Here is a 144,179-nt window from a genome sequence, read left to right on the forward strand (position 1 = left end):
ACTGGGACGAGGAAGAGGGAGGGGTAGTGTAGCCCACTGTGTGTTTTAAAAATGATAAAAGCATTGCTTGGAGATTAATTTCTTTGACAGTCAAATGAATCATCTAAATTAAAGGTGCATTGCTAGTTTGGATAATATGGCCAAATATACACCAAACAAATATGCTGAAACTGCTCCAAAAAACAACAGTTCACTTCAGTTAGCAAAACACAAACATCACTTTAATTAGGTAATAAGCCCATCGACTGTGGGCCATTACCGCATAAGGTGAAGCCCCTGGGGCCCATAGTTACAGGCCCAGGCGTAGCAAGGTACTCAATGAAGGCCCCAGGGACATTACCGTATAGAGTAATGGCCTGCAGTCGAGGGGCTTATTGCCATTAGTACCCCCGCCCGTTAGACAGGGTACTAAAGGCATTTGTTTTTCTGTTCCAAAACACTCCAGTGTTTCGGAAAAGAAAATAAAATGTCAAAAAAAATGCCCACCAGGGAAGGGAAACTTTCCATGGCAGCCATTGGAAAAAAGTAAACAAATAAAATGTCCAGCATGCGAAGGGAGAAGGGACTACACATAGTCCCTTCTACCTTTCCATGACGGCCTGTCGCAGATCAGGAGCGGACGCGCTGGGGACTGAAGTGTTCCCAGCGCAGCCGCACTCAAAATGGACAAAACAGAAGGTAAGTGGGTGTGGGAGGGCAGGGAGGCAATTCTGTGGATGGGGGAGGGGGTGAGGGTGGCACTGGGAGAAGACTTACCTGATTCCCTGGCAAGGGGTGATGGCGGTCGCTGACCGTGAGGGGGCTCAGGGCAGCATGATTACCATGTGGTAATGCCCGCATTCTGAGCCTCCCCATTGGCTGGGAGGCCGCCACACCCCCGTCGCCAGGTATTAATGCTCGGAATGCCATAGTCAGATTGTGTTTGCAAACCAAAGTTGCAAAACGACCAGTCACAAGCAATATTTCTACTATCTACAGTTGTGAAGATATGTGCTCAAGTGCCAGAGTTACAGATTGCTCTCAATTTCTGGCTTAGCCATTGAACAAAATGTGTGCTCCTGGGCAAATCAATTTATCTCACTGAGGCTTGCCTTCCAAAATTAGACATGTCTACAAATGATTCAGATTACTCTGTCGACCACTCCGAAATTAGCCTCCTTCCCGATATTTAGGCAGTATGAACTGAGGAGGGGGGGCATTACCAGTTGGCTGGCCGGTATTGCCCCTCTTCAAGGTTCATATTGCCATTAGTATCCCGGCACGTCGTACCAGATTACTAATAACAATTTTTCTGTGACCTTTTCTCGACTCGAGTAAAAAAAGCAAAGAAATGGTCACCAGGGATCGGGGAGAAAGGACTACAGACATGCAGTCCGTTCTCCCTTTCCATGGCGGTCATTAAAACCAATAGAAAATAAAGTTTTCAAAGAAATGGCCACCATGGAAGGGGTGAAGAGACTACATGTAGTCGTTTCTCCCTTTTCATGGCGGCCACTCTGGGATGCCGCGGCGAGAAGCAGAGGAACATCAGAAAATGGTCTGGAGTGGTGTGCAAGGGACGGCACAGCGTGAGAAGGGTAAGGCTAGCAAAACCACCAATCGGTGCGTTCATATTCCCCATTTTATGCATGCCGAGTACTGATGGCAAATACGTAACATTAACAGTTAAAATTCATACACTGAAACAGTTTCTTTGATTCCCCTGGAAATTAAAGACTCATTTTGAGACATCATTTTTTGTGATGCAGATAAGGAGGCCCAACACATCTTTTACCAACCAGGGCCCTGCAAATCCTAGGGCTGGCCCTGACTGCGATTGTGTAGGTCAGAGGGACCAAAGTGGTTAAGGGGTTGTACACTGGCACAAAGAAAGGGGAGATTTGCAAATGAGTGAATCCACCAAGTTACCTTCACATACTGTGAAGAGCAACTATATAGTACAGGTGAAAATGTGAATAATGTGGCTGACCTACGATGACCCCTTGCAGTGAAACCTAGCTACTGCTCTGCGATGTACTGTGATGTTCTGCAGTGTTGAGGAGTAAAAGAGGCCATCTTGAAGTGGTGGACAGAACCCCTCGCTGGAGCACAGAGCAGTTGAGCACAACTGTGCACATTTATACAGAGGCAGTAACATACCCTACTGATGTTTTTCTGAGATGAAGAACGTGCAGGCGAAAGTAGATTATACCTCAAGAGAACACTTGCTGAAGTCATTCGTTAATGGATAAATATTAATCAAAGAGTTAGTGCTGGTGTCAAACCAAATTACATTGGGCCACATACGTGCTGGCCAGACCCTTAAATACGTATATTTCTACCACTGAAATGTACTTTTTTAAGAATGCCTGAGGGGATGCTCTGATCCTTCTGGATGTTGGGAGTGCATGGCATTGCTTGCATCGGGAACCTGGTTTCACTGGCCCCTGTCTACTTTTTGGTGTGTAGGCACCGTTGGGTTGTGGGATCTAGGGTGTGCTTGGCAAGTTTCTCATTTTGGCTCTGCTGCGGCCTGCAAGTCCTGGCCACCCTGCTCCATGCTTCATCAGCTTGCCAGTATGGAGTGCGGAAGTGCAGAGTAATCCATGTCATGGTAGGTTGTTTCTAAATAACAATATTGGTTGATGGTTCTCGCAATGTGAAGCATGGGTCAGAAAGGCACGATGAGAAACGTTTGATACATTGTAAGCTTGTGAAGTAACAGAAGTGTTGGGATAGACTGGGGTAATTTACCTAGTATTGATCACAGTGTTGACAAGGTATTTGGGAGAAAATCAGGGTAGAGAGGTGGGCTTGGAAAGGGAAAAAAACAGAAACCTGGTGGCTTGCTATGGGTACAGAGGAGTAACAGGGGTTGCTACGGGTTGTTTGGAAGCAGCTTGAGAGGCAGGAGGTCGGACACACGATGTGGGAGGAGCTTAATGATTAAGGCTGGGCAGCGATTAGAATGCTCTATTAGAGTGTTCTTTAGGGTATAATTTTACTATTATAGGCATTTGGAACAGGAGGCATTAAGGTCAGGCTTCCCTGGCTGTGAAATAAACACCTCTCTTTCTGATTAAAGGGGAAGTTCTCTCAGAAATGGTATTGTCCCAATGGATTGGGCATGTATTCTTTTTGCATATTTTGATTGATCAGAAAAATAAATCATATACATTTTACCTTCAATTGTCTCACATTTACACATGCAAAACTCACGCATTGGAACCGTCCCTAAAGCTGACATCATTAGAAGCATACCCCCCCAACATCAGTGCACATATCAAGCCCCTCATCCACCAACCAACTAAGGCTGATCTTGCTTAGCTTCACCGGGCGGCAGGGTTGACCCCATCTAGGCTGTGAAGCCAAACAAAATCACTCCTTCATTATAGCACCCTGAATGCTACAAATCATTTGCTGACCAGTAAAGATAAGCTGGACCCCCCTTGGTTGGTTTGTAGATGGGAGACATCATGTTAATATATATTTTTTATTATGGCTAACATTTTTAAAACATAACATTTTTGATTGAACTTACTGAAATCTACACCTGCCCCTGCCCAGGCTGTAACCAGTCAGCTAGTGGGTCTTTTGAGCTAGCTGTGATCAAATTAAATTAAAACCTCTTAACACAATCCATGTGCAGCAATCACTAAGCTTGACATTTCCCTAGCAATCTCCCATCCGCAAACCAACCAAGGTTTTCATGGTCGGCAGGGTCAAGCCCATCCAGGCTGTAAAGCCAAATACAATCAGTGCTTCACCCTAGTACCCTGAATGCTAGTCATCTTTTGCTGACGCTGCAGACTGGGAAGCTAAGCAGGATCAGCCTTGATTACTGCAGTGAGCGCAGAGGAAATATTTTTCGGATCGATCTAAATATGCTACAAAATATATGCCCTCTATATTGGGTCAATAACATTTCTGAGAGAAGGTCCATTTTAAACAAACTAGAGAGCAGGCCTTTTAGCACAATCGCTCCAAAAGAGTCTAGCGACCGAGCTCAAACAAAATCCACTGGCTCACAATTTAGCTCTTCCTGCCAATGACTCATACCACTCATTGCAGGGCGTACAGTGAAAATCTAAAAACCATAAATGATATGCCCTTTCATGCACAGAGCACAAAGAGACTGTGCTCCACACCTATACAGGTGTGCTTTTCAATTGGCGGAGAAACAGCTTCCAAACTGGGCATGCTGCCAAGTCAAAAGAATCTGCTGTGTCAGAAAACCAATGATGAATACTGGTGTTGCTGGTGGCCACAGAACGTTTCTATGTTTTTTTTATTTGTATACACACACACATATAGATGAACATACACACATACATAAACACACACATATTTGCACACACAGACATGGCACACGCACGCATATAGATGAACACACACATACATCAACACTAATTTATCATATAAGTAATTTTTAGCAGCACATTTACACAAGTGTTTCTAGGCGCGACAAGACAAGGAAGGGGAAACAAAGGGGGGACAAAACCAACAATCTTAATAGGCCTTGTGTCATTCAGATTGTGCAAGTGCAAGGGGGAAGGTATGGGAGAAGTGCCAGGGCGAGGGCGGGAGAGAGGAGAGTGCAATAGGCAAGATCATGTAAGTGCTGCCGTGGTGGCTGGCCCAAGTAAGTGCAAGGAGGCAGGGGACTGTCCAGTGCAGGGGGGCTACTGGTCATGAAGGAGCCTGGTGCCTGTTAAGGTTCAGAGGGTGACCAGGTAACCAGTTAGAGCAGCAGACAGGTACATCAGCAGGGGAGAGAGAGAAAGGAGAAGTAAATAATTCTGGATTTGCTTCCGGAACCATAGGTGGTCCTGCTCAAGTTTGAGAGAGGCAGGGAAGCTGTTCCAGAGGGAGGCTCCAGCAGAGGACAGAGATCTACCCCCCACTCTCTACCTGGAGAATTATCTGACCCTCAGAGAGTTGGAGGTTGATGGCCAGAGGGATCGAGAAGGAAAATGCTTAGGAATAGAGAGTTGGATGTAGTATGGTCCCTGGTCCCAGAAAGCCTTTAGGACAATCCAGAGGGTCTTTAACTTGATCCTTGCAGCAACCGTGAGCCAGTAGAGAGATTTCAGGGCTGGAGAGATACGATCCCTGAGCTTGAGGCCAAGGACAAGTCTTGCAGTCCTGTTCCATATTAGTTGCAAAGGGCAAAGAGTAGAAGCAGGGAAATTTAGAAAGAGCCTGTTGTAGTAGTCCAGCCTAGAGAGAACCAGAGCTCTGGAGACAGTGAGCTTCTGGGGGAAAGTGAGAAAAGGAAGAATACCTCTGCGGAGGTGTAGCTTGTAGTGGGACTTCTTATAGATGTCTGTGATGTGAGGAGTGAAGGAGAGGGTGGAGTCAAAGATGACGCCACGGTTTTTTGCCTTGCAGGAAGGTGCAGGTAGAGGGCCCAAGGAGGGTGGCCAGAGTGAAAGCGGGAAAGCAGGGGTCCCAATGAGAAGGATCTCAGTCTTACTGGCACTTAAGGCAGAGATGGTTGGAGGCACACCTATCCTGACTCGCGGATAGACATTCAGTAATGAGTGAGAGAGGAGAGGCGCGCGTGCACACACACACACTAACACATCGTTAAAATCTGTATCTAAAACAGCGTTTAAAAGGTCTAAAAGAAGCTTTAACTATGTGAAAAAAGCAGTCACTGCTTTATGGGGATGATGAGGATTTGATGTACAGTAACATTAAAAAGCATGTCCTAACAATGAAAGTCTAGGGATAACGTTATACAAAAATGCTGTCGTATGTGGGTGGGTTAGGGCCCTCAGCTCAAACCCTCAGCTCACAACACGCAGTAGATAAAAAAAGCAACACAGTCCTTTCTTGACAGAGTCCAATTACCTTCCCGTCCTCTATTGATACTTTTGGTGTTTAATTATGCATGTGCACAGTTGTTCTGTTCTTTGTCTGTCGATAAGTGGTGGTTTTACCACAGTTCAAAGGACCTGCGTCATGTGTGAAGCTTTCTGGAAGCTCTGGCGCTCAGCTTTCATGTGCTGTTGGCTGGCTATCTAGGTCAGAGCAGCTGTAAGTGCTTCCTGATCAAACATTGACATGCATGTACAGGAAGAGAATTTTACCCGCTCTTTTTCTACCCCTCTGTGTGACTGTTCTAAAAGCTACATCAAACAAATGAACACGAGCACATGAAAAGTACTGGATGAGTGAAATATATCCTGTTTTTACAGTTGAAACCCCTATGATGTTCACTCTCTGTCTGCAATGCTTGTAATCATTTGTTTTTTGACCCGCATTTGTTCATTTGCATTGATGAGGTATAGCACAGAGTTTTCTTTTAATAGTAATAGTAAAAAAAATAATGTCTTTGTCTCACATTCATGCCAACATTCAGATGCACCTAGGAGGGAGATTTCCACATGGAAATCGGGAGACCCATATTTCCCCATAGGAATGCATTGGGGGTATAGTTATTTTAGACGGGAGACAGTGATAAATAGCTATATTTTGTCACCTAAAAATCGGGAATCTCCCGCCTAAGTCGGGAGGGCTGGCATGACACTTTATATACGTATTGCATTTTTATGTTACGAAATAGATTTTAAAAGTACACCTCCAACATTAAGAATTAAAACAAATATATAAACAAATACATCCACTTTTGTAATGATTGATTTTTAATCGGCCTAAAACCGTGGACAAATTAAAATTCTAAAGAGCTGATTCCGAAATCTTTTTTTTAACGTAACCTAATTTACAGTTCCAAAAAAGTGTAACTCACTACCGCGGGTCACTGATTCATGAAGAGGCGTGGGCATGATTCACCGTAAGATTTACGGGTGTCGAGCGAGCATACGTTTCAGCGTCCATTTTGCCAAGTCACGGAATATTGTGGGACTGCTGCCAGCTTAAGCGTGGTGTACCTCAACTGAAATAGGCGTGGCAAGCACTGTCCTTTATTTGAGGGCAGGGGTCAGGGGAAATAAAATGAGATGAAATTTAAATGGTGTTTGCTAAACCTTAGTTGATCTGCCAAGCTCTGTCTCCTGTTGCTTAACCTACAACTAAGAATTCATGTTTTAAGTATTGATAGAGATTATGTGAAAGCAAACATGAGTTGTTGTGTATGAGACATATGTTTCTGTGAGAAAAAACGTGTTGCCACTTTGTATGTTAAAGCTTTTCTTACACCCGTACTTTGTTACTGTGATTTTGCTCCTTGGTTGCACCACACTGTGATTTTAGTCCTTGGTTGCACCACACTGTGATTTTAGTCCTTGGTTGCACCACACTGTGATTTTGCTCCTTGGTTGCACCACACTGTGATTTTGCTCCTTGGTTGCACCACACTGTGATTTTAGTCCTTGGTTGCACCACACTGTGATTTTGCTCCTAGCTTTTTCCCCACTGTGAACTTACACATAAATTATGCTCATCTTTATTTCCACTCCCCCGTTGTGAATTTACTCAATGGTTGTGCCCACGTGATTTTCCTCCTAGGTTGCTTCCCTTTGTGAGGTCACCGCTAGTTTTTGCACCATTGCCATCTTGCTCATGGATTGTAGCGCAGTGGGATTTTGCCACTTTGTGATTAACTCTGAGGCTAATCTCCATTCACATTTCGCTCTTTCACTCAGGTTCTGCTCTGCCACGATGTACTACTCTGCTGTGCCCCACTCTGACATTACTATTATGTTGTGCCCTAATATGTTCCTGCTCCCTATTGTGATTTTACTCCTGGGTTGCACCCCTCTGTGATTTCACTCCTAAATTGTGCCCCACTGTGGTCTTACTCACAGGTTGTGCCAAACTATACTTCTGTTAGCCATTTAATTACCCCAGAATGGGCCCCATCATTATTGTTCTCCTTGCTTGTTTCCCACTGTGCTCTTTCTCCTAGTTATACTCCCCTGTGACTTTACTCCTAGGTTGTACATACTGTGATTTTGCTCATAGGTTGTTCTCACCATGATTGTACTCCTATGTTTTCCCCACTGTGCTCGTAATCGTAAAATGTGCACCTCTATGACTTTTCCTCATTGAGATTTTACTCCTAGTTTTTGCCCCACTGTGGTGTAGACCTAGGTTGTGCCCCACAATGATCTTACTCCTGGTGTGTGCCCCCTGTAGTTCTGCCCCCATTGAGATTGTACTCCTTGTCTGTGCACCTCTATGATTTACTCCTAGATTGTGTCACACTGTGATCATACTCCTTTGCTATGCTCACTGTGACTTTACTCCTAGATTGTGCCCCATTCTGGTTCTAATTCTAGGTTATACCCCAGTTTATTTCTGGTCACCGTTATGTTTTCACTTCTAGGTTGCACTCAATGTATTTCTGCTCGCCTTTGTGATTTTATTCTTAGGTTGTGTCCCACTTTATTTCTGCCATCCACTGTGATTTTACTCCTAGTTGTGCCTCGATGTTATTTTGCTCCTGGGGTGCCTCACTGATTTTCTGGTCTCCATAATATTTTCACTACTTTGTTGTGCTCCACTGTATTTATGCTCCGCACTGTGACTTTAATCCTAGGGTGTGCCTCACTGAATTTCTATTGCCCATTGTGAGTTTACTCCTACATGGTACCCTATTATATTTCTTCTCTTCATTGTGATTTTACCCATAGGCTGTGCCGACTGTGATTTTACTCGCGATATTGCGATCCACTGCATTTCTGCTTCTCATTGCATTTTTACTCCTAGGTTGCGCCCACTGTATTTCGCTATTGTGATTTTGCTTTTAGTTGGCAGCCCGCTCTAATTTCACTCCTTAGTTGGCCCTCCTCTATTTCAGTTTCCTATTGTGATTTTACTGCCAAATTGTGCTATGTTGCAATCTTACTCCCAGATGAGCCCCACTGTATTTCTGCTGCCCATTGTGATTTTACTCCTAGATGTACTCCATGGCGCTCTTGCCTGAGCATCTTTGCCTTAAGGATTACCAAACAGTAACTGTCATCAGTCAGAATATCTCTTTACATGGACTTCATTCATCTGAAGGCAGCTTTGCCGGGGTCACCCAAAACACATTTTGGATGCTCTGAATAATTTAGGAACCCCGCTATCGCTACTGAGGCTAATCATTTCTTTATATTCCAGCTGCAGTAAGGTGGGGAGTGCACTTATAGTTTTTAGGTGAACGAGGGAGTAAGACAGGGATGTGTCTTGGCACCAACCCTTTTCGCACTGTATATAAATGATATAGCAGTAGATATTGGAGGAGGACGCCCCAGTGTCAGGTCGTGATCATATAGGAGTTCACCTATTTGTGGACGACGCTGTCCTAATATCATAGACCCAATCTGGCCTGCATAAATCATTTACGGTTTCTCCGATATGTGCAACACAAAAGTGCTGGAGATAAATTATGATAAAACAAAAATGATGGTTTGTCAACCAAAAATAAAGCCTAAGAATAAAGTCTCTGTCAAAATGAATAATACTAAACTAGGGAATGTAGAGTTTTACGATTACTTAGGCTTGCATTTCACTGTAGTAGGTGTATGGAAGGAACAAATAAACAAAAGTATGCCACTATTGGTTTCATGGACCGATCACTATGGGATCCCCTTCCAAATCCCATGGACTCAGGCCTTAGGCACCATGAAAAACTCCTACTCCAAATCCCTATATGTAACTGGCGTAAAATCACTAAACAATCTGTTTCGGATCTGCTCAATCATTTACCAATCCCTATTTTGCAAAATGAGAGCAATGACCAGAATTATTTAATAGATTCCTTCTACAATCAAAGCCTTAGGCCCTATAACATTACATAGGCCACACTCGGACCACCCAATCATAAAGTGCCATGCAAGTCTATGCAAAAAAGGACGAGCATACTCGTCCTTGGCAATTAAGTGGTTTACATGTGATCTTTTATGACGGAAAGTAAGACACTTGGAGAGAAAATGGCAACAGTTGGAGGAGGATGATGATCTGCATCCTCTCAGGCTTCTCCAATCTGTGTACAAAAAGGAAATAAGGAATACAAAGACAGCTTTCTTTGGCCATAAAATTAGCGAGGTCACAAACTACGCAGAGCAGATCTTTGAGGTAGTCAGGGAACTTTGTAAAGATACTGGCAGTCTAGTCCTTCATTTTCCCCAACCTTTCGTGGATCCACTAGCCACATTTCTTAGGGTCAAATTGAGAAGATCAGAGTAGAACTGCCCCACACAAATTCAGATAATAAGGCGTCTCGAGATACTACTGAAACCTCTAAGAACTTACATGAAATAAACATGACAGATTCGAGTCGAAAGGCACTTAGGCTTTCGGGTCGGGTCTCTCGCCTCAGTAATAGCCTTAGTGGTAGGTTGCTCAGAGGACATGCTGATGTTCTCATCGGTACCTTTTTCTTAAGGCCATCCCCAATTAGGCATTCTAGGGCTTCCAGTCCATCTTGGAGAGTGTGCACCCCTTAAGAAACTATGTCGACCAGGTAGTGTCCTAAAACTCTTTTGAAACTAAGCATCAGTTCTGAGTTTTCTTCGGAATACACTTGGTCTTGGCTTCCCACACTCTCCTGATCTTATTCCATCATCTCAGATTATTGTATTGGTGCCTGGGTGCCTGAACAGGGCAGGCTGAATGGCACATCCTCTGTGAGGTTGGAGGGGTGGCTTTGCCCTGGGGAAATGTTCTTTTGAAAATCACAGCCTTCCCTGGAGAGCTCAGTTGGCTGTTTAGTGCTCTTCTCCCTGCACCTCAGTGCGTAGGTGTATGTTGCTTCTGCACTCCTGTGTCAGTAAGTTGATTACTGAAAATTGCAGCTGTTAGATGATTGTGCCTTGCACAACCTCTGCCGGGAGTAGGAGAATTCTTGGTGAGCTTTGGCCTCCAACCCTTGTATTGAGCTGGCTGTAGCAGATCCCGCGGTTGCAGCCTCTTTTGTACATGCTGCAGCACATTATAGTTATTTAATCCGGAGTGCCCAGTCATGTGGGCTCCAAGAATTCTCAGTGTCACTCGTATCACAAGCCGAGCGCACGTTCACTAACCGGCGTTCGCGCGCTCTCTACTGCAGGGAAGGCGACTCGGCTTTCGAGTAAAGCACCTCATGGTTAGATACTCACAGGTCCGGCTGCGCTCGAAAGCTAGAAATACACACGCTGCACGTCCCATGCTATATGAATATGAAAACACGCATTTAACTCAAAATAACAAAATAGTCTAGCTCAGTGTAACATTTACCAGATTTTGCATGCATAAGATTATAAATATTATTCTTCAAACACATTATACAGTTAATCTAACAGTCTACAATGCAGGAACTTCACAGTCATGCAACTTATCTTTCTGCAGAGCAGAAAGAAAGAGAAAGGACCTGGGCTGGTGGTGGCTCATGGGACATAGGAATAGGACATAGACATGGGACTACCAGAGACACTGGGGCTCACGGAATGTGAAGTTTTTGAATATGTTTTTCTGTTTGAAGTAAAAGAATATATATGAAAACGTTATAAAAATGAAAGATTTAAATCTGCTGGAAGAGGGGAATTAAAGGAAGTTTAAGCATAATGCTCACCTCTGGTCTTGAAAGAGAATTGGTGACCCTGTCAGTAATGGACCATCTTAGGTCCAAGGCTGATAGGAACGAAACGGGGGTGCTGATCATCTTGGACTTATCGGTGTGCTTTCATACCGTCAATCATCAGATCTTGATGTATAGGATTTATAATATGGGTTCCCAGGGTACGGTATGGAAGTCGATTCCTTGCTATAGAACCGGACCCAGCATTTTCAGATGAAACAGTTTTTCTTGTCCACCTCCACCCTTGATTTTGGAGTGCTCCAAGGATCGGCCTTATGTCCCTTTTTGTTTAATCTCTAACTCCAACCACTACTGCGCATTCTTCAACGGTCCGAGGTAACCTTTTTCAATTACGATACTGAGATCTTGGTAGATCTGAGAGAGAATAGTGACCTATTGTGCAAGATCAAGAATTGCCTGCTATTGATTAAAGCCTGAATGGCCCTGAACGTTTTGAAAATAAACCCGGATAAAACTGAGGTCCTGGTTACAAACAATAACTATAAACTCTGGTCCCCATTGTTAGGAAAGATTTCGTAAATTGTAGGTAATTTTCCTTCCATGTGGCAACCCCTAAACTTTTTTGCTGTTGTTTTTCACCTTGTTCTTGACTTTGCCAGAGAAGTGCAGCCTTCTGCTGCACTCCTCTGGGCTTTCGCTCCTTCCTACGGGGAAACTGACATGCCCTTAAGACAGTCAGTACCGGGGAACGCTGTTTCCCGTAGTTTCTTTTATCATGTTGCGGCTTTAGTGCAACATGACACAAGAGGGCACTGTAAGCTAAGTTACAGCTCTCTTGGGTCTCTAGCCTTCTACAGGCCCTAGATACTCGTTTAGGATTGTATCTGATCGGTGCAAGTGATTCAGGGACGGGAATGGTGGCAGCGATCGTTTCTTTGTATTTTGAGCTCCTTTTGGCGTTCTAAGCGCGTTTTCTGCGCTTAACCCAAAATGGTGGCCTGGCTCCCAAAATGGCCAGACCACGAGGCTCCTTTGTCCTTTCCGCTGACTGTCTTGCTCCCTTCACCTTCCCCAGGTCGAGCCGACCCGGGGCCTTCCTTATTTGGGCATGTACTTTCCCGCGAATCACAGATGCTTTTGCGGGCTTCTACATGTCTTTTGTGTGCCTCCAGGATGTGGGCTGGGATGTCTGGTCCCAATACACATCCTGGGTGCCAGAGAGTCTAGGGTGGTGTGAATGCCTGGGACCACCGTGGTCCGTGATTGGTCCACGAATGGTGTGAGTGTTGATGAGCGGATCTCCCATTGGGTCCCCTCCGTTTTGGCGCGAAGGGAACCGTGGATAAGAGGGGGCTGGAAACACCACTACCATGTCGATCTCCTGAGTTCTCACGAACGAAGGAATACAGGAGCCAAGTATCCTGCAACCAAGAGGCTGGACCGAGGAATCGCTGGTGACCCGCTGAAGGACTTCTCCTCTGCACTGCTGTCGCCTTGTGAAACCCTTTTCACCTTTGATCGAACCAGAAGGCCTGTACTGGTACTTCGACCCTTTGGAATAGCGGGAACAGCTATTCTCGGCATCTTCACCATCTCCTGCCAGTAAGCCTTTGGAAGCGTCTCTGGGCCATCCAGTTGACTGACCAGCTTACACGGGAGTCTTGCTCTGTAACCGCCGCCAGGTTGTGTAGTATTTCAAGTCCTTGTCACTCTCACACGCTTCGTACACTTGGCGTTCCCAAGTCTGAAGTGAGTAGTGTACATTTGGCTCAGATACACACGGCCGCTCCGTTGCCCGGCTGTGGTGACAAAACTGTGCAGGTTTCTTCGATTGGGACGTCTTTTTACTCAACACGACGACGAGGCGTTCCCTGCTCTTCTGAACCTGCCAGCTGCTGAAACTGACGCAGAGAAGCCTGGGTCTGCTTGCATCGGGGACCGGTGAGTAGTTTAGCTAGGATCTGGTCGCCCTCCTGCAGGAGCCCATTGCTTTTCCCCGCTGTGTAAAACAGCACCCTTTTGCTGTACTCGCGCTCTGCTTCTGCCCACTGTGGAGGCTGCGCTTGAGTCGCGGATCTTGTTCTCCTTCATTTGTGCACTGAACTGAACTGCCTGATTTCCTTAGAAGAGACTCTCCTTTTGCCCGTTGGCACCAGCGTGTGCAGGTACTTTTGAGCACAAGGCTCCACTCTTCGCAGGGCTCGGACTTCCATCTAGTTAGGTGCCTCTGAAGACGAACTGAGTCTAAAGCATTGTATCGCACTGCCTGTTTTCCTTCCCTTGCAGGTGGACTACACATTTTGTGCATATAAAGCTTGCGACTGTCGTATTTGTATATATATTGTGTTGATATGGTATGTGTTGGTTTACTATCGTTATATTGTGATTTTCTCGCTACGGTCATTGTTTTAAAGGCCTTAAAATAAATGTGTATATATTTTTTATATAACACCTGTTTGGAGTAGTTTGTAAGTGATCTTGCTTTGTGTGCTCATTGCGGGCTTTCAGTCACCTTCACCCCTCTTGAGACCTAGTCTTGACCGCCGCGATCGCTACCTTGATTGGTCTGGCTCGTCCAGAGGTTACCCTGTTCCAAGTAATTAGGTTGGCCTTCTGAACTTCTGCGCCACCAGGACAGAGTTCAGAAATCCGTCTTAACACCCATCATGTTGACTAGATTCCTTTGGGAAATGTCCTAGACCTTGGCCGGTGGTGAAGAACTTGGGCATGGTGATTGACGAGAACCTGTCATTAAATGTGCAAGTTACTGCAGTAACAAAATCAATTTTACTATCAGGAAATTGAAGTAAATGTTTCCCTACTTTGCATATTTCTACCCAGTGCTAGTATCTAATGCATTGGCGTCCTCAAGTCTGGACTTTAACAATGCTTTTTACCTGGGCTTGCCTGATTATGCCATTAACAGGCTGCAAAAGGGGGAACACACGGCAGCAAGGTTTTTAAGCAAGTGTAAAAAATGCCAGCATATCTCTCCAGTGATTCGCTCCCTGGCTTACTGTAAAGAAAAGAATCTTGTTTAAAACTATCTGTATAGTCTTTAAATGCCTGCAGAATCCAACAGCTACACTGCTCGCAATAAAGCTTAACTCCTTCACTAAGGCACACTCAGCTAGACTAAGACTGGACAGAAGACTGACCCCGCTTCCTACAGGAAAACGACATCTGGTGTCCATTCATTTTTGGTACAGGCTATCAGATATTGGTACACTCTACCTGTTGATCTATGGAAAGAACCAACCCTTCTAGCTGTTAGGAGAAAGCTAAAAATGCATCTTTTTAACATATAACTTAGTTTTGTGGGTGCCTCCAATTACATCAGTGTTCCTCGGCTTAGTCTCGATATTGGACAGCGCTGAGATCCCTAATGCGCGATTGGTGCACTTAATAAAACCTACACATAACATAACCTTGATTAAGTACAGCTCTGCGGTTACTAGATTTGCCCAAGGCAATGGAAAGCGACTGGTCAACGCAACTCTGACAATATTCAGGATGAAGGCGAGACAGGCTTCACTATATGGAACCAAAATATGTGACCATGCAAACACCACTAGTATAACAAAGTCTGAAAATACATTTTTTTAAACTCTATGAGGACCACCCAGATCCACTCCAACTACGTCAATACATTCCGAATTAGGGTGGACGTAAGATGACCATATAGTCAAATCTAAACCCGCCCACTGTTCGATTAAATCCAACCTACACAAATATAAAAGAGCTATGTGTTATGTGTTGCTCATCGAGGGAGGTATTCAGCTGCCATGGCTTATTTCTCTCAAAGCATTTGTAACTAATATAGGGCTTGAGGAGATCTTGACAAATCTGGAAGTGATATCTGGAAAGGTCCATCAGCAATTGAACACACTTTACCGTGCATGGTGGGAAGAAGAGACCAGGCAAGAAGACAGCACGAGTAATGTGTGATTACTTAATGGCAAAATCCACTTACAATTTTGAACTATTGCCCCCGTACGAACATTCCCTATATATATGGAGTTGCAATTTTGGACCTTACCAGGGATGATTGTTGTGAAAAGGTGGTGCCTGGGGCACTTTATTATGTATCCAGCTTGTATTAAAGCTAAAGAGTTGGTCGCACATTATATGTTTTTATGCCTGTATTACTCAGATATTTTCCAGGTAAACTTAAAATGTGCTGAATCAATTATGAAGTGAGGACATTTAGGGTGCCCGAAGCATTATGTAAGAAGATAGAGAAGAGAGATGTTGTATTTGCAGTAGAAAGAATTCTTATAGAAGCTTGGCAGCGCAGGATTAGTTATTGAAATCTTGATAACATATGATATTGCAACTAAGAAAAAAATGGATAAAACATTGTGGAATTTTGAGCTATTATGGAATAATATTAACTCATTTCGTAATGTGATTGGTTTTTAAAAAGAAAAGGTTTACATTTTAAAGCTTGTTTTTTATGATGGTTTAATGACTTATGTCAAAATAAACTTGCTTGATTGATTGTAACTGTCATCTGCCTCAGTGCTTATAAGACCCATATGAGGGCTGCCCTCTTCCTCTCCCAGGACTCGAACTATGCAGATGGAGAACACCCTATGCCATGCCTAAAATGTATGCTTCTTGAAATTACTTTAAAGACCAGTTCAGGGCAGTTTCACTGTCAGCTAATTACCATAGTCAAGTGACCAAAAGACAGCGGAAAATGAGCAGACAAGAAGCTCAGAAAATCACAGGAACCCTCGTTCAATATACTGGCTGAAACCTCAACCACATTTTAAAACAGGACCCTACACATCAGATGCCTGCCATCCTTATGAATAAACAAATATATATTGCAAGCAAACCGCCCTGCACAATGAAGACCCAACCAATGTAGGAGAATGCACACCCACCATCAAGGATACCAATCTACTCCTAAAAACCACCCTCAACCCAGACTCCAAAAACTACGCAACAGACAAATTGCCTGGAACCCAACCACCACAAATGACTCTGTCAATCACAAATTACTACCCAACTAACTACAAATGAGTAAGCACTCTTGAGAAAACAAACAACCATGAAAAATAGTATGATTCATAAGAACAATAAGGAAACCGCAGGGCCATCAACGCCCATTCCATAACAAAGTATTCCACAGACATCTATGACTTACTCAGCAAAGGCAAAATGGATCTGTTATTTACACAAGAAATGTAGCTCATAGACAATGGCACTCATTAGGACCCAGGCGTTAAGGGGTTTACGGCGCCGTAAACGGCGCCGACCCTTAACGCCTGATTCCAAGGTCCCTTTGCGGGATGGTGATTTTAACGCCTGCTTTTTGCAGGCGTTAAAACCCATGCCGCAAAGGGACCTTGGTGCTAATTACGCCACCGTAATTTACGGTGGCGTAATTAGCGCCTTTCCCCATTCCCATTATGCCCTATGGGGCAAAAATGGGAATGGGGAAGGGTAAAATGGGAAATGGGGATTTACCGCCCCACTCACCTTGGAATGGGGCGGTAAATCCGCCAACCACCATGGCGTAAACGTAGTTTACGCCATGGTGGTAAGGGTACGACCCAGGCGATAACTTACCACCTGGGTCGTAATGATGCCCAATTACTGTGTAGTTATTGACAAGGCCATACCTTCAGGACACATTAAATTCTCCAACAGAACAGCTAAGGGAGGAGGTGAAATCACACTGGGGCACAAAGACTCCATCACCCTTAAGCTATCTCCCTCAAATGCAAATCTGAACTGCAAACCAATCCTCCTATTGGGCCTCCCATCCTACATCCACAATGAGCTTCATTCTCATGTACGATCATCCTTTTCCACAACCGTTCATTCCTAAACAACACAGTGAATGTGGTTGCTAATCTCTCGGTAGACCTTGAGCAACTCATCATAATGTCATATTTCAATCTTTGGCTGGAAAAAAAAGGTCAAAAAATTCACAGAATCCCTTTCTGAGAACCTTGCCACCCTACAGCTCAAATAATTAATACACAGACCTACAAACATCTTGCCGGACATGTCCTAGATGGAGTTTTCAGCAACACATATAAGACTACTGCCTCATCCCCATTTTTTGTGACATGGTGTGACCACCTTGCCACTCAGTTCACATCTTCCCCAAAACTTCACCACTGGCAAAATCATCAAGGCTCCTACAACACCAATCATGATGTTGAAGGACATAACATTAGAAAGCTCCAGCATAATTTAGAAACATGCATACCCACCTCTCCTGTGACAACCAGATGGAAACACCACATGAAAGATCCTGCAGCCTCCATACATATAAATGACATTGTTTTAACATAATGACCTCAAAGAATCGTTTCCAATGCTCACAAAAGCAACACAGTGCCATGTGGATCACCCACATGTTTAAATTGACAATAGACATGTTTAAATTCGCTAGGAAAATCAAACTTTAAAAAAGATTTCCAGACTACATGTGCAAGCAACAACAAAGATAGGGACAATAGATATACCCTCAAATTGTAATGAAAGAGACATTGATGTCATTGTATCTTCAATATCTTCAGATGAGGACGCAATGCTCAATCAAGCGCACATTTGACAGGAGTTAGGGAGTAAAACAAATTAGTGATTTAGTCCTCCCAGCCAATGAAGAGGCACGGAACTGGGGCTTTACAACATGGTACAGCCCCCACTCTGAGCCTCCTCTGGGTTGGACACCGCCATCTTCCCCCGCTGGATCATGGGTAAGTGAGCGCTGCCTGTGTCCCCTTCCCTCCACCCTCAGCCCCCTTTTCTACATCTATTCTCCACCCCGGCCCCAGCCCCACTTACATTGCGTGGCCTGCTCCCTCTCCGGCACGCGAAACAGTAGTGTTCCTGGTGCGTCACCGTACTTGCAATGGCCATAATGGAAAGGGACTACAATCCCTTCTCCCCAATCCATGGCGGCCACCATTTTTTTCTTTAAGTTGACAAACAGCAAACACATTGTTTCTCAAGTTTAACAAAAAAAAACAGTATTAGTACCTGGTAATGCCCTGGGGATTACGTTAAAGCCCTTGCTACGCTCAGGCTTGTAAGTGCTGCCCAGGCCAGTGGCAAGACAAGACTACGCTACAATAGGTACTAATCAGATTTATACTCAACAAACTTTTGGCCAAAGTTTATTTTTTGGACACACTTTATAGATGATATATTTTGTTTGTCTGGAATGCTACATAACATGTACTGCAGATTTTGTGTACTGTAAGATTAACAGTACTTCAGACAGAAAAAAGTACCATCCTGAATCTTGAGTATAGGAATGGAATAATGAGATGCACATCAAAACACATTGGGCCTCATTACGAGGTTGGTGCTAGTCATGGCGCTGACTAGCACCAATAAGGGGGCCGTGTCTGCCCTCGTTCAATGGGGATTTACCGGTCCAGTCCGACCTTGGCGGGAGCGGTAAGTCCCCATTGTGAAAGCCATTCCCCATTCCCATTTGAGCCCCCATAGGGCTCAATGGGAAGGGGAAAGGCATCAATAACGGTACCGCAAATTGCGGTACCGTTAATGACCCCGGTATCCCTTAACGGGTCCCGTCCATATTGCCTGGTAAAACCAGGCGTTAAGGGAGGGACCCGCTAATGGACCTCGGAATAGGGCGCAAAGGGATTACCGGCACCGGTATCATTACCGGTGCCCGGTATCCCTTTGCGCCCACCTCAGAATGAGGCCCATTGTAACACTACTGCAGCAAAGGCTATTCTGCATGCGAAAAAATGTATATGTGCTTTCCACAAAGAATAATATATCATATGCAAAAATCCTTTGCAGTAAGTAAATGCTCAGAAAACAAGGATTTCTGTGAAGCAGTGCACAAGCTGAAATGTTTTTTAAAATTAGGATACTCTAATAAGCTCATTAACCAAGCTGATATTAAATCCAAACATAGTCATCAGGAACAATTGCTAACAATAATACCTAAACAGCAATCTTCGCTGTTTGAAATTCCTTCTTTAATGTAGTATTAGATTAACAATATAGAAATAGGTGCTATTAGTAAAAAAAAAGGTGGCTAATATTGAAATATAATGAAGAAATATCACTACATTTCGAAGAAAATCTACATATGGTCTACACAAGGACTCCAACTTTAAGTAAAATACTTGGACCCACTAATTTACCACAGGAATGTATAGGACATCTGATGATTTAATTACAGAAGGGGTCACAGGGATTTTATTTTGTGCAATGTGTTCATACACACCTAATCAAGTGAAAAACCTTCAACATTTTGGCATAGAATAGGGTTGATGAGATCACTGCCTTTTTGAATTGCAGGGCGAAATGTGTGTTTTACTGTATCATTCGCACAGGTAAGCAGCATTACAGAGACCACACAATAAGGCGTTTGGTGGGTAGAATATCTGAACATTTATGGGCCTTGCATAAAAAATGATTAAAGATATACAACATCATTAGGTTAGATCTCACAACATCCCTTGGTCAACTTAGAAAGGATTCAATTTTAGGACTTGAATGCATTAAATCACATCCCCGAAGTGGAGATGGGATTTAATGTTAAGAAAACATTAAACAAATAGGATTCGGGCCACCAAAGTCATTGCCTGGTTTAAATATGGACAGCGAATTTGATGCATTTCCTAAATGAAAAGATGAGTAACCATTAGGCATAACTTTTCTTGAGTAAATTAATTACCTTCCTTCTCATATGAAATCAGCAGGGTTAAATGATAATATTGATGAATTTGAAAAATTGCCTGGACATGTGCTAATCCTAGGATGTTCACAGGAAATACACAGATATTAGAAATGATTTGCTTTAACTAAGAATGATGGATAAAATAGTTGGTCGTATGTACCAAAGAAGTTGATGATGATTATATTGTCAAAGACCTTTTCTCTTAGAAAAGAGCAAACTACAACCACTTTGCGACAGATGCCAGTTTCAACTCCCAATGGAATTGGAGCCGGGGTTCAGAAGTGAGTGTCATCACATAATGCACCTGTTGCACCAGGAACACAAAATACGGGTAAGTGATGGAAATCAATGAGGGAAAGACGATATTGCACGCTTGCTATTCAGCATCTTTACAATCACATTACCAGTTATCAGCTCAGCAATATAGGAAGGAAAAGCGTTGTTAATGTATGTGATGTCTCTTTTAATCATGGGATGTGACACTGTTTTTATGGCACTATGTGTTGTTATTTTGGCATCATGCAAGTTGTTAATTTAATTGTTAATTCAATGTAGAATGAGCCTGAATAAACAGAACTCTTTTGTGAGTGCAGCAGGAAATGGTTTAGAACATTGTGTGTAACATAACTACATTATATTCTTACATAATGGGGATGTATTTTTTGCTTGGCCTGAAAAATAATTGAAATATGTTAGTTATGGCCTTGAGAAAGCTTGAGAAATCAAAGCAACACGTGTTGGCCCATTCATTGGTAAATCGATAAGGAGATTCCACTCCCATTTGAAGCCCTGATGTGTTTTACGCCTCCCATGCCGGGGCTAGAGAAGGACCACTTACCACTCCCTTGTCACAGACCAGCTGCAAGAAGAGGGGTGCTATTCATAGGGCAAAAATAAAGACTTATGTTATCCCTGGCTACTACAGGAGGTGGGCTACCCCCTGAGGTCCTCCCTGTCCTTGATATACCCCAATCTGATGGACAACAGACACCAGAGTGGACACATGTTTACTTCAACACAAAGGCTCATTAAATTAATCTTAGTCAATCACAAGAACATGTGTTTCCCCTTCCCTTTCCTGCCCTGGTGTGATTCCATTCCTAGGGATCTGCTGCGCCTGCCCACCCTCAGTAGGCCACCCTGTGGGGTGGACTAACAGAACAGATCCGCCTGCCCTTGCTGGTGCTACCTATCCAGGAAAAGTGCCATAGGATTGCCCAGGTGGGCAGCTCATTCCCCTGGGTGACCTCTGGCAGGCCGCCACCACTTCTGCCTTCCCTATCATGCCAAGGTACTTGATTTTAACACCGCCAACACTAACATACGAAACAACTCCCCCTATACATGAGCAACAAACTAAACATATAAATAAAACCATGTATACATGCTTAAATACATAACCAACTATATACATATAACCAAACATAAACCTGTAAATACATGAAAAACGATATACATTCATAATTAATGTGCAGGGGTGTGGCTGTTCAGTGTACAGGTGGACAAGAAAGCGCAGGTAATAGGACACGCTCCACAAGCATCTGCTAGCATCGTGAAGTGCACAGGTGTGAATCCTGGTAGAACCCCCCACTCAACCAGCACGAGTACAAATTAAATCTATTATTTCAGTGCTTGGACGCAGGAGCAATCCAGCATGAAGTGCTTCATACGAATGCTTCTGTTCTTATCTCTGAAGGGGAACACCGTTTACTGTACAGCACACATGTGTTTTTCAGCTTTGAATAACTCCCCAGCTAATACCCTTGCTTAATTGCTACTGAAACTGCCTTCAAAGTCCATATTTACATAGGGAATAACAGAGACATTTTCTTAATAGCAGCATCCCGTCTACTTATGGCTGCACTTTATAAATTATGACCTGTCATTTGAAAGCACATCCCCTTAAAGGTATCCAATGCAGCTAGACCTTCTCTAAAAACGTCTCACAGCACTTACCTTTGACAGAGCTCTCAAGTTCCCCATCTCGAAGCGTGAGAGAGAGCCATTCATTCCCGTTTTTCTGTGGAATTGTGGGATTTATAGTCCTAAATTTAAAATGGAAATGACAAAACTACAAATCCCAGAATTCCAAGAATAAACACTTCTGGATGGGTTTCTCTCGCATGGCACTGTGAAACTTGAGAGTTCTGCCTTTGATTTCACCAAATACTTGTAGCATTCGGAGGCGCCCTCCACGCCTGACTGTTTTTGTAAACGAAAAACAGCTCTGGTGGCAGCAGAGATCAGCATAATCCCTCCATCTTTTGTGATTAAGGATTTCAGATAAATTGTTGATCACAACTGTCTTCCCTCAATTTGCTGAGAACCTTGCAAACTGGTCCCCAAGCTCAGATGTCAGAGGCGCTGCCCCTTTCGTTGTCTTTTATGCGAAATTATAGCAAAAGTATCCTGTTTTCAGCTTATTGTGCTATGCCAAATGGCTCAATTGCAACTAAACTGCTTCCCGACAGCCAAGATTTTAAATCAATTTGTGGCTGGCCAAACACATGTTCACCAGCCAGAAATTGCCTTTCCAATTCCAGTTTGGCTTCAGGAGAAAACATGATTAGTGGATGAATTCTTCTCTTGATCTGGAACACAAAGCACTTGTCATTTTATCTCCAAAACTAAGACTACAGGCCGCCAATTTTCCACTGTCCAAGACACCGGCCTATTAATGATGTGTACAAATACTGGACGGAAAACCAGCATCACAATTTGCCAGATAAAGGATGTAGAGGGATATCGTTAGTGGGTAGGGAGCAGAACACCGAAAGGTAATGTAATACATGTATTTAAGAGAACGTCTCTCACTTTAAATGTAAAGCAGGAAAGCCCCAAACATTCATATGAAATGAATACTCCACGACTGTGCAGATTATTTATTAAATTTACTAAATCAAATGTACTCAAATCTGCATTTTCCAATAGCAATCGGGCAGCTAAACTCCAATATATATTTACAAAGGGGCTGCATGTGGATCGGAAAGACCCTTCTGAGTAAAGGGTGACCAAGATTTATTAGACCATGAGACAATAAGTCTCAAGATTATCCAAGACACAGAGGTGGATAATATGTTCTGTTTAAACAAAGTGAATCATCGCAGTAACAAAGCAACAGCCAGCCACAACTCCTATGGAATAATGGGAGGGAACCAGCCAATTGGAGTCCACCAGGAACAGAGCGCGAGTCGGAATGGCTGAATGAATGAAAATGTCAAGCAAGTCTTCTTTCTTGGAATGAATGTATTGAAGAGATAACATTTGCCCTTGAAATAACAGGTGATAGCGTAATGAAGCCCGTCAGCCACTGTTGGTGGCAACTCTGCACATGGCTCTATAAGAAAAAAGGAGGTTTGGGGGGGTCTTTAGTGGGACAGAGAGGCAGATCTGAAACCTGTGGTTTTGATGGGTGCAGGTTGGAAGTACTCAGGCCCTGAGTGCCCTCTGCCTTTATTGGTTTGGTGGGGAAACTTGCCAGTGTGTTAGCCATAGTGAAGAATCCAAGATCTGATGAACTACAGTTCTTTCGGCCTGGTTGGCTGTTAATCGGGCAGAGTGTGATAGGGCTAAAGGGGAGAGTTTCATCAGTGTTGGTGTGCAAATGGCTAGGCCTGTGGTGGTCATCTGTAGGAGGGGTTTGTGTGTCTGGTGTAAGGTGGTTGGAGTTTTTAGCAGTGAATTGGGTAGTCTGGGAGAGGGGGGTAAACCTTCCAAGGCAAAACAACCTGCAACCCTGCATTCCTATCCATAAGCATTTGCAGATAGATCCCATTTCACTAGCTCACGATGCCCACTGTTGATCCCCTCTCGCACTCTGTGTGTCTCTTTTTCAAATCGACACATTGGTTGCAAGAGGAACAAAAACAAGCATCACAGAGTTAGCAGATGAGAGAAAGGGGAGGTGTGGAAAGTCAGACATTACCATAACCTGCTAAGAGTTATGGGAGGCAAGAAATATTGGTTCGGATGAAGGGCAGCTTGAAATTCTAGGACCTCAGTCACCCATTTCATCTTCCTTAAATAGTTGAATCAGGCTGAGAAATGCTTCAAACCTCACTCTAGCATGCTTAGGTGCTACTCAGTAGCCTGCTCGGACTTTTGCTCATTGAGGGCAGGTCCAATCGAGGGAGGGCGAGGCATTTGCCAGGCGTTCGTCAGGCATTGATCAGTGGTGGGGCAAAAACGGCTGATATTTTCTCCCAGAAGTCTACCCTGCAGTCTCCCATGATCCCTGAACATTTCGCACACATTCCAAAATAGAAATCCCCCCACTCCCAATGGCCACAACCCACTAGTGGCAGTAGGACTTTGTGATCAAAGTGATAAAACAAGAAGCAGAAAAGATGAAAGTTGGAGTGTGGATGCCTCAAAAATGTACAGCAGCTTAGCCTAAAATGGGTGGGTGGCAGGGGATGCAGTGGCTGCAGGATAGCGAAGAACAGTATGTTGGCAGTGGCAGAAAGGGGGTTTGGCTGGGTGGATAGGATGGACTTTGCAATAACAATGCAATCTCAGGTGGGAATTAGCAAAAAAACAGCCATGCTTTAGTCATCTAGATTTTAAGGGCTGTCCCTTGAAGGGTAGGGAGCGGCTGCAATGGATTAGCATATGCACCAGGTGCGAACTGTTTCCCTCAAGGGGTCTCCTTGCTCAGGGAAGATTCTGCCTCATCCATTAACAGCTATTTACTCTAGAGAGGAGGTTAAGGGGGGACAGGGAGACCTTGTTGAAATAAATGAGATGTTGACTGAATTGAGCTCTAGCATTTACAACTTTTACACAAGTTGGTAAGATGCCTGAGAATAATATCAGACACATTCCATAACTGTTCAGCCACTATGTGTGTCCTTTGTGAACACAAAAGCAATGCCACAATTCCCTGCCTCTTTATCATGTTAAACCAGCTTAGCAAAGTAAACAGAGGATGTGTAATAGAAAGAAGAAACTTGTAACACTCTGAAAACGTTGAGCAAAATGGCATCTGTGTGGATAGGATCAGCCATTTTGTAACTGACTGGGTTTCTGAGTAAGCTGGGATAACTGATCTGTAATGATCATCTCCACAGAGAAAGAGGATGTTTATGCCAAGGCACGGTCAGAGAATAACGGGTGATTTAGAACCAACAGCAGGTGGATCACGAAGCCTGACTGTATCCACACTGTTTCCCAGGTTGCCCTACATGGGTCTTGCATGTACTGAATTGTCAACTCAACAAGGAAAGCAACTTGCTTTACAGTGGTTGTGCTTGGTGACAAGAACCGTCGAGCCTTAGTGGGCATAATAACCTACTCATCCAGGCCTCGGATGCTCCTGAACGGAGCTCTTCATGACCATTGCTAAAAACACCTGAAGATAGTAGCACCGCAGACACAGTGAGAGCTGCAATGGAGACTCCAGGTACGTCTCATCGCATTGCGGGAGCGCTGCGCTGCACTGTGGGGTCAGGGACACTGCAAGATAGGGCTGGAGCGAGAATGCCCTTGATCCAACACAAACTGGGCCCGTGGACCCTGTGCTCCCCCCCTCAAGACCCAGCCTTACCGCAAAGACAGCAGATTTAACAGCAGCCGAACACATTGCAATATAAAGTGTCCAGCTACCCGCAGAGTACAAACTGCAATGTACTCAGGGTGTCAACAGAGTTAACAAAGGAAAGCACCATATTTGAAGCAGGTGCTGTGATTTTCCCCGCTATATTTGCAGACGCCCCCTCCAGAGTCATACACTCGTTCTCTCAACCGCAACACTGGGTGCCCGAACAGCAACTTTCACAATGGCTAACCTTGCAGCACACAGCAAGATTAAAGCAAGGCGGGACACCCCACGTAAGCCAAGACTGGGTGCTAACACCCCTGGGCAAAAATAAGGGACACAAAGGAGTGAAGCAATCAGGCGGCTCCCATGGACCGACCATTAAGTGAACTGCATTTAAAATAGCAGGCCCGAAGGCCTACAACACTACCGAAATACCTCTGCCCCGGAAGCACTGAAAAACCAAATAGCATAGAGGTTGGAAAGTAAAGACCCCCAGGAGGCCACACTCCGGGCACGACATATGGTGCAACACAATACAAAGCGTGATATCACTATACAGCACTATCCCAGTGCACTGTTCTGTTGACCGGCACCACAGGGCAGGACAAACGCCCCACTGATAGTGGCGGACGTGGTACATTATTAGGGCAGTCACAGATGAACAAGAAACAATAGAAACAAACTGAATTAGCCCCCTGGAGAGAGAGGACCGAAGATCTGAACTGAGAGACACACAAGACATTAACCCACAGATAGAATGCACTTTTCAAACGACCCCAATAATAAAGAAAAGCGTGAGGATGGCACATACTGACAACTTCTGATTACTGTCGACAACTGAAGGGGTGCAAAGTGAGGAACTGCTACAGGAGAGAACGCAATGCCTGAGGGGCGACACAAGGTAATGCACGACAAATAACGCAGGGCCAGCACCTGTTTAGTTACATCTGTGAGGCAGACCAAAGACAACAATGAATAACAGGGGCATCAGCCGGACCCCGCCAGCCAGGGATACGGGCCAAAGACCCGCACCACAGACACAGGGAACACCTGAACTGTGGGCTCAGTATGAGCTGCCAACAACCACAATACCATATGGAGACGAGATATGCACTAAAGGGTGGCGCCATAGATCACTGCCGCCATTGAAGAAGCGCACACAGCTGACAACCGGCAGGGAGGCATACAATGCCCAGAGGAGCAGCACCCAAAAAGAGAAAAAGTGCCATTGAAAGATTTACAATGACAATCGCCAAGGCAAGCACCATGAGCACTTCTGCCACTGACCAAGCTACTTCCTCCATGACAGCCCCTGCATCTTCCATCGTGGACTCACATCTATGCAACAGGGTTTTGCTGCCCTCAACGACAGAATCAATTGGATCAACTCGAATGTCACGTCCATCAGGACCCTACTCGAGAAAGCCACGACTCGCATAACTGAAGCTGAATCAAGGATCAGCACGGCAGAAGACACATTAGAGTCCCTACGGAATACTGTGACAGACATGGCCAAGGACTTCAGGACGGTGAAACTCAAATGTGAAGATTTGGAAGCGAGATCCCGCCAAAACAATGCGTGCATAGTCGGGGAGCCCAAAGATGCATTGAAAGGTCCCATGGAATTTGCAGTGGAGGGGCTACTCAAGGAACTACTGGAAGATCCAGGATGGTCTCCCATGTTCATGGTTGAATGGGCGCACAGATCCCTGGCACCACGTCCCAAACCAGGCGCCTATCCTAGATCAATTATAGCCAGACTAATGAACTATAGAGACCGGGATCTAGTGCTACGAGCCGCAAGGGAAAAACAAGAATTAAAGCTGGGTTCACATGTGATCCGGGTGTTCCCTGACTATACCCTGGCGGTTCAGCAAGAACGTAGCTCATTCACAAGAAGACGCTTCGCGAACGCACAATACCGTATGCAATGCTGTATCCAGCCAGACTCCGGTTGCAATATAACAACAAAACATATTTTTTCACCTTCCCAGAAAAGGCAGCCTCCTTTATAGAGACAAACATTCCGGCACCTGCCTAGCGAAAACCTGGGAGGTGATGGACAACACAAGCACATCACCACACAGACAGGAAGGGTGAAGGCGAACATTTAGAACCAACAACACAGGACCAATAAACACGAGGCTACCATTGTAATCGGCAACAGTTTTACCACATCTCAGCGTGGAAACAATCACGCTGCTTATCGCCTCAGTCTATTATGTGTTCTAGTAACGTGAAAGACTCCGGCAAACTTTGGGCAGGAAAGATACGGTTCCGCCTCGGCTGCCACAGAAGCGGCCCCCAAATATGAGTGCAAGAGTTTGTTAAAATGCACAGGCTCAAATTGTTTTGAAACACAAGGGACTAATGGGACACTCTGCTTCAACAGCAGGGCATGGAAGTAACACAGAGCATGGCTGAGAAAACCCCTGCCGAGATTAAATTGATATGCTGGAATGTAAGAGGACTCGGTATGCCTGTGAAGGCCAGAAAAATAATAGCCTATGTTAATAGGACACGAGCGCGAATTGCATTCCTCCAAGAGACACACTTGTTAAGTCACCAAGCCGAGAGGCTTGCGCCGGGATGGGGTGACCAACGCTACTATACATCATACTCCAGCAGAGCCCAGGGGGTGATGATATTAATACACAAATCGCTGCAGTATATACACTATGCAACACTATGCGACAGGCAGCGACCCCAACGGGAGACATGAGATAATCCACAGGAGTTGAGGTCATAATTATCAATGTGTATGGCCCAAACGTTGATAACCCCGATTATTACACCCAGGTATTTCAGGCATGTGCAAAATACCCCACAGCGCACATCATCAGCGGCAGCAATTTTAACACATACTCGACAAAGAGATGGATAGAACATCCACTACCCACAGAACACTCTCCAATGCCGCCCGCACAATACATGTACATATAGAGGATTTAGGTCTGCGAGATGTATGGTGATCACTGCACGGATTGCAATGCGCATACACCTTCTACTATTCAGTGCACGATATGCACTCTAGAATCGACATGTGGCTGGTATCTCAGAGCTTACTGATCTGGGTATCAGAGGCAACAATACTACCCGGAACATTTTCAGACCACTCTCCTATCTGTTATCCATGTCCATTCCAACAGCCACCCCACAAATACACCCATGGAAATTTAAAGCAACTGCACTAGCAGACCACGTGTACAAAACAAGTATATCCCAACATATTACTGAGTACTTTGAGAACAACGAGGGTTCGGTTGGAATTCAGGCTACCTTATGGCAAGCATTTAAAGCATACATCAGAGGCATTGCTATGTCAACAGAGTATGGTGTGCTCAAGGACATTAGAAGAGAACTAGGGAGTCAGGAGGAGGCCATAGCTAGAGTACAAGAGCAGTATGCACAGACCTGAAAATGCAGACTAAACTAGACATTAAGAACCAGCTTGAGGAATTTAGATCAGCTGCAGACCGAGAGATGCGTCACTTCGACAGGCCAGCGGCCGCAAGGCACTATGGAGAACAAGAACGACCTGACAGGCTCTTAGCAAAAATGGTGAGAGGAGAACCGGGAAACACAAATGTCCCATGCATAACTAGGCCAGATGGGTTAGTGGTTACGGAACAGAAAGAGGTGAGGGATGTCTTTTTCGACTTCTACGCAGGTCTGTACTCCCCACCAGAGCACGTCCACTGAGGAAGAGATAGACAAATACCTAGCAAAAATATCCACCACACTTATATCCACCGAAATCCAAGAGGCCTTAGACGCCCCCATAACGGAGACCGAAATAAGGGAAGCCGTTAAGTCACTACCAAATGGGAAAGCCCCAGGTTCTGATAGACTCAGGCCAAATTCTATAAAGAATTTGCTGATATCCTGATTCCTCCGTCTCGACGCTGTCTGGGCAGAGGCCCAAACCACAGGGAAACTCCCTGAAACGACCCGGGAAGCAATTATTACGCTACTGCTCAAACCTGGTAAGCGCCCTGAGGAATGCAGATCATATAAACCGCTATCCTTGATAAATACTGATGCAGAAATATTCTCAAAGGTATTGGCCACCCGCTTGAATCCGCTGATGCCTCGTATGGTCCACGAGGACCATGCAGGCTTTGTCCTGGGCAGATCTACGTCAACCAACATACGCCGCTGCTATAACATACTTGCTCCGATCCCCCCAAATATACAAGGAGCAGCACTGGCATTAGACATGTAGAAGGCCTTTGACACAGTCTACTGGCCATTTCAATTCAGGGTCTTATCCAATGATGGGCTTGGTCTGAAATGTATAAGTTGGGTAGGGATACTCTACACACAACCATTTGCAAGGATATGTGTCAACGGGACCCTCTCGGAGATCCTGGATCTGACGGGAGGCACAAGACAGGGATGCCCCCTGTCGCCTCTCCTGTTTGCACTAGTCATAGAACCACTTGCTGACCTACTAGGATTCAGGCACTACAGGGGAGGGATCCCACTAAATGGCAAAATATAGATTATTACATTTTACGCAGGCGATATAATGTTATATTTGCAAAACCCAGCAGATAACCTGAGGAAAGTTATGCACACGGTTAGGGAATTTGGATAGTACTCCGGTCTGAAACTGAACTCAGCCAAGTCCAAGATGTTCCCATTCACAGACACAAGCCAGAAACCTCCAAACCTACACGGACTCACATGAGCTACGGACAGGGTGAAATATCTAGGTGCGGAAATAGCATGCACAACACAACTCGTCCGAACCCTAAACTATGAAACACTTACTGACAAGCTGTGCGCCAAACTAGACCGCTGGAAGCACATCCCAAACTCCCTGATGGGCAGGCTCGCTTTGATCAAAATGATCATATTAGCCAAGTTATTTTACTTATTCATCACTGTCCCAATATGGCCCAGTAGAACATTCTTCCCCAAAATCCAAGGGGCATGTGCATACTTCGCGTATAATGGCCACGCCAGGATAAGCTGGCAACAACTCACCAAACCAAATCCACAAGGAGGTCTTTCCGCTCCCGACTTCTAATTATACTACCTCACCACACAGGCACACTACGCAACACACTGGATAGAAAGTAGCACAAATACACAACACATAACTGGTGAACCACAAGCCGAGACCGCGACAAACCTTCTGCACAGGGCAGCTGAAGCGAACACCAGGAAAGACAATACTACTAACCCGGCACTCGTAACTTGCAGTGCGTCGACCAGATTGGCAAAGCGACCCAGACACAAGGTATTATCTAACCTGAACATGACATTTGGGACGCTCCATAGCTCCCCCCTATCTCCCCCAACACAGGATAAGACACTAGCCAAACACTGGAAAGCAAGAGGAGTAAACCGCTTCCAGGACTTGTTCCCAGATAAACAACTTATCAGCTGGGAGGAGATAAAGATGACTATAGGGGACAGTACCATACAGAAACTACAATACTAACGACTATTGTCCGTCATGGCAAACTTATGGGAGGTATTCCCCAAAGAACCACAATCACACGCGGGACTGGGATGTAAGCATAGCCAAGACATCTGCCTCCACATTATACAAAACCATGATATAAACCAGGGTAACACCCACCTCAAATGCTAGGGGGGAAATGGGAAAAAGATCTAGGACACACCTTCACGGACACTCACTGGGCACAACTGTGTGGTCTGACGAAGACCATGGGCCTCATTATGAGTCTGGCGGTAACCGCTGCGGTAAAACCACCTGGTTACCGCCGGACTCGTATTACCATTCCGCCTCCGTGACTCCCGGAATTACCAGGGCAAAACAGCGCTGGTGTCCCAGGAATTCCGGAGGCGGAATTTGGTAAATCCCCATTCCCATTGGGAATGGGGAAGTGGAAACACCGGCACCATCTCGTGATGGTGCTGGTGTTTCCACGTCTGCCTGCAGGCGGGAGGTGTTCAACCCACCAGGTCAGACCTGGCGGGAATATCACCTCCCGCCTGCAGGACTCGGGATCGGGCAGTCCGGAATTAACAGTGGCGGCGGGTTTACCGCCACTGTTAATTCCGGACAGCCCGACCTGTAATGAGGCCCCATATCTTGCAATCCACGGTATCGTCTGATACATTACAAGATACTGAATAGAACACACTACATCCCGGCCAGGCTTAAGGGCATATATCCAATGGCAGATGGGAAGTGTCCAAGATGCGGAAGTGAAGATGCAGATATATTGCACATGCTATGGGAGTGTTCTTGTCTGACTGAATACTGGGCGGACGTGTGTCATGCGCTAGATGAGATGTCTGACCAACCCATTGAATGGGAACCGGGTGTGTGCTTGTTGGGAATGGTATGCAGGATACACCCTACTTGGCGCAAGTTGCACAATCTCAGTCTATAACTGACCAAACGGGTAATTTTAATGTAATGGAAAAGTAAGATCCCCCTAAGAAGAGCGACTGGGAAAAAGATATGATGTGGGCGAATGACTGTGAAGAAACATATGTTGACCTGTTACCTGTTAATAACCACCCTAGGGACATTTGGGGCAGATACAGACAACACCTCGCTGATAATTGTGGAGAAGAAGTAGCCCCAGACGGAACGCAAGTGTATGAAAGCTATGAAAACACTGTAATGCTGATGAAACAATGATGTAAACTGTGCAAGTTAAAATGAAAAGTAAAAAAAAAATAAAGAAAGGACCATCATGCACTGGTCGCCTAGTTTTCTTTGCTCGAAGGCCATGTATTATGTGGCCTGGCACTAACAGCTGCATTGCCTGGAGTTACTGAGTCATCCTTAATGGCCTGAGCAAAGAGAGTCAAGCTTCTGGCTCCATACATCTTTTGTTGCCCAAAGCTCCAGGCATTAATGCATAATTAATAAGAATACAAAAATAGACATTCTTCCATGTCATTCCATTACACTGGTTTACAGACATGCTATCATCTTGCACCATGCCGAGCCTATGATGTATGTGAGACAAAACCACTTATAACGAAGTGAGCTCCATGGAAGGACAAAGCCCTTTTACTTTTTTACATATTGCAGTGGACTCACAATTCCAAAGCAGATGTTGAAACCCCGCAATATGTTTCTTGCTTGCAAAAAACTGATGTGAGCTGAAGCAATCTCAACGGTGTACAATAAACGACTGATCGGTCTGTACCCAAGTGACCTACTTCAAATTATTTAGGCGTCAGTGAAGGATTGGATAGAAAATAAGAGATGATTGTACTGATTTACAGCGCTTTCAACTGGAGTACATTTTACTTACTCCTGGGAAAGTAGCAACTTACTGTTGAGTAAATTACTTCAAATTCATAAAAGGACTCACAAGTGACTCACAAAATGATTTTCAAGTTTCTGTTTGTTTACTCCAAGACCAGCAAAAGTGGATGTTCTCAATGGGTATGTTTGGGAGATGTGGGTCTCTCAAGGAGGTGTTTCAATGGGGAAGAGGAAGAGGCACTTTCAGGCATATGTGTTGGATGTTAGCTGTGACAGTGATTGAAAGTGTGTAGAGGAATAAGTGATATGTGTAATAAAATCCAGATGGATGAAACCAAAGATAAGGGCAAGCTGGCCATCTTCCTTCTATTAGACTTCTCAGCAGCATTCGATCTTGTTGACCATCAGATCCTTACCAAACATCTAACTTCAGCTGTGGCCTTCTCACTGAAGGCCGACAGCTGGATACAATCTTTCCTATCAAATAGATCAACTAGGGTCTTCGCACCTTCAGAATCCACTCGCCATGTACCTATCCACTGTGGAGTCCACAGGGATCGTGCGTTTTGCCCACGCTCTATAACATTTTTACAAAGCTCCTCTTTGATCGCCTTGATAACCTGGGTGTCACCTACACTAATTATGCTGATGACACCCAGGTCCTCATCACACTCTCTAGTTGCTATGTTAAAGATTCCAAAATGATAAACGACATCTACCTTGAGATTCAAGCCTGGATGCCGGCCCACAGCCTTTGTTTAAACAACAACAAGACAGAACTGCTGATTGTCGGTTCACAGGTTTGTCTAAACAACTCAGATAATTGTGACAAGACCTTTAACATTGATGGGAACACTATCAACGTTGATAGCGCGGTCAAAACGCTAGGGGTATACCTAGATTCCACTCAATCTCTCAAAAAACAAGTCAACTCCACAGTTTCAACCACAGCCTATACCAACAAACTAATAAATGCATGCAAACCCTACTTATCAACTAACAGCTGCATTATGCTAGCCAGAGCTTTGATCCTCTCGAAGTTGGATTATTGCAACACCCTATTCCTTGGCTCTTCAGTACGAAACTTCAATAGACTACAAGTACTCCAGAATAATGCCCTTAGATCAGCACTGAATATCCCACAAGCTAATCAAATCTCAACCTACAGGCGGGATGTTCAGTGGCTACCCGTGCGCAACAGAATTACACTCTGTGCGCTAGTCATCACACATAAATGCCCCTCAATCACGGCCCCAAAATACCTAATAGACAAATTCTCTAGGAATCAGTCGGACCGACCCACCAGATCCTTTTATCTCAACCACCTCAACATCCCTAAACACAATCTGAAAATGGCAGGAGGCTCCAGCTTTCCTGTGCTAGCGGCCAAATGCTGGAACGCTATCCCCCCAGCCAATAGAGCTGAACCTTCCTTTTGGGCCTTCGGAGCCAAAGTTAAAGACCAGCTCTTCGCCCGGCATTCAATCTAACACAACTGTCAGTTAAAGCCTCACCTTCACTTACTTAGCACACTGTACATTTCTGTATAGAATTATCTCTCACTGCCTGACTAGGCTTGTCTTGACTGTGATCTGTAACCTAAATCGGCTGCCTTCAAGAGATCTCAAATCCTTCAGCAGACTTTTACTGCTAGATCGTGCACGTTGAACACGGATTGTACTGTAAATAGGCCACATTATGATATTATATATTGTAATTTTGTAACATGATATATAGTAACTATGCAATTCTCTGCTTTGTAATTTGGTAACATGTCTTTGTACACAAGTAAAAGCGCCCAGATATCCTTGTGTTAGGTGTGCTATATAAGTAAATAAACTAAACTAATCTAAATATATTGGAGGGAGAGTATTGTGATGGTGTGTTAGGGTATATAAGCAAGATGTTATGATGTAGTCTTGTCTTATGTCACTGGCGTGGAGTGCTTGATGTTAGAATGTTGATGCATGAATGCAGCTCAGGAGAATGTTGGGTGTATCTGTGAGTGAATGTTCTGTGAGTGTCAGTTGGGGGCCTGAGCTGGAGTGACAACGATGGCCGGTGGGTTTCTGCTCTACAGTTATGTCTTGTCTCATGTCTACTGTAAATACCCTCAAGAGAAACTGGATGATGTACATTTGTAATTATGTAAATAAAGCTGACTGGATCAACCACAATGACTCCACAGCAGGTCTGTGTCTCGAGTCTCAGCTTTACTACATCCAATACACCTTTATGACAGAGAGAAACAGGTTTATAGAAGATGCATCTAAAATGTTATTTTTCTTCCTGTATGACATACTTTTATTGTGAATACCATTTTGAAGCGAAAGGTGAGAGAACACTTTTTCTGCCATGAAGGTAGGTTCTACACTCAGGTACCTGCAGGATTCAATGTGTAGAAAAACATGTCGGTTTTATTTACAGTTGAGGTGCAGAAATCCAGTTTCAATTCAAGTAGGTTGTGAGACAGGGGAGACACCTACCAGTCTATTCTCAGGCATTCACAGCTCAGTTCAAACCAACACTCTCAATCTCATGCATGCATCACAATCACCCAACAATTTCTGAGCTCTCATTCATCATGACTCAATTCACATTCTACTATCATGCGAAGGCAGCGGTCTTGCTGAAAGGAGGGATGGGCTACAGCTCCGGGTCTTTTGGTTGTCACCCCAGATAGAAGCTCAGGGGCAACAACCAAAAGGCTAGGTGGCCCAGAGTCCCGACATTAGCGTAGCCCCAGATTGTTTCCAGACCTAGCAACATCCCTGATGCAAGGAGCAGTGAGACATCATACCACATGCTCTCATCTCACTCAAAGCCAAGTATAACATAATTACAGCCTCATTTTTTTCATGAGAGATGGGTAAAAATGCAGAGATATGCTCTCCATGTTAGCCCTCTCTGTGTTAACCCATGTGTGCCATGTTTAATGGATTCCCTAGAAGGAGCAGGGCATGGAATGGGAGAACCTTTCTGTGCATTTACCCTCTCTTTGCAGGGAAAACAACATCTCACTCCATATCGTATTTTGAGGTAGGTGGCACGGCTTGAATCCTTATCGATTACTGGCTGTTTTTAACAATTGAAAAACGCAGGTGGAATAAATGTGAATTAGTTTTAATGACAAGTGACTTTACTGATCGCCAGCAAATGCGCATGCGCAGAAGGAAGGGAAGTACATTTTCCTGTATGGGGGAGAAAATGTACTGGACCCCGAGAACCACACCTCTGAAATGTGCCAATCTGGCAGAGTCGAGCATCGCTACGGACCACTCTAACTTCCTAATTAGCCATTTAGTAGCAATGTATACCTGTGGTGACTAACACCAAAGAAGGGATTCTTTGTGGATCAGCTTCAATGTGTTTATCATCAAAATGTATAAAACTGCCTCCACCTTATGGAAAAAGATCAATTAATAATGTGTACAACTCCGACGACCTTGGTCTTGTCTTATAAATGAAATATTCATACTTGGAGCATGCTAAGTCTGACGTATGATTTGAAGCATATAATGCATTCATTTATTTATTGTAATTTAGTCAAATGACTTTTTACATTCACTCATAACAGAAAACACATTTTCCATAAATTATGACAATAATAACATTACATAATCTATAGTATGACACAAGTTAGTGACTGACCTGCGCCTATAAAACAATGTTTTACAAAGACAATAAAATTCCATGTGGAGACGTACTCACAATATACATATACATTCATACCCTAAAATGCGGAGAATAAATAACATCAAATTCATGTGCACAATTACACTAACAGTACCAACTTAAATAGCATCAATTGTGACTACAAGCAAACCCAGGTGACATTTGATAAAATCTCTACAATAGAGATCCTTAAACATCAAAATGAGTTGACTGCAATGGCAAGGCGCCTAGTAACCACATTCCAGACCCTAAACAGCGCTAAATGGACAGAGTGTGTAGGGGAGTTTAGACAATATGTCCCGAACACATTTGATTTAATAGAATCTAAATTGTGTACCATTTTCTCATAGGTGCACATATACACCGTGCTCAAAGCAGAACACCCAGTAAATAGATGTTTAGATGTTTCCATAGATTCACTACACTTGCATATACAATACACTCATTAGTCCACAGTAAGATGCATTTGAGCGCCCAATACCGATACAATCGGCAACTGATTAATACGCAAACATAACACCAATCTGCGCACTTCTGGCCTAGGACTCAGTGTAATGTACAGCTGTTTTTATTTATCTATGTGAAATCCAAGCTGTGCATTTTAAGCTTTTTAATGAGGAGATGTGTTTGTAGTTTCTGTTCCAATCAGCAAGCTCAGATTTGGCTTTGAATTCAGCCCTCAGAGCCAAACCCCCCGCCCCCTGCTGTTCCACTTTGGGTACCAGTTGGTGGCTGTGAAGGTGTTCATTACCAAATCATTGTATGAGCCATTCTTGGCCCGCATACTCCTGCCACAGTTGGCACCTAAGATTTGCAGTATAGGACAGCGTGGCAGCAGCATAGGTTTAAGATATAACTCAACTCGTTTCCTTTCAACCTGCACTTCTAATGATATTAAACCCAACTCCAGTCGCAGAATTTCCATTGGGACTGATGGTCTAAGTTTCAAATGCTTCCTGGACTGGTTTAGACCCCAAGGTGAGACATTTAGTGAGTCATTGTTTGCTCCCTCCGTTTGGTCTCTACATACGATGAGTAATATCTGCACAAAAGTACATTGGAATTAAGCCCTGTGCAGTATTCCCAACCCTGCCTGCAACGTGACCAGTCCACGTCGCTCTACCAGGAGGGCAGGAGCCCCTGCATCAGCTGCTGTCCACCGGAGCCCAGAAACTCTTCCCGGCACCATCCGCCATTCATGCTTCACGTGTAAGCTTCCTCCCGATCAACAAAGCTGCCTTCTCTATTGCCTGAGTGTCCCCACAGCCCCATCGGGCCATCCGTAGCTGACTACAGCTACACAACAGCAAATATTTACTTCCTCGCCACAAGGAGGAACGAGAAAATGTCGTCCACACGTTTCTGTTTATGTGTTGCCTAGCAACGTTCTTTGTTTCCAATAGGCCACCAGCTGCTTTCTGTGACGTGCAGTCACCAGAAAGGCGCGAGACGGGCCTATCTCTAAAGGGCCTACTACAAGGGTGCTGCCTCTCTGTGCCTGTCCGTGATGGCCCGTGTCGTCGGCCGGACACCCTCCCCGCAGAACTGTGAGTACATTGTCAGAGATTGCACTACTCCCCCCCCTATTGAAGGCACTATCCGTCTATACTCTTTATCTCACTCCGTCTTTGTGCCACATACACAGTGGTGTAACGGCAAACCTGGCATTCCTGAACTAATCGCCACAACCCAGGTTTTTGATATGTCCTGGCCAATATCACCCTATACTGAGTACACCTATCACGTCTCTACTTTTAATCACTGCTCTCGGCACTTAGCTCCAGAGTTGTTTTTATCATCCTGCTGAGTCGCCAGTACAACATCACACTACACAGCGAAACTCTCGCACTCACCTACGGAGACTAGCCCAGACCTACCCAGCACGGAATGTACTGTATTATTGTTCTAAACGGCTGCATGTATTTACGCAAATAAGTACCCAGTAAAATCTATGATCATCATCTGTATCACTATAGGCCAGCGACTAGCAAGGTTATGCTAGGTACAGCAGCACCCTAGTGAGGGCAATCTTGCCGCCTATTCCACTCACCAACACACCCATGTTGAACATATACTGCAAATTGAAACACATTTATTGCTGTCTATTTTAACAATATGCCCTGTATTCTATCCACAACTATGATTCTCTATGTAACCCATGGGCTATTGTCACTGACATGGATAATCTGAGATTAGACCAATGTCACATGTATGATTACTGTACGACCCTAATATACCTGCTCTTACTTCGTAAGGAATAAGTTACCATAATATTGGTAATATTGTGCGCTGCACCCTCAAGATCGCTACATTATACTGGGATACTACTATTATCTCAAAGCGGATAGTGTCAAAGTATGCCAAGCTATGAAAAGTAAAACGTATCGCTAAATTAGGTTCCGTTGCTGACTCATGTGCCCTTGTATCACTACTTCTGTTCTCCACCCAGTATATAACTATGCTAGGTCTCCTACTTGCTATCATGTTCCCATATTGAATTGTAGAAAACTACCTACCGTGCACAGGAAACCATTTTCTCACCCAGAATAATGGACTATCTAGAATATGTTGCTATCAACATCATCCTATCCCCTGCCCCACCCCATTCCTACCTACCATCTCACCTTTCCCATTCAGTCAGGATACCAACAATGCCAAACGCCCTTTAAATTGCCCTAACACCTACTACCATCAGCCCCATGATGACCACAGAATATGCAGACACCATAACTTCCTATCCCATCTTGGGCATCACAAGGTTACGTCACCTAAAATCATGCACAAATCAACTCCATGGCACTCGCAACATGCCTCTAGCCCTGCAATCGAGCAGAAAATTATCTGCCTCAACAACACTGAATACCCGAAGTCGTCTACTACAGGTGCAGCTAAACAACCTCGCACATCCCCTGGCTTGACGACTCTACCCCTGCCACCTCACCAGAGACCCCACTCAACCTCAAATGTGCTCTCATCAATGCCCGGTGTCTTGGACCCCACGCTATTGAGGTCCATGATCTCATCACCGAACAAAACCTAGACCTACTAATAGTCACAAAAACCTGGCTGCACCAAGCATCTGGCCCGCTATTAACCATCGCCATCTCTCCTGACTACACCATTCTCAGGACCGATAGATCTAATGGTCAAGGATATATCACATACAGGGGTAACCGCCTGACGATAGTTGAAGCATACTTTTAATGCTGTATGCCATTATTCAAAACACAAGGGGATTAATTGGTGCTTGCAAAGGTCACCACTATTCTAAACTCGTGTCAAAGTCTAAAGAATCCCAACGGGGAAAGGGGCTCCATGCACATTCATTCGTACATGTAAACACAAAATGTATACATGGTGTAAATTTATTACAACAAACATATTCACCAAGGCTAATCAAGGTATGTAAACTAGATGCTTTCAAGAACAATCAAGTAGCATTTTTTAGGAACATAAGCCCTAAAGGCCTTCTGCAGTGAAAGGTTTACAGAGGTGTAGGTCGTTCACATATATTTGTATTCCATCAAGACATCACATTAGTTGTAGACTGATGAGTATGAATGCAAAAAGAAAAGAAAAACAATTAAATGCAAAAGAGAACATAAGATTCATTTACAAAGGTTTAGTGCAGTGAGGTATGGTGATAGACTGTAGTAAGGCAAAAACATGTCTAATAGGTGCTTTTCTCTAGTGCAAGCGCAAACATATAAAAAATGTGCTTGTCCTTATAGAGTTAGGGCAAGACCTATATGTATCTAGACATAAGTCTGTTAGCTATAGGTGACCAATCCTTGGTCTACGTCGGGAACAGAGAAAATTCCCAAAGGTGTGGTTGGGGCCAACACGATTGAAGTTGGACCCATGGACGATTCGGCTTCCAGGATCTGGTGCCTTCTTCTGGGCCAGAGGATTGTGTCTCCCTATGGGTGGTAAACACAAGGTGAGGGAGTGTTAGACTTAGCACTGAGTGAAAAAGTGTCACAGGTAGTGTCAACCTTGAGCTTGTGTCCAGGGGGAAAGGGTGCGGAACTCAGTAGTGATGTGTTCTGCTGAATCCTAATACGAGCATCAATGAGAAGGTGGATGCATCATGAGTTAAAGAGACCAGGTGGCGGGCAGCTCTTCCTGGGAGCAGCTGTAACCAGAGACAAGAAAGGGAAGGGGAGACAGGACCCCCCTGTCAATATTTGCAAAAGACTGAACAGCACTGTAGTAACTCCATAGCGAAAAAAGTGGCGGAAGATGGAGTGCTTACCTATATGTTCTGATCATATATAGGAGACCTTTTCAGGATGCAGCTTTATAATGCGGTCAGTAGGTAGGCATCCAGCGTGTCCATGGAATATAGCCTACGGAAAATGGCACGCCGTGTGATGGAGAAACACAGCTGAGGCCAGGAACCCTGGGCGCCCAGTAAATAGGCGCAGTGCTGTGGGTGAAAAGCACAACATGTGGATATTAGCAAAATCCATGAAGGGAACGCCTGTGAGGACGTCCCATAAGGCAGGGAAAAGGGGGGCGCTAAGTAAAGTGCAGAGAGGAGATAATAATGGCATACAGCATTAAAAGTATGCTTCAACTATCGTCAGGCGGTTACCCCTGTATGTGATATATTGTTACCTCAGCCTTAGGTTCCGCCAGTTGGGCTGCCCTTCCAGTTAATACACTAATGGTCAAGGAGGCAGCGTAGGTATAGCCAAAAATGATTTACACATCAGACCATGCCCCTTGGAAGAAATAGAAGGATATGAATTTCTCTTAGCCAAACTCACCAATAACCCTAAAACAACAACCAATATCTTGGTCATTTACAGATCACCTAATTTCAACACACACTCAGACCTAGACAACCCTCTAATACTAACTCAGTTCATCAAACCCAATACTAGATGCATTATCCTTGGGGATATCAACTTAGGTTTCAAGGATAAGAAGGATCTGAAAGCAGAAGCCTTCCACGCTGCACTTAAAGATAAGAACTTCATGCAAGAAGTTCAGACTCCTACCCACAACAAGGGTAGAATACTTGATTGGGTACTCACGCTTAATACTCAAGTATCTATAGAATCTATTGCACCTTTAGTCTGGACGAACCACTCTCAACAATAATGAAACAAATGTCCCTAAAACCATAATAATGTACACTTTCGAAACAAGAAACATAAGAAAACTTTACTCAAAAAGGCCTTGAAAACTCACAACACTGCAAGTGAAAACCCATGTCATCTTGCAGACATCTACCATGACAGCCTCAATATTATTATTGATGCAGTAGCACCCATTACTACCAAAACACGACATGCTGACAAACGCACAAGTTTCTGGTTCAATGATGAATTAGTCGAGCTCAGGCGCAGAAAAAGATCCCTTGAACTTATTCATAAAAAAAATTGCACAATGGACTCAGCCATGGCTTTCAATGCTGCTAATAAAACATACAAAACAGCCATCATAACCCACAAAGCTAATGCATATAACACCTGCATTAATAACACCACCTCAAACTCTAAGGAGCTATTCACCATCCTTAGGGAATTGGGAAACCCTACCCCAGTCACCACACCAGCCAATTCCAAGAAAGAGTGGTTCACCACTATCCAAAACGCCTTAGCCTCCAAAATTGATTTACTCCAAAAGAAAATTATTGCTAAAAGAAAAATCCTAGCATATAGAAACACCACTGAATCCTCTATCAATTCAACTAATGATAAAATGAACACACTGTTATACTTTACGCCAGTGACTCAAGAACTAGTCCTGGATACTATCTCTAAATTAAAAGTGTCCAACTGCAAAAGGGACAACTTCCTGGCACACTTAGTCAAACTATGTGCCCCCACTCTCACCCCGATTATCACACATTTTGTTAATGCTTCATTCAACACCAATATGGTTCCAGCCAGCATAAAAGAAGCTTGGGTAGCCCCACTTCTCAAAAAACCATAGTTGGACTCAACAGTCCCTACCAACTACCGGCCAATAACTACGGTACCATTTCTGCCAAAGATCATTGATAAAATAGCATACACCCAAATTCAAGCCCATCTAGAACAAAACCAGTTATTGGGTGCCAGACAGTCTGGATTCAGGCCCAACCACAGTACCGAAACGGCTCTCCTCGACCTGAAAATCCAAATGGATACTATCAGGGATACAGGGAACTCTGTATGCTACTCTTGTTAGATCTATCGGCAGCATTCGATCTTGTGGACCATGATAAATTCTGTGCCACACTAGCAAATTACTTCAGCTTTTCAAAAGACGCCACCCTTTGGGTGAAATCCTTTCTAGCAGAGTGTACGTCCAGAGAATCTATCGGTAAAGAAGCTGCTGATCCCATTCCAGTCCCCATTGGGGTTCCCCATGGGTCATGTCTCTCGCCCACGCTTTATAACGCATATACTAAGCTCCTATTCTCAGCCTTAGATGCTATGGGTGTCATCTACACAAATTTTGCAGATGACACCCAGATCCTCATACCGATCACAGGCAACTATGACCAAGACACATTGGCCATTAACAAAATATACGCTTTAATACAAATCTGGATGGCTATGAACAGTTTATGCCTCAACGATGAGAAAACAGAGATTCTCATTGTGGGCTCTCAAGCTAAAATCAATACCTTCCACCCTGACTACACATCAATTAACATTGATGGCACCCTGATTCCAGTCTCGAAACAGGTAAAAACTCTAGGAGTCTAGATGCTAACCTATCCATGACAAAACATGTAAATGCTCTATCTTCATTTACCTCCTACACCTCCAAACTAATTGCCTTAAGTTGCTAGTTCCTCACGCCCACCAATTGCATCACCCTAGCCAGGGCCCTGATATTATCCAAATTGGACTACTGCAAAGTACTCCTATTAGGCACTTCTAATACCAACCATGGCAAACTTAAACTCATGCAAAATAAAGCCCTGCGAGCAGCCTTAGGGCCAGAAAAATCAGATCATATCTCTAAGATCAGGAGGGAGACCCTTTGGCTACCAATCAAGGTTAGAGTCATCTTTAAATCACTGTGTATCGCCCACAAATGTCTTGCCATGAAAGCATCTCTCTAGATCAATAACGTAATAAGAAAAAAATAATCTAATAGATCACTCAGATCGAATGAAAAGTCACTCCTTGTGGTCCCACGCTATAAAAGTTCAAGAGCTGGGGGGAGCAGCTACCCATTCATGTCCCCAAACCACTGGAACGCCCTACCTTTAAAGATCAAACAGGAAGACTCTTTCCAGAAATTCAAAAGACTATTAAATATCCTGGCTGTTCAACCAGTTTTAGTTCTGAACTGTAACAACCCCTCAGTTACCCCCTAACCACAACTCATCAGTAACTATGTTTACTAGGATCAGCAACTTTGCACTTTGCCAGCCTGAAACTGTATTATAATGTATGTAATATCAAAGTCATTGATTTGTAACCAATATTTCTATAACTACGCCGTGATACCCAAGGGTCTGGGCGAAAAAGAAATGTAATAAATAAATAAATAATGTCTGACAAATGTACAATAGCCGTCTCCACCAACTCTGTGCTAGTTGCATGGGTGCGCATGTTCACTTTCTTATACTCGCAGATTATACGCTTTTGTGCGAGTTGTAGTTTTGTCTGGCATGTTGGGGAGCTGTTCAGATAATATGTCAGTTTAAGTGGTACTTTTATTGCTGCAATGGCACGTTTTAGTTTAGACTATGAATATTCGGCTAAACTTTGGCTTAGAATCGTACCTCTGCAAAGTGTTGTAAGTTTCAGGTACAGCGTCCCTCAGCAGACCACAGCAGACCACCTCTGCTCCACCTCTTCGCTCTGCGTTCCGTGGGAAAGTGGGATTTTGAAGGCAAGTGCACAGTCCACAGTCACAGCCACGCCTCCTTTGAATAAACACTGAAGAGGTATTCGCGCATCACACAGCAGCAGACCACCTCTGCTCCACCTCTCCGCTCTCCGTACCGAATCATATAATGGCTTCCTGAAACAAAATGTTGGCCAAGACCACATGCTGTTCCTAGTCCTTTCATAGTAACTTTTTCTAGAACTTCACTCACTAGAAATTATCTTCTATTTACAAAACAATTTTTAGCCAATGGAAATGGATTAGGGATGGTCAAACTGACTCAAATCAAATTTAAGCCTATTTAAACAATGGGGGTTCAATTCAGCCTCGAAACATTTGACCCTTTGAACATTTTTGAACTGGTATTCGAGTTGCTCATGCAGATACGAGTATCTGATGGTTTGCGTTGTCTTGAATAAAAGTCTATGATAATACTATGTTCTGGGAACTGGTGGCTACAGAAAATATGGAACAGGGCATAATTTCCTTCCTCAAGCTATTCTCTTGCAGAGATACAGACCTCTAGGCCATGTGAGCTTAATTCCAAAGCCATCCTTACGCAAAATGTCCATTTAGTTCTTCATTTTTGCAGATAAATCCTTTTATTTTGATAAAATCTGTTTATTTTGGTTTTAGTGTATTTTGATAAAAAGAGAAGATATTAGGGCCTGGTACGTGTAGACAGTGCTCAGCCAGCAAGCTGCTGTTTCAGTCAGTGCCTCTTTTCAGAAATAGTACACCTAATTTGGGATATTTTCAGTTCATTTATTTTTCATCTCATTTAAAACTAACTAGCATTTTGCATAATCTCCTACTTCAAACTCAATTGTTGAACTGTTTTCTACAAATGCAATTCCTCTTTTCTTTTAACTTGTTTTGATTATTTCTTTTTATCTTGTTATATTCATTTTGTTATTTTCTGAAAATGATAGGCCTTTGTGCATGCCATTGTTTTTTGATTGAATGCCTTCCAGTTGTCTAGAGATAAGTAGAGATTTCCATTTTAATTAAATGTTTTATTATATTTGCTTTTGCGTTTTTTGCTGTTTTCTATACAAAGGTATTTTTTTCAGTTAGAATTTTAATCAATTCCTTTAGCAGGAATTTATTTCCTTGTGCCATTTTCTTTTATGTCAAGCCCCGGGTCCCGTAATCCGTAAAAGAAATATAATTCAAATTAAAACATGTTCTTCAAAGAATGGTACTGGAAGAAAAAGTATAATAGAAATGAGAGGGTGATCCAGTCAAATCTATGACAGATCGCACTACTGTGTGGGAGAGGGATTATGATTTTTGAGAGAGCAGCTTTATTGCGGTATGTTTTTCTGTGCACTGGAGTCCTTAGAGTTTTTCAGGCTGCCGCTGTTCTGTGAGGGAGAGCTAGAACACATTTTAAGAAAGGGAAAGAGGGGCTTTTCTGGGATCCTGTGCGGGAGAGACCAGCCAGAACTGTTTAACAATTTTTAAGGAAGACACATTTCTGTGAGCGTGTGCTGCCTAAAATAAATGGATAGAAAGCCTGGACTGACAGAATCCTTATCTGCAAGCAACTGGAAGGGCAAAGTAATGCTGCAGAAGATAGAACAGGTGCCTACAAAAGTTGCTAAAGTGCTGCCAAAAATCACAAATGCTTTACAAGTGCTTGTGAATATTCGTGGAGAAGGCGCGTCCACTAGAAGAACACTAGGTAACCACAGCATTTCTGCAACAATTGAGGCATCTGTAAATGAAAGGTCTATGCCTAATAGTGCTGTAAGACGGTCTGCAACCAAAGAAGGCGGTCCAAACTACTGAACAATCAGAAATGAAACATGTGACAATGCCTGCGGTTACAGCAGAAGGAGGGAGAATATGAATCTGATCAGCTATCAAGTCAGCAGCGGTCACTTGAAAGGGAAACAACAAGCTATGTTGGTGATTCTATAGATGCATTGTACTCTGATATAGGCTCTGGAAATGGTGATACCATAGAAAGTTTGGCAGAAATTGAAGCCCATCATGCTAAGAGCGTGAACAAGATAGTAGGACACATGTGTTACTATTTTAGACCTAGGAAACCAGCAAAAGGAAAATACAAGTGGCCTGACAAAAGCACATAAAAACACATGCCCATGGCAGAACAGACCTCAATACCATCTGAAAACCTAGAAACACAGGGCACCTTGTTCAAGTTCAAGCACCAAACCCTCCACATCCATTCTTTGTAGTCACTTTCAAAACAATCCCAAAGATATTACTATGGATACCTGAACTACACAACAAGAAAGTGAGCCCTTGGAAAACAGGCAGGATGATTCAGTACAACTTCACTTAAGCACCATCTTAATGTAACCCAATTTATCTTTCTAACCATCAAACAGTCAACACAAAGAGTTGTGCCCAGACAACAACTTTGTTGAAAATTAGAGTATTTCCAGTAGGCCTGTATCTTCAGAATATAGCAAAGCATCACTTCAACAGCAAACTTTAAGTGGCATGTTAGAAAACAGAAACGCCTGTGTCAAAAACCACAGAATAACTGGACATCAAAAGTTTAGTGGAGAGTGCATTGCCAAAGACATGCAGCCATTCGGTATTGTTGAAAAGAGTGGTTTCAATGCCCCAATTAAATTATTTGCACCATACTACAACATGCCAAACCAAAGAGTTTTTCAATTGTTCAGGTTTCTCAGATTTTATTAAAACCTTAAAAAAACAGGACATTCAATCCATGTGTGTACCAGCTCCCAAACAGCAAATGACCTGAGCATCATTGCTCATGTATCAGCCTACATCAGCCTATAGACTAAGAAATCTACTCTTTTGAGGTCTTACCTCTGAAATCCTCTTCCACGAGCAATGCAGGCAGTGGTTTGCAGAAAATGGATGCTCTCTGCATCTCTTCAGTTTGAAAAAACACACAACAATTAGGATTTTGAGAGAGCTGAGCGATGTATATCAGAGTGCCTGCAGCCACTGGATCTTCATATGAGTTTTTTTTCTAATAATGGGGCAAACGTAGTGTGTGCATTGAAAAAGGGCATATTCGTCACATACCATGCTTTGACCATTCTTTGAATCTTCTAGTCGATGACATTTTGAAAGAGAACAGCAGCATTGCTACCTTGGTAGGAGCAGCAAAGAAAATATGCAGCCATTTTTTCACCATTCCGCAAAGGCATGGGCCGCATGGGCAAATATTCAGGCAAAGCACAATTTGCATTTTCAACAACCTGGGCAAGATGTGCCCACAAGGTGGGAATCCAGTTTCTACTTTGTTCAAAGAATGTTAGAGCAAAGGAAGGCAGTGCCAGAGTTCACCTTGCAGCTTGTAGTGGCATTTAATTTAGGCTTAGTTCATCCCAGCGGTTTATGTTAGAGCACATAACATACCTTCTGGGACCTTTTAAAGAAGCCACTTGCCCCACATTTGCAGGGCAAATGCCAGACTAAGCGAAGTGATACCAATAATACATATGTTGATGCACCAAGTCGGCATGCAGCACAGTGACTTTTAAAGGAAAGGAGATGTGTCTGGCATAACCCTGCTGACCAAAATGTTCAGCGGCTGGGAACAGTTTAACAAAGCGTTTTCAACACTACTTGACCCCAGTTTAAAATGACATAACTACCAAAAGTTAAGACTAAGCTTATCAACACATTCTTGTTTCTGCAGTACTAGAAGACATGGAGGTTTCGCAGAGGATTGTGACCAAACCACTCATAACCCATCCACCACTTACACTCAGCATCACCAGTCCACTAAGACAGTTTAGAGATAGCACGCATGACAGAACCCCCTTCACAACAGATACTTAAGACAGCATTGTGGGACAACCTGCTCATTTTGCCTAACAGGATGATACTGTGGTCGTGTCAAGGGAGCACTCTGTATAGTGGACTGTTGACAGCTATCTCAGGGAAGGTATCACACCTTTTGGCAATGATCCAGACAGGTAATGAGGAGAAAAGAAGCAGATTTTATGTGGCCTTTCCAGACTAGCTTGTAAAATGAAGAGCTGCCCTCCAACCCGTGTTTACTGTGAGCTAATCTTTAGCACATTCGGAAATATTGCGTATTCGAATCATTGATGGAAATGTTGAGTGCCTTGCCTTCATGAAATTCCAAAGTATTTCCCACAGCCATTGCTGTCCAAGGAAATGGGTTACAGGGGTTCAGAGCTAGACAGCCCAGGCCTATTTGTGAACACACTGCCTATAGGTTAGGTGGACGAGGATCATTATTTGAAATGGCAATTGCTAGTGGAAATCAAGAACCGTATTTGAGTCTATGAAAGATTGTGAGAGGTCCACCAAACACCCAACTAATAATGATTGTATTACTGTACCAGGTATGCAGATGTGTGCCTCTGGTAACATGGTGCTACATTCATCAGACACCAGCGTTTCTAGAGCCAGGCACTTTTTCAGATAGGAGCTTCTCTGTGAGGATGAGCCATTACAATTTTTGACACTGAGCAGAATTTTTGTGAGCGAGGACAATTTTTCAGATAGTGTTTTTCTGCGAGAGAGCGCCAGAACAAATGTTGAGCTATCATGTATTCTGTGAGGGAGAGCCATTATCATTTTTGAGAGGGCAGCATTCTTTCAACGAAATCAGGACCATTTTTCAGCTAGTGGCTTTTCAGTGAGGGGGAGGAGGCAGTTTTTACTAGTTGCACTACTGACTTTTAGTGATTTTATACGAGTGAATTTTCATTTAAGCAAATCGCTGCCAATCTTGATTTTCAAGCAATTATATTTAGTTTCCACGCTGATTTGACATTCTTAGCTAGTCTTCATCTCGCATTCTGCTTTACATTATGGGCCTCATCACGAGTTTGGCGGTAATGCCGGCGCTATTAGCGCCGGCGTTAATAGCCCTACCGCCAAACCCCCCACCCGGGGCTAATAGCGCCGGATCACAGGTTTGGCAGAACGGGTATTGCCCATTCCCCACTGAGCCCATTCGAGAATTCCCCATTTCCCATTGGGCTCAATGGGGAATTTTCGCGCTCTTACCACCGGCAGATTTCCTGCCAGCGGTAAGAACGCGAAATTTCAGCGGATTTCCCCCCAGCTCTGAGCTGGGGGGAAATCTGCCAAACCCATGATGTGGCATACCCTTAAATGCGGCAGTAATAGCGCTACCTCCACATTTAAGGGTTACCACCAAACTCGTCATCAAGCCATATGTGTTCTAAAGCAAACTTGTTTCTATCTAATGGAGAATACTAAACTACAAAGCCTTGAATTGAACATGTGCCTTTATTGGGAGCCAATGAATGCTCCCGAGGGCTGGGGCTATGTGTTGCACATTAGATTCTCGCTTGCCATAGAGCCTAAAGATGAACCTGGCGTCATCAGCATAATTCTGATATATAATGTCCTGATTAAACAATCATGTAGAGTCTTATTGTACATGTTAAATAAGACCCGTGATAAGCATGTGCCCTTTGGCTCTACATAGGTCACATGTTGAGATTGTGAGACAAATACTAAAATTGAACCCTAGATATGTCATTACCCAGGATAAAAGCCATCCTGCACGATACATTATCAGACTGCTGACACCTATTTAAAGTAATGTATCAGTAGCTTGTAGTTGAAGGTATTAAAGCCCACCCAAAGATAAACCAACATAAGTAAGCCAGTATGGCCCTCATTGATCATTCACAGTAGGTTGTCTCAACTAAGGTCAAATTTGTGGCTCTATGGGAGCAAAACCTTGACTTTTGCCCACCCGGTATATGATGCTGCTCCATGTATGGTTCAAGTTGTGAGGGAGAAATCTTGTCCATTATTTCCAGTAAGAATGGGTCTATCGTTGGTGCTGACTCTAGGTTCTAAAGCTGCTTGTTTGATGAATACAGTGACCCAAGCCCTTTTTAAATCATCTCTTACGTGTTATCATTAAAGGAGGAATTATTAAACACAGTGATGCTTGGAGCTGTGTCTTCTGTGTTTTCTTTCATCACATAGATTGACATGGATCTCTGGGACAGTTAATCGATGTCAACTTACTAACAACTTAAATCACATCCTCCACTGAAATAGAGTTGAAGTTAAATTTGACAGACATCTAATTTTCCGAAGGTTTGCATTCATGTGGAGTATGCACCATTGAGCGGCTATCAGAAGTCAGAAGTTATCCTTGTCCAGATTGCATCTGAGTTAGCGTGTCCTCTCAGCGAAAGCCTTTGAGGGTTGGATAGAAGATTCACGTTGTTATGTTTTTCAAGATGCTGCGCAATTAGGAAGCGGTCTTTCAATGGCTGCTTGGCTTGGGGAATTGGATTAAGAAGAAAGATTTCTTAGCTTCATGGATAGATGCTTTATACGTTGTAAGGGTTCAATGGTCATATTGGCAATGGTGATAATAAGAGGCCTGGCACCATTTGAGTTCTGCCCCTTCTTAATTTAATTTTGTGAGCACAACATTAACTGTGTACAATCCCTAGCACTGGGAACTTGCTCTAGAATTTCTTGTGATCAATGGTACTACTCCAGTGATAACCATAGAGATCTATAAACTATAGGTCTGGGCAATACTTTCGGCTGGTGCCATTTCCTAAAATAGAGAATGCACAGGTGCAAAGGGGGGTCTTCAAATTTTGTGGTGTTAGCTTCTATTTGCCTCTATGCTGGAAAGAGTCATTTCTATTGATGTTAGTTGACATCGATTTAAGGTGTACAGTGTTCAATACAATATCTCCACGATTAGACCAGTGTAAAGGGATGAGATCAAAATTACATAGATTTCAATTACATGAAAAAACCCAATCTAGGAGTGAGCACTGGTATGCCTTTTAGTCTTAAAGGTCAGATGAAAGCCTCGACCTTGAAGTGCTGTACTATTAATTTGACTCACCTAGGGTGTTAAGAGGGGAATCCAATTTTATATGCAGTATCATAGAGTTTAAAAATCTCTCATTGAACTTAGTGTCATAGCCACGAAAATGATATTTATACAGCATTGGAATATTACTAGAATTTTTCAGATGAAGTTTGGCATATATTAATTCAGATGGGGAGAGAGAGGCCAAAAGAACCAGGTAAACTCTGATTTAGATTTAGAAATCATGGCTACTCCAACTCATCTTCCTTCCACGTTCAGCCTATGAACATTCATTAGTGAATAATCCTTAGGCAAGACAGGGCCATGGAGCTACCAGAGTATTCTGAGACATGTTTTGCTTACAGCCAAAATATCTAATTTGTGATTTTACCTTTCCAATGATCTCCTGTCTTCTGGTGATCTATCTTCTCTCACATGGCACTCATTATGGTGTCAGTGGGGCCTCTTTCGATATTGAGATGAAAATGTCATCTGATACCTCTCTTTGGCTCTCAATGGAGGTGGTCCTGGAGTAGGCACCTTCGGAGAGTTCCTTGCTGTTGTACACACTGCTTTAAAATGGTTTCCCCCTCCGTGGACAGAACAGAGTTTGCCTCTTGTAGGACATATCCCTTCATGTGGAAATTCATATCCACAACTGCAAACAATTGGTCCATCTGCACCTGAGGGGGCAGAGACAAGGTGAACTTTTTTATCATTGCCAGATGTGAAGGGTGTATCTTCAGTCTATACATGGATTCAATTTGATGTTCTATTGACATCTCTGTGTGTGCTAGCATCAGGATCCTATCAAGCAAACACAGTTTCTGCAACAACTGATTTCTGAAGTTGGAGAATTAACGCTTCCTGTTTGGATTAATTGTGAAATGCACAATGTTTTAGCCGAGTCTGTAGATGCATCACAAATGCATTCATTGTTTCACCCTTACTGTGAATTGTGGAGTGGAACATGTGTTGTTCATAGTCTACATTGGTGTGGGGCGTGAAGTATCTGTTAGTGCTGCTTTCAGAACCCGGAAGGTGTCTGTGGTATCTTCCGGCAGCTTGTTTGTGATGTCTCGGGTAGCTGAGCCCACCACCAAGGTGTGAAGGCATTTCTTCTAGTGGTCTTCTAGGGGGACAAGAGCGTCGATGTACACATCAAAATCCCTCAACCCCTCAACCATTTCGCCCAGCCTACCCCCATGTTGCTGGTGTCAGCCAGTTCAAAAGTGCCAGATAGTTGCATTAATATGGCCCTGGAAATAAGCTGGAAATAAATTTGGGGAGACTGCCACAGCTGTGGCACAGCTGTGGCAGGGATATCTTCGCCAAACATTGTGCGACCTGTGTGTGCTGTTCCATGTAACACGATCACACACTCTAGTCACTAGATAGATGATGGTGATTTCTCAGCCCCTGTCTTCACAACCTCTCCACCCCGCTCCACTCAGAGTCGTGGTGTATGGGGCTTTCGATTTTCTCACAAGTGCCAATATAGCACTATGAACATAGCACTCAGCAGAAGCCACTGTATCGGGAGACAAAGTTTAAAGTTAGGTACTTTGTCTCCCGATACAGTGACTATTATCCTCCTGGATATAGACAAGGTATACACTGCTAATTTGGTATTAGTCAGGTTTCCTCCTGTTATAAGCAAGCCACTCAGCAGAAGCATCATTGTGCTGTCCCCACTCCTACCATCGTCCTCCCGATGAGGAGTAAATGTGGGCGCCACAAGGCTCACAGCCTCTGAATTTGGAGCTTTAACGCTCTGCACGACCTCCTTGTGTCACATGCCTTGCCAACACAGAGCAGGCACGAAAGTGGCTTCACCGGCCGTACCCCCAGACTCTCCACCGATACAGGCAGATGACAGTGCACGGCAAGGGCCATCTGCCCTCGTTCCCAGTGTCAGCTCCCAGCCGGGGCTACCACTGGGCAAATACCCCGCACAGGCCTTCTCTAAAAGAAGACGCAGAGACGGGTGCAAATATCAACCTCTTTATTCCTTCGTTCCCCATCATGTACTGTCCTCCCTAGCCTCAATGGAATGACCTGCTATTCCCTTGCCCATGGATCAGCCTGTCTCTAACATAACGAGGAGGACGGATTTGAAACAAATAATCAGACACAATTACACTCTCTTGCAATGGAGGGATGTATCTGTGCATTAACCAGTGATTTAGGTGCTCTTTTCCAATCCGTAATCATACGCCACCATTCCTAATCGAGCATCCACACCACCATGAGTGTATTAGGCTTATTGAATGCACAGTCCCAACATCTGGTGGTCCACACAGTTCTAAGTGACTGGATTCCTTGAGAGTGACTACTGGCAAAGTGAGCGCCTTCAGAATGAAACCATTTCTAAGGTCAGCTGGATTTAATAACGATTTCCTCATTTTGGTTGGTTGCAAGACTTCATCAGGTTAGTGCCTTCTTTCAAAGGATTGTACTGAATGGCTTTTGGTCAGTATGAACACAATGGACTGTGAAGATGCACGTGAATGTGGGGGGAAACCTGGTCAGACCAAAGATACTTGATTTCTCTCTGCTGCTGAGATTCCATAGGGTAACCCTTAAACCAGAAGGGGGTAAATCACAAGTGCAGCTAAATATGAATGTAAGAGATGCATCACCTGTGACAAATGCCCCCTCCTTGGCCCCATCACTGCTCGCAGTCAGAGCAGGGTGTATGCCTATCGATTCCTTGTGGAAAATTGTAGATAAATTACCCATGTTTCCATCTCCTGCTCTCATGTGTCCTTGATGCACATTTCTTCTCCCAATGGTTCATTAAAGGCTCCAAATATGACTACTAATTTGAATAAAGAGCCAAGGGCTAATCTTTGCAATTTGGAGTTCTCTGAATCAATGGCAAAAACCTTGGTTAATCTGCAGCATCTCCTCTCAACCCTCCCAGTTCACCATCATTCTACAGCAAGCAACCCAGACTCTGCCCTAATCAACACGTCATTGCAGAGAGCAGCCAGTCGCTTGCATCCTGAAATAATTACTCATAACACACGCTCGTCTGCATTCAGCAGAACAACATGTCTGCTGCCTCTTGAGAGACCCGCGTCGGAGATTGGTTTCCACGTCCCCTGGGTGGGGTTGATGCAATCTGAGCCCATTCCCCAGGAGAGACCTGGCTTCTAATGCCATACGCAAGGCGCACCTGCCTCGCCTCGCGAGGAAGCTGTGCAGGGAGCCCTTCAGGTAACGATGCTCAGATGAGCAGGTGATTAAGATTGGAGTACTCAAGATGAATTCTGGAAAATAATGAAGCTATAAGATAGTGTAGGAACTATGCACCTGCCAGTCAATTTAAATATACATTTATATCATTACTTAAGTTATATGCATACATAAATATATAAATGTATGTGCATATATATTGAAAAAAAAACAGTTAACAGTGAGTTAAAAGTTAAGATGAGCCAACTTATCTCAACAAAACGTCTGACGTTCAGTGGGTGTGGGAGTCTGATCTGAGAAGTGGCAACAATCTTTACTCGCAGTCCCTCCATAGATGCCCCCCATATATGTTCCTCAATTGATTCCCCCCATTTATCTCACTTTTGATCTCCCCTGTGATCTCATGTATGTGTTCATGGGCTGAGCAATGGGCGTTAGTTACTCCAAGTTACGTGTGTGGTCACGCCTCACACCTGCCGAGTTGTATAGGTTTCGTTGCAATACGTTTGGTCATTTCAACTCTCTCTTAATAATTTTGTTTTCACTGAATTTCAATGGTTTTGTTAGGCTGCATCATCACTGTGGCCCATTTGCCATGGCCGAGGACACTGTCCTCTGTGCTAAAATCAGTAAAGAAAACCTGTGGCCCACTGATCTCCTGGCACATCCCTTTCTCCATCACAAATAACATGATCACAATGGCCAATGTCCACAGAGCACCAATTAGGATATAAGACAGTGGCCTATTGGAGATTGCCATAGGCCAGTGACTATGGCTGTGGCCCATATCCCCTCCCATCCCCTCCTTAGAACATAATCTAATGCCATCGGCTTTGGTCTACGGCAATGTCTAACTGCGATCACTGCCAACCCCCTTCCATTGATGCAGCTGTAGACGCTGTCCACGTTGCACCAATTATAACTCACATCAACACCATGCACTGCTCATACCAATGTGTTCATTAGTAATTCCATTAGCAACGCCATGTGTGATATCGGTATGGGCTGTGCATAGTGGGGGCAGTGAGTTAGGATTGCTTACCATTACTTTTAAATTACCCAGGGGAACTTGGACTAATAGCTACAGAAGAATGTGAGGTCTGTGGGTCACAGACCATGACTTGCTGCCATGGCCAGTAGCCAGACAGGCTACCCTAAATTGCCTTTTCCTATGTATACTAGGTCCCTTGGTCACTAGCCATAGTCACATGCCCACCAAGTCACCCACAGTAGTAACTGGACCTGGCCTGTCAGACTTTAACCTCTCATCACCCCGGAGGTTGTTTTCGCATGTAAGACTAGTGTAATGTATTTTAAAATATTTTCTACCATGCTGTTCGCAAACCATGGGTGAGTTCATAAACCAAACAAGGAAAAAGGAGCTCTTCCCAAAATAGTTAATTGTTCCAAACATTCCCTAATTGACCAATCCATTAATAGCTGTGATATCCGCGAACAGCAGCAGCCCCTCTTATTGGTCAAGTGATGACCGCACTGAATCAGACTCGGACTGAATTGACTGAATTTTTCTTTACCTACTTTTTGTCCATTTTTATAGAACTCGCTGGACAGATTAAAATCATATTTGCACAGTTTCAGGACATGGCTGCCTCTCCTTGCAAAAGTTTGGCAGAAATCTGTCCAGTGGTTCAGGCTTACGGCGCATACAGAAATGTTGTTCCATGCAAGGACTTCACACCTTTCAAGAGACAGCAAGGTGAGGGTGGGGTTTAACAGCATGCATGCCTCTTTGAATGAGCATGAGAAATACAAGATTAGGAAAGCTTTAGAATAATGATTTTGTTATCCTAGTTAAAGTATTGGCTTGTTGTTTGCTTTTGAATCAAGATTATTTATTTTAGCCTTGGCTGACATGGTAAGAGCAAACCAAATTTAAACTATGGAAGATACCACAATGTACAGCACCAAAATGAAGCTAGAGAAACTATTGGGAAAATAAGACCTGCTTGACAGCAAACTCTCTTTTTCTGAGCAAACGTAAAAGGGAAAATCTACTACTGGACATGGCGTCTTTTATCATCTACAACTTTATTCTTTGTTTGTCTTCATGTGCTGGGCACCAAACAAAGCTTCTTTGTTTCTCTGTAACATTTATGATGGCATAGATAAGAGAAGGTTTTCTCATGCAGTTTCTGTTGTTTGATCTGGCAGTGACATACCAGCCTCCTAAATAGGGTGCAATTGTGTTTGCACCTACGCCACGTTCTGCAGAGCCCGTAGAATTGGGTGAAAAGTCTAAACTGCCACGCCATCTGGCGGCTCCCAGTTTCTGGTGGCTTTGACTACTGCGTGCACGCTGCACAATGCAGAGTGACCGCTGCGCAAATATGAACACTGCGGGGATCAACAATGGGAAATTTAGCAACACACACTGATACCCGGGGACAACGCCTGCTTTTTCCTGGCGTTAAATTGCTCAGTATCGATATGAATACTGATCCCCGAGGACCGGCTTTACAACTTCCTGCACAGAGTGGGAACTCTGTTTCAGATGTTCTGCATGGGAGTTCCACCACCAGGTGAGCAATCCATGGGGTTGGAGAGGACTAGAAAAAGCCATCTGTTAATACCCAGAGGTTTCTAAGCACGGATCCGGGGATCCAACCGTGTCATCGTGCTTCCAAGGCCAAGGCAAGCACGTTGGCGCTGAGCTATCCTCCATTCATCCATCTCGGCTGCAAGAGGCCTGAATGATGAATCTGTAAGTCATGTTGGGGTAGAAAGCATTAACAATCAAGACATGCTGTCTGGATTGCAAGGTCAAGTGCATACAGACTCGTCTAAAGTGGAAGCCATGAACCATACATTTGTCTGTGGTGGTAGGCCAGTAGACACGGCCATTTCTGGGGTATAACAATGCAACTAGCTAGGCCTGGGCCTGTGTTGTATACCTCTTTCATACCTTGAATAATACCCAAGACGGTTTACACATCTGTCCTTCTTAATTGATCCATATCATTTGTATTTGTATTTTGTATTTGTTTTATTTGTAACGCGCACCATCAGGCCCGGAGGCATCAGGGCGCAACTTGAGCAAATTTGCATAATGAGTATATATATATAGATACATACATTAGGCACAGGGTGAGTGTACATGAACCAGGCGCAACTTGAGCAAAGTTACATAATGAGCTTATATAGATACATACTTTGGGCAAAGGTGAATGTACATAAATAATAGACAACAAGTATAATATTGTACATAATTTACAGAGCAAATACATTACAGGAGACATGGAGGCAAAGGAGTACAGCGGACGAGGTGGGCCCGTGCTAGTAAGGCAGTGGTGTGCAAAGTTTCAACACTGATTGAAGAGCCACGATTTAGTTTTCGACTTGAATGCGTTAAATGAATCCTCAGATCTAATGGTGATCGGGAGGGCATTCCAAAGCTTGGAGGCAAGGACGGGGAAGCTTGTGCCCCCAGCTTTTTGTAGTTTGAACCTAGGGATCGATAGTGGGTCTGGGCGGTTCTTTGAGGTCGGGTAGGCACGTGGCGGGATAGCCGGCTGCGAAGGTATAGGGGGGCCTTGTTGGCCAGGGCTAGAGAGTGAGGGCTAGAGATTTCAATGCAATTCTCTGTTTGACGGGTAGTCAATGTAGATTGGTTCTAGATTCGGAGATATGGTGGTTTCGCGGGATCTTTAAGGCCGCTCTGATAGGGTTGTTCTGGGTAATTTGTAGTTTGTTCATGTTCTCTTGGCTAGTTCCTAAGTAGAGGGTGCTACCATAGTCAATTTTGGACATAATGAGGGTTCTGACCAGTGTGACATTATTCAGGGTAGTCAGAAATGGCTGCAGGCTGCAATAAGTTTGCAGGTGTATGCAGAAGCTGATCTGACAGCATTTGTTTGTCGAGTTAAGGATAATGTGGCATCAAGGTAAAAGCCTAAGGTTTTAGTGTCTTTCGAAACTTGGATGGTGTTGCCATCAATAATAACCACTCGAGTTTGCTGATGCGTTGCATAGTGCCCAGGATGAGGAGCCCTGTCTTGTCGTCATTGAGGCATAGCTGGTGTTGTGCCATCCAGGCTTGGATGACCAGGTAGACGTCGGTCAGGGCCTTGCTGTCAACTAAGTAGTCTCCAGTATTGGGAATGAGTATCTGGGTGTCGTCTGCATGATTTGTGTAGGAGACACCCAGATAGTCAAGTACATCAAAGAGCGGTTTAGTAAAAACATTTTAGAGTGTGGGTGACACTCAAGAACCCTGAGGGATGCCACCGTGAATTGGGGAGGGATTTGCTGCTGCGGACTGAGAAAATACCCGCATGGTTGTGGCTGATGGAGAGAAGTAGGCGGCAGAGTGGAGGTGCCTGCATAGGATTTGGTGATTGACCAGATCGAATGCTGCAGAGAGGTTGAGTAGAAGTAACATAGCTAGTTTACCCTTGTCCTTCAAGACTTCGATTTGAGTTTTGAGGTCTATTAGAGCTGTCTCAGTCCCGTGTCTGGGACGGAATCCAGATTGTCTAAGACCTAGAAGATTATTGGATTCCAAGTACTCTTGGATCTGCAGGTATGCTGTGCGGTCTAAGATTTTGAGCAGGAATGGGAAGGTGGTTATGGGTCTGAAGTTGGTGGGTATGCTTGGGTCTAAGGAAGGTTTTTTAAGCAGTGGGATCACCCATGCGTTCTTAAGGTTGTCAGGGACAGTGCCTGTTTTAAAGGAAAAGTTGATGAAGGATGTAATGAATGGGGCCAGGTCGTGGGCAGATTCCTTAATAATGGGGGCAGGGCATGGATCACCTTGGCAGTTGGAGGGTTTGATCCTCAAGATGATATTTTCCACCTCAGCAATAATGAGTGGTGAAAAGGCAAACGGTTTAAGATTAGGCAAGTCAGGAGAGAGGGCCCCTGCAGGGGTGGAGGGGCGATTGTCCAGTTTCAAGCTATCTTGTTTAGTTTTAATTTTAGATTGTAGCATGTAGATTTTATTCAGTAAGGCTGCCTGAATGTTAGCACACCATTTACTGTCTTTAATACAGGTGTCAGGGGGTGGAGGGTGGCTGGAGTTTCAAGCTCTTTTAGGATCTTGAAGAGTTCCTTAGAGTTGGAGTCAGCTTGCAGGATGCGGTTATTAAGGGAGGTTTTTTTCACCTTGATAATGACTGCTTTGTAGGTAAGAGATGCAAGGAAAAAACCATCTTTATGCACATCAGAAGGGTGGCTTTTCCAATGATTTTCAGCACAGCGTTTGGCTTTACGGAGCTCTCTTAATTGTGGTGTGAACCAGGAATTATGGTATGCCTGCGGTTTGTCCTTCCTGAGTTTGATGGGGGCAATAGAATCTATAGCCGTGAGCATACTACGGTTGTAGATGTCAGCTAGGGTGGTGGGATCATAACAGGAGCCAGTAGCCGCATTAAGAGAAGGAAGTAGCAGGGGGAGAAGTTTCTCCTTGGTTATGTCCCTTTTATTTCTGGTAGGGAGTGCTGGAGCTATCAAAGTCGGGACACGGGGGGTGGCTTCAATATTAAAGGTGATGATGTGGTGGTCGGACCATAAGCAAGGAGTATTGGCAAGGACATTGATATTGCAATTGGAGCTGGCTAGCCAGTCAAGGGTCCTGCCTTTAGAATGAGTAGGCTCTTGAATGTGCAAGGTGAAGCCAAATTTAGTTAGGGCGTTCTCCAGGTCTAGTGCAATTGGATCTTTGGGGTCGCCGAGTCCCAAATTAAAATCGCCTAAGATGATAATTTGGGAGTTAGTTTTAGCGTTCTCGAGGAGGAAGGTGACTATTTCGCCGACAAAGGATGGTGCAGGGCCTGGGGGCCTGTAGATGGGGTGGAGGGTGGCTGTTTGACTGGGCGTTAGTGAGAGTTTGACTGAAAGTAATTCAGCTGACTCGAGTTTGGAATTGCTCGACACTCTTAAATCAAGAGTGATTTTATGGATGATGGCCACGCCACCACCTCTGGCATGGGCAGCAGTGGTGCAGTCACATCGCGTGATGCCGTAGCCAGGTGGTAAGGCGAGGTTCCAGGAGGGGCCAGCTGCGGCATGTAGCCAAGTTTCAGATATGGCAATAAAGTCAAGATCTGAGGATGTAATGAGATCTGCTATATCTAACTGGGCTCCAGTATAAAGAATACTGAGAACCTCATAATTCTGTATCAAGTTTTTCCTTGATCTCAGGTTCCCTGAACCTCTATCCCAAACACTCTCAGTTAATCCTTGTCCTAACTTTTCCATCATGGAATATGTCACGAGTTGCCTGAAAAACTAAGTGAAATTGATTGTAATTTCTTTATAGGAAATGCACATATTTATTTCAAAGAGATTTGGTCCCTGGATACATTGTTAAAAAAAGACTACCTAGGATTTTCAGACCAATTGACAAAACTGTTAGAGGTAGACCAAGTTGGGGCATTTAACTTGGATATCACAAGATTCCAAGAGCACTGTGTCCTACAAGTGCTGACTGTGACATCCCTCTTCTAGACTGTCAGCATCTATGTTTGATCAGTTCCACCTTGATCCCTAAGAAATTCGTTTTCTCACCTATTATACTTTTAAAAGATTGATAAATATTGTTGTACTTATGTGAATAACTAATAAATACATTCCCAGGACTACCACTTGGTGTGACTAGGAATGTAATCAGGCCAAGAGGAATCTTGTCCTTATCCTAGATTCAGCCAGCTATGTCCACAGACAAAGGAATACATGCACTCAATGCCAACTTTACAAACCCATAGTACAAGCTAAGAGCATTTACCTCAAATGTACTACATTAGTTCTTCTAAAGGATACAACATTGCAATGTTACTTGCAAGCAATTTGTCCAATCATTTTGAGCAGCTTCACATTAAAACATAATGTTGCCAAATGATAATGACCTGTAGTTCATTTATCAGTTAGTTCCACCGTTCATCTGGAGTTTACATTTGCCAAATTATCCTCAACATAAAAATGATAGAAATATAACAACACCCTGGGTTTAGACATGGTCCCAATCAAACATTTTAAAATGTGTGCCAGAAATTGAGGGCCCGTACTTATGAGTAAGTGATTTTAATAATGAATTTACTATACTTTGAAGTTGCATACAGGTTATGATTACATCTTTATTTAAAATAGGTAATATAGATATTCCCTACATTTATCACACAATTTATTTAATCCACAGTTTGGTAAACGTGTATCGTAAGGTTCTTTTGACTACTTAGTAACAATGGGTTTCCGACCATGAGATTTTATCATACTTCAATCATAATTTCATAGGGATATTAGTACTTTGATCAAGTATTTTGCCCTCATCTCCATCGAAATAAATTAGTAGAGTTATTGACAGTCTTTGTACTTAGCATTTCTAGCACTCAGAACTGCATTTGGTGTGGTACCATACAGAATCAATATAACTATTTTGATAATAATTGCTGGAAAATTTGCCTAAAAATGTATATCTCAAAAGACGAATGTTCAGCATGGCACTTTAGGAAATCATCGAGGTTGACCACCAAAATGGGCTCTGCACCGTCTAGCATGGGAAAACTGCTCTAAATCTGTATAATCAAGGTGGAAGAATTAAACTGTTTTCCAATAAATATGGTGGTAGAGCTATGAGGAAGCCTATATGGATGCAATAGGCTACAGTTCTCTATGCTGCAAGTCCTGGAGGAGAGTTGTGGGGAACAGGGTATGTTAATAATTTCAAATAGAGCGAGAACATACTACTAACAACTATGTCATTCTATTGAGTTCCCCTTACATTTTAATTAGAAACACTGGAATTGTGCCTATCTTGTTGAAATGAAACATTTTACATTGGTTGAAATTATGGAGCCAATCCTTTGATTATGGCTTATCAAAGAACTTAGGAAAATGTAATTTCCCCTGCCAGTAGGTCAGCCTTACCTTTGCTTAGTTGTATAAGCTTAATGCCTAAGGAATTGCAGTTAACCATTCTTGGGAGCATCCCTGACTTTCCAAAAGTATTCTCTAAGAGAAAACAACTGCTTATGAGGACTAGTACATTTTCGGAATATTGACTGCTTGCCTGAATGATAACCTAAAGAACAGAGAGCTTCAGAACAGAGATAGTATTCCCTGAAATATATACATTTGTGTGTACTTTCCTGCTAAGGTGATTATGTTATGTTATGTTTATGTATACCATCCATATTTATACCAATATGTTGATTTATACCATGCGCCAATGCCATTTGCATGGTCTCCAGGTGCTGACGTGCATCTGTACAAATAGTGGGTATTGTTGGTTAGTGAGAGAGAAAGGAATAGGATAGAGGTTGTGCTTATCTGTTGATGCTTCGAGAGCTAAGCGAAACTGCTTTCTGTGCATGTGAGCTTTCTAGGTGTGCTGTGATATGTTCAATGGGCTCGACGTTTCTGGAATTGTGCCATCCAATGTCTGGGTTGTTTTTGTCTGCAGGTATTGGTTTGCAGTATGATTAGAAACTCTGGATGTTTCTGATTTCATCTCCTACAGCTGTATGGAGTAGTACATTGAGTGTGTTCTATCAATATTGCCTTAACCCATGTGAAAAGCACAAGTTAAAAGTGTAAATAGCAGGTCATGGATGAGGCATTGCCTTCCCGGCTGCAACGCTTAGGGCAACGCTTAATATCTGCATGAATAAAGCATGCCTTTTTTTGCCATGGTTTGCCATGGTTTTCAACATTTAGCTGTGGTGCAAAGCTTTGCTGGGCCATTGGCTAGAGACCCTTACCTAACATTGTGCCAGAGAGGTGAAAACTCAACATTGCAGAGTTATTGGAATATCCATCGTATCCACCCGGGGCCCTTTTCTGTCATTGCCAGCATGCTTCTCTTCACCTTCCTGCTGCCTCTGCATCACCTTTAGCAACATTGGAGAGATTTGAGGACTGTAAATCCAGCTTCTATCTATTGTACTGCTCATTTCATAATGGACAAAAACCCTGGCAGGTTGTAGCATCACTCTAGTACCACAATCCTGCTTGTGAGATGGCAACAGGGTCATGTCATTTTGGCCTGCGTGATAAGAGAATTTGGGCTTGTAGAAGAAAACAGGGTAGACCCCTAGGTGAATGAGCAGGGATTCTGGAGCCTGTCCTGTGCCCAGAATGGGCCCTGCCCTAGATGGGCAGAATTCCCAGCAGTCCCTAAGAGCAGCACCTGAACATACTAGAGCACTGTTCTTTAAACTGTGGGGTTGACCCAATTTAGGGGTCAGGGGGCTGAAGGATATCCAGTGGGGCACAATGTGACCTCTTTTAATTGAAAATATAAGCAAATAAGGCATCTGGGGGCCCGACAAGAATATCTATAAGTTAAGGGGGGCTTGGCAACAATATTTCTACTCAAGGTGGGCTCAGCAACAAAAAGGTTTGAATACCACTGTGCTGAGGTGATGTTTGAGGCCCTGGACTTTCAAGTAGCCCTTTCTCTGAACCAAAAGTTCTTGCCTTTCATATTGTTTAGCAAGTAGCTTATGGCAATTGAGTGGGGTTTACAGATTGCACCATTTCCTCATGTGGCAGCTCTCAGAATCTTGTTTTGCTGCACATGGGATGCTCAGACTTAAACTAGGTTTAAGCTCCAAAAGGCGGGAGGCACTAGCTTCCCTGTCCTAGCCTCCAAACTTTGGAACACCCTCCCCGCTGCCATCAGAGCTGAAGACTCCTTCAACACCTTCAAGAATAAAACCAAATCTTGACTCTTTGACCAGCAATAGTTGTGTTAGACATCGGTCCTACTTACCCAACCCGCCTGTTCCCCCTGCACGATTTCCGGTCTGCTACCTTCCCAACTACCTCAGGGATACTTCCTCTGCGGAGCCTAGGGACACTGTACCATGTGTAATATTTGTAATTATTAAGATTGTTATTATGCTGTATTGGTATACTTTTATTGTAATTTATCTCCCTGTATGTTCTTTTCTTGCAACCCTGTACAAATTGCGCCCTGATGCCCCTGGGCCTGATGGTCTGCACGTTATAAATAAACAAATACAAATACAAATAAAGTATCTATTTTATAGAGACTGAACGAGATAGCGAGATAGAGCGAGAGGGAGAGATAAAGAGAGGGGACATGTGAACGTTTGGAAAGAGACCTGTCTGCAAGAGGCCAGTGATTGGATTACAGTAGTGCAGGATATTGAGCTGTGAAAGGGCCTCTACCCATGTCTAACCGCCTAAAATGTCATTGAAGCTTAGACAACACACACATACACCACACCGATGTGTGTCCCAGACCTTGGCATTAACACTAGCCAAAGCATGACTAAGCTCTCCTCTTTAGTTCTTTCACACTGCCACATCATCATCTAAGAAGACTCAAAACACTGTGGCCTATTAGATCCTGGGCTCTTCACTATGGATAACACACTCCCACAATTCTCTGCCTAATGTATAGAAAGCATATTGACACAGGAAATTGGTCCTTTAAACCTGCACCCATGAAAACCAAAAATTGTGCATCTGCCTCTGTCTATGTCCAACTAACGACAGCCTGCCCCCTTTTCTTATCGAGCCAAGTGCAGGAATGCCATCAATAGTGGCAGAGGGGTGCTAAACAAGACCACTTATGTGAAAAAAATGCATTTTAATTTGCTGTCCTGCCTTCTTCTGGTTATTCCATCTTCTCATTAATCATGGGGTAAGGACTGTCTCCCAGCTTTGCATTTCTGGTGTTAATTTGCCAGCTTATGTTGGTGTATTGACAACATATATTAATCGAGGTTGGCCTTTGAGATCCAGATATACTGGCAAGTGCAGTCTACAGTCTGCAGCCTCAGGCTGCAAACTCGAACGTTGTAATCTTAGGCACTACTTGAACAGTAAGCTTTGTTGTCACTTGCAAACGATACTCTTTTGTTGCGCAATTAATGTAATGCTGTAGAATCCAGGGAATACTCTAAATGAACAGTGTGAACAATGATGCAAACTTTGCCTCTAGTTCATTAATTGAGACATTCCACCTAGATACAATGCTCCTTATCACGGGGAAATCACTGCTTTCTTTAAAACGCATAGCACAATGGGGAAGGAACAGGCAAATGCAGTGGTAGAATTTTACTGAAAATAAGTAATGGAACTGTGGTCTCGGCGGGGAAGAGGGTTGGCAGAAGCACAGTGCAACATGTGCAAGGTGTTGCGGCCGAGGGATTGCAATAGTCTAAGTGACAAGCAACTAAGGCTCCTATTACAGCTTAGCACTTGCAGAAAGACACGAATCGTCAAATCCTCTATATAGAATCTATATATTTGGGAAAGTGTTTTTGTATTTTCAGGGTTGGCTCCAGCCCCACAACAGTTGGTGGGCTGAAATGTTGGTCCGCAGTCGGCATGCCAATCTGGGGTGTTCTGGCAATAGTGAAACTTGACCAACCCCACCCATTCTCCCTGCAAAGGGCGGGGTCTGGCCCTGTGCTATCAGTATTGCTTATTTCAGGTAATTGCTGATTTCGTGATTGTTGTCTCCAGCCTCACAACAGTTGGTAGACTGAAGTGTTGGCCCGAGGTTGACGTATAAGTCTGGGGTGTACTGGCAATAGCGAAACCTGACCAACCACACCCATTCACCCTGCACAAGGTGGTGTCTGGCCCAGTGCTATCAGTATAGCCGTTGGTTCCAGCCACATAACAGTTGGTGGGCTTAAAGTTTGGCACAATGTTGGCATACCAGTCTGGGGTGTACTGGCGATAGTGAAATGTTACCAACCACACCCATTCACCCAGCACATGGCAGCGTCTGGGGGATTGGCAATTTTGTGACTTATTCAAAAATAGGAAGTTAGGAACAAGGTCGGCATTCCAGTCTTGGGTTTACTGAAGATGGTGAAATATGACCAACCCCATCCATGTCCCCTGCACAGGGGTGGAGCAGGGTCCAGCTCTGTGCTATCAGTATAGGCGATTTCAGGAGAGTGACGATTTTGCGATTTTTCAAGATTAGGAAGTTAGGACACAATATAACATACACAAGTCTATAGCAGACCCCAAATGCATGTCAGGTACAGACCTGGGCAACGTCGGGTGGTACCCCTAGTGGTCAATATAGTTGTAAAAAGTAGAAGAATGGTAAAAAGAAAAAAAGAAAAGTAGTGGAACACTGCTCCCCACTGTTCCTACTCACTTCGATCACTGGGCAAATGTGGTTACAGATGAGTCTTTGTCATGATGACAAAACTACTTACCTTCTGCCACAATTTACAGAGGTATTTGGCGACAATAAAGTGATTGCAGATAATCTCAACAACATCCCTCAGTCAGTGCTTTCAGAGGCATTGGTTGCATTGCCGAACCTAAACATTCCCTCAGACAGTGGGCGGAATCAGAGAGACAGCTTCACATCTACACTGCATAGTTTAAAACATGCTACTAATTCTAGCATTGTGCAGCTGCCAAAAGCATTAGTTGTGTGCTGCGGTGAGCTTCCCAAGGCCATGCAAGAACAAAAAATCACTTTGGGCTCGGTGGAAACTGGTTTAATAGCTTTAAGCAGCAGAGTGAACTTACCTGTGATATCTGGAGGTGGCAGATCCGAGGGGGTGCCAGTCCTGAAGGTGAAGTGACAGCAAACAATGTTATAGAACATCACGTCAACCAAGAGGATAGCTGTATGATGTTAAATACTCAAACATAGAACCCCAGTACTGATAGGGGGCCTAACTATGCATCAGCAACCTTTGGACTCTAATGGACTACCTGATCTTCAGAACTAGAGTTGCAATAGTCGGAAGAAAAAAAAAACATCTAAAGCTAAGGGAAAGAAACATTATGGTTGGATGTCCAACAGAAATGTTTGCACTGAAACATCTAAATATATTGTAAAAAATGCAGATGATTAGAAAATATGAGGTTTTCAATGCCAGAGGACCAAGTAAGTAAAGGGAAAAGAACAATGAAGCAAAATCTGCCTATGTTAGATAACTGGCTGCTCTCTAGACAGGAACTGGAAAGCAGAGACAATTAACAAACCTCTATAATCGAATCCATGGACCATGGAGGAAAGACTAATTATGGATGAAATCCTTGGTAATGACTCGACTATTGAAGACCAGGAGGTGATCCAAATGGATAATGACAAACATTTCAGTGACTTAAAGCCCTTGTGATAAAGTTTGTGGTGAGACATGAATTATATTCGTTATCAAACTCTACTGAAGAAGAAAAATCACACCTGAATCAATCAGTGATCCTGGGTCTATGTTTCTGTGAAAGGTTCACTTATTCATTTTTATTCAATCCAGGTTGCTGATTTTGTGATGGAGTTTGCACTGAATTTAAAATGGGTTATGTTTTTGGAAGAACCAAGGACATCATACATTTTGACATGCAATTCTCAAAAGAACACAGTGTAATTAAAATCATATGAAATGATAATGGATGTCATGTAACATTTGATAATCAGGAATACAACATGTCCATTAAGATCCATAGTCCTACCTGGGAGTGGATCCCTAGTGTCCTTTCGGGAATAAAATGGTGAAGAAATCAAGTTGACAATCACTGCATAGGAATCCGTTCATGGAATACTAGAGAGCATGCATATTTTATTTATAGGAATGATGGGTACAATATACATAAATATACAATGTATTCAAGTTGCATTAGCTGTGCATTACAGATCACATAAGGTACATATGGATGGATATCACACTATAGAATATAGGGCTAAGAAATACAAAAGTAGGACACGCTTATGGCAGCCTACAAAAACGGAGTAAAAAATACATATATGTTAATGGAACATGCAGCCTCAACAAATTGTAATCATATACTATGTGGTGAATTCAGATTTGATGATATGGGTTGCACTACCGATATACTGATTAGTAATGTATACAAACCTCCTGGAGGCAGAAGTACTGATGCCATTAAGAAAAGGCTATTTTAGATTATTGTTAATTGTAGGAAGAATAATTGTCACTCACCAACTATTATAGGTGATGACTTGAATGCATTTGGTGTTAAAGCGGGAGATGGAACACATGCCCCTAACCATGATATAGAAAATGTGCTAGTGTTTTAAAATTTGGTATTCAAAGGGAGTAGGGAGTCAAATGGAGAGACTTTATGATGATGGATAATCTTGTTAATATGAGATTTGTTATGAATGGAAATCTTGAGTCTCTGCCTACTTGGGGAAACCAAAATTATGCCAGCACGATACAATACTTATTTGTGGATGAATTTGCAAGTAACCTAATCAGCAACTTAAATGTAATATTTAACTCTCTGAGTGACCAAGCTACCCTATCCCTGGAGATCAAATTCCTCTCTGCTTCTATTCAGGGTTCTTATGATATCTCATCAAATGGCAATCACTTTGTTTGGTATACAAATAATATGGCACACTTAAATGACTGTGTACAAAATAGTCAATCTTTTTAATACATCGTGCAGATCTTCCTAAACTTAATTGCACTGTACAATTAATACACTACCTAACCCACCACTTTGGAATCTATAGCGATGGAAGAACTGCTACTGAATAACATAGTCATTTATGATGCTAATATTGCAGCTAAAAAGAGAGTGTTGCATAAAGAGACCAGAACAATAAATAGAGCCTCTAATATCCCTAAAACAGGATGAGCTGCAATGATTCACAAACTAAAAAAATTATTTTACAAATTGGGTCAGGAATCAATAAACATATATACAATTGGCACTGTGGAATTTCATGTATAATGTTCTGAAAGAAAATAATACAAAAGCATTCTGGACAATCAATCTACAATAATTATAATCAGATAGGAGTCACAGAAGATATTGATCCGGTTTCTGAAGAGGACTGGACTCTTCATCTAAGAAATAAATTATATGACAGCGCAGTATCCAATCAAATAAAGATAGCCCAAGGTTATCAATGTAATTACAAAATTGATGAAATTGTTGACATCATCAAAAAATGCAATCCTTCCAGAGCCCTGAGCCCAATGGCCTGGCTTACTCAGTTATGAGACTAGAACCATGGTGTTGGGCACCCACATTCTGGTGAAGGTTCACTAGGTTCTCTTCTATGATGCAAATACGCAGCTATTGGAAGGTGGCTTACACAATACTGGTTCATAAAAAGGGGCAATGATCCAACCCAGATACCTACAAACTTCTTGCTATGCTGGATATGTGTCTAGCAAGCTATATTATCACAGGAACTAAGAACGAGTGAAAAACAACATATATATACTTCTCAAACCAAATTTAGGTTTGGGTATGGAAATGTACATACTATTTTACTCTTACAGAAACTTATAGATAAAACAAAAGAAAGCACCAACCAGAAATTGTATATGGCCATTGTTGATTTTATGGCACCCTTCAACACCATCAATAGTAATCGGCTATGGTGGGAACTATTAAAGTGCGGCATGACCGCCAGATTTCTGGACATTATTCAACCATTAGATACATAGACATAGATACAGGTTCTCCTGGACTTGGACAGTAATGTATCTGAACCGATACCCACAAATAGGGGCCTTAAGCAGGGGTGAGTGCTTGCCCCAGCGTTAGTTAATCTTTTTATTTCAGATCATTCCTGCCCGTAATATCCCAGAAATACCAGGATATTGCACGGTGTAACCGGTAAACCGAGGTTGCTGGTAATCCTCTGGTACTATCAGCAGCTTACCGGCAACCGCGTACAAAGGATAGCCCAAGGGTAACCAGCTGGTCTTGGAAGCAAGACCACTCAGAGCAACAGAGGTTTGAATCCTACATAAGCGCTTAGAAACTGAACTCAGGTACGTTATTGGGTGCATTATAAAAAACAATTAAATAAATACAAATAAGTAATGAGTGCCAATGTCTAGAGGTGGACACAGATGATCTGGCTCAATCGTCTAACTATGAGACAATTGCATTTGGGGATTCTTTAGTAAAACCTGTAGAACAACAAATAAGTATTACTTCAAAGAAAACCAACAAAAAGAAGACATCATTAACCAAGAACAATAGAACCTGCAATCAAATTACAGATTATTTAGCAAAATATGCCCGGAGCGGTGGGGGCATTACCGACTGGTAATGCCCCGGGGCCCATAGTTATAGGCCCGAGCGAAGCTTGTTGAGGGGTTTTGTTGAGAAAAAACTTTTTTTTTGTTTTTATTTGATTTTGGGTTTTCTTGTTATGTTATGTTATGTTATGTTACTTGGCATTTATATAGCGCCTTATGTATCATTGGTACGACCTCAATGTGCTGGTAGGTTGAACAGCCTCATGTGCTCACATTGTTACAGTAAACTCTTCACTGCATCTAGTAGACGGGCAAACAAAACAGCATTACCAATGGGCGACAATGAAATGTTATTTGCTTGTAAAAAATCTGCACTTCCAACTAATGAGGTAATTGTTGCAGAAGAACATCCCACCAGCGGACAAAAAAGTATACATGCTTCTGTTGATGAGACACCTACCTGCCTCTGGCCCGGAACAACATCCAGGAGCATTGTCCCATACTCTTTGTGGTGTTATGGGTGAGAAAAGCACCTTGGCAGTGGGAAAAAGCCTCTTCATTAGATTTAGCAACCTCTTCAGTCGATGGAACAAGCCTAAACAAGACACGTAACCCATATGCATGCCACCATAGTGGATAATGATGACATTGGCAGTAGCAAAGTGGCCAGGTCTTTGCAAAGTGCATGCATGCCGGCAAAACTGCGCTCATAGACAGTGTTCCACAATTTGTCCACTCCTTCCAAACCAAAATTGCCATCAAAGTGTCTTTACAGGGCATACTTGTGCAGATCTATTACAAAGGCATCACCCAAAGTCAAGACAATGCGTTTCGCCATGCCAGCCAGCCTCACTACACAGAGTAATATACAACAGTATGACTGCCCCTTCCTGTGAACCACACCCACAGTACCTGATTGGATAAACCCCAAAGTCCCATGTCCATTGGCCAGCATGGTGAGAAACGCAGATTGTGGCACATGCGCCTCCCAAAGTACTGTGAGGGCTGCACCCCAGTAAAGCAGGAGCAGTCTTTCTTCCCTTTCCACTATCTTTTGTCCACCACTACCTCATTGGGAACGGGTAAATAGGCACACACGTTTCCACCAATGCCATCCAAGACGTTAGCATCTAACACTGTCAGTTCTGCACAACAGTTCATAGGTATTGTTACAAAATGAGCCTTCAAGTGTCCTGTTACTCGAAAGAACATGCAGTAGAAAGTTCAGTAAAAGATTGCAAGTTTTGTTCATCCAGATGCCTCCACGTGCGAACCCATCACCATAAAATGGAGGTATGAAAACTTTTTCTGCAGTATGTTTACCACTGTGTTATAAGTGCCTCTGTGCACAGTATCTGGCACTGAGCATCCATTATGTTCTTTAAAAGCATACTGTCTTTTTTTCCCATCCCCCACCATCAAGTGGCACTTCAGCGGTATGTGCTTGCAATGTTTTCACTTACCCATATAATACATTGTAATATCGAAACAGGAGCTCTCTACTTTCCTTCCGGCAATGCTCTGAAATGTTTTCCCCACTAACCCATCTCCTACATAAATCGTACAGATACACCACCAAAAACAGCACTGCATGTATCTATCAACCTAAAGCAAGTTTCCGAAAGGTCACTGTCTGCACAGCTCTGCTTCTGGCTAGGCTGCACTATTGCAACAGGCTCTTTTTAAATCTGCCCGCTTCTACTCTCTGCCCTCTGCAACACATCCAAAAGAGCACTGCGTGACTTGGGATGGTATTTCCTCTGCACTAAAACGTCTGCAATAGCTCCCAGTGGCTGCAAGGAATAAGGTAAAAACCCTCTGCATTATGCAGCAGGCCTTCTGGGCCCTGGGACCTCAATACCTTCAACTCTCACTTACAATACATCTCCGTGCTCAAGCTCTTCCCTCATCCGCCTCCACTCCCTCAGGGTCATTCATTTCTGCAAGCAACCAGTTGGTGATAGATGTTTTTTTTTGACAGGGGCCTCCCTCTGCAACAGCCTCCCTGCCTCTCTGAAACTTCAGAACCATCGCTGGTTCCGGAAGCACCTCAAATCCTTTGTCTTTGCGTCTGCTTCTTTTCCTCCTTTCCCCGGCTGACTGCCTGGTTCAAACTGATTCTTCACTGGTTACCTGGCGACTCTGTGATGTCGGGCCCATGCCACCTCCCCCGCCAGGCAATCCCCTGCACTGCCTTTCTATCAAACCACACAATTGGGGACTGTTTTCTGTATTCCTAACAGTTCCTTCACCACCTGATGTGTGCACTTATACTTGCACTTGGCACAATTTGCCTGTATTTTTACTTATTGTCATGTCTTCTTCTTCCCATGTACTGCAACTTCCACTGAGCCCACCCATGCACTTGGGCGATGTAAGTCACACCTGGCCTAGTAGGTCTTTTGTCTCTGTCTCCCCTCTGTCCTCCATCCCTTGTATTGTTGCGCTTGGCTAAATATGTGTATAGGTGCATTACGCATGCCATAGCAGACAACTGCACATCGTATGATATCATACACAGAATGCATTCAGAACGGTAGGATGGCAGCCAGTTACCTTGTACACTACAGAGTTTTTTTTTTTTTGCTGTACCCCACTTACTACACACATTTCAAAAATTATAGCTCACAAACAGCACTGCATTCATGTTACAACCTTCAAACAAGTGCATACAGTTCATGCATACACCCAGGATGCCTGGCCAATACCTTGCCCACTTCCACCATAGCCTTCTGCACTTCTTTGTACAAAGAGTCCTTCGACTACACTTTTTTGCGTACACACCACAACCATAAACCTCATTGAGGAGTGTCTTTGGCTCCACAGTCCCATTTCCATGGCTCCTATCCTGAAAATGGCAGGATGTGGCACATGTAATCCTGCTAGGAAGAGGGGTGGGGGGAATTGACAAAGAGGGTAGGCGATTGGGTCTTTAGTGGTCCCTCTGAAAAGGTTTAATTTTTTCTTTGTTTTTGTGTTTTTTACATGTTTTCTTTTTGTTTTTTATGTGCTTGCAAACCCCCTTTTTTGTATTTTATTTTCTCTTTGCATGATTTTCTGTTTGCTTCTCCTCCTTCATGTTTTACCTAATTAAGGGCAACGCTTCGTGCACAGTGTACAACAAAATGGTAGTGCCAAAGGCGGTCAAAGCAATGCCATTTGCAAGAAAGCAGTGTATGTTTTGGAAATTCATGCTCCCATAGTGGGTGGACAACATGCCATCAGTGCACATAAATGCAGACATGCTTCTGTTCATAAGACACCTTCTGAGCTGTGGCTGGGGACAAATTACACCAGCATGGTCTCATACTCCTTTTAGGCGAAATGTGTGAGAAAACAACCTTGGCAGTGAGAAAAATCTGCATCACTGCAGTCATCAACTTCTTCAGGAGACGGGGCAAATGTCCATACGACATGTAACCCAAATGTAGACCTCCATAATGCACCACAACAACTTCACCACTAATGAAGGAGGCCACATATCTGCAAAGGTGAACCATCCCACCAAAACTGCACACATTGAGACTGGCCCACAAAGCGTCCACTGTTTCCAACCTAAAATTAGCAGCAACGCCTCTTTGCACGGCATACCTGTACAGATCTTGTACACATGTATGACCCACGATCAACACTGTTCGTCTCTCCATGTCAACCAACCTCATTACACAGAAAGTATTGGGAGAATGTAGTACCGCCCCTTCCTGTGAATCACACCTTTGACACATGATTCCATAATTCCCTGAGTTCCATTTGCATGCCTACCATGCTGGAATGGCAGGATGTGGTGTGTGCGCTTTACCAGCTACAGCAAGGGCTGCTCCCTAGTAAAGCAGGGGTAGTCATTTTCCCCTATCCACTGTTCTTCTTCCAGCACTCCCTCATTGAGTATTGTGAAATATTCACGCATGCATGCACCAATCACAGGCAAGAAGTCTGCATTCAACACAATCATTTCTGTACAGCATTTATATTTACTGTTCAACACTCCAAGTACACGTTGCGTGTGCTTCCAAAGCACCTTCCGTACAAAGATGTGGGAAGAAAACCACGATGTCATCATCCAAAATCATCCAGAGAGGCACCCATCACACCTTTGACCATGCACAGAAGATTCTACTGCTTGCCGACACCCATCACAACATAATGGAGCCATGCATGAGAACATGTGGCCATAAACCACAATCCACAAACGTAACATAGCCAGCAGCACTTCTACCCAACCCCAGCATCATGACACAGCGATGCATGGAAACAAGTCACAGTTAGCAGATTCCACAAACATAACACTGCCTCTGCCACCCCTACCCACTTCCATGCACAAAGTATTATGTCACTGGCAACAAAACCATGCAATCCTGACAACATTGGGCCTACTCCCAAGAAGCCACACAAACCAGAATGTCCAAGCACATCGAACATTCACTTCAACCCTACCCTTTTGTATACTGACAGTGTTCCAACACTGCATCCAGTGGGCACACTGCAAGACTTTCACTGCACAATCTCAAACCATTCACCAAAAACCAAAGGATGTTCCAACAATGACTGCACCCATGGAACCAACAATGTATGCATGTCAGCACACTTCTGGTGCTCTATGAAGAGTAAAATGTGTTCCACAACCATTCTGTGAAGGTGACCACCCTCTGAGAGATGCAGTCAAAACTGCATTGCTGGAGTGGGTGTGGTGAAGGCCTTGGCTTTCGGGTGCATGGCCTATGGCCTACGGCCTTTGGCCATGTACCGAATAGTCTAGGCATTGGCTACCCCCCCCACAACGTAATGCAGCCATGCATGGCAACATGTCATCAAGTACCACAATCAACACACATACCAAAGGCCCCGCCACTACTACCCAAGCTCTGCACTGTCATACGGCTATGCATATACAGATTCACCTTCTAGCAGAATCTACAAACTTAACACAGCCTCCGGCACCCATACCCACTTTCATTCACATACAATGGTATTACTGCCAACACAACCAACCAACTGTCTTTGCATACCAGCTGACTTCTGGTGCTCTATCAAGTGTGCAATGTGCTCCACATTCATTCTGTAAAGGTGAGGAGTATGTGACAGATGCAGTGTAAACTGCATTGCTGCGCAGGGTGTGGGCAAGGCCTAGACTATTGGGTGCATGGCCTACATCCTATGGCCTTTGGCCATGCACTCAATAGTCTAGGCCTTACCCACACCCACCGCAACATAATGCAGGCATGCATACCATCATGTGCTCACATACAGTCTAGGCCTTGCCCACAGCCACCGCAACATAATGCAGGCATGCATACCATCATGTGCTCACGTACCACACTGCACACACATACCGCAGCCACCGCCACTACTACCAAACCTCCACACCATAATACAGCTATTTGTGGAAACATAACACAGCCTCCGGCACCCATACCCACTTTCATTGGCATAGTACGTCTCCCAGCACTGTATTCAGTACAGAAAAGCAATACATCATACTGCAGTACAGAAGTCACCATTCCACACAATGGACACTACACAATCCGATGTGATATGCAGTTTAGTCCATCTCCACTTCAATGCACACACTAATGAAGATTTTCACCCACTTCACCACTGCAGTACCATGCACATAGAAGGTGCACTTCATCCCTACCCTCTTCAATACTGTCAGTATTCCAACACTGCACTCAGTGGACTCACTGCACAACTGTTCACTCCAGTAGCTGCAGCCATGGATTAAACACTTAAGGATGTGCTAAGAAGCACCACACTCATGCAATTAACCATCTATGCAATGCTGATGTACCACACATAGAAGGGAACAATGTGAAACCTATTTCCAACCACGGCACAAAGTTGTCTCTGCAAGGCCTGTATCCATGCAACACACCGGAGTACACGCTATATTGTAATGTGCATGTTATGTGCAATGCACTCTCCTTCTGCAATTGAGCTTCCACCAGTCACCGCGGAAATAGGTCTTCGCACCAGATATCATGCCATAACAAAGCCTGCCTGCATGCAGCCTACATGGGAGGCGGCTGTGCAGAGACCCATGATTTGGCACTGTATGCAAGGACACTGCAGGCACATCAACGTTTTTGTCCACCTATTGACATATCTCAGATGATTCACTTCTCACCACCCCCTTTCCATCCCTTCTTCCCACCACCACATGGTGTAATATATGTTTTGCAATGCACTCCCGGTCTGCTATTCAGGTACCACCAGTCAGCATGGTAAAATTTCGCTGCACAAGCTATCGTGCCATAACGAAGGCTGCCTGCATTCACCAAACATGGTTGGGGCCTGTGCAGGGACCGGCGAATTGGTGCAGTATGTACGGATACTGCAGGCACACCACAGTCTTCGTCCACCTAATAATCACATATCTCTGATGAACCACTTCTCTCTCCCCCACCCTTTTCATCGCCTCTTCCCACCACCACATGCCGTACATTATATTTGTCAGTCCCTTTCAGTGGCGCACTGTCCTCCGATACACCAGGGCGTCATTTGCCAAAAACTTTGACACACAGCACGCTTCTCTCCAGCCATCCACTGGCCGCGTCCAAAGTTCGTCGACAGCACTGCATACTGCAAGCCAATGAGCCTTCTGTCCGTGGAGAAAACAGGGAAATGGTTCTGTGGAGCTGAGCCAGATATCACACATTTTTTTAGATGTACATTTCAGTTCTTTGAAACAAAAATACTGGTTGGATTTCCACCAAACACACAAAAGCACACTTTCTGACCCAAGTCCCCGCTCCTTCTGCAAATTTGATGCAGATCCGTTCAGCCATTCAGCCTGTTGTCGTGCGCAAAGTTTTCACCCATTCAGTCTATGGGGACATTTTTTTATTTAGGACTCACCCTATAACTTTTCCCACACTGCATGAAACCTCACCAAACTTCTTTAAAGAATTTGGAGCGGCTCATATACTTTTTTTTGCAAAATTTGGTGAGGATTCCTCTAGGGAGGGGGAAGTTATAAGCCATTGAAAAAGTGGTCTTCCTATGAGTTTAGCAACTTAACCATAACTACACGGCTGCTACCGTGGGCCCTGTAATATATATCTCGGACTTATGTTCTCACCTAGATAATATACACAGTTTCTAGTGATCCAAAGTGGATCACTAGAAACATGCTTATGATATTATGCTCCTGGATAAAACCTGGGTTGGGTTGCAACATCTATTTGTTTCCTACAATAATTAGAAATGGACATCATAAAAACAAAAGTTAATTTGTTCTCTCCAAATCTCCTCACCTACCGGATTATAACTGGTGTGATGATTCTGGACAACTTGCCCCTTCTCCCCAGATGGGAGTCACCTCCTTTGAGGCTAGGGAGATGAGCCTGCAAAGCAAATCCCTCCATAGGGGTCTGGGCAACTGAGATCTCAATGGGAATGACTCCCCTCCTAGGGACAAGGACTCCCATCCAAGTGCAGGAACTCCCAGACCAAACCACCTTGTCTGCATGTATGGATGTGGAAAATATTTTAATATCTCCTCCAATGATTATATTTCAAAAAGAAACTTAGTTTCATGTGTTGTCTTCAGACAATGCTAAACACAGACCAAATGCCATGATCAGCGAAGAAGGACACCATTCTGTTTATTCCTTTGATGTGCATAAGAGAGGTAACTCCTACGGAGAGGAGAGAACTTCTAATCAGAGACAAGCCTCTGCCTCATTGATGACCTGGGCCGAGGAGCCAGTGGCAACAAGGAGAGCTAAAAAGTGGCGAGCCAGACACATGAGAGTTGGCATTCTAATCAACTGAGGAACTGAGGTCGGAGAGGGAGCAGAGACAGGAATCCCCACTTCTCATCTGATGGCACAAACCTAAACTAGCAAAGATGGGCCAGTAGGTCGGTAACGGATGCCGAGACCAGATCATTAGAGGGAGTCCAAGTCCCTGAGATCTGCATACGTCAGGGGTAGCTATGGAGACAAGTAGCCATGTGGAAAATCAACAAGATTACAAGAGCCTGAGAAACCTCATGCAGAGCATACTGGTGCAAGTTATGAAAAATGTGAGACATGACTGGGATGGCTGTTACGGTTGTGGGAGCCTGAGAAACCCAATTGGGAACATACCCTATGAAATGGGGACCGATAACACTACGGACATTGTGAATAAAGACTGTGGAAACTATCAAGGTTACAGAAGCCTGAGAAACCCTATATTATGAATATCCTATGGAAGGGGAAGTGAGAATAATTGTGAACAATGGCTGGGAAAGCTATCAAAGCTACCGAAGCCTTAGAAGCCTGAATGTGCAACTACCCTATGAAAGGGATATTGAGAAAGAGTTATGACCACTTTGGGCCTCTTATTATGAGTTTGGAAGTGTGGCTAAAATTGGTGGTAATGCAGTGGAGCATTACCACCACTTTACTGCACCGCTGAACTATGGGTTTGGAGGTAAGGTGGAGGAAAATCGTCCAACAAAATGCTTCAGGTAATTCTGCCAATTTACTGCCAAACTCCCCATGGAGTCCTATGGACTAACACCACAATACTGCTACTTGTAATCCAGAAGTAATTCCGTCAGACCAAGTGGCATTAGAGGTAAATCCTTTTGTGGTATCTCACCAGCTTTACTGCTTAGATATCATCACGTTTGTAATTAGGCTGTTTTAATTAAAGTTGAGAAAGAGACAGAAGGTAAAGAACTTTGATATGACAGGGTGAGCAGTCACCCTATCTGAAACAATTAGATTAAAATAAAATAACCTGTTTGAACATCACAGAACTCTGAGAAAAACCCAACCTCTCGCCGGAGGAAGTGTTTTGTTTTGTTTATTTACAAGACATTCTGAAAAGATGGAAATGTGTACGAGAGGCAGTTTTCTTTGATAGCAGGAGAGTCAAACCTATATCTTCATACAAAGACTGAGTAGAATATCCTTCTGTGAAAAGGAAACGTTGAAACACAATAACAAGCAAATATTGGGCCAGGCAGGTGCCCTATTGAGGCTATTCTATCAATCCTCCTTTTCCATTTTAGTTAGACGTTTTTCTAAGGTGGTAGGGCCATTTAGTTGGATAGTATTCAGACTGAAGAAATCTATTTTGGACTTTAAAAGATCATCTGTAGCTTTTGTTTTGTTAAGCAGGAACTTCCCTGATTGCGCCTTAAAACACTTGTGTATAGGCGCATTATAAATGCTATATCATAACATATCATATCATATCATATCATATGGATAGGGCTAGTTAGGCAAGTTGAGTCATTTTGTTTAATAAAAATCCTTAACCAAGACCTTGGATCATCAAAGTCCTTCTTCTGGTTCACCACACTGGGGAATAGTGAATATAAGATTGGAAGTGGTCCGTCAGTTGATTTACTTGGGCTTCTATTTTCCCCAGAATTCCCTATATTTTACCTTGAGATCTAACCAATCCTTTTTGCTGACAGATGAAGTGTATAATGGCGAAATTCTGGCAGTGTTAATCCCTTTAATAAAATACTACACAGGCAAAGGTATACCTTATCTCTCTTATGTTTGCGAGATATGGGTGTTAGGGGACTGGTCAAAATGGAGAATTCTTGAAGGGATTCTTTGGAGAAGAGATTTGTCCTCCCCAAATTCCGTGTCTATTACAGCAATCAAATACGAACTACCAACTTCAATCAAAGCCTGTGTTCTTGGGTCTCAAATGTTGTTGTATTACAAAATATTATATCGACCCAGCTCTTCTATGTTTGAAGACATATATAGATTGCGTCCAAATGGTGTAAAAGAAGAAATGAACCGGTTCATTCGACAGTGGCGCCCGGCAGACATTTTTCTAAGGGGTGGCCTGATGAGGTCACTGGGGTGGCACACCAAAACAAACACATACAGGCAGGGGGGCAGGTGGGTGGGGACAGGTTTTTTTTTATAAGGATGTTCGTGGTCTCAGTTGGCCACCCCTTGCTGGCCCCTCGGGGTCATTGAGCAATGTGAAACCGTACAACACGTTTAAACATTACAAGAGAGAATGTTCAAATGGACCCATGCCTATTGAAAGTAAGGTATGCAGATACTATGGGTTACAGCAAGTGTCAAGGATACACATTTCACTTTTGAACCTGCCTTTGTCACTGGAGGCCAGGATCCACAGATGCCCGTAGACTGGTGCAGCAAAGGTACATGGGTGGATATGTTTTGGCATGGAGCATTATTGGGGTGTGGGGGTTGATTAGCAGACTTCCCTTTCAGAAACAGTAGTAGCCACATTATTTTAATAACAATTTTAAAAGCCTGGGATTTCCCACCTGACACCGATGGCATTCTGTCTCCGAATCATCTTTGGAATCCGCAATAGAGACGTGTTCTCCACTGTTCTTTCAGCTTACTCTGTTTTAGTTGGCGCTTATTTTTCAGCAGTATATTCTGTATTGGTCTCCTGCATAGTTACATTCTGTTCTTCAAAGTCTTGTCTGTAACGAAAAGAGGGGTAAGGCAAATAACCCTACAGGAATAGTTGCAATATCCAAATGTGCACGTGTTATCAATTAATATTTTGGAAAGTGTTCAGCTGTATTGATAAGGACACCAACAAGCGGAAATAACTCAATGTTTTGTCTCCTCTGCTTATTTATGCTTACCCTGAAATAATTTATTGAATCTGTTTTACGAAACAATGTAAATATGGAAATTGAATTTCATTTTTTGAAACATCTGCCTTAGTTCCATTTGCCCTTATTCTGCAAAAAATGATATTCTGGTATCCTGCGTCCTACTTGTCCTTCAGCCCTGATGGCAAATGAAATTGAACATGTAGTGCAATGTGGGATATGCTGTGTGCAGGTGCATGAGCAGACTCTGTTAACACTATTCAGTCAGATGTGTACACACCTCTTTTTTGAATGCACACGTTATAGTTTGAGCTCTCCCCAGTTCTTGCTCATTACCAGAATCACTTATTAGTATGACCATGGAGCCATACTTTGTGCATGCCTCTTATCCAGCGACACCCACAGTGGTTTCTGGTAATGAACATCCTGTTTCACCGTTACCAATGTACTTGATTTTCTATGAAGAACTTTAAAATGTATGGATACTTTTAAATGTGTACATCAAAACAATGCTTCAACAATGAACACGATTTCTGTCCTAATTTCCAAAATGCATTCATACAAACACGACATCCATGTATGGGCTTTATATGATGGCTGCAGGAGCAGCAAGAAATGTGGAACATTTGGGGGTTCTGTAATTTCATATGTGTGGCATGTGCATATGGCTTATCCTAAGGCACACTCAATGAGTTTATTGCTGCTGGAGAGTGAGTAATTTAAAGAAATTGTGCATGATATGATCTGACATGCTTGACATGAAATGTGGATGTTGTATGATGTCCACCCTCTTTCCTCCTTCACCTCCCTAACTCCGTTCAGTTTTTGTGACTGGTTGCCTGGTTCACCTCCAGAGCCTTACTTGTCCCAGGCCTCCCGCCAGTCTTTGCACTTGCCTCTGGGCCACTGCACTATGTTCAGCATTACTGCACATTCAGTTTATGCTGAATGAGCGAGGCAACCTCCCTGCACTTAACCCAGGGCCCTGTTGGACTCGACGTGTTTGTTCCCCCCCATACCTCTCTTCCTCCTTCTGTACGCATGCATTACCTAAATGTACTAGGACTAGTAAGTTTGTCTGTCCTGTCCCCTCCCCACCTTTTTTTGTCCCCCTCCATAGCTGGGTCGAAACTTTGCACTAGGAGAAATGTCGTCAGGCTAGTATGCTAGTTTTTCTGTTTAGATCATTCGGAAACTTCAAGGCCTATGAATGATTACTGTATTCCCTTGTTCCCTTTCCACCTTGAAGTGCTTTGAAGCACTCCACCTGTGTATAAGCGCTGCATAAAAAACAATTACAATTACTTTTACAATTACAATTACAATAAGTACTGAAACTGGCTGACATTTAATTCAAAATCTATTCCCAAATAAAAGTCTGATTGATTCAAATTACTCAAACCATTTGGAGCTGAAGCACAACACCATTTTACTGATTCAAACATGGATTTAAGCCACTCAAACTGATCAGAGTATTGTTGTCTTAATCCGACTCGACATTGGTTTAAATACATTTGAATATAAAAATGAATACATTTTTGTATACAGTTCTATATTATAATTATCATTTTTGTAAAAATATTTTTCAATATTTGTATGTGTAGTTTATTCTTAAAGGTCTGTATTCCAAAACCAACATATTTGGTTGTAAAAGGCAAATTCCAAGTCATGTTCCTGTGCCCTGCCACTCAGTTGCTCCCCCCACTAACTGTTTTTACACCGTCCAGGAAGTAACTTAAGAACTCCAAGCCAGCTCTATTATGTCCACTTAACAACCAACCATGCAGCAGACCTCACTGACCTCATCACCACATATGACTTGGACACCATCTCTATTACTGAAACATGGATTACATCCACCTCCGCCCACATCCTAGGTGTCCTCATGCCCAAAGAATTCTACAATGAAACCATCCAAACAAGATCATGGAAGGCCTAACCATCATTCACAAGGCACATGACCCTGCACTCAACTGGATGTCGGCACCGTTGGCTCTTTTGAAAACATTTGCTGTCACTTCCTGCTCTACCTAACGGAAACAGTCACTTTTCACCTCCTCTACATACCACCCAAGCCCAACACCTCCTTCATGGAAGACTTCATGAACTTGGTCACCACCATTTATCTCACACATGACATCTTCTTTGATGACTTCAATATCCCTGGCAACACAGAAAACAAGGCAATGAAAGAAGGTGTGCACTGCCTACTCAACACTCTGAACCCCACACAGCCCAAGAACGACCTAACTCACAAGAAAGGTAGTATCCTCAGCCTAATCATCATCATCCATTCCAGCCTCCATCCGAGGCTCTCCAATTCCGCTTGACTGCCTGGCCATCTGGCTATCCCATTTGACATTAGTCACACCATAGCAGTAAAGCAAACCCATCAGAAACATTGCAAACAAGCCTTAGATCATTCAAGAACTTCCCAGTGTAGGCTCTCACAGAGGACCGCACCAAACCACACTTCCATTGGCTGATTTACCTCTGTTGAACCAGGAATGAGACTCACTCCTTCAAGAACTAAATATGACCCACACAGCCAACATCAACCACCATGCCCCGGTGAAACAACTCACCCTCAGCACTAAACCTTCCACACCCAGGTAAACTCAATAACTCAACTTCAACAAATGAAGCATCAGAAAACAAGTGAAGAATCACCTTGCTCAAGGAACTTGGTGCTGAACGCAGATGACTGATCACCACTGCCAATGCCAATTACTACCAAAACACCATAGCCAAGTCGAACAATGAAAGCAGAGCCCTCTTCGAAGCTATCAAGCACTGCACAAAACCTCTGCCGGACAAACCAGTACCACACTACATCAAGAAATCCAACACCATTAACTCTTTCTTCATCAGTAAGATCAGCATGATCCACCAACACATGGACACCAACGCTAAAACTGACAGCACAGTACACATTCCATCTTGCAAACCTTTCAAGACACTCGCTGGAGAAGAACTCACTGCCATTCTAGCATCCCTCAAGGCTACATTGTATGCAGCCGACATCCTCACAGCCTCTGTACTCAAGGCACCTCTGACTGAAACACTCCTCCCTTACCTGACAATCATCAACAGCTCCCTTCCCCTTGACCCTCAAGAAAAGACAAATCCTCCTGTTTTTCAAGAAACCAATACTGAAGCCTGACAACCTCAGCAACTACTGCCCCATCACCCATCTTACCATCCCAGGTAAAATCCTTGAGAATGCAGTAGCCCAACATATTGTGACCCACAACATCCTTCATTCCTCCCAATCTGGCTTCAGATCTAGATGCAGCACAGAAATGGCTATGATCAAGGTGATAGACAATGCCCTTAAAATCCTTGACGATGGCCATCCTTGCCTCCTGGTTCTCCTGTACCGCTCAGCAGCATTTCACACAGTAGATCACCAAACATTCACTGACAATCTACATCACCACATGGCGAACAGCAAGACCGTCATCTCCTGGTTTAAATTGTATCTTGCAGATTTACATCAGCTTGTACAAATGGATCCATCTTCTCCCCATGATCTTCAATCTTAACATGGACACACTTGGAACACTCCTCGATCCACATAACATCCACATCCACCAACACGCAGATGATACGTATATCTACCTCCATCGAAGATATCCACAGGCTCAAGGCCTGCCACTCATTGATCTAGTCTTGGATGTTCATTGCTTACCTGAAGCTCAAACCTTCCAAGACGGAATTCCTACTACTGACCAACAACAGTGGACATCCAGACTTGGCTCTATGCAATGCACCTTGGGGGATTCACACCCCAGCTGGGCACCTGCACCAAGTCCCTTGGGGTTGACACCTCTCCTTCAAACAGAAAATAGCAAGGAAGACACCCACAGCTTGGTACCAACTTTCTGTCCTACAGAAAATCAAGCCCTTCATCCCAGAAAACAGCTCCAGATTTCCTGTCCAAGCCTTGGTCCTATCTCACCTGGATGGTGGAAATGTTGTCTTCGAAGGCCTTCCAGCGACTATCCTGGCTTCCCTGAGATGTGTCCTGAATGCCACAGTATGATTCATCAAAGGACTATGCAAATTTGACCACATCACTCCAACCCTTATCAAACTATCCAGGCACCACTGCAAGCTGGTTTCATCTTCAAATCCTGCTGCATACTCTACAAGGCTGTCACTCTGAAGTCCCCAAGCTACCTCACTGTGAAACTCAGCATCTCAGGAAGCATACAACCCACCAGAAGTAAGGACATGGGCAGACTTGAACTCTGCCAGGGCAAGAAGGATAACATCCGAAGACTGGTCTTCCCAGGTGTTAGGACTGATTTTATATACTGTGACCTGGTGGTCAGATATGTAGACGGACAACCTAGTTCAGTGACAAGGACAACTCTGGGAGCTGTAGCTAAACCAGTTCAATGTAGCAAGGCGATTGATCAATGATAAGTCTCAGGAGGAGTGGGCCTGGTTAGGGTTTGTCAATAATTATGCACTGTGAAAAGTCATGGAAGACATGTAGGCAAACAATTATAAAAATACTTATTTATGTATGGCCATATAACTCTATGACTACTGGCATGTAATATTATCACACAGACTAAATAAAAGATACATATATACAATCACTGGAGTTGGGCAAAATACATAACACACCCCTGGAAAGGAAGGTAGGTATTAGTATGCAGCACTACAGGTACACAGACCTACAACATTAACTTTTGAAGTTCATGCCTTAATATGTGGTGACTTGTGTGCACAAAAAATCACCAAAGTTCCACACAGTTTTGTGAGATGGGAAAAAGATAGTGGCGGGCTACTTGGTTCCAATGAAGAATTCCAAGTGGTAGAGGACAAGTTATTCTAGCTAATAAAAGTGCCCCCACTTTTGGAATGCTTGCACGAGCAAACATTGGCAAAGAAAACAGTTATAAAAGTTTCTCAAAGTTACCAGACTTTTTATAGGAAGTTAGGGGTTCAGGTAAGTACTGTTTCAACTCAACCCCTGTACTCCGATTTTTCTTATAACTTGGCAGGTCTTCTGAACAGGATCCAAGGTCACTTTTCCCACCTTCAGCTACGGTCCTCCATGCACAGAGGTTGCAGGTTCGAGCACTTCTCCAGTTGGCAGGAAATGCTTGTGCAAGGTCTTCAGGTTGGGGCATGCAGAAAAACTCAATGCAAGGCCCTTCTCAGCACAGGACTGGATGCAGAAAAGCTGTTTTGGATGACAGCCACCAATGCACAGTGATACAGCAGGACACATGTGTCATGGTCAGACTTTGCCTCATGTCTTGGGTGCCCTTGATGCTGGAACCACGAAAGTTGGCAGAATCGAGTTCTGAAGCACAAGCTGTCGACCGCCAATGTTGCAAGTTTCAACATCGAATGGCAAGGTCTGCAGTACGGTAGCCCAAACTCTCAGCTGGGAAGCCACTGGTTGATCCAGGGGCACTTCCAAGGGATCTTCTTTGCAGGACTCTGAGCTGACATCGAAAATGGATGTGCCGTCCACTCCAAAGGTTGAAGCTCCTTCACATATCACCTATAAGACAAGGGCTTTTCCAGAACAGAAGCAGAAGTTGGTCACCAGGCCTTCTTCCAACGGGTCCACAGTCTCAAGTCTTGCAGCTGGACAGGATACTTGGCTCCTTCAGGTTTCTTCCTTGATATCTCAAGAACGGGTGTAGGGTTCCTCTTCTTATTCAAAAAGCAGGTAAGAGCCGAAACTCCCACTAGCCAAACAAATATCTGGCCCACAGATCTTCACCCATGGCTCGGTTAACCGAAAAAATAATCCTAGAACAATTTCTAGATGCCCTGCCCGCACCAGTACAAAGGTGTATTCGACAGCACCATCGACCAAGTCTGGCAGAGGCAATTAATATCACTTCCACTTATCAGAAGGCCACATATAACCGGTTTCCGAGTCCTATGGCACTGGTGAAGAACCCTACAGGGAGCGGATGAAATGGTATCAGAGGACTATGATATATTCTATTAAGGGGAAGATCCCAGAAGAACGGTCCCCCCAAATTAATGTCTGCTGTTCGATGCCACTGGGACTACCCTGATAGCCGCAATGTTTTGACTGTGATAACGGGGCCACATTGCTCTGTTGTGCACAGGAAAATTCCCTCCTGAACCTATAACTAAAACTAAACTAATCTAAACTAAACTATGGAAGTCAGAATGGTGTAAAGACCAATGATGGCCCGATGGGACTTTTCTTACACAATGGGCGTGCACATGGACAGTATCCCGACCTATGCAATGTTAGACAGTGGAAGCCAACAAACCGCTATAGTTCCACGTGTCATTACCAGCAGGCAGGGTATGAATGTACCTGTAAGAATTAAGTGCATACATGGGAATACAAGACCTTAGCCATCCAAGGTACTCCCTTTGTGGTTAAAAAAAAGGAATACGGGATACGGGCTGCCATCCTGCCCACGCTTCCCGCTCCCGTAATGATCCGCTCAAACATTCCCAGCTTTCACTCAACTCAATGAAGGAGAGAAATACAAGTGACTACAAGAAACCCCATTTATCAACGGGAGGCGAAACCCAGCCCAATCAGACGGAGAAAAAGTAAAAGGGAAATATGGTGAGAAAAATCACAGCACATTAGTAGAGCGCTACAGACCAGTATAGTCTACTGGAATCTAGAAGGGTCACTGCCCTCATTTAGGGATGAAGTGTTAACTGACCCTACTTTGAAGACAGCCTGAGTAAAAGCAGACTGATGCTCCCCTTGGTTCCTTCAGAGAGACGGTCTAGACTATAGAGTGTTTCAAGACAAGGCCAGCAGGGAAACTGAACAATTAATAGTTCCTCAAGCACATTGGGAGACATTGTTAATGTTAGCCCACCACCACCTAGGAGGTGAACACCTGGTTGCCAAGAAAACAGTAAAGAACTTGACTAAATAAGTCTATTGGGCAGGGGTTTATGGTGATGTAACCGCATATTGTGCCATCGATCCTATCTGCCAAGAGACAAGTAACGTCCTACTTGTAAGAGCGCAGTTACAAAGAATGCCAATGCTTACAGTGCTGTTCAAGAGGATAGGAATGGATCCGATTGGACCACTGGAGCTTATTAGTAGAGGGTACAAATATATTCTGGTCATAGTGGATTATGCAACAAGATATCCCGATGAGTTTCCCATGGGAGGCACCTCTGCAAAACAAATATGTGACCTAGTGATACCCTTCTTTGCCCGGGTGGGTATCCCCAGTGAAATCCTGACTGACCGAAGCACGAACTTCATGTCCACTGTCCTGACACAAGTCTGTGAACATTTACAAATAAGGAAGATCAAAGCATCCATCTACCACCCACAAACAGACAGACTGGTAGAATGATATACCAAAACCATAAAACAAATGCTCCGAGGAATTACTGGTTATGAAGGGAAGAACTGGGAACAAGCTTTACCTCTTGTCTTGATGGTTTCACATGACATCCACAGGTCTCTACCCTTTTGAACTGTTTTTCTGTCACCAACCCCAAACCCTATTCGCTATGGTCAGGGAGGAGTGGGAACAACCAGAAAATAAACCCCTAATAGAATATCTGACATAGTTAAAGGGATGGATGAAAGGACTGAGAAAAGTGGTGGAACAGAATATGTGTGAAGCACAACTGTGAAGCACAACTACCCACTACAACAAATGGCCCAGAGCACAATCATCCCAACACGGGGCACAAGGTATTAGTCTTATTGCCCACTAAGGACAATAACATGTTGGTATATTGGAGGGGACCCTACAAGGTAGTAAAGTGTCTAGGGCCAGCGAATTACCTTGTGCCACAACTAGATTGACCAAACAAAAGCTGCAGTTATCCGTGGATAAACTGCACAACCTCCTATACTTGATTCATGTAAATTTGTGCGTAAAAAGAGTGTGTGTTTTAGACACAAGACAGCATGCCAGAACTCATTTGTTTCAGGTTTATTTAATCATTTTTTAATTGTGAAAAACTTTTACAAAAGGGCATATCAAATAGATTAATAACACATCCATAAAAACCAATTGTCAAGAACACATATTTTATCACATCAACAAAGAAAGCTCACATCTACCATGTCATTACCTTCCATACTCTTTCATCCCCATGCATACAAAAAAACACTCATACTTGTGCAAAAAACACAATCCTGGTAGTTTTGTTCTGTGACTCAGAACATCCCATCCATATGGGTTTAATATTTTAGTAGTTCCAAAAAATGTCTATTTAACAATATTTTTTCCATCAAAAGATGCAAGAACACTGGGTAGGTATTCCAAAATATTTATTCATGGACCCATGTTAATCCCCATATTTTGCCTATAAAAAACCCAAGTTAAAGCCAACTCTGGGAGGAGTAGGCTCTGTGGTGTTGTCGACTCGGGTTTCAGGCTACCAGAACGGTCTATACAGCTTCCGTCTGGTGCACCTCATCAGGACATATACCTTACAAACAAACAGACAGTTAAAAAACAGAATGCAAATTGATGTGAATAAACGAATTTCATTCAATTTCAAAGAGCCAGTTTCTTTTGCTTCACAAGGTGTTCAATGGTGATGATCCAAATAAGTTTTTTTCAGAGAGCCACATCTTAATTCACAGAGGTATTGTTTCCTCCGCGCTGGATATATTGCAGGCCAATCGGTTCAAGTGCCCTAAAGCAGTGACAAGAGATCTCTGTATTCTTCCCCAAAAGAGAACACTGGATGTGCGCAGTGTCTCACACTCAAGGTGTCAGCAACCACTCATGTGTTGACTTGAATGTCAGCCATTCGTCTGGGAGCAGCTGGTCCCATTGTGCAGCACTGTTGTTCTAGATTGAAACAACAAGGAAGAGAATTACTACTTGTACTTGAGTAAGGAATGGAAACACCGGGAACCCACTTTGGCCCTCATCACTAATGAACAAACGGAACCAACAGAGATGTTCCCCACATTGGCTCAGGAGGACTTTACTGGTGTGCAGAGGGGAAGCCAGATGTCCGACAAACAAAAACAAAAACTGAACCATCTGTTGTGTATACACAAATATGTCTTCTCCACGATACCCAGAAGAACAACTCTCACAGAAATGCCAACCCTGCCATGCCCAGAAAGTAGGTCTGGCTACACCAATAAAGGATACCTGAAGCCAGAAGGCAACAAGTGAAACAAGAAATACAGGAAATGCTAAAGCTGAATATAATTGAACCCTCCAACAGTCCCTGGTGTTCTCCCTTAGTGTCAGTCTGAAAACCTGATGGATCTACCAGGTTCTGTATGGACTTCAGACAGTTGACCCAGATCTCTGTATATGAGAACTACCCCATGCTTCGAGTGGATGAATTGATTGAAAAACATGGTCAAGCTCACTACCTCAGCACCATCGACTTAACCAAAGGATACTGGCAGATTCCCTTGGTGATACAAGATCGGGAAAAAACTGCTTTTGCCACCCCAGAGGGATTGTTCCACTTCAAGGTCCTCCCTTTTGTGATCCACAGGACACCAGCCACCTTCCAGCGGCTAACAGATATAATATTGAGGCCCTACACAGAGTATGCAGTGGCTTACTTGGACAATATCATTATGTACAGTAACACATGAGGTGAACACCTGTGACATCTGGAGAACATCATTCAAGTAATAGGAAGGGAGGGTCTTAAGATTAATCTAAAGAAAACCAGATTATGCACCAATCAAACAAAATATCAAGATATCTAGGATACACAGTGGGAAATGCGAGATACTGCCTCAAATAGACAAAGTAGAACTATTGTGAGGGGTAAGAAATGTAAGCCAGACACAACGTTGCCATGTTTTTGGTTGAAGAATTTTATGAACTCCAAGATGAGTTGGAATATGCCTCTCTGGCCCTGCTCTGAAAGGATTTCCCTACCGAAAACCAAAAACTAAGAAATAGTCTGTGTCAGGATGTCAGAAATCGAAAGCCATCCTTGTGTCCAAACGTTCTATCCTGACCCTCACACTACAAACAAAAATAACAAAGTAATAAGGGAAACCTGATATTGGAAAAAACAGTGTTCATAAATATAAAAAATAGAATGGAACCAACGTAAATGTTCTTCAAAGTGGGAAAACCTTGATTCAAGAGGGTGACTCCCTTGCCCTGGATTCTTCAATGTTTGAACAATGTCTTTGTGTCTAACAGTTTCTTGTGTCTTTTATTGGCCTGCTATACTCCTGTTAGGTAAAGAGTTATTTATCCTTATCAGTCTTTCTTTAACACAAGTTTCATTTTGATACTTCTAAATGCCTGGTATACTCTCCTGCCAGAACGTCTTTTTATACTTCCAGATGCCTTGTATACCCTACTGCCAGGACCTCTCCTGTGTATTTTCACATGCCTGATGGCCTGCTTGCTCATGCTTCACATTTTCTATTTCCTTTCACAATTACAAATACCCTCTTTGGCTTGGTATATCTATTTTAGTCTTCCCCCCATATCTGCAATCCATATGCTCGTATGTTACTGGGGGTTTGTTTGGCTTGCTGCCCTTTTCACTTGAAAACACAATTCTTTTTTCCTCTGTAGATTTACCACATTCAGTATCTCATTGGCGCGGTTGCCGAAATGCCCCAGGTTCCCACCTGGTTTGGCCCGACTCACAGGTTTTTCACAACATCTTCGGTCCCTTTCTCTCTTAAACAGTGCTCCGCCAGCACTTGCCTCATGTTTTGGGTCACTCTGACATCGCTCTGGCTTTCTGAAGATTGTTAGAGACATGAAAGCGCTTGGAGGAGAAGATCAGCTGAACTGCAGCAGGTTTACACAACTCGGAACTAGAGTGCGCGCCTCATCTTCTTTTTTCTATATAATGTTACAAGAGTCCCGGGCTCCAGAGACAGTGGCACCGGTCAACATGCCCCACCTAGGAGAGCCATAATGATGGTTTTCCCCCCGCCCCCAATTATGTGAAAAAATTGTGCTTTTTCAGGGGAGTTGCTTCCTGGTCACCTGAATTGAAAAAATTGTGCCATCACTACAGCTACCAGAATTCCTTGAGACTTAAATTGAAACTAATCAGTAACACCTGAAAAGACTGCCTCCCTGAAGATTGTTAGAGACATGAAAGCGCTTGGAGAAGATCAACTGAACTGCAGAAGGTATACAAAACTGGGAACTAGAGTGCGCGCCTCATCTTCTTTTTTCTACTTTCTGTGAGGCTTAACTGCTGCATGCCTGCTTCTGGTCTGGTTCCGGTAAGGACAACGCTCTCTCACTGAGCTGCCATGTGTACCGGAATCCTCCCATGTGATCGCCTCATATAGCCACCCATGGGGTCAGACAATGGCTGCCTTTCCCTGGCCACATGTGAGAAGGTTACTGCCCGGGAATCCATGATGACGCCATTGGATTCATCACACTATCCACAAACTAGCATTTCCCTCAACCAAAGTAGAAGGAGGGCTTTCCTAGGCTTCATTGGCTTCTATCGAAGATTCATCCCATTGTTTTCCTCGATTGCTGCTCCATTGACCAACATCCTAAAGGCTTCCTACAAATGCAAAATGACCCTCCAGCTCAGGATGCCTTTACCTAGCTGAAGGAAGTCCTCGCCCTACAACCAGTTCTACGATTCCCAAATTTTGACCAGCACTTCTATCTGCAAACGGATGCATCAGGATACGGACTGAGGGTCGTGCTTTCCCAAGGAACACCAGGTGATCTGCACCCTGTTTGTTTTAACAGCAGGAAACTACTCCCCCACGAGTTGGTCTAGTCAACGATCGAAAAAGAAGGCCTGGGCATTAAGTGGGCCATCGAGTCGCTCCAGTATTATCTATTGAGTCAGCGCTTTATGCTCTTCACCAACCATGTGGTTGGCGGTACACAAGGAGTCCAACCACAGGGTCCTTCAATGGTTTCTGTCACTTTAACCCTTCTCCTTCCTTAACCCTCCATCGAATGGCCTCTTTTCAGCTTATTCTGGACTATCTGTTCCATTCTGGTTCCCTCCCTGAGCGGCAGGGTTTTTGTGAGGGGATGTGTGAGCAGGTGGTTTCCTTTCCCCATGCTAATCTAACTTAGCCATCTCTGGTGCAGCAATTGAGCAAGGTACCGCTGGCACATGAACACAAACCCATCTCTGGTGCAGCAAGCAAGCGTGGGCACCGGGGTGTGGGAGACACAGGCCCATGAACAGACAAGGGTAATGGTGCAGGAGCCTGTTGTTCCTTGGCTGGATCAGAGGCGGAGTGCCGCCACAGCATCTGGTGAGAGCAGACCAACATCGGGTTCCAGCTATTTCCTGCCACACCGGACCACGGTTAGGAAAGAGAACTAAACAGCCACAGGAAAGATGGCAGACACTGCAAGGGCATCAGAGAACAAAGGTGGATGAGGCACAGCCCGAAACAAATTGCTGAATTGGATGGCAGCTGGGTCATGTGTCTGGGGTTGGGGGCTACATCGATTATCATTGGATCAAGGGCATCGAGTCTTGATGATTGGTGGGATATAAAATGCAGATCTAAAAGATGCTCAGGAAAGTAAAATAGGGTATTTCCTTTTTGTACATGATAGGAAGCAGAGACAAATGGAGTAGAATGCTCGCTGGCCTGGGTAGACTAAGACCCAGAGACTTAACAGAAGAAAACACAGAGAAGATCTATTCCTTACGCCATGAATAAGGGAACCCTAGGGAGAAAGAAAGAAGGAGAGCCAGGATGAAGCAACCCTTTCTGCGCCTGTTCTCATGTACCATTAAATCATTTTCCAATCACTCCCTGAGTCCTTGTCTATATACCCACATACCCCTACGTCTTGATTATATGTAGAAGAGTAGCCATGTTTCCAGCCTCCTTAACACAGAATGCTTTGCCCATAGAGCAATAAGTTACCTGAGCCCTCTCCTTTCAGTCTTCAGGCCAATAACTGCTGCTGGATTAACACTGGAAGTGCATCATAGGGAAACCACAGAGGTGTTGCCAAGCTAGAAAGCTGGTAGGATCCCCTGGTGCCAGTAGCCATAAAAGTGGGAATCTAGGGTGCTATGGGAGACTTGGCAAGAACTAAATGATCCTTAGGAGCTCCACCACTTCTCTTGAATCTACTAAAGCACCCTGGGTGTCAGAAGAATTGGGACAAAATCAAATAATAGGAGATCCTATGTCTAAGGCAATGGCAGGTGGTACCACTTCCAGACTTTTTGAAAGAGGTGCTGCGAGGCAAACTGAGGGAGAAAGGCACCTGATTCTGCCAAGAAGAGGTTGATCATGCAGTGCTGAGGAGATGACATAACTGGCGGAGTGACAGGAGACTGATCTCTGCCCAACCTCTGAGTTCTTTCCGGATGCTATATAAAGGCCCTTGCTACTTGATTGTCTGTCCTGACAAGGAGTCTCTGCTTCTGAATCAGGGGCAAAAAACAAAATGGACCCCTGAGTCGCCCATAGTTCCCTCCAGCTGTAAGTGTGACAGAATCCTGGAGAGACTATCTTTCCTGAACTGATTGATCAAGTGGATCCACTCTGGGATAGATTGGGAGGGTAGCCTCACTGTTGGAGTTCGAGCTAAAGGGAACAAGGGATGGGAGGCAGTACCTCATAATCGCGGATGTTGGAGCACCAGCAACGTAGGAGGTGGCAGACCAAGAGCTTCAGGTGGAGATGATCACACAGTGCCAATCTCCCCATGGAATTGAAGCAATTCACTGGCCATGGCCACAGTACTGAATAGGAGAAATGACAGTCTGTTGCAATTTGATGAACCTCCCCTGTGGTAGGAATACTCTACCTTCCGCTGTGTCAAACGGGCCACCAAATAAATGTCTGTATCTAAGGGAATAAGGTGGCATATAAATGTCTGAAGCCCATCAAGGAGATCTCAACGATACAGGGTGCATGAATATTGTGACAGAAAGAGAAGTTACCAGTTTAGAGCACCCTTTTGACCTCTACTGAACATTTTGTCGATTGCTTCAAAGGTCTAGGCATCGGCTGAAGGGACAGAAGTTTGTAATGTGAGATGGGAGTCCAACTTGGGTACTGGGGGAAATTCAGTTTCAAAGACAGTCCGACGATATCATTATATTAAAAATCGAGGCAAGTCAAGCTTGTCCACATCGTTTCACTTCTTGAGAAGATGTTTCCTGACAGCTTTAAGATACTGGATCAGTTAATTCTTATTGTTTAAAGAGATTATTATCCTCGTCCTCCAGGGACTATGGGCAGGTCCTCCCCAATGTGCTGTAAGATCTTATGCTAGCTGGTTTTCTTGAAGATGATTGGTTGTTTTCTACAGTGGAAGATCATACTTTGCAGTGGGATCTGGGGAATTATGTCCAATGCTATTGCCCTTTATCAAAAGGCAACAGCCACCTCTGTTGCTGTCATCTGCTGCACATACCCCTCATCCACTAACATACAGACCAATGCGGCATGTGGGTTAGGCATGAACTCAGCTGTTGGAGGAGGAGTTGCTACCTGCTCCCCCAGTCCCATGGATTCAACATTCTTCCTCTTCTGTGTGCAAATTGTACTGGGAGGCTGTGGCCACAAGTTGAATGCGCCGCTTGAGCAACTCGCTGTGTAGCGAGAACTACCAGCATTATGGATATGTTAAGGAGAATGCCCGAGTTCATTTAAGAGATGCCATTTCGGAATCAGACATCCTAGGGTATTCGGTGGGGCTCTCTAAACCCCAAAGCACATGTATTTATACTGCTGTTAAAAGCTGTGGTCTTGAAATAGCATAAGCCAGTGAAACTGAGTGACGTAACTGTTGCACTTGTTAACCCTGTGAGAGAAACCACAGGGAGGGACAAGGAGCTAGGCACTGGAGTCTTTCTTCTTTGCAAGGTTGGAAGGGATAGTCGGTAGAATCCGTCTGGAGGAGGGTGCCTCAGATGAGCAAGGAATGAAATGAAGAAGGCAGACAGCGAAGTTATGAACATTTATGTTTCCATCATCCCTACAGCCTTGTAATCTGTTGAAGAAACATTTACCATTTACCAGAGACATCAAATGATGTCTCTGTTTAACTTCCTCCCAGTTTGCACAAGAGCAGATCACATCTTAATCTGGAACACAGCTTGAAGAAAAAACAACCTTTATTATGACAGACTCCAAAGATATTGATGCTTTAGAATTGTGCATTGAACTACGAGCCATTGCAGGGCGAGTCGTAACTTGAGCATCGCTGCAAGGTGTATTGAACTTTGTTTCCAATAATAAACTGACAGATAGTGCCCTCAACAAATCTATTGTACTATGTGCCCTACTAACGCACCCTGGTTTTGTGGCCAGAAGTCAGAGAAGCTTTTCTAAAATCTTTTTAATCAAAACTTCTCTTTGTTTCTCAGTGATGAAAGAAGGAATTGTTTCTTCATTTGCCAAATTAAAGAACAAGTATGCATTTCAATTTATGTACGCACAATCAGCTCGAACATATTGAACACAATGCAGATTAAGGGCCTCATCACGGCTTTGGCGGTAGCCCTTAAAATCGGCGGTAACGCTATTAGCGCCGATTTTAAGGGTTCATCGGATCACGAGTCGAAATACCGCCGGCGCCATTACAGCCGGCGCAAGTACAGCCGGCTGTACAAGCGCCGGCCATAACAGCGCCAGGAACCATTCGCGCTAAAATATCAGCAATCACAAATCCGACGTAGGCGCTATTAGCGCCAGAAAAGCAGCAGATAATCCGCCGGAAATACCTCCAGCAAAAAGCTGAAAAAAAAACAGAACACAGGCCACAGCAATAAGGGCCCAGGTGGAACCAATGCAAATCAGAGGCCTACAAAGGAGCCACCCATGCACAACACACCCTCCCCAACACCATTACACCAGCAGGAGCAGGGAGGAGACAGCAATAAGGGCCCAGGTGGAACCAATGCAAATCAGAGGCCTACAAAGGAGCCACCCATGCACCCTCCCCAACACCATGCTGCCATTTGGAGCCAGGAGCCTTGATGTTGATTTCTACCTGCTGCACCTGGAGCTATAGAGGCCAGCCAACCAGGCCAGGGCCCTGGGAGTGCAGGGGGCAGTGGGGATGAGGAGAAGGAGGAGGAGAGCAGCACCAGCAAGGCGGCCAGTCATCCACAGGGTCAGGCCAACACCCTAGGCCCTGACTGATGGTCAGTTGGTGACAGAATATCGGCTGGACAGGACAACCATCACCCAGTTGCTGGACACAATCCAGGGTGACATTGGCAGCCGCATAGCCACCAGCACGGCAGTACCTCCCCTAGTGAAGCTTGTGTCTGTGCTTCAATTTCTTGGGACTGGCAGCTACCAACATACCGCAGCCATGATGCATGGAATGGCCCAGTCCACATTCAGTGCCATGCTGGGACAGGTGCTTGATGCACTGTTGAATCATGTGAACGAACACATTGTATTGCCAGCCACACAGGCACAGGTGCACCAGCTGAAGGGTCAATTCTATGCCATTGCCCAAGTCCCGAATGTAATAGCAGCCCTGGACTGCACACATGTGGCACTCGTACCACCCCAGGCACATGAGGCTGCCTACAGAAACCGTAAACAGTACCATTCCCTCAACGTGCAGATGACATGTGGCCCTGACCCCACCTTCAGCCACTGCTGTGCCCGCTACCCAGGATCCACCCACGACTCCATGGTCCTGCGCAACAGTACCCTGCCGGCGTACATGGAAAGGCACCGAGGCCAAAACACATGGCTACTGGGTGAGTACAAATGTATACCATAAAGCATGTCAATCCACAACTGATGCTGCCTGTCACAGAATCCATTGTCCTCAATAGGCAGCAGCATTACTGCAGCATTCACATTCAAGCACCTTACACGATAAACCTTGGACATGTCCAACACAGCAGAACACACCCATGCAGGATGTAAGACATGTGGCGGCACAGTGACATATGGAAGCCCCACCAACATAAAGCCTCCGGTGTGAGTAGCACCATGGCTCCCAACAATGGAACAGTACAGAAATCCCACCCTGGCCATCCGACAGTAATGAAATTCCAAACCATAAGCTGGCACATCCACAAATGCACCACTCATAAGTAGGCCAATTAATGACAATGTACATCCCACGAACACTGTCCCCAAAATGGCCAGGGAAATGCTTGGAGAACAGTACAGAATAGTGACGACCAGCAAATGCAACTGTATCCAAATGGATTTGCAATGACACATGAGGCAGTCACTTCTGTCATGCAGAAGTAGATGGAAGGGCCCCCTTATCCTGCGACAAGTGAATGAGTACTGTTACATACATAGGCGTCCCAAGTGGCGAGTACCCCATTGATTCAATCGTGCCCGTAGGACAGCACACTCCACAATGTCATAGGCCAAATGACAAATATGGCAAAATCACAGTGATGACAGAGCTCTGTACACCCACTGGATTTACCTTGTCCCCATACCGGCTTTCTCTCCCCTACAGGTGATTCTGGATATCCCCAGTACACGTGGCTCATGACCCTTGTGCGTCACTCACACACAGCGGCGGAGCGGGCATACAACCTCGGCCATGCCCGTACACAGATCTGCGTGGAGAGGGCATTTGGACTGCTGAAGGCATGCTTCCGGTGCCTCGACCGCACGGGAGGGGCAATGATGTATGCACCAGAAAAAGTTGCCAAAATTGTACTGACATGTGCCATGCTGCACAACATCTGCTGTCGCAGAAATGTGCCACTGCCCCCTGATGCTCATGTGCAGCCACCTGAGGATGGTAGTGAGGGCGATGAAGTGCCAGAAGGTGTTGAACATGCACAAAGGATTGGGCTGAGGGAGGGGAGGTTGGCAAGACAGGGATTGATAGATGATTCTTTTAGAAATGGGTAATGGGTAAATTGGAAATATGTCACTTCAACATTAAATTGCATTAGTAACAATCACTACTGTCCATGCATTGTGATTTTTCTAACGTGATTTATTTTCCGTCCAACAACCCCCCTCCCCCAGTAAACACCTAGCACACAATCCCTCCTCCCCCCAGTAAACAACCAGCACACAATCCCCCCTCCCCCAGTAAACACCCAGCACACAATCTCCCCTCCCCCCAGTAAACACCCAGCACACAATCCTCCCTTCCCCCAGTAAACACCCAGCACACAATCCCTCCTCCCCCCAGTGAACTACCCCCAACTGTGCAGATAGGCACATGTGTCTTATCAGGGCACCAACAACGATGCCATGCACCACTAGGATGGTCGTTAGCGCTTTCCTTTTCCGGGCCCCTCTAGTGTGCGTGCCCTTAGGTGGCGCATGGACCGGCGCCTAGGAGATGGCTCGAGGGAACCCTCCATGGGTGTGGTCGATGTCGAAGGGACTGAAGGGGCGGCCATCATGTGCTGTCGCATGAGGTTGTTTCCCTCCCTTGTTTGTTCAGCAAGTGCTGAGACTGCCTCCGTCAACTCCCTCACTCGTTGCCCGAAGCCTGTCAGGGCAGCGGTACAATGTTCAACGACTCTGCATGTGCGCGCATTGTCCCGCGCTATGTATTTGCACACATGCCGTATAGATGCACTGACAGCCTTGATGTGCCAGCTCTGCACCTTGGCCATTGATTCCACCCTGGCCTGTTTGGCCTCAATAATGCCGAGTCGGCCCATCAGTGCTGCCCCAGTGACGAAAGGCACCCCTGGTGTGTCATGTGCTGGCCTGCGACTTGTGTCCTGTCGGGGGGGCTGCATGGCGACATGGCACCAGCTTGGACTGGGCTGCCTGGCTCAGAGTGCCGGTCTTCTGGGCTGTCATAGGATGGCGAGTCCACGTCCGGCTGTGCTGTGCGGACACGACGCACAGGCACATGTCGACTTGGTGCATGGTGTGTGCCTGGGCTTCCCTGGGGTGTGACCATCCCTTCGGCCTCACTGCTTCCGGGAGAGTGCTGTCCTCCGGCATGATGGCCACATGGAGGTGTTACTCCCACGTCGGGCTCAGATCCAGACCTCTGTCCCTCAGCATCAGGGCTGTGACTGGTGGCTTGGGGCGAGCTGGCGGTGGCCTCCCTGCGGCCGCTGCTGCTGTCTGGTGGGGCTGTGTTGGGTTGAAGTGGGTGTTGGCCTGGGTCATCTCCCTTCCGTGCAGCCTCTTTGTGGGGTGGTGGTGCTGGTGGAGGTGCGCTGCCGTGGGCGCTGTGTTGGTGTGGTCTCCTCCCCATCATCTTCATCCCGTTGGGATCGACGTGTGCCTGTGGGGTGCATAGGGTGTGGTTTGAGTTCAATGCTACATATATTTGTGTAATGCAGTTCATGCCAACAAGTGTGATTGAGGACAGTATCAATCACGCATTCAACTTGCATTCTGTTCAGTCGCCATGTGGTGCTTGTTGTGAGTGGGTATGGAGGTACACTGAATGGGAATGTCAGAGTGACAAGATTGCATGCGTGGTTGGGGTGCACTGCGCTCTGGGTTTTGGGGGTGTATTCATGCACACTCAAACTCTACGTAGCTGTCCTTTGGCAATGGATGTCTATCCCCTGCCCCTGTCATTCATGCACTGCACGTGCAGGGTCGTCTAGGCAGCACTACGGTTCAATGGATGTATTCCTCACTTATGGGTGTATGCAGTACCTCACACACATTTCTTCGCATTCATTCACTCAGGGTCTGCATGTGTGGTACTTTCAGCTGCATGCATTCGGGGGTGGGACTCACCTGCAGTTGGGTCGATGCCAGTGCCTGCCTCCGCTCCACCAATGCCCTCGATGGTGACAACATCAATCAGGGCTGTCATTTTCTCCTCCCAAGGTGTGATTTCGGGTGGGAGTAGTGGTGGGCCTCCTCCAGTGGCCATACTTGCACTCCAGTGCTGTGACAGGATGCCACGGACTTGCACGCGCAGGTCGTTCAGGCGCTTGCGGCAATCCTCCCCATCCCGGGGCACGCACTTCACAGCACTGACCCTTTGGCTGATTGATCGCCAAATTTGTGCTCTGCGCTGGCCACTTGTTTTGCGCTGCTGCAACTCCTTGTGGTGTATCTCGGCCTCCTCAACCAGTACAGCTAGCTCCTGGTCACTGAATTTGAGCTTTCGCACCCTGTCCAGGGCGGTCTTGCCCCTAGTGCGCTCCTGAGACATGTTTTGGTGTTGGATGGTGTGGATGGCTTCCAGGGGCTGTGATATCCTACGGATTGTGATTTCCAAGATGGCCGCAACTTTATTTCCCGTTCCGGCGGTGACATGTTTCCTGTGCGCTATGAGCACGATATGGCGGTAGCGCACGGTGCGCCGGATTTTAAGGTTTGCGCTATTCGCGATACCGCCATGGACTGGGGCGCGTGCACGATAACTCGTGATCTGGCAGATTATCCGCCGGTGGCCTTGGCATTGGCGCTATTTACGTCCGGCGGATAATCCGCCGCATTACCGCCGAAGTCGTGATGAGGCCCTAAGTATTGTAATGCCACTTTAAGATCTTTTCACAAACACCTGTGGTAAAGGCAAGCTGTAACAAAGAGACAATCAGACATGACAAGTTATGTTTATTTGGTTGTATACTAATTGACCTTTTCACAATTGACCTCGGGAGAATTGACCTCAGGAGAATTGACCTAATCTAGAAGGTCAATTAGGACATGTATGCGGGCGAAAATACCCCCACAGCCCCCCACCCAATCCAGCCCCCCCCGCAACCCTCCCCCCTATCACCCTATATTATTTATAATCCAAAACCAACCGAATACATATATAAAATAACTAAAATAATATAAAGGTCAATTGTGCAGAAGGCCAAATAGGGCCACTATAATTAGGTGAATTGTGCAAAAGGTCAATTGTAAAAGGTCAATTTGGGTAATACCGTTTATTTATATATGGTGTATGTATCACCCATGCATTTACGTATGTGTAAATGTGTAAATGTGCATATATTAAAATGTAGAATGATCTTGTATGCCACTCTGCTGCCATTTTGTTATGTTTGTGGGTGAGGTTCTGCAAAAATTATGGGCACAGGGGATTTAGTGGGTAAGTGCGAAACCTGTGGTGTTGATGATTGTAGGCTGTAAGTTGAGTCTCTTGTCTGGGGGATTGGGCATACCAAAGAGGTTGCAGGCAGTGCAATTGGCTCTACTGAGGCTAATGCAGTGAAAATAACGCTAGCATGCACAAGGTACTGTGAGAAACCTGAAGGTGTCTCACCCGCTAGTCCCCGGGGATCTGTCATCCAGGTGGTCAGGAAACGGCCATCGCTATTGGATCCAGTTCCTGTGGGTGGACCAGTGCGGGAGGATCACCTGGATGAGGGGTCTTCGGGAGTGGAAGTGGGACACCGAAGGGTGAGACACTGTATCCCCTTCCCAATAACACCATTTCCCCATCCTACCAGGTAGGATATCAAGAAGCTAGACCCCACTCCCTTTTCCAACACAAACACTTTATCGCAGACAATTCACCGTGAGCGACAACCGACAACAGACTAACACCAGAGTCGTATACCTGACTTGTCCTAACACAAGGGTCAGGCAGAGTCAGGCAAATACTGATAATTACACACGCCTGACTTCCATCACACTTCCCCACACGGATAAAAGGCGGTGCACGAAAGCACATTCTGAGCAAGGCAAAATACACGAGGAAGCAGCAATTCCGAGATGGTAGTTTAAACCAAGGGAAAAGGCAGCAAGAGCAGAGAGGGCTGCAAGGAGGGAATTACCCTTGACCTTTTCAGAGAAGAACTGTGACTTTCAAGAAGCCACGAGGAAAAGAAACAAAAGACTGAAAATTACAGTTGAAGAATGGTGCAGTGTGTGTAGAAGGTACACGGGCTCCTCCCACATTGATAGCCAAGGCGGGGAGAAGCAATTGCCGCTGTGGTACTGTCCTTGACTCCGACAACAAAGCAGCCCCAGTGAAGTCAGCACAGCCAATGAGTCAGAGAGTCTGGTAGCAGAGAGGACGGTGTTACGCACAAGGTTGCAAATGGCAACATTGTATGAAGAAAGATGAGGTGTATGTGATTGAACTTTATGTAACCAAAATAGGTATCAGATACAGAGTGGTCTGGCTCCACGTGGGTGCTCACTCGAAGGTCTCTTTTTGGCCTCCAGCTGAGCGTGTGTGAATTATTGAACTGTGAGATCTAACTGGTCCTGCAGAGGGTCAAGCTAAATCCTGTGCACATTTGAAAGTCTTTGATAGCCTTTGAACTGCAATCGCTCTTAGCCCTACTGAGGGAGACTAATTGTATAAAAGGCGATCTGAGCCCAGAAGAGGGGGATACGGGGTGAAACGTGAGTCACTGCAGGAATATAGTTCTGTGGCAAATGTGAACCCGACTGAGGGATGCCTGTGAACTAAAATTGGTCTGAGCCTAGCGGAGGGAGGCTAATTGTACAAAAAGAATCTGAGCCCAGCTGAGGGGGGTCCAGGGTTAAGAGTGACTGACCCGACTTGAATATTTGGAAAGGAACCTTTTCGTCATTTTTGGTACATCAAGCCTTCTGAATCAAGAGACTTTGAATTTAAGAGACTTGGGCACAGAGGCCCTGATGTTGATAAAAGGAACTGTGTCCTTGTGCCGAAGAAGCCCAGGAGTGTTCTATGCTCTAGTGAACCACCTTGTCCCGTGCTTAAAATGTTGGGAATGGAGGCCAACGGCCTGAACATTCTGACTTATCATTTTGTGAACACTTCTTTCTTTTTATTAACATTACCGTCCACTATTTGTTACTTAGCAGTAAGAATTGGCAATAGGTTTTTTTAGTATATGCTCTTTTTATTTTGACAAGACTCCACTAGGGCTGCATTATTATTATTTGATGGTCGTAGCTTGCTCCATCTTAAATTTAGGTTTAGATAGGCATTCATCACACCCCTGACAAAGATCAAATGAAAACCCTTGAATTGTGGTCACTTGTGTCTGTCTTACTTTGACACCATGCCTTCCCTACAGTACCCAGAGGTGGGGTACCTGCATTTAGAGTATGCAAGTGGAGCAAAAGTGCAAGTATATTGGAAGGTGAGTCATTTAGTCGTCATTTAGTCGGAAGAAGGAGAGGTCGTTTGGAGGCTATATAGGAGTGCTGTTATTGCTGTTTTTGTTCTGTCAGGTGTTTCTTAATGTTCTGGGTTCCATTTTGTCATGAATGTGGGAGTTGTCACTGCCCTATGTCTGAAGGGTGGAAAGATTGGGATACTGTGTACATGATTTAAATGTTGTGCTCAGGTGTTTTTTGAAATATCATTGAGGCTGGCCAAAATGTGACCTGCATCTATACTTGTTTGTGTGGCTGGTACTCTTGTCACTTTTTGGGTCCAGGTTTCTGATGGCTAATATGTTTCAAAAGTCTAAATGGCCTGGTCTTTGAGGAGTGTGTGCCTGTGTTAATTCATCAGAGTGGTTCCGGTGAGTCCTTCGGACACAGTCTGAGATAGCTAGTAAGTTGAAGGGATCTGATTGGTCCAGTCTTTGGAATGTGTTGTGATTGCTTGTCTGATGTGGTCTTGTGGGCAGCCTGGGTTTGAGAGATTCTTCTCTGAAGCCTGGGTGATCTTCTTGTATACAAATTCATCTGTGCATTTGATTCCATAGCCTGGTTGACAGGAATGTGAAGGAGAATCACTAGAAGGTTTGGCTGATTCATCCCCATATATATGCATGGAGAGTCCAATGCTGCCCATCCCCTTTTTTCTCACTCTGCACATGTATGTTGATAGTTATTTCATAAGACTTATCCAGGGAAATTCCTAATGCAACCTGGACTGCTGATGGTGTAATCTAAACTATACTAAATGTAAAAGACAATGCTTTAAGGACTACCCAAAGAGAGGTATTGTTTGCCAAACAAGCGAATGGTTTTGAAAAATCTACTTTGTTTGGTTGAATGCTGGTTGTTAAAGCAAACTACAGGTAGTAGGCCCTCAACCTAAATGAGCTTCAGTACACCCTGCCTACCCTACAGATTCATAATACGATGAGGATCACATCTGTAGACCTCATGTCTCTCCGAGTGGCAGGACAAACTGCCAACACATGACATTGCCAATCACACAGAGGTAGTTATAGACCGCTTTCTGGGCATTAGCAACCAATGTAGCGATGTATGCCCCATGGTAGCATCCAAAAGCAATTGCCTGGCACGTTTTGAAGTTGTTAGAGTATGTTTAGCAGGTACACTGCGAGGCATAAGGACAAACTGTTTATTTAACACAGATACACATTTCCTGGAGAAGCTACTCTGGCAAGGAAGGGAAATGTCTCAGAACCAAGCTCCTAACATGGAACGTGTTAGGTCTACTGGCCGGTCTCATGCTGAGACTTGAAGGATTGATGGAGAACATGAGTGGACTTGATAAAGGTGCCAGTGATGGCATAGCGGAGATTGTCAGTTGTGGAAGGCTACCTGAAGACACAGAAGAGGCATACGGTCAAGAGATTTACCGATTTACTGAAAGTCTGGCAAGCCTTTGAACTACAAGGACTGCTTACATCCATAGCCTGCTCAGAGCCTGTGCCTCTCACTTGGGGAATGCTCGCTGCTGCTGCTGCCTGCCGTGCTGGTGGGCGCCCACTGCTGTGACCCTCCTCCTGGATTCTCCATCCTGCCATGGGTCCTGCAGCAACCCCTCCCATCAGCCTTGTGTTATCTCACTAGACCTGGGAGAGCCAGGAAATGTGTGGGTCTGGCCTTTCTCTTAGGGCCCCAAACGAGCTGAGCCTGGGAAACGCAAAACCGGTGAGGGGCCTGTGTCATGGGCTGGGTGTAAGAGAAGGTATTGGGGCAATAAAAAGGGCAAAAGAGGTTTGGGGCAACAAAAGGGACTAGAGGGGAAACACATTTGGTTAAAGGGGTTAGGGGCTACAAAAAGTGCTGAAAGGGAAAAAGGGGGCAATAAAAGGGACTGGGCAAGAAAAAGAGCCTAAAGGGGACTGGGGCAAGAACAGTCGCCAACGGGACTGATGGGCAAGAGTAGTGGTTAAAGGGGGATGGGAGCTACAGGGACTGGGGAAGGACTGGGGCTACATGGGACTGGGGCAGGAACGGGGGCTAGAGGGGAATGAGGGCAAGAACTAGGGCTAAAGGTTAAAATGGGTTAGTGCAACAAAGCGGTCTAAAGAGATTAGGGCAACAAAAAAAAGGGGCTTTAGGGGTAAGAACAACTAAAGGGTTCTGGAGGAAGGTAAAAGGGGCTGGAGGGCGAGACATAGGTCTGGTAAGGGACAGCGACAGTACCAGTGCTTTTTGAATGGTTATGGGAAGGGTAGGAGCAGGGGAGGATAGCAAGGGGAGCGAGTGCCATAGGAACACTCGCAGTGACTGCTGCCTACTTGAACTCCATTTCACTTACTTTGAAATCTGCCCACAAGAGCTGCACACTCCTGTCCTCTCCATGCTGAGAGGGACAGGAAGTCAGGTGCCTGGGAACGGAGGTCAGGCAGCTGCGCTCCTGTAAGGGGCTCCCTGACTTCCTGTCCTGGCCGTCTGACGTCCTATTGTGCCCCAGCCATTCATTGAGTGGCTGAGACAAGACAGGAGTGTTTTTTCCCCATTTTTTTCAGTGGTTGGGTGGGCAGCTGGTGGGGCTCATAGCCTGCTCCTGCTTTGGTGAGGCACTGATCTGACAAGAAGGTCAGGCCAGAGCCCCCGCTGAGACCTGGGGCGTCCACAGCCCCATGGGGCTCATCCATCTCTACATCTCACGTGAGCATAGCATGTGACATGGCAGCACTTCTACTTAACACTGTTCTCTTTGGTGTCCTCGCCCTTGACGTCCAACCTAGAAGGGTGGCTTCTCTAAGGGCAACATTCCTTCCAGGTTTACTCCTGTTTGAGACTGTTTTCACACTGCAATGTCATCCAGAGCATCCTAAAAGCCATCAAGATACCATCTGGTACATTCTCCCCTCCTAGGCGCTGTCTATGCACACACCCTGCAGTAGTGTGCATCTTTCCCTGACTTCATTCCTCATCCTCCATCCGGATTCCATTACTCTATATCCATTACTCTATATAGCCTTCCTCATTATTCTCCTTTCCATTTTTTATGTGTGCCACTCTTCCAACCCATCAGCTATCTCACAACACCAGACACCCTTCCCTTCGCACACACAATACTGCCAGTTTTATCTATGTCCCCTGCACACTTCTAACCCCCATTACTACTTCTCTTACTCCAATTTCCTTTGGATGCCCGATCCATCTTCAATAAATCGCACGCTATTCTCGACACCTTCTTCAATTTGGTCTTTATTTCCAGTGCATTACAGAACCATGGATACCCCTTATGATACTGTCACCTCTGCATATCTCTCTACATCTTTAACTAAATTCTCTCACTCCCACCTGCCCATCTGGCAAAGGCAGTGGGGCTGGAATTCTTTTAAACTCTTATTCACAATACAGCACCATCTTCCCAATCCACTCCATCCTTTCCGACATTTGAGTATCATGATGTGTCATTTATCAAGCTCCATGCACTTGCTTCCCTAATTAAATTTTGTCCGACTTGCCCTGTTTCCTCCTGCTGTAATGACCTTGATGTTCTCCTCTCATATCTCCTCCCCTCTCCTTTTCTCTTTTTCCTCCTTGGCTATTCCAATCTCTATCTCGATTCTAACCATTTGTCCTCTCCTTTAATTTCCTACTTGATTCATGCAACCTTTTTCAGTCTCCATCCCTTCCATCCCATAGGTGCAGTCCTCCTTTGATTTCATTTGTTCCGCTGTCTCTCCCACATCTTCTGTTTTGGCTTTCCCCTTATTTACCTATGATCATCTCCTTCTGTCCTTAATCTTTTCTCCCCCCACCCGTCTGGCTCTTCTTTCTCCCTCAACATCATTTCTTCATCGCAACTTTTCTTCCTTCAAACCATCTACTTTTCTTTCTCTTCTATACACCTCCGTCCCATGTCTTGCAGACTTCTCTCTTCTTTCAATCAATGATGCCTTATCCTCTTTAAACCCCAATTTTCAGATAACTCTTGATTCTCTCCATCCTGCCCACCCTTTTCACCGCTCCCGTAAACCACTGCAGCCATGGCTAACTCAAACTGTACTATCTCTCTGCTCAACTCTATGTCATGCTGAGTGGCTCTGGAAAAAGAAACATCGCCTGACAACCTTACCAAGGGACGTCGGTTCGCAAAGTGCTAGGAGTACCGGAAGTGACATCACAGAACTGATGAAATCACGCAATGTGATGTTACTTGACCTTTGACCCGGGTGGCATCAGTTCCTCTTTAACACTGGTGATATTAATGAAAGCGGCTTGCCGGAGTAAAATAAGTACATACATGTAAACATTTTAAAATACCAAATATGTAATGAAGCAGACAAGAATATTTTAGATACCAACCACATTTTAATGTGGGTACTACCTTCATATGCCAAGGATTAGGTCATGATATAATAGGGTTAGACCCAATAGTACAACATAGGCCAAAGCAATATTGGTTCCACCATCAGGTTCCCTATTTGAAGATTTGAATATATCTTTAAGCAATAATTATGACAAAGCATTGAGTAATTTTGGGGACTGCTGTGACCTGCTGTAACATGTAACATTTTCTTGATGAAAAGGACTCAGACAATCTTACATTGATGGAAAGCCTGGTGAAGATGTACAAAAAAATGAAAATTGTAAACTGGGGAAAGATATGCAGAGAATGTCATTGTATAAACTACAAAGGGAGCTAACCACACATCTAAGGACATATAAGGAGATGCAGACCTCCGTGATGAGATTCCCAGGGCCAAAATATCATTACATTTATACGTGCTTTTGTCTTAACTTACTAGGATCCCTACAAAGGTCGGGTACCCAGAGGGTTACCTTGGCAAGAAAGAAATTGTCGTCTATGTAAAAAGCCGGGAGAGGCAGAAATGCTAAAACATTGTCTGATTGGTTGTAACGAACACTAGGGCCGAGGAAAATGTGTTTGGGAACATTAATAAGGAGATTAGAGGATTTAAAAAGTGAAGTCAAGTGGGCTAGGCTCTTGTATGGATACTCTATCTCAATGACCATTGCTTTAGTGAATATTTTAATAATGATACACAAAAAGTTGGAGGAAAATGTTTTTCTCGATTAGTCCACTATAATGAAGTAGGGAAGGGAGTAATTTTTCCAGCCACAGTAAGAAATAGCTAATCTATCTGCAGCAAAATGCTAGTCTAGACACGTAATAACACTTCTGATGCTTTCTTCATTATAGATGATGTGAGGGTACAGAAGTATGAGTCTGACGCAATGGTGGCATGGTGGTTGGCAAAGATTTTTATTCAGGCAAAAATGAAGAGGAAACCTATCTATCTGTCACTCTGGGAGGAACTAAGGAATCCGTCATAATGTCCAAGCAAATGAAAAGAGTCCACCATTGTGTTAAAATGCCTACTTCTATCCCTCAGACTTGTAACTAATAAGAATAAGGTAGTGGATCTTCCTAGTCCAGAAGAGTGTTTCCCTTTTTCTGGACAATGTGCCACAGTTCCAATCATAGGACGCATTTCCACCTGTGGGAATGACTCCTAAGTCTCAGTTCATTTCCAAGGGAACAAAGTTCCAGCCTGTGGTGCTGTAAAGTTTCAGTTCCAATTCAAAAGAAAAAGTTCCAACACAAACATCATTCCTTATTGACCATAGCTTTGCTGCACTATTGGGTTCATGGAGCATGCCTCCCTTCTCCAGGTATTTAGTTCTCAATGTCTCCACACTGCCAGGGGAATTACACCCTTCCCTGAGCCTTCTTCTGATTGTCGTTACAATACGCAATATTCCTTGGCTTCATGGTCCACAAAAGCTGGGCAGAATGATTCCCTTCCCCCAAGCCCTTCTCAGACTTTGGCATGCAGATCACACTTCCAGTGGGAATGCCTCTCATCCCCTGGCTTGTTTGCCCCTTTTGCTTTCACAATTCACAGTTCAATATTACCTGGGAGACGGCCTCCCTTGCATTGGCTTGGTTTGCACTTCAAAAGTGCACAGTTCACATGAGCTCCCAATCTTATTTTATTTATTTAGTGAACATTTGTATGGTATCTATACAGCAGCAAGTGTTTCCAGGTGCCACAAGAGAAGAACTGCAGGCGGAGGGGGCAGGTCAGGGAAAATGGATGGGATAGGGAAAGGGTGAAAGAGGAAGTAGTGCTGCAGAGAGGAGGCCCAAGGGGCTGGCCAAGTGCTAAGGGGTACCAAGAGGGCAAGTGTCAGGGGGAGCGAGGGGTGAGGGTAGTAGTGCAAGGGGGGGGGGCAGCCTCAGAAGGCTAGTCAAGGAAGGGTGCCCAAGGGCAAGTACTGGTAGGAAGGGCTGAGAAGGGGAGACTGAAGTAGGGCATGACCCCAGAGGGACTCATAAAAGGACACAGGCATCCAGTTGTAGTGGTAGGAGGAGACTAACAGGTGTGGTGGCCAAGATCGGGTCCCTTCCCAAGGGCCCCCTCAGCATCAGCCTCAGTTTGCAGCAAATAAGGAGATCAGACACAGACTGGTGGTAAACCAAGCTTCTTGTATTAGATAGCAAATACACAGCATACAGAGTGATCAGCTGATCAGCAGGACAAGTGTCCAGGCAGTTGGCCCATGGAGCTCTCTCAGGACCACCCCTGAGTGCAGGTTATATAGCATATCATACACAATCACTAACATATTATAGCACATTCACAAAGAGGGGTGTTACTTGGCATGATATATTGCAGACATTTGGCAAGAACTGTCTACATCTCACTTGTGACATTCTGACGCAGCCTTGCAGGGACATCATGTTGTATTATGGATAAGCGGCAATCACAGAAAACCTACTGTTATCTCCCATATATGCTGCTGATGCTATACTTGTAGAGAATAAGCAGGAAAAGAAGATCTGACGTGTCATCTGTCCCAGGAGGGGATTGGGCATGTCCAAGGGGAGTTGCATGCAGAGGGAGGCAGAAGGAGGCAGAGGGACGATCTGAGGCCTAAATGTATGAGACAGAGCCTAATGTAGTATACCATAGCATAGCATTGTATAGCATAGCAATTCAGCATAACATAGCATAACATAACAAACCTAGCATAACATAGCATTGCGTAACAATCCTGCCACATAAACACCCGTTTGGTTGTCCCTGAGACAGGGCGCAGACCACAGGGAGCAGGATTGGGTACAGCATCGATCAAAGACACCCAGATATACAGGTGACATAGGGATAGGGTGGATAGGCACCAGGATTGTCATCGAAAGGATGCCACTTCAGAGACATAGATCATTGGCCTCTAAGGTTTAAGGTTAATTCAGCGTTGTAAGGAACAGCAACATGTTGGAAACAATTCAGACAATTTAATAATGCAATAGCAGCATTATTCCTAGTCTTGGCCTCTACATTTTCTGAGGTGTGGGTTGTCAGCAGGATCTGGAATGGGCCCTTCCAGCAAGTATTTTCACTGATGCACTTTCAGGACCACCCAGTCTCCCAGCAGGAGCACAGCATTTCAGTCATTCGAGGCAGAGCTTCTTGGATTTGCTGGAAGTGAGAATTGACAACGAGCATTAGTCTTTTGCAATATGACACAACATGATCATCATTCAGTTGTAAGTCACAAAGTTTAGGGAAAAGTGGCGGAGTAACTGGCATTCTCATGGGCCTCCCCTTGAGAATCTCGTGGGGACCTCTGTCAGAGTTTATGGAAAACTGGAAGGCCAAAGCGTGGGATGAACTCTTTCAGCATTATCTTGGCCACTGTAATGGAATCAGCATATTTACAGGGGTAGGCCTCAGTCTATCCACAAAATGTGTCAATGATGACCAGGACGTATTCAAAGGAGGCACCCTATGGTAAGATAATGAATTCTATTTGGAGATTCACAAAGGGGCTATAAGGGACTTCATGTGCCCAGGAGTGGTTTTCACAGGCTTTCCACAGACTTTCCAGGGTTGAACAGGAGACATGGTGGATAGTGAGCACAGTATTTCTGAGCAAATGAGGGAAACTTAGATGCAAACCAATATCTCTGGACCTCTGAGGTGTTCTTTCTCTTGCTTGACTGGAACACCCAGTGAGCAACACATGCGAGATATGGTAGAGATATGGTAAGAGAGCAGAGCTGAAAATAACTGTTGTGCAGCTATCTACTTAGCTGCAGACAGATACAAACCATCCCAGGAGATGTAGGGATAGAGAGAGCAAATACACGACATGAAAAATTAACTTTTAGTCAAAATAAAGTGCAGAGAAAAACAAAGTGACAGAACATAATTGCAAGGGTGTATTTACCAATCAGTCAGGGAATAGGTTCACATCTGTGCACTGCGTTGGAGATTCTCTGCAGACCTCTCAAACCACATTGCAGATTTGGCAACTTTGCCACCAACAGGTGTGCCACGCTGATAAAAGCAACCTCCGATGGTGAAGACCTTGTGTTATTTGGCCATGTGATTGTGGTAGAGGGCAGCCTACAGCAAAACTCCCACACAGTTAGGCCGGAGAACACGGCACCGCTCTGTGGTGGCCAAGATCGGGCCCCTTCCCAAGGGCCCCCAAGGGTAACCCAAGCTTCTCTCATTAGATAGCAAATACACAGCATACAGAGTGATCAGGTGATCAGCAGGACACACAGCAGGACAAGTGTCCACGCAGTCGACCCACAGAGCTCTCTCGGGACCACCCCTAGATCACAGGAAAATCATAATATATTCAATCACTAATATGTTATAACACTTTCACAACGGGGGTGTTACTTGGCACAATGTTGCAGATATTTAGTAAGAACTTTCGACAGCTCACTTGTGACGCAGCCTTGCGGGGACATCGTGTTCTATTATGGATAAACGCCATTTGCAGAAACCCTACTGTTATCTCCCATGTATGGTGCTAATGCAGTACTTGTAGAGAATAAGTGCAAGAGAAGGTCTGATGTGTCATCTGCCCCAGGAGGGGTTTGGTCATGTTCTGGGGTGTTGCTTGCAGAGGGAGGCAGAGAGAAGATCTGTGTATTTATCTTGTCTTTGTGCAGTAGTCCTGGATCACCGTCCTGCCAGGTACTGTGACTAAGAAAATGACTTTAGTTGCTCTTCGTAAAAGGGTGCAGGTCTCAGACCCTTGAGATTCTCCCCTTTTGGTGCTGCAGACCTGGTTCACTATCCTGCCAGGTTCTGTGACTATGAAGATGACTTAGGTTACTCTTCATAAAAGGGTGCAGATCCCTAAATCGTGTTCAGGCACTTGTTAGCTCTACTGAAGGCCCACCAACCGTCCCAGGAACCCAGGTACCTGAAAGCGGCTTGCCAGTTGTCTTTGGTCGGTCACAGGCTCTCCTCTGTGTCCTTTCAGGCCTCTTACGGCCCCTGCTGCTTTCGGGTGTGCTGTGGCGGCTTCCTTTCAGGCCTCTCATGGCCCCTGCTGCTTTCCAGTGTACTGCAAGGGCTCTGCAATGTTTGGTTCCTGGTGGGTTACGCGCCTCCTGTCGACCTTCTACATGGCTCCGGTCGATCTCTCCATGGCAGACCGGACAGGGACAGCTGCGCTGGCAAGGCAGCATCCCCAGCAACGACTTCTTCTGTTCTCCGTTCTGGTCTGCTTCCTGTCTCGTGGTTTCTCCAGGGAGGGCTTCTCTCCCCTTCCTGGTTTCCCTCTTCAGTTTTTATTACAGATACTCCAATAGGTCTGAGAACCACTAGAATGCTCACTGGTGATTCTATGAGTACTCTCCTTGATGCTGCACCTCCTCATTATCTCAGTCCCTACTCTATAAGTCTCCCTAGTGCAGGTTAGACACTTCTTCATCACTTTACTATCCATTACCTGCCACAGATACATGGGATAACAGGGTGAGGATTGGGTAGGTCTGTTGGATTGAGGTTGAGGTTAATCATACCGTGTTTTCACTGGATAGTCAACCCTGCCCCCACAGGTGGAAGTGACATCATCCAGGGATTTGTCACAATGCCCAGAAAACTATGCCATGATTGAGTAAGAAATGGCTGGACCGGCTGCACCCAAATGTCAGTATAGACAGGTAATAACATTTACCATGCTTACTTTATTAGAGATTCCCTGTATAAATGTCATCCCACAGTAAAAGAAATCACTAAACTGGTTGCACCTAAATGCCAGTTTAATAAAAATGTATCATGCTTACATTATAGATGCCCAGTAAAAATGTCATGCCACAGTAAGAAATTACTAGTCTTGCAGTACCAAAGGGAGAGTCTAGACACTAATAACACATATCAGGCCTGCTTTATTATGGATGACCATTATGTGATAGTGCATCCCTCACCAGCTCCACTCTCCTAATAAGTCCCCTATCGCTCCAACTGTCCTTTTCCAACCCCAAACTCAGCCTCTTGGCCCAGCATTACCTCCACAACCCTCTTCCTCGTCCCAGTACATACGTATGAGGCAAGGTGCTTCATAGGCAAGTACTGGGAGGAGGAAGTGTGGGACTAGGAGTAATGAAGATTACAACTAAGTAATCAGGGTTTTGAACACAAGCACACCATTCACATGCTAATTTACAATGCACCTATCCAACATTCACTCACACACCCAACCACCCATACATCACGTACTCACTCACACACATTACATAATGCACATGTACATACACACACACCCTTTCATGCACACATGCACACACATTTACAAAAGAATCCACTCTCTTACCCTTTACCAAATCCATTGCTGCTCCGAGCAACACCTCTGCAGGCAGGCCTCTCTCCCATGCTCCACACACACAAGGAACCAGCTCAGGTTCCTGTCATGTGCAAAGCAGGGGAGACAGAGCCTGCTATGTCCTGTGGGGGGCATGGGGAGAGGGATTAGGGTTATTTCGGAAATCAGTCTCACTTCAAAAAGAAAACCCATTGTCTGTGATGTATTTTTGAAGTCTGACTGACTTAGAAAAGAAATTAATGTAGAAAGGCCTCTCTTCTGAGAGACCTCTTTACTTTCGGGTTCTCTCTGCCTCTGAAGGCCCCAGGGGTTGCACAAAAGTTGCCAGGGGTCCAATTGCGACCCATGATGACCCCCAATTGACATCCCTGATCTTACCTCACTCTCTTCCCTTCACTCTTCATATGATTCTTCTCTGTTTCTAGCAAAAAAGGCTTATTTACCTGACCTTGTTCTTTCCTATTCCCATCATCCTGTCACCTATTTAGACTGCCAAATTCTGTCCCTTCCGTCACTTGACCCATATCTTGCCTATCAATATTCTCAGATGACTTAGCCTATTTCTTCTCAAACAAAGTTACTTTGCATTGCTCCTCCCTGACCCAACCCCTATCCCCACCTCCTTCTCCTCCTCCACCCATCTCCACCATGTTCTCTTTCACTCTTCTCTCGGACTATGATACTGCTCATTACCTTGTTCGTGCCCACCCGACTGCCTTTGCCCTCAAACCCCTCCCTTCAGCACTTATTACTGAAGTTTACCCCTTACTACTTCCCTTTCTCACCTCCCTCTTTCACTCTTCCCTCCATATTGCTGCCTTCCCCGACGGCTTTAAATGCGCTTTCATTACCGTCCTCAAACAACTTTCACTCGATCCATGTTCTCTTTTAAAATTTCTCCCTATTTCTCTCATACCATATCAATCCAAAATTCTTGACTGAGTTGTCCATTCGCAAATCTCTTTGTATCGTGAGTCTAACTCTTTACTTCCCTCTGTCCAATCTGGTGTTCGGCCCTTTCACTGCACAGAAATGGCTCATCTCTTTGTGTTTTAAACTCACTTCTCTCAGCCCACCACTCTAAACTGTTTTTTCTTCTTCTTCTCATCGATTAATCTGCTGTATTCAATACTGTCGATCACCCTACTCTTCTGTCTACTTGCTTTGTTTGGCTTCTCAGGCTCTGTGTTACAAGGGTTTCACTCTTTCATTGTCTCCTTGGCTGGAAATCACTCCCATGCTTCTACTTTACAGCACAAGGCCCCCAAAGGCCCTGTCTTCTATAATTTCCTCATTCGGTTTTTCTTCGCCCTTCTATGCCGATGACTCCCAAATGTTCCTCTCTTTCTCTACCTTTACTGAAGGCATTCATGAAACCATCTCCTCCTTCCTCACTCTGGTGCAGACCTGTGTCCACTCTCAATTTCTTCATCTAAATACTCCAAAAACTGAAATTCTATTTTTCCTTCTACACCCAATCGCCCTCCCCTGCCTCCTTCCTCAATCTTATTTCCTCCTGCCTCTCTCTCCCTGTCTTCCACTGCTTGTAACCTGGGTGTTACTTTTGATTCTTCCCTCTCATTCAATCCACATATCTCCAACATTGCTCACGCTTGCAGGTTTCATCTCTATGACATCCATAAAGCTCAGCCTTTCCTAACATTTCACATTAGTCTCGAGAGGATAGCCCAGGGGCAAGGCGTTCGCCTTGGAATTAAGATGATGTGGTGCAACACAGGTTCAATCCCCAGGTCTGCACTTTGAAACCTCTGGGTAATAAGTGCGTTATAAATATCCAATTACAATTACCACTTATATCTATACTTGTCTTTTCCCATCTCGATTACAGATCTTCTCTTCTTCTCAGACTTCCTGCCTCTCACCTTACCCCTCTTCACTCTATCTTTAACTCTTTTATTCGTACCCTCTGTGGTTTTCCTCCTTGTTCGCCCATCAGCCCCTCTCCTTGTGCCCTCTCATTGCTCCCTGTTGAGTGTTTACTTCTCTTCTGCTTTCTCTGCATTGTCTATAAGAGTACCCATGGGCTGGCACCCCCTATCTGTCATGCTTAATCTCTACCTACACTCCCCCTCGCTCTCTTCAATCAGAATCATGCTTTCTCCGCTCTGCCCCAAAGCTATCCTGCACTCAATGCTGCTTTCGTAGTTTCTTTCTCCTTGCTCCTAAACATTGGAACGCTCTACCTCTTGAAATAAGATCATCTTCTGTTCTTCATCTTTTCAGTTCACTTCTTAAAACCTTTTTTCTCAACTCTGACTCTTAATTTTTACTCCTGCTGCCCTCTGTCCTTTCATCATAGTATTTCTCGTGTTCTAATGCTTTGTCAATTGTTTGCCTGATGAATTGTACCGCCTTCATTTGTAATTAGCACTTTGGTGAAAGCGCTCTGTAGATCTAATAAATGCAAATAATACATACAAATCCAAATTAAGCATAGGTCAGTGGCAATAATCACCACCACCATTTTCACTGACTAAGCTATCATAGGCCCAATGTTTCGGCCAATAGGTGTAGAGAGATATGACATCTTGGGTCTGGGATCAGACAGCAGGACATACGTTGATTTTGTTTATTCCAAATGTTGATAGCATTTATGTAGTCGCCAAAGTTTAATTCAGATTGTGGAGGCAATATTTCAGGCAGCATGGAAACCTGAATGAGTGAATTAGGCACATGCATGCAGGCAGTCAGATATTAAATAATAGGATATGATATAATATGATGTGACATTTATAATGCGCTTGTCCACAAGTGTTTCTAGGCGCGACAAGAGAAGCAGGGGGAAACAAAGGGAGGACAAAATAACGATTTTACTAGGCCTTTTGTCATTCAGATCACACAAGTGCGGGGGAGAGGGTAGGGGAGAAGTGCCATTTAGGGAGGGGAAGTGCAGTTAAATCACAAGTGCAGCCAGCGGATGGCTCATAAGTGCAGAGAGAAGGTACTGTAGGGTTGCAGAGAGAAGGTACTGTAGGGTTGCAGATACAGACCTTAAGTGCTTGGGAGCCCAGAAGGCAGCATGAGGGCCACTAGAAATCCCTGAGCCTGGCCCCAAGTTCAGATGGTGACCAGGTGACTAGTGCACAGAGCAGTCAGGTGCATCAGCAGGGGAGAGGAAGAGAGACAGCGGAAGCGAAACGGAAGGTCTTGAGTACCTTCTAGAACCAGAGGTGGTTCTGCTCAAGTTTGAGAGAGGCGGGGAGGCTGTTCCAGATAGAGGCACCAAGTGAGGAGATAGATCTGCCCCCAACTCTCTGCTTGGAGAAGCACCTGACCTTCAGGGTCCATGTAGCTGCTCAGAAGGAGCACTGGAAAGGGAGGAATACTCTTAGCAGACATAGCATCCAAGAAAGATTGAAACTAGGAATGGATTTGAAATTTGCAGAGTGTTGTCTGATGTATGAGTGGAATCTGTGCATTTGTTTTCTGGAGTGCTTTCGCCCCATTCAACAAAAAAAAAATATATGTACTTTTAATTTTTTTCACTGTAGTTATTCTTCCATGCCGTAAGGACTGCACCTTAAAATGTAATGTTATTGTAGCCATTGTCTAAACCTCTGATCATCTAGATTTGAGTTTGTGCACACAGGCTAGCTGTGTCTTGCTGCGAGTAGCTTCTCCCTCGCTGTATCCACGCACCTTTACCGGTGCGCAGCATTTCTTGCTTTCTGCACCAGGCTATCTCAGTAGTTCGCTGGAACTACATCTCCAGACATCCCAGACTTCTAAAAACGTGTCTGCGGTGTGTTAGTGCCGGTGCGTTTCAAGAGGCCGGTTGTCTCCAAGGAGTATTTAAACACCGTCCCTCCCGCCAGCAGGTATTGTGGAGTGTTGTCTGATGTATGAGTAGAACCTGTGCATTTGTTTCCTGGAGCGCTTTTTCCCCATGCATAAACAAAACTGAAATGTACTTTTATTTGTTTCACTGTACTTATTCATCTTCCATGCAGTAAAGACTGCACCTTAATATTGAATGTTAGTTACTGTAGCCGTTGTCTAAAACTCTGATCATCTAGATTTGACTTTGCGCCCACCGGATAGCTGTGTCTTACTGCAAGTAGCTTCTCTCTCGCTGTATCCACGCACCATTACCTGTGCAAAGCATTTCTGTATTCCCACACCAGGTGATCTGGAATTCGCAGGAACTACATCTCATAGCAAACCGGACCTCTAAAAACATGTCTGCAGCGTGTTAGCGCCAATGCATTTGAAAAGGCTGGTTGTCGTCGGTTTGCGTCCGGATTGCTACGAAGCCTTCTCCCGGTCCCCATGGACTCTAGTACATCAGCCACCAGGTTTTGTTTTTTCATTATCATCTTCATCTACTCCATGCACCAAGTGAAATAAACACATGTTACTTAGTGAGCTCTGCTCAGGGGGAATTGTGTATCCCCCTCAGATTACAAATTACCAGTGCAAAAGTGCAGCCATCCTGGCTAAATATAATCATCTAGAGCCCCTGCACATTTGCTCCACTCCCAATCCCACACCCTCCTGCATGGCTAATCAAAGTGATTTACCCATAACCCCCCCAGTCCAAATCCTCCTTCGTTAGTCCTGTTAGCAGGCAGCCAGAGGAACAGAAGCAAGTTCTTGTTAACTCCGCCATGCCCTTACCCACCCAGACGATGAATCCTGTGCATATTGACATTCGCCCGGTTGGCAATAATATTTAAGAGGCATCCCCCAACGCTCCTTTGACAGACAAAAAAGCCTTAAAAAAATCTTTGTGTGGCACCCTTCTTCATTTTTCTCTTCTCAACACACCCTCCCTTATGCAGCACAGGGTTGAGATCGAGGACCTACTCACCATTTCTAGTCCTGATTTTCTTGCTGTGACAGAGTCCTCACTCAATGAGGCCATTCCATCTGCGGCCACGCTTGCCATTCCTCCCAATTATCAAATTGTCTGGGCTGACCATGGTAATCAACGTAGAGGGGGAGTTGCCCTACTGTTTAAAAGCCACCTACACTGCCATCTCTCTGTCCATGAGCCCCAGGATGACTGTGAGTGTTTAGAGGCAGAACTTAAAATTACAGACAATGGGCTTCATTATAAGTTTGCCGGTCCGGCAAACTACATGTCTGTCTACTGTGGCCGCTGTGCTCGACAGGTCTGACCCTGCCACGTTTAGCGGCCATGGTAGGCAGACCATTCATGGAAGCACCGACACCATTAACATCGGTGCTGGTGTGTCCGAGCCACCACTCCCATAGAGTCCATAGATATATTTTACTGGCGCATGACTTCCTGGGCCACCGGACTTGGAATCTCCTGGTAGCACCGGGAAGTCAGGCACCGGTAAAATATTACAAGTCTGACAGCAACCCGCCGATATCACTGACAGGGTTACCGCTGGACTCGTAATGAGGCCCAATGTCTCCCTGACTGTTGTAATCATCTATAGACCTCCAAGAATCCTACCTCTTTTTGAAGAACAGTTTTTGAATCTTCTGAGCAAAATCACAAAGGCTAAATCCCCTCTCATTGTGCTAGGAGGCTTTAACTACTGGGCAGCTGTACCTTTGGACAGCTCCGCCTCGTCCCTGTTGGCCGCCCTTAATACTATAGGGTTCTCTCAGTGAGTAGAAGGACCCACCCATATTGGGGGGCACACACTTGACTGGGCCTTATCCAATCAAGTTCCTGTCTCGAGCCTGGTTATGAACCTCTGTGTGTGGTCCGACCACCAATTGTTGACTTTCTGCGCCGGCATCCCAGCATCCCCTCCAAGACTTGACGCAAAAGCCCCAAACTGACAAAAACAACCAGAAACTGGAAGAATGTTACCCCTCCCAGGTTGTCTTCTGTGCTTGGCTCAGAGCTTGGCCTTCTAGATGATTATAACAACACATCTGATTTAGCCTTACATCTCATAGAAACTCTTGAGGGGGCAATTCACTCCTCAGCCCACCTCATAAGCAGGAGCATGAAGCCTGAGACACATAACAAGGACTGGTTCAATGACACCAGTCTCAACCTCAGGCACCGGAAGAGGTCAGCTGAGTGAGAATTGCATGCAAACACCCTCTCCTGTCATCTTGGCTTCTTATGAACTCCTAGTTAAAGAATTCAAGGCTGCCATCATTCAGGCCAAATCCTCCTACTACAACACCAGGATTGTGCAGGCCAAATCCATTACCAAGGAGCTGTTCTCTATCCTAAGGGAATTCAGGGGGGGACTAGCTCCTCGGCTGCCCCCACAAAGGATTCCACATGGTGCCAAGTAATCCATAGTTCCTTTATCGCTAAAGTGGCCTCTCATCAAAGATTTATTGATGACATCAGGAATTCCTCCAATCCTGTGGAGGACACAAGTGCAGGTCCCTCACAGCTCACTCCACCACCTGCGTTGGATAGACCAATTTTCCATTTTACCCAGAGGACTGAGACTGAAATCTCCCAGATCATTGCCAGTCTGAAACCCACCTTATCTTTGGGTGATGTCTGTCCATCAAGAGTGTTGAAAGGCTGCCTAGATGTCTTGTGTCCCTGGGTGATGAAGCTTGTAAAACTCTCCTTCGCTGAGGGGGCGCCCCACCCCTCATCAAGGAGGCAAGGATCACCCCGTGCCAAAAAAGGATAATCTCAACCCCTTGTATGTAAAAAATGACTGCCCTTTTATCAACTTTCCATTTCTTCTTAAGATCCAAGACATGGTGGCGTATCTCCAATTTCAGAGATTCATTGAGGACAATAACATTCTTGGAGCAGGCCAATCTGGCTTTAGAGCCAGGCATTTATTTATTTATGGCACCAAGACCACCATGCTGGACCTTAAATCTAGTCTGTTCAACATTGTTTACCAAGGTCAACAGCCCTCCTGATTTTGCTCAACCTGCCTGCCACGTTCGACTTGGTCGAACATGCCTTACTGGTGGACAGGTTGGAATCACTGGTGGACTCCAGACTAGCCTCTTTTCTTGGCCCCCATAACTGCAGAGGGCCATTGATTGTGCCAGCTCCACACCAGCAGTCATCATCTGTGGAGTGCCACAGGGATCCTGCATTTCACCATCTTCAATATCTACATCTTACCACTTCTGAGACTTCTTGACATCCAAGGTGTCCTTTATACCAATTAGGCGGATGACACTCAGGTTGTCTTGAAACTTTCAGGTATTCACTCACAGGACTCCCTGGCCACCAGTACTATCTATTTTACCATCAAGGCCTGGATAACAGCTAATTCCTTGACCCTCAACACCAATGTTACCTCGGGCCCCAAGCTTAAAAAACTGGTTCCCGAGTATAAAAGCATCACCATTGCCAACAGCATCATCTCAGTGGCAAAGAAGGTGAAGACGCTCAGCGTCACACTGGATGCAGGGCTGAGAATGAAACATCACGTTGCCCAGATTCGTGCCTCATGTGGATTTACTAATAAACTGCTTCACCACATCCACTGTTTCTTTCGCAAAAGAACGACCCTCTCCTTGCCTCTGCCCTTGTTAGTTCTCACCTGGACTACTGTAATAGTCTTCTGGGTGGCTCCTCCCAAACCAATATTTCTGCACTGAAAATGGGGCTGTGCGAGTGACCTTTAATCTCGCCAGGCATGCTCACACAACGTGTGCAAGGAGGGAATTGCACTGGCTGCCTGTAAAACACTGTATCACCCACAAGATCCTCACACTGACTCATAAGTGCCTGAGTCACGAGGCCCCCAAACACCTGAACGATCGATTAAAGGCATATGTGCCATCCCGCAATCTCAGATCCAAGGATCAATCCAGACTCATGCAGCCCAGATTTAGGCCTGCCAAATTCGGAGGAGCAGGCTTCGATGCTCAAGCTCCTGCAATCTGGAATGCTGTCCCCCTTGATCTGAGAAGAATCAAAACAACCATTGAGTTCAAGAAGAGGTTAAAGACCTTCTTTTTCAATTCCCCTCCTGGCTGATCTATACTTCCTTCCAAATCTTCCTGGAGCTCTTGATTGTTGTCTGTCTTTGTCTTGTTTTTTGTGTGCTGTGAAACCTTCGGACATGCAGCGCTGTACACAAATTTAAATAAATAAATAACACTCCTATATGTGTCAGACAGCAGAGGGCTTTATCAAAGGAAAGAGGGAGGTCAAGCAGGCTCAATGCACCTGTAGATCTTCAATTTGTTTCTGTACTCATGTCCTCTAATGCAGACTTTCTGGGCCTAAAAGCTGCCCCCTAGCAGGCCCCTTTCCAAGACAAAAAAGACGAGATGTGTGTCACAAATGTCTTTTCAAGAAGTGTTGCTAAGTAATATGTAATTAATTGACTTTTGCATACATTTTTGTATCATGGCGAATAAAATTTGATACACCCTTGTGGTAAAAAATATTTTCTTGCTCTCTGGACATTTCTTCAGATTTGCGAATGACAATAATACTCTGGTCCAGAGTACAGAGTCTTCCTGCTTCTTTCTGTAATTCTTTTCAAGAAGTGTAGCCATTAATGGAAGATTTGTTATTGGTTGGCAAGTTGCCTGGATCCACTATGTCAGAAGAATGCATCGCAATTAAAGGAGCTACCAAAGCTTTTTAAGGGCCATACACACCATAGTATACATTACAAGGACATTGCAGGTCACCTCGGAGTTCTGTGATCTTACAAAGGAACTCAGCTTTTGGCATCATTCCTCTATATGGTGACAGAAGTCCTCAGTGACTTGTGATATCCCTTAATGTATAGGAGGGGTTACTTTATCACATACACATCGCTTTGTAGCTCGGCCCTACGACTCTCACTGATTTGAGCACATCTGTAAATGTGTGTGGGTGGGAGCAGCGGGCTGGCTCCTTTGTGTATTTCATATGTTTGATTAGGGAATTTTTACTCTGTTTCTCTGCTGCGAATATTTGCCTTTTTAGGCATCAGAAGTGGCAGGTGGGCCACTTATCTTCGAGAATCCCTCGAATAGCAATGCAAAATTCTTCACAGGGGGCACATTACGATACATGTGTATGCATGAGCCAACAACATTTGCCAATGAAAACTTGCATTAGCACTTTTGGCAAAGTGTTTGCATTACATGGGCATCAGTGCTAAGGGAAATGTGTGTACGTAAATGGCATTTGAGCTTGGGCAAATTTAAATAATGTACATTAATGAGCTCCCCGCCCCCCCCCCCCGACCCCGGCACCTACTTGGGAACAATTTAACGTTTGCAAGCTAAAGGGCACTTGTACTTGTTGGGTTAACATTGATTATACTGAGTATATTAACACCATATACCCGATCAAGTTTGTTGAGCTGGTAGCAAATGCAGGCTTTGGACTCCCTCACTTATAGTGGCTCAATGCTGTGATACTTTGAAGCATGTCATGTCTGGCGCAGCTGTTCAATGATGAAACTCCAAAAGGTTTCCCTGGCGTCCTTTCCCAGAGGACTTCATAGCACTCTACCATCTGTAAACTACGAACAATTAAGGAAAGGACGTGAGAAAAACTGCATCAGTGCTTGTCAAGCATAAGTGCTGACTGTGTAGTTTGGGGTTTCATTTCTCCAAATATTGCCCATAAAATGATGTTTCTACCCTTGGTGGGCATGTGACATTTTGAATGTAGAATATTTTGACTGTATTGGAATTTTATTTTTACAGACACAACCAGCATATACCTTCCCTGCCTGATGAAAACATTTGCATGACATTCATGCGTAAAAGTAATGGGGCTCATTATATGTTTGGTGGTATCCAGCCTGTAAATCCGGCGGGATACCACCAAACGGAATTACCGTTACCGGCTCTTGGTCTGCCGGAATTACTGTCAGACTCCAAGTGCCAGTAAGGGTAATTTAATCCCCATTCTATGGAGTACTCCATAGGGGGATTGCCGGTATTACTTGCACTGGTAATACCAGTGCCGGTAATACCAGCTGTTTTTTTGCAGGTGGAGGGCCTGACTTACCGCCAACTCTTGGCTGGAGGTAAATCAGGCCCCCCACTAAAGAATTTGCAGTATGTTGGTGCAGTAACGTGCCGGTAAATGGAATTACCAGCACGTTAACACTGCACCGGCATCATCCAAATAAGCCCCAATCTGAAAACATTGCACCCATGAATTTTACTTTCCCCAATATCTTACGGAGAGGTGGGATGGAACGTAACTTATGTTTCCACCACACCAATCCTCTCCGCCATACACATACTCCAACATTTACGCCAGCATGATATGTTCTTGCTGGCATAAATGCTGTGGGGCTCATTTTAGACATCCCCATAAATTACACAGAGTAGGCCTTTCACGTTTGCACCTAGATGCAAACAGATTCCCTCCGTGTAGTTCGCATCATTTGTACGTCGGATTGCAAAAGAGAGGTGTAAAGTAGATGCAAAATCACCTGTACGCCTGCATTGTATCGAGATCTGGTGGTTTAGGTAACACACTGACTCAGATATGTAGTCACGCGTATGTTTATTGTGGACCAGGACACAGGTAGAGGATTCCAGGTAGGTAAGACAGGTAAGTACAGAGGAGCCTGAGAGAACCTGGCATCCCAGACCCAGGATGGCTAGATGGAACTGCCCTAACAGACAGACCAGGAACATGATTCGTTATGGTGTAAACATCAGACGGAGTTCATAGGGATGCACGGCTTTTACACCAGCATGAACATGTCATACTGGCATCAATGCTAGTATTTGTATGGTGGGGAGGAATGAGGAGGCGGATTAATAAATTACGATATGTGCCACCTCTCCATCGTCATAGTTAATTGTCCAGAGAGTTTCCTAGAAGGTGGAATGACTATGAGATGGATTGAGGTTATAGATGACGTGTACATGTTACAGTCGCCCAAGGATGTGTTGCAACAAGAGCCAATACAGGTACATGTGGTTCAAGGGGTGTAGTTCAGTTAAAGTAAAATATTGCAAGTGTCACTAAGGAGTGTAGATGTGATCGTTCTAGATTTAGGTGTCATAGTTCTTGTATTCTGTATGAGTATTAGATTAGTATATAAGTTATTCGTATAAAGGAAGTGTAGAGTATTTTAACAAACTAGTTGCTATTAATGTGTTTTTTTGTTGTTACGTTTAGTCGAATAAGTGTACTACCTATGTTATATGTCAAGTCAATGAAATGTGTAAAGGACATATGTTGAAATATGGAATGTGGTTCACACCATGTTCCATATTACCTATGGGGATTCAAAGAGGACCCTTAACTGCGAAGTTAATGGCAATGGCGGTGCAGGGCTCTTACCTGGGTCTTGAATAAACATATATGTTCTCCATCCACACTGCGTCCCTGCACCTTTACAATGCTTGATTCTATTTTAGCTAGTCTGATTAATTTGGGTTGCTGTAATTTTGTCTCAAAAATGGGCGGGGCTGGGGTGAAGGACAGTGTAAGCATTTTAGCCCAAGATCAAGGGTACGACAATGGGCATCAAAATAGTTTCTGGGAACAAGGTGAAAAGACAAATCTCGGCTGCTCCGAAAAACTCTTGTCATCTCAGTAGGGTACGAGGCAGGGATACTTCAAATTATTCATCACTTTCGTCAGCATGGCTCTCACCGGATTATGCAATCTATTCCAAAAATGACTGTAAGAAGAGCATCCTCCTTAGAGTGACATGAGGGTATCATACATCTTTTCCATCCTATTTGATAAAAGGCAAAAGCGTTGCCCTCAACACTTTTCCTCCCATGTTTCCAACGGTCTCAAAGGAAATGTGTTCACAGACTTCGTTCCCCCACACTGGGTTTTGGCTCATTTAAACATTTGTTTAATGCTGATATCCGTTGTATTACACACACTGGTAATATTGTCAGGTGTGCATTGTGCTTGTTTACTATGTGCTTAAAGGCACACTTATTCAAGCCTAAACTCTAAAACAATATCAGAAAAAAAACAACTATATAATACACACTAGTATGTGATGTATTCTCAAAATTACACAAAACAGTGAAAAAGGGCGAACAATTGAAGATGAAAAGGAAGTAGGGGAAGAGAATGGTGGCACGATTTTTACCCAAGTTATTGTCTTCACAACAGAGATGCCTGTAATGAGTAATGTGTAATGAGCATAGAGGAAAAATGTGATTTAAGCATGCCATCATTAACAAACATGGCAGTTATACAATTGCTACCATATAGATTAAGAAAGGACTCTGTGTTTTCTTGCATCCCTCTTTGAAATTCGCATGAAAAACCGGCTGGTTAAGTACACACGCACTCACAGATGTCCTGTTAAGATCATATAGCGCCAAGCTGACCCACAAAGTGGGCAGGAGGTTTGAGTATTGTCTTTATGGTCACAGTATGGGTGGTCTTGTTATTTCAGTGCTCCACTCTTCTCTTAAAAGAAAGCCACTTGCAACCTTTTCTATTGGCCTACGGTTAGAGGAAAGCACTAACAATTAACACATGGTTTATTTTTCTGGGTGCGCTTAGCCTCATGGCATGGTAGTCGAGGTGACCTGTCTGTACACTTGGGAGCTTTGGGTGTTCGGATGCCGGATCATTTATTTATTTGTTATGGTTGTTTTTTTTGTTTCAGTCTACAAACCGTAGAGCCAACAGGCACCTTAAAAAGTGGCCGATTGATTGGAAGCTGTGCTATTGTACAAGAAAAGAACTAAGAATTAAAATAAGAGGTCAATTTCAGAGATTTCAGCGAGACATTACAAGGGGGCCAAAGGGCCACCTCCAGGATATAATGGCCTGCTATTAACCTCGGGGCACTTCTTAAACCTCTCTGCCATCCCCTGGTGTCTGTTTCCTAAAGCCAGACTAGTCCTCAAGTCATGGCTTATGGATCAGTGTCTGAGCAGTGTCAAGGCTCAGTGTCTTTCTTGTATTCTATTCTAATACGAACTGGGGAGCCTGACTGATATGGAATCATGTGTCACCCTCCAGAAAAGTGCCCGGTACTGCATTGAGGTCTGGAGCCCTTTGACATCTTATCTCTGGTAAAGTGTAGATTTGCAACTTTTCCAGCGATGATTTCTGTCTATTCAGAATGCAAAGCCCAAAGAACCCTGATTACAAGCGGACAGCTACTTTGCATTGCAGCCTTTGAGGACATGAGACCCGAGAAACCAAATGGATCCAGCAAAACATAATAACACCTGACAAGACACAAGACACAGTACTGTAGGGGGCGCGTCCGTGCCGGTGCTGATATCGCAGGGAAGAGATGGACGGTGATAGGGCTGGGGGGAGACCATATGAGAAAGGGGCAAGTCAATTAACAGAATTCACTCTGTGTGGGTTTCATGAAACAATGCAACTGTGTTCACGCTCAGCAGCTCTCCCACACTATGATCTGGTCCCTAGGGCCAAGCCCACTTTACATCAGGGTTACTGTCTCGGGAGGATAGCTCAGGGGCAACGTGCTTGGCTTGGAGCAACACAGGTTGGATCCCCGGGTCCATGCTTAGAAACCTCTGGGTATTAAGCGTGTTATAAATAACATATCATATCACACTGTGCTGCAGCACAGAAAACATACAGAAGCTCATTTAAAAATACAATTTCTTTCACCCTGTTGATTACAGAACTTTAGAAAGTTGTGTCATGCACGTACCCATCCTTCGCTTATGCATACACTCTTCTGCCATGGAGAGTGCCGCCCCAGGAAGTCATTTGGGGGTTGCAGTTTGCAACCCCTGAGGACTCCCTTGTGACCCCAATGATGGTGAAGGCTGGGCGAGGTACGTGCTTAGTAGGGGTTGGAGTTGACCGTGACATGTGTCACATGTCACATGCCATGTTCAGCTCCACCCCCTTCTCCTTCAGCCTCTTCACAGCTCACATGCAGGAACCAGGAAGCTCTTGCAGCTTCCTGGTTCCTGTTCGTGAGCAGCAGGGAGGAGCTGAGGGTGGCCTGGAAGGACGGACCAAAGCTGCAAGAAAAAGGTAAGAAGGCTTTTAAAAAAGAAATATGTGTATTTTGCTGCATGTGTGAATTGCATGTCAGATATATAGGGTATGCAATGGGTGGAGGCAATAAAAGGCATCTGAGTGAGTGCCTGGTGGGTGAATTAGTATGCATGTGATGGTGTGTTTTTGAATGTTCTTGGTGGGTGGGTGTTTGCCTGTGTAGAGAATGCAATCAGTGGATGTAAGCGAATAAGTATGAATGAATGAGTATGAATGCGGTAGTGTGTGTTTGAATGCTGTGGGTGTTTCTTTGCCTGAGTGGTCAATGCAGTGTAAATGAATGTTAGAGGGGATGTATGGGTGAGTGATCACTGGGTGAAAGGGGATGCATTATTGCATGTGTATGTAAGGCCCTGGGAGAATGTGGATCGCTAGAGAATTTTTGACACATCCTTTATTGACTTTGCATGTTTTACTGGTATTTTCGAGCAAAGCTAAGTTCATGAGAGTCACTAACTGGCTAGAATGGTATTTTGGTGCAGTCAGTTTAGAAATTGCTTACTGTGGCATGACATTTATTACTCGGCATAAAAGCAAGCATTTAGATAGAATTGTGAAAATTAGCCTGCGTCGCATCTAGATGGAATTGTGAATATTAGCATGTTCACACTTAGATAGAATTGTAAATATTAGCATGCCCACACTTAGATAGAATTGTGAACATTAGCCTGCGTCACATCTAGATGGAATTGTGAATATTGGCATGTCCACCCTTAGAAAGAATTGTGAACATTAGCCTGCGTCACATCTAGATGGAATTGTGAATATAAGCATGTCCACACTTAGATAGATTTGTGAACATTAGCCTGCGTCACATCTAGATGGAATTGTGAATATTGGCATGTCCACCATTAGATAGAATTGTGAACATTAGCCTGCGTCACATCTAGATGGAATTGTGAATATTAGCATGTCCACACTTAGATAGATTTGTGAACATTAGCCTGCGTCACATCTAGATGGAATTGTGAATATTAGCATGGCCACACTTAGATAGAATTGTGAACATTAGCCTGTATCGCATCTAGATGAAATTGTGAACATTAGCCTGCGTCGCATCTATATGGAATTGTGAATGTTGGCATGTCCACACTTAGATAGAATTGTAAATGTTAGCATGTCCACACCTAGATAGAATTCTGAACATTGGCCTGCACCGCTTCCAGATAGGAATGTGAAGGCCAACAAGTGGCACACTTAGACAAAACTCTGAATGTCAGCATGCTAAAGGTCAGGTAACCCACTAACCAATATAACCTCAAACTCTGCATACTTATCTCACTCAAAAACTCACACAACCATCTCTCGCACCCCAAGCCGCACACACTTCACAACACTGCAACAACACATAAGCCCCGGAGCAACAGCACACGCGGACTGACACCGATCCAATACCCGCACCAAAGCTCAGCACCCAGTGTATACCGAGTTGAAGCTGCCAACAGAACACCACTCCTCTCACTATCCTACTCCCTCTTCACCTTACTAACCCATCTCACCTTATCGTTTACAGATCCGCCAGAGCGCCTGGGGACCAATTCCGTTGGTGACAGTGCGCGGTACAAATACCTTTAACATTTAACATTTAACATAAGTAGTGTAACCTGGCTAGACCGATGTTTTGGTGTAGCGGCTTGAATATATTTTAGGATACTATGACTTTTTATTAACTGAGCATCTAAGATGAATCAAGCACGATAAGTGTTCATATGGGTCTAGACTGGCTTACATTGGAACCCGTTGGGACAGTTGGGACAGTTTTTCATATTGTGACATGACACCTTTCATGGCCAAACCAATGGGAGTATGTTCTTACATAGGAGTACTGGCATGTATTGGCAGTTTTGTACCCAGTGCCAGTGATGATACTATAAAAGAACATTTAAAGTGAATATGAATGTGGTCTTATATGGGAATACTAGCATATGTTGGTGGAACCAGCATGGAAATGTATCGGCACAACCAGCATGAAAATGTTTTTATACTGACTGTTAGGAAAGATTTCGTAATTGTAGGTAATTTTCCTTCCATGTGCCAACCCCTAAACATTTTGCTGTTGTTTTTCACCTTGTTCTTCACTTTGCCAGAGAAGTGCAGCCTTCTGCCGCACTCCTCCGGGCTTTCGCTCCTTTCTTATGGGGAAACTGACATGCCCTTAAGACAGTCAGTACCGGGGAACGCTGTTTCCCGTAGTTTCTTTTATCATGTTGCGGCTTTCGTGCAACATGACACACGAGGGCACTGTAAGCTAAGTTACAGCTCTCTTGTGTCTCTAGCCTTCTACAGGCCCTAGATACTCGTTTAGGATTGTATCTGATCGGTGCAAGTGATTCAGGGACGGGAATGGTGGCAGCGATCGTTTCTTGTGTTTTGAGCTTCTTTTGGCGTTCTAAGTGCGTTTTCCGCGCTTAACCAAAAATGGTGGCCTGGCTCCCAAAATGGCCAGACCACGAGGCTCCTTTGTCCTGTCCGCTGACCGTCTTGCTCCCTTCACCTTCCCCAGGTCGAGCCGACCCGGGGCCTTCCTTATTTGGGCATGTACTTTCCCGCGAAACACGGATGCTTTCGCGGGCTTCTACATGTCTTGTGTGTGCCTCCAGGATGTGGGCTGGGATGTCTGGTCCCAATACACATCCTGGGTGCCAGAGAGTCTAGGGTGGTGTGAATGCCTGGGACCACCGTGGTCCGTGATTGGTCCACGAATGGTGTGAGTGTTGATGAGCAGATCACCCATTGGGTCCCCTCCGTTTTGGCGCGAAGGGAACCGTGGATAAGAGGGGGCTGGAAACACCACTACCATGTCGATCTCCTGAGTTCTCACGAACAAAGGAATACAGGAGCCAAGTATCCTGCAACCAAGAGGCTGGACCGAGGAATCGCTGGTGACCCGCTGAAGGACTTCCCCTCTGCACTGCTGTCGCCTCGTGAAATCCTTTTCGCCTTTGATCGAACCAGAAGGCCTGTACGGGTTCTTCGACCTTTGGAATAGCGGGAACAGCTATTCTCGGCATCTTCACCATCTCCTGCCAGTAAGCCTTCGGAAGTGTCTCTGGGCCATCCAGCTGACTGACCAGCTTACACGGGAGTCTTGCTCTGTAACCGCCGCCAGGTTGTGTAGTATTTCGAGTCCTTGTCACTCTCACACGCTTCGTACACCTGGCGTTCCCAGGTCGGAAGTGAGTAGTGTATATTTGGCTCAGATACACACGGCCGCTCCGTTGCCCTGCTGTGGTAACAAACTGTGCGGGTTTCTTTGATTGGGACGTCTTTTTACTCAACACGACGACGAGGCGTTCCCTGCTCTTCTGAACCTGCCAGCTACTGAAACGGACGCGGAGAAGCCTGGCTCTGCTTGCATCGGGGACCGGTCAGTAGCATAGCTAGGATCTGGTCGCCCTCCTGCAGGAGCCCATTGCTTTTCCCCGCTGTGTCAAACAGCACCCTTTTCGTACTCGCGCCCTGCTTCTGCCCACTGTGGAGGCTGCGCTTGAGTCGCGGAACTTGTTCTTCTTCTTTTGTGCACTAAACTGAACTGCCTGATTTCCCTTGAAGAGCTTCTCCTTTTGCCCGTTGGCACCAGCGCGTGCAGGTACTTTTGAGCACAAGGCTCCACTCTTCGCAGGGCTCGGACTTCCATCTAGTTAGGTGCCTCTGAAGGCGAACTGGGTCTAAGCATTATGTCGCACTGCCTGTCTTCCTTCCCTTTTAGGTGGACTACCCATTTCGTGCATATAACGCTTGAGACTGTCGTATTTGTATATATATTGTGTTGATATGGTATGTGTTTGTTTACTATCGTTATATTGTGATTTTCTCGCTACGGTCATTGTTTTAAAGGCCTTGGAATAAATGTGTATATATTTTTAATATAACAACTGTTTGGAGTAGTTTGTAAGTGTTCTTGCTTTGTGTGCTCATTGCGGGCTTTCAGTCACCCTCACCCCTCTTGAGACCTAGTCTTGACCGCCGCGATCGCTACCTTGATTGGTCTGGCTCGTCCAGAGGTTACCCTGTTCCAAGTAATTAGGTTGGCCTTCTGAACTTCTGCGCCACCAGGACAGAGTTCAGAAATCCGTCTTAACACTGACATATATTGCAGGGGCCAGCATTATAATGCATTGGGAAAGGCCCTGTGCACTTTTGGTGACTTTCATCTATTGTACTTTTTTCATGATTTACCCTGCACTACACAGAACTGATTGTTGGCCTTTTACCCTAATTGTTGGCCTACATTAAATGGTGGGGACTTTTTAAGTCCTCTGGCATTCTATATTATGCTTAGATAATATAAACGATGAGGCATCTTGGGTATGTTGAAAGAACCATTTCCCAGATATTATACTCCAGCAAAGATAACATTATCAGGTGCACGCATACCAGTGTAACAGGTTTCTTCTATCGTATTGGTAGCTGACTCATAGATATATTTATAACCAAGGAATGTTGTTGATACTAAATCCTGGTCAATGATTTGAGTTTCAGGCCTTGCTCATGCAGCATTTAGTTCCCAGGTAAAAAGCAGTGCACGCCTCCCCGGGTCAGTGCTTTTTTGGCTTGTTTAGCACAGCAACGCCACAGATAATGGGTAGTGTGTCCATTGATCTATAGATGTTTCATACACTAGCTGTAGCCTGCATTCGAGATTTTGGTTACCCTGTTGCAAGTACTGCATTATGAATGTCTTACATATAGACCCGCATTTCGAATCTGGAAAATGACATTCCCCAAATGTGTAATCATCTACAAATCAGGCTTCCCTCTGTGCCTTCGGTTCTTATATCTGGCTGAAATGAAAGCACTTGGAAACACGGGTGCTAGACACATCTGAAAAATCTGAAGATCGTTTGCCATCACTTCCTGTGATGCCACCTGGGGGCGGGGTCAAATGACATCACTTCCTGTGATGTCATCAGAGTGTCAATGGTCATGTGATGTCACTTCCACTACCCCTGGCATTTTGGTGAAATGACGTGCCTGGTGCTGCCCATGCTTCTCTATTCAGGTATGCGCTGGGGTGATGTAACCCTATTAGTTGGGACAGAGTACAGTAAGTTGTGCCCAGTGGTAAGGTGAAAATCTTCGATCTTTTTGCAGTTCTAGTTAGATATTGTACAAACAAAAGAAACAAATCCATCCTGGCCATCTTTCCATACGATACTGACTAAGGGCCTGATTCATGAAATATTTTCACGGTCCAAAGGGACTTTGCACTACTGGCAAGTGACTTTGCACTGCCGACACAAACCCTGATTTATGGAACTGTGTGAAGTGTATTTTTACAGTGCAAACCCAGTGCAAAGATGTTGCATAGTCATTTTTGCAGCACAAATGATTTTGCACTACAAAAATACGGATGTAAGTTTTAATTTCGAATAGTGAAAATATTGCAATTTGCCCCCCCCGCCTCAACTATTTCCCATACCCCAGCCCTACATTTTTTTTAAATGTGCCCAAGAATGGAGAAATGTTCACAAAAACCATGCAATCATTTCTCCATTCATTATTTTTCCAACAAAGTTTTATACGGAAACCCAAAAACGCACTTTGCGTAGTTCCATGAATCAAGGTTTGTGTCGGCAGTGCAAAATCACTTTTCAGCAGTGCAAAGTCACTTTGAACCGTGCAAAAAATTCCATAAATCAAGCCCTAAGGCTTTTTGAATTTCCCTTCGACCATACTAAAGCATAGAATACCCTTGTACAGTACAGAACATTCCTGCAGGTTTTGATACTTTCATCTGTAGATGTTGTAAGGAATCAGGAGTAAGACTCAGGCACAGGAGTTGTTCGGGTGGTTGTTGTAGCGTTTTATTAAAATAAAAGAAAGGTTGGAGAAAGACCGGTGTCAAGATGTTCAAAAATATTCTCTGTCCTATGGCCAACATCCTAACCTGACTCTTACATGCTAAAATCTAAATAAGGTGCAAAGGGATATAGTCTTTCAATGGCTCAGCTGTAGCTTTTTCCAATGTTCCAACACAAAGTTCCAAAAGGTGTAAAAATAAATAAATAATCAAAGTTCCAAAAGGTTCAACAATTCTCAGGAGGGGGGGTTCCCTTCCCCTGAGTTCCTCAGGTTCTTTCAGGCTCACACTCATAATTCTCTTAAGATATTTCTCTTCCCCTGTGCTCTTCAAATACTTTCTAGTTTACAGACACAATAGTTCAGGGGTTATGATTCTTCCCTTGGGTCCTTTTCCGAAGAATGTTCTTTTTCCAGCTCAGGGGTTATGATTCCACTTTACCCGGATTTTCACACATTCAAGAATGTATCGACTTTCATCATTTATTATAAATTTGGGTGCAGGATCCAGGCTTGCCATCAAATCACCTGGGGTTTCTACTGCCAGGATTTTGTTATTTTCTTCACTTTGCTTTCTCCACTGTTTTCAACTTGCCATCCGGGGGGTATGGTTCTCTTTCCCTGGATCTCACACTTTCAAGGTGTTTACTTTCTCTCCTTGATTACCACAACTTCATAATTGCAGTTATCTTTCTCACAATATGCAATTTTCCAGTCCACAGGGTATGGCTCTCTTCCCCTGGAATTCACACACTTAGGGGGATCTCCTACTCTCCTTGATTCTTACAAATTTGTCAACTTTACAGTCCAGGGGTATGGCTCCCTTCCCCGGTACTTCACCCATTCAAGAGGCTGTCTTTCCTCTTCTTGCTTCCTATACCCTCAATTGGGTGTGGGTCCCAGACTTGCGTTCACATTGCTTGGTATACTGTCCTGTCAGGACTCTCACAATGTTCACATTGTATTTGGGTGCAGGTCCCAGACTTGCAACAGGTTGCCTGGTATACTCTCCTGCCAGGGCTTCCTCCACACACAACAGTTTGACTCATTCAGCCAATGGGTCCTCAACCTGCTTGTATCTGTTTCATTTGGTAACACTCTTGGTGTCCCAGCTCCCTTGTTTGGGTTCGCCCTGTGACTGTCTCTGTCTTTCCTCGGTGTGCGGTATATGCTGCGATGTACCCTGGTGTCCCAATTCCCCTCTCCGGACTCACCAGTGTTCTGTGGTGGATTTGCTAGTCTATTTGGTCTTCGGTTTCTCCAGCGGGGCACCTCCTCCTTCTGCTGGCATCATGTCTGCTCCCTGGTGCTCGCTGTGCCTTGGCTTTGTCTTGACAGCATCTCCTACTAGAGGCCTCTGTGCGGCGTACCTTCAACCTCGGAGCTTCTCGTGATGGCGCCGATAGGAGTTCTACTGGGCCCTTTTGCAGCTGGCTTCTTCCTCGCTTCCTGCGTTGGGTAAATTGGATCTCAATCATCCTTGCGGTGCCAGCCTTTTAAATGTCTCAGAACCTGAATGGGAACTCCAAACTCGTAATGAGGCCCTCAGTGTCTTGCAATCTCTGTGTCTCAGAGATAATTGGATAAAAAGAGTGGTGAGATGTGTTGGTTAGATGGCCATTGTGTACCAATGTCGCTCTCAAGTGCATTACTGCACCATAAAGTAGTTGAAGGTGAAAATGAGTGACATTAACTTCCTAACGGCTGCATTGGTCTTTACATTGACATACACATCAGTGACCTGTAATTGCTGGAAATATATCAATGTACTTCCCTTTTAATTATTCTTTGCCATCCTTGCATGCATGTCATTTAACACACCTCTCCACCTCGCCCCTGTTGCACAGTGTGCACTATGATTTGTCTTAGTTTGCCTGTAAAACGAGATAAAAGGTGCAGGTTGAAGAGCATGTGGCATATACGGCAAAGAAGATGCATGTTTTAGCTTCAAACCCACGAGGACCTGATTCTGAGCTTGTGATAAAAAGTGCGTGGAAATACGACATTCTCCCCTCCAGTTTCCAGCACCATCATTCTGAGGTTGGTGGAAATATTGGAAGGAAGATGTGCTTCCCAGTATCAAAAGCTGCTAAAATCACACGTTGTGGCGAAAACATGTGCTCCAGTGACATTGTGAGCATTACTTCAGACTGCCACTTTTCTAGTTCAAGAAAGTTTTCTTAAACGTTCATTAAACTAGAAAAGTGGTGCTGCAGTCTAAGAAATGCATTCTTTATAAAGGGAAAAAGTGTGCACTGGAGTTTAAGGGTAAAGGTACTGTATTTGTACTCCTTTTTCTGTGGAGCTAAACCAGTGCTGCTGGGAGGAGCATCCCCTCCATGTGGCTGCCCTGCATTCCTGATGGTTGCTAGGGCTGTTGTCCAGCCATAAATCAGAGATATGCATAAGCCGAAGCTTTCATGTCCCTGCACTACATTCTTTCTTCATCAGAACATGGCGTTTGTAAGTGAAGTGTTCTTCTTTCACGGAGGAACACTTTCGTACGTTCGCACGCACCTCAGAATCGGCCCCTGATCAGTCTGTGTTATTTATTCACAGCGATTAGTTCCCTTCCCAACCTAATTAACTACAAGTGACATTATGTGCTAAATATATTGGTTTAACTGTGTTAAATAAAAATAAAATGATTTTTTGAGAAAAAGGGAGTGTTGGCTGTTGTCTACCTGCACAGCCTCGCTTGTCATTGAGTTGTCCGATGCCATTTTACCTCATGCTGGGGCGTCATTTATCCCATCCTTGAGAATGCCATCTGGAATAATAATGCATTCTTGTCGTGTTGCAATTAGAAATGGATCCATGTTGCTTGCAGGAGAATATATCACTTACCTGAGAGGTAAGTCATCAACATGCAGTTGACAGCGCTCATTATATGTGTTGGGCACGTTTGTGGCTCTTCGAGTGTGTGACTCTTTTCAGCTCTCTTTTCTGGATGGCAATGTTGTATTGCTCAGATGGAATGTGAGGCTTAAGCCCCTGCCCGGTGACTCCCCATGCCCAGTACCAAGTTGAATAAAAGATCGTAGGCGCCAATGCAAGAACCTTCATTCACGCGTTGCACATGGGCATATGTATCATACATTTATTCCCCCCCTCCCCACAGTGGAGGGAACGATACCTTACTCCCAACGCAACCTACCCTTTGCAACTCGAATAAGGCAACTACATCCAGTGGCCTCATCAATCCGATCACAAGAAGATAAACCAAAGGGCGCCCCCAAACCTGACAAGCGCAAGTCTGGAAATAAATTCCCCAGGCGTGGGGTGTGGCCACGAGGCTGACATGTAAAATAGATATGAAAACCTAAAATGAATACATGTTGCTGCGTTCTGTGGGATCAGGGTTAGAATGACCCATCAGGCAATAGGTCAAACACCTGAAGTGCCAGCCCAACATTTGTGTGAGACCAGGTTGAGGTCTGAGTGCTCTGTGAATCCGGCAGTTTTCCACAATGTTAATGGCTCAGGGGGTTTCAACTGCTCTATTCACCACACATTCTACCCAAAGAAATGTGTTTAGTCCCGGTACGAGAGTGTGTGTGTGTGTGTGTGTGTGTATGCGTGTGATCTGCCCAAAGGTGGCATACTGAGGGTTGGGACGGTGTCTCTTTAGCCATTATAGGGCTTTATACAACCAATGGAGCCTCCTTTATGCCACATCTTTTGTTACCTTTCCTCTCCAGCGTTGCTTGCCTGTTGGAATACTATAGACCACCGATGGAAGGTTGCCGACCACCTGAGCAGTAATTGTGGTAGGACATATATACCTGTATTGGTGAAATATAACACGGGATCCTCTGAAATCTACTGGTGTCACTGTAGAATTGCATTAACATTGCCCCATGACTAGATTCCCATGTAAGCGTATAGACATTGTTGATGTTCGATACATACCTACCATGACACTAAATGTATCAACTACTGCACTTATCCCCGTCCTTGCCAGAGACCTTTACATGTTCAAGAGCTTCTGATGATCTGGGCATGCCCTCCTTTGGATTGTGGCCGTTTGGTTATCTTTGCTTGGCCTCTTTGAGCTTCTTGACCCTTTCTCATCTGCCCAGTTGAAATACATCAATTGACTCCACATCTTTCAGCAGTTATACAAACCCCAAGTTTCCCACTCAGTTTATCTGGGATCTACCACCAGCTGCTCTTAATAACCCCATGGTTTTAATTATCCATGGCTGTGTTCGTGATGATGGTAGGCCATTTACATACCTGTCAACCAACCCGTTTTTGCCAGGTGACACCCACCATAGTGGGCCTCATTACGACCCTGGCGGAGTGGGTTTACGCCAGCGTTATTCGCGGCGGACCCGTCCGCCCTACTACGAGTTCCCGTAGCGCCATGGAGCCGTTTTCCGCCTGGTTTTTCCGGGCGGAGAAATCCATGGCGCTACGGGACCTTGTTGTTAATTACGCCACCGTATTTTACGGTGGCGTAATTAACGCCTTCCCCACTCCCATTATACCCTATGGGGCAAAAATGGGAATGGGGAAGGGTAAAATGGGGGATGGGGATTTACCGCCCCGCCAAGGTCGGAATGGGGCGGAAAATCCGCCAACCCCCATGGCGCTATCGGCAGCTTTCCGCCGTGCTCCATGGTGCATTTTGCACCGCGATTTCCGCCAGGGTCGTAATGAGGCCCTGTCAGTTTCCACAACCTCCAATCCCTTTGCCCGTCTACAGATGCCTATGGAGATTTCACCTGCATAGGGAAATCTACTTGTTTCACTAGTATTTTCGTTTGAAAAGGTTGACAGGCATGCACTTCAGCTTTGCCCATCTTATTACTGTTAACCTGTTCCTTGTGCAGCCCTGCAGCAGCATCCCTATAGTTGTCACAGCATGCCGTGCCACCGGTGAACGTCAGGGAGATGGATGTGATTATGTAAGAGTTGTCGCTGCTGCGGTAGCAAGAAAATTGACTGATTCCTGGAAAAGTGCACATTGATCCTGCAAAGTCCCTGTGCCGAGGATGACATTGAACGTCCCTACGCTCAATGTGTTCTATGCTCGCTCTGTGTTTTCATGGAATTTAGACAGCAAAGTAACCCAATGCACAAGTAACGGCCGGAACGCCCACGGCACGCCCCATTTAAAGCAAATCCAGCCACGTATACCAACCTATGCTCTCTCCCTGTCCGTGAAGTAATGCACCCGGCCATATTGCGTGCAAACCCTCCCAACCAAGGCAGCACCCAGGCGACACTGCGTGGGGTACACTGTAACTATTTACCGCACATCGTCAACATGTGTACGGTTTTTGATAACTGTAGGCCGTTCCTTGGTAAATATGCATGAGAACCCCCGTAAACCGTGGCTGCACCCCTAACTCTGCATACGCACACCCCTAACTCTGATCAGCACCCCAACTGCGTGCACACACTTCTAAATTCCTGATTAGACCTTACCTTTGTGCAGTGAGTCCTATGCAATTGGGGCATTGCGCCTTCTTTCACATGGCGGTGTGATCAGGAGGTTTGCGTGCTGATTTCCCTGAAGTGATGTTGCATGACCAGATCCATGAATACACTTGGTTTTGCGTGGTGCTGGGCATGCAACTTCCTTGCGCAGGCCGTCCCTCGACACGCCCATGTAATGCCTTGTTCTTCCTCATTCTGTGTGGAGAATGGGAAATATGCAAGTTCTGCCCTCTATTTAAATCTCTGCGCAGGCCCGACCAACACTCGGTGTGGAGTCTAGTGCAAGACTCAACTGCTCGCAGAGGTGTGCCAGACTTGCGCGAAGTCCTGGCAAGTTCCGTAAAAGTCTTGCAAACGCAATTCCATGAATCGACAGAGGGGGTTTTGCGCACAGATTGGCCCGGAAAAAGGTCCCTATTTACTGTGTTAAATGTTCCAGAAATCAGGCCCATTATCTACTATTTCGTTGTACTAAATGTAAGGTGCACACTTTTGAGATGTGTCGTACTGTGAAAACGTGTGTCAATGAAACTTTTGGTAATGTATCATTTCCGAACAACACATACTATGTACTAATGTATAAACAATGACCAAACCTGCTCACTCCATTCTGAAATTTAAATTCTCAAACCGAACTAGCATTACGCCAGCTGAGAGAGTGGGCTGGGATAGTAGATATTTGAAGTCAAAAACTGAAATACTGTTTCATTGGATGAAAGAATTCTAATTTCCGGTTTCTCTATGAACCCCACACCTCCAGAATCAGCGGAATTGTGTTGAATATCTTTTCTAAAGCAGCACTCTTTGAGTGTGGTTTCTACAACCGAATGAAGAAGGAAGATTTCTGTTTCCTCTGCGGGTTTCGTTGTATAACACAGGCCAGGGTATGGTGGCTGGTGAGAGAAGGGCCTATCCTCAAATTATATTTACATGCCCTAGAAGAGGGCAACTTTCGTGATAGGCCACAGCATTGTGGTGTCCATGGAAAGCCAGCACGAGGTGCATCTCCACAGGCATTTGGTGTGTAGGCTGTCCCATTTTGTACCAGTAATGTGTGGTGCGCGGCATGTTCTCTTCTAAATTAAACAGGGGCGCATTTATGGCTCTGCAATGAAAGTGGGTCTTCCATCGGCAGGGGAAGCAGTTTCACATGAAAACTATCTATATGATGGCCTCTGAATGGACTCGTGAGCCACTGAGTTGTGATTTGTGTGTGTTGCTGGTACACAGGGGCGGCAGTGACCGAGAATCATGTGAGACAGGAGTAGAGGCAGTGCTTCAGTTAACATAAAATTCCAAGCCTAGAGATTTGGCCATAATTCCATTTTTTTCGGAAATAAAAATAGTTACATGCTTAGAATTTTGGGAGCAAAATATTTACATGCAGAGAAAATGAATTCTGCTAATGGGTAGAAAAAGGACCAACAGAGTTTTTTTGCCTTCTGTTTTCAGAGAAAAACGCAAAACGCAAGGGGTCATTTTATAATGAGTGGTGCAGAAAATGAAATCGTAAAGACACTTATACTTTCATTTTCCGTTCGGAGGCAAAGCAAAGTTAGCATCTCCACTTTCCTTTCCTACTCTGACTCGGAAGAGCACACGGTTTTACACCTGCATGAGATTTCCATGCAGGCATAACACCGATGTAATACGCCTTGCAAATGCACCTCCTCAATAACAGGCAGTTTGCATTGGGATCCTTTATAAAACGCTGCCTGCAAAGCGTACATTGCAGGTGGTGTTTTATTTCTCTCTAAGTGGAGAGTAAAACTGAAGAGTAAAGCCGATTGTGTCTAATTTTCTCCTTAGTTTTGCACGCTGCGTGCACGGAACCCAACAGCATGCGCATGCAATTCCCATGTAATAAAATGACCCCCAAAGTGGATGTTGGATTTGTAAAAGTATAAGGGCCTCACTACACGGTAGGCGGTAGGAGTTTACCGGTACCGGTAAGGGCACCGGTACAGGTAAACCCCTACCGCCTAGCTACGAGTTCCCTTTGCGGGACCCGACTTTAAAGGCTGGTTTTACCAGCCGTTAAAGTAGGGTGCCGCAAAGGGACCTCGGAGTTAATTACGGTACCGCAATTTGCGGTACCGTAATTAGCGCCTTCCCCATTTCCATTATGCCCCATGGGGGCAAAAATGGGAATGGGGAAGAGCCTTGGTGAATGGGGAATTACCGCCCCCGCTCACCTTGGAGTAGGGCGGTAATTCCGCCATCCACCAAGGCGGACACGGCAAAATACTAATAGCGCCATGGTTACCGCCTACCGTGTAATGAGGCCCTAAATCTGTCCACAAGGAGTAGCGAGAGCGAAATAACATTATCATCAGCATTTTCAAGTTTACCTATGAGGCCCCAGCGGTGCAAGTCATCTTTTGAAACACACTGCAATCCCTGGAAGTCTGACTTCATGACCCCTTCATGACCCCTATTTGATGACCCCTTCATGACCCCTATTTTTGTGGAATAAAAACAAACAAAAAGAGGCTTAAATAAAGCACTGGGTGCAGGACTTCACATGTGATGACATGCCTGTGCAATATAAAAGTGGATCATCATGTTTAATTTGAGGGCTCCCAGAGAAAATGAGTGGTGTAACATGACCCTTGAACTTGTGTGTGATAGTTTTGAGGATTACCATGACTTGAGAAACGATCTAATAGAAAGCCTGAACAAGAGAAAGGTTGTGTGGTACCAAAACAAAAACCTAAGATGGCTGTGTACATTTTACTGCAGCATAACTTAGAAGAGGCATTTTTTTTTTGTTTTTTTAAACTTTTCTTTATTCGCAAGAAGTAGTAACTGGCACATTACAAGTTATGACAACAACACACATTTCATATTTGGAGCGTGAATGACACAGCACAGATTCTATAGAGGGTCACATATGATCCTAACAGCCGGTTGATTACAATAACGCCATGTATCGTGTGGCTAGATCAGTCCCTTGGTCTGGAGATGGGGGAGATGACAGAAGCTCCAGGTCAACCTTGCGGTTCAAGTAGCTACAAAACTCAGTCCTTATGTTTTGGGGTCGAGCATTACTAGGCAACATGTTAATGTAGTCTTCTTCACAAGATTGTGTCCAGGTAAGGGCTTTCAGCCACATCTCTAGGGAAGGGGGGGACCTGCGCTTCCAACATTGCAGGATGCATTTCTTGGCCACAATTGCCGCCACATTCAGAAATTTAGCTTCTCGTTTCGCCTCAACTCCCTCCCAGAGCCCAAAAAGAAGAGAGAGGGGGTCAGGGTCGACACAGAACCCCACCACTTCGGAGAGGGTCTCAAGCACCGCATCCCAGAACGGGGCCAATGCCCCACAAGACCAGAACATGTGAGCGTGGTCCGCATCGTTAGATCTACATCTTTGGCAGGGGTGGGATTGATCTCGGGCAAATTTCCCAATCGCTTAGGGAGTGTAGTACAGGCGATTGAGCAGCTTATATTGAACACATCTAACTCTGGAGTTAAGAGATACCTTACGTGTATGCATGCACATTTTGGTCCACATGTCATCTGTGATGTCTAATCCCAGGTCCCGGCTCCAAGCCTCCCGAGAAGTGTGGGGGGGTTCTATAGCTCGCACCATCAACATTTTATATAGGGAGGACACAATGCCCTTGCCACCTGCGGAATTGGCAATGTAGCGGATCTCGGGGGACTCCGGAGGTTCGTCCGGATACGAAGGCCACATTTCTTGGACTGCCGCCCTAAGCCGGAAGTACTGCAGCATCTCCAGTGAGGACTTGGAATGCCCCGGCCTCCACGTATCTGGGGTGACGAATTTCCCATCGGGGAACAGGTCAGAGAATGAACTGTATCCCAGGTCCGACCAGTGTCGCATAAGGAGCTTATCTTGTGTGGGGGTGAGGCCAGGGAACGACCAGAGGGGAAGCCATTTGTAATATGGGGGAGAGCCAGAGCTACGCACCAGAATCTGCCGCCACGCCCTCAGGGTGGAGGCCACGGGGTCAGCGGGGGCCTCCGAGCGATATGAGTGAAAAAGGATCAGGGACATGACATTCACCTCCCCGGTCGCAAGGATTTCAAGCTTAACATGCGGGGGGGGGTTCCTGGTGATGGTACCAGTATGTAGCATGCTGAGCGGCTATCCAATACTGGGTGAGATCAGGTGCACTGAAGCCGCCTCTCTCATAAGGTAAGGTCATATGTTGCCACTTTCTAAGCACGGCGCCAGAATGCCATAGAAAGCGGGCGCACCCCCGCGTGTAGGTCGGCAAAGTACTGTTTCCCGGGCCAGAGTGGGACATTAGCGAATATGTATAGGAGCTTCGGGGCTATGATCATTTTTATTAGGGACAGTCTCCCTGATAGTGAGAGGGGAAGGTTTTGCCATCTTTCCAACTTGGCATCAGTATATTGCGCGGCAGCCCCATAGTTATCAGATAACAAGGAGGATTTTGAGAGGGATATCTGGACCCAAAGGTATTTGATGCCCTCAGGCGCCCACTTGAGAGAGAATTTGCATGCAAGTTGGGAGGTTGCGGGCGTGAGGGGAAAGATTTCTGATTTAGTGTAATTTATGGTGAAGCCCGAGAATGTGCCGATTTTGATAATT

The sequence above is a fragment of the Ambystoma mexicanum genome, chromosome 5p (assembly GCF_040938575.1).
Source record: "Ambystoma mexicanum isolate Mex_15411 chromosome 5p, UKY_AmexF1_1, whole genome shotgun sequence".
NCBI lineage: Eukaryota > Metazoa > Chordata > Amphibia > Caudata > Ambystomatidae > Ambystoma > Ambystoma mexicanum.